The 144,179-nt window shown below is 48.6% G+C and overlaps 1 protein-coding gene across 2 annotated transcripts; it reads right to left on the reverse strand.

Moving 5' to 3' along the window:
- Positions 1-69,912: 69,912 nt before the first annotated feature.
- Positions 69,913-105,347, reverse strand: LOC141409464 (cytokine receptor-like factor 2). 2 transcript variants are annotated; one of them, XM_074030136.1, is made up of 8 exons: positions 105,146-105,347; positions 100,304-100,406; positions 95,969-96,135; positions 90,382-90,515; positions 86,080-86,242; positions 84,584-84,704; positions 81,652-81,736; positions 69,913-70,244 (listed from the first exon to the last, which is right to left on the reverse strand). In XM_074030136.1, exons 1-8 carry the CDS (start codon positions 105,288-105,290, stop codon positions 70,020-70,022), a joined length of 1,143 nt encoding a protein of 380 aa, XP_073886237.1. In that variant the 5' UTR covers positions 105,291-105,347; the 3' UTR covers positions 69,913-70,019. The 2 variants fall into 2 exon arrangements, with proteins under 2 accessions (XP_073886237.1, XP_073886236.1); XM_074030135.1 differs by lacking the exon at positions 69,913-70,244 and adding an exon at positions 78,095-79,990.
- Between the last annotated feature and the right edge of the window lie 38,832 nt (positions 105,348-144,179).

Consider the following 144,179-nt stretch of genomic DNA (forward strand, 5'->3'; position numbering starts at 1 on the left):
CAGTGAGCCGAGATCGTGCCACTGCACTCCAGCCTGGGTGACAGAGCGAGACTCTGTCTCAAAACCAAAGACAAAAAACAAAAACAAACAACAACAACAAAAATCTGACGTGAACCTACAGTGGGATAGTATTCACCGTTACAAAGACGGAAATTCGGACATGTATTAGGCGAGGTTCTCTAAAGGAACAGGACCGATAGAATCGATGAATATAGGAAGGGGCGTTTATCAGAAGAACTGGCTCACTTGAACACAAGATAAAGTCCTACAACAGCCTCCATCTACAAGCTGGAGACCCAGGAAGCCGGTGGGAGTCTCGAAACCTGCAAAGTAGAGAAGCCGACAGTGCAGCCTTCAGTCTGTGGCCGAAGCCCGAGAGTCCCTGGCAAACCAGTGGTGTGGGTCCTACGGTCCAAAAGGCGAAGAACTTGGAGTCTGAGTTCGAGGGCGGGAAGCGTCCAGCACGGGAGAAAGACGGAGGTTGGAAGACTCAGCCAGTCTAGTCTTTGCACACTCCTCTGCCCGCTTTATTCTGATCGCACTGGCAGTTGCTGGGATGGTACCCACCCAGTTTGAGGGTGGGTCTGCCTCTCCCATTCCACTGATTCCAATGTTAGTCTCCTCTGGCAACACCCGGACAGACGCACCCAGAAACAATACTGTGTATCCTTTTCCATTCAATCAACTTGCCACTCTGCGTTAACCACCACTTAACACCTGCTCCAACAAGAGCTTTGAGGCCGTGAGGCTAAGAGAAAGAAGCCAGACGCAAGAAGACAAATCCTCGAGGATTCCACACCTATGAGGTCCCTAGAGTCGTCAAATTTGTAGACACGGAAAATAGAATGGTGGGAGCCGGGGGGCTTGGGGAGGGAGAAAAGGGGAGAGAGTTTCAGTTTTGCAAGACGGGAAACTTCAGAAGATTTTTTTTTTTTTTTTTTTTTTGGCATAAGAAAGGAAAAGATTTGCCGGGCGTGGTGGCTCCTACCTGTCATCCCAGGACTTTGGGAGGCCGAGGCAGGTGGATCACCTGAGGTCGGGAGTTCAAGATCAGCCTGACCTATATGGAGAAACCGCACCTCTACTAAAAATACAAAAATTAGCCAGGCATGGTGGCCCACGCCTGTAATCCCAGATACCCGGGAGGCTGAGGCAGGAGAATCTCTTGAACCCGGGAGGCGGAGGTTGCGGCGAGCCGAGATCATGCCACTGCACTCCAGCCTGGGCAACAGAGCGAGACTCCGTCTCAAAAACAAAAAAAGAAAAGAAAGGAAACTACGTTAAATGGCTACGTTGCCCTCTTACGAAGGCTCAGGATGCTAAGTTTTATATCTTATATGGGTTTTTTTTAAAAAAACACAATCAAAAACGATGGAAACAAGACAAATACCAAGATTTTATTTATGGAGTTAATACAGTTGAGACCCAAACGGTTGAAGTTGTAGGGCTGTAACCCAGGGGGCGAAGATTTGCAGGGTTATGACCCGTAGGGCTGGATTTGTAGCGTTGTGACTCGTAGGGGTGGATGTCTCCAAAGAAAGTTAAAGAGTGTGGGGACGTGGATCTATCTGTTTATACCTGAGTAGTAGTTACTCACGTTGGACATCAGTCTCTTTCCGTCGTCCCGTAAAACGCTGGGGAAATTTATCTCCCATGTTTTTGTGAGTGGTCCTCGGGTGTTTTACGAGCGTTCTACACCCTTCCTGACATATGTCTTTCGGCTTACAGACACTCATCGCCAGCGGTTTTTTTTTTTTTTTTAATGTTAATTTACTTGGTATTCAAAAGTATGCCTCAATCTCAGGATTGTTTCAATTCATTTGAATTTTGCCTCCAGGTGCCATGGGACACCCCGGGCTGCTCCTGGAGCTCTGTGAACATGTGTGTGTGTGACGTGGGGAGCAAATGAACTGCATGTGCCAAGCCCTCCGGGTATGTCAAGCTTAGAGGAGCTGAGACCTGGTGATGGGTTCCCTGGTGCCTTTGGAGGAAGCCCTGTGGGGAATGTGATATGTCCCTTTGAGCCGAAGAAAGTCTATGGATTTGTGTTCTGCTCCCACACGGGTAGATAGAATTTGGGGGAGGGATCTACTGAAAAGGGAACCCATAGGGCTCGGACCCCTAGTTCTGGGAATTACAGGCTGAGATCCACAGTTCTCTGGCTCTTAGATGGCTGGATCTGTGGGGCCGTGACCCAGAGGATAAGAGTTGTAGGGTTATGACCCATAGAGCTGGATTAGTAGGGCTGTCACCCATGGAGCTGGGATTGATAGGGTTGTGACTCAAAGGGCTGAATTTGTAGGGTTGTGACTCACAGGGCTGGGTTTGCTGAGTTGTGACTCAGAGGGTTAAGAGTTGTAGGATTGTGCCTTATAAAGCTAGATTGATTGGGTTGTGATCCGTGGGGCTGGGATTCATAGGGTTGTGACTCATAGTGCTGGACTTGTAGATTTGTGACCCAGAGAGCAGCAGTCCATAGGTTTGTGACCTAGAGGTCTAAGAGTTGTAGGGTTATAACCCATAGAGCTGGATTAGTAGGGCTGTCACCCATGGAGCTGGGATTGATAGGGTTGTGATTCAAAGGGCTGAATTTGTAGGGCTGTGACTCGTAGGGCCGGATTTGCTGAGTTTTGACTCAGAGGGTTAAGAGTTGTAGGATTGTGCCTTATAAAGCTAGATTGATTGGGTTGTGATCCACGGGCCTGGGATTCATAGGGTTGTCACCCAAATGGCTGGACTTGTCGATTAGTGACCCAGAGGGCTACAATCCATAGGTTTGTGACCTAGAGGGCTAAGAGTTGTAGGGTTAGAACCCATAGAGCTGGATTAGTAGGGCTGTCACCCATGGAGCTGGGATTGATAGGGTTGTGATTCAAAGGGCTGAATTTGTAGGATTGTGACTCATAGGGCCGGATTTGCTGAGTTTTGACTCAGAGGGTTAAGAGTTGTAGGATTGTGCCTTATAAAGCTAGATTGATTGGGTTGTGATCCACGGGCCTGGGATTCATAGGGTTGTCACCCAAATGGCTGGACTTGTCGATTAGTGACCCAGAGGGCTACAATCCATAGGTTTGTGACCTAGAGGGCTAAGACTTGTAGGGTTATAACCCATAGAGCTGGATTAGTAGGGTTGTCACCCATGGAGCTGAGATTGATAGGGTTGTGACTCAAAGGGCTGAATTTGTAGGGCTGTGACTCATAGGGCCGGATTTGCTGAGTTTTGACTCAGAAGGCTGAGTTGTAGGATTGTACCCTATAAAGCTAGATTGATTGGGTTGTGATCCATGGGCCTGGGATTCATAGGGTTGTCACCCAAATGGCTGGACTTGTCGATTTGTGACCCAGAGGGCTACAATCCATAGGTTTGTGACCTAGAGGGCTAAGACTTGTAGGGTTATAACCCATAGAGCTGGATTAGTAGGGTTGTCACCCATGGAGCTGAGATTGATAGGGTTGTGACTCAAAGGGCTGAATTTGTAGGGCTGTGACTCATAGGGCTGGATTTGCTGAGTTTTGACTCAGAAGGCTGAGTTGTAGGATTGTACCCTATAAAGCTAGATTGATTGGGTTGTGATCCACGGGCCTGGGATTCATAGGGTTGTCACCCAAATGGCTGGACTTGTCGATTAGTGACCCAGAGGGCTACAATCCATAGGTTTGTGACCTAGAGGGCTAAGAGTTGTAGGGTTATAACCCATAGAGCTGGATTAGTAGGGCTGTTACCCATGGAGCTGGGATTGATAGGGTCATCACCCAAAGGGCTGAATTTGTAGGATTTTGACTCACAGGGCTGGATTTGCTGAGTTGTGACTCAGAGGACGAAGAGGTGTAGGATTATGCCCTATAATGCTAGATTGATAGGGTTGTGACCCTTGGGGCTGGGATTCATAGAGCTAGGACCTATAGAGTTGTATTCACAGAGCTGGGATTCAGTGGGTGGGGCTGATTAGGGCTCAGTTATATTTGCTTGATTTTATAAGGCTAGAATGCATCAGTCTGGGGTCTATAAAGTTGGGAATTATAGAGCGAGACTGTATAGGGTTGGAATCCATAGGGCTAGGACATGTATTGGGGTGACTCATATAAATGGATTTCATAAAGTTGATATCGTACATTGAACACTTTAGGGTTGGTATCCTTAAATCTGAGAGTATAGGGTGGTGACTCGTGAGTCTGGACTCATAGCATTGCGATTCATAGGGCTAGATTTATAGGGCTGCAACCCAGAGGGCTGGAATTCATAAGAGGATGGGGATTAGGACATGGACATCTTTGGGGCCATTATTCTGTGTACCACATGGGATTAGGATGTGGAAATCTTTGGGGCCATTATTCTGTCTACCATATGGGATTAGGATGTGGACATCTTTGGGGCCATTATTCTGTGTACCACATTTGGATTAGGACATGGACATCTCTGGGGTTCATTATTCTGACTACCACATGGGGATTAGGTTGTGGATATCTTTTGGGCCACATGTGGCCATTATTCTGTGTACCACATGGGGATTAGGACATGGACATCTTTGGGGCCATTATTCTGTCTACCACATGGGATTAGGATGTGGACATTTTTGGGGTCATTATTGATGGAAAAGGGGAGGAATGTGAGCAGGGGGAGATTTAGGGGGGATATATGAGACATTCTGGTTGGACATGTTAAGTGTGTGATATCAGTTGGATGGGATTTCAAGACTGGATTTCAGGAGAGAGGTCCCAGTGGGAAGAACACTTTTGGGTTTTGTCAGAGGTATTGGAACCAGAGCAACCCCTTCTTGAATAGGAGCTGGGTAAAATGAGGCTGAGACTTACTGGGCTGCATTCCTCAGATGGTTAAGGCATTCTAGGTTACAGGACGAGATAGGAGATTGGTACAAGATACAGGTCACAAAGACCTTGCAGATAAAACAGGTTGCAGTCAAGAAGCCGGCCAAAACCCACCCAAACCAAGACGGTGACGAGAGTGACCTCTGGTTGTCCTCACTGCTACAGACTACAAAGAGGAGGCATGAATAATCCACCCCTTGTTTAGCATATAGTCAACAAATAACCATAAAAAATGGGCAACCAGTAGCCCTCGGGGCTGCTCTGTCTGTGGAGTAGCCATTCTTTTATTCCTCTACTCTCCTAATAAACTTGTTTACTTTACAGATGCCCTAATTTCTTCCTTGCCTGAGATTGAAGAACCCTCTCTAGGGGTCTGGATTGGGACACCTTTTCCTGTAACAGTGTCACCAACATATACTTAAACGTAAGAGGATGAATCACAAAACCAAGGGAGTGAGTGTAGGTGAAAAACACAGGAGGACAAAGGACAGATCTTTAGGAGACTCCTTGGTTAAGAGGTTGGGGAGAAGAGGAAGGTCAGTCTTACAGAGACTGAGAAGGTACGAGGAGAGTGTGGGGTCCTTGGGTCAAGAGAAGAAAGTATTTCAAGGATGCTGGACTTTGGTCTATGGGCGAAAAAAGAAAGTATTTCAGGGTTGCTGAGCTTTGGTCCACGGGCCAAGAAACAAAATATTTCAGGGATGCTGGACTTTGGTCCATGGGCCAAGGGAACAAAAAGTATTTCAGAGATGCTGGACTTTGGATCATGGGCCAAGAAAGAAAGTATTTCAGGGATGCTGGACTTTGGTCCATGGGCCAAGAGAAGAAAGTGTTTCAGGGATGCTGAACTTTGATCCATGGATCAACAGAAGAAACTATTTCAGGAGTGCTGGACTTTGGTTCATGGGTCAACAGAAGAAAGTATTTTAGGGATGCTGGGCTTTGGTCCATGGGCCAAGAAAGGAAGTATTTCAGGGATGCTGGACTTTGGTCCATGGGTCAAGAGGAGGAAATATTTCAGGGATGCTGGACTTTGGTCCATGGGTCAAGAGAAGAGAGTATTTCAGGGATGCTGGACTTTGGTCCATGGGTCAAGAGGAGGAAATATTTCAGGGATGCTGGACTTTGGTCCATGGGTCAAGAGAAGAGAGTATTTCAGGGATGCTGGGCTTTGGTCCATGGGCCAAGAGAAGAAAGTGTTTCAGGGATGCTGAACTTTGATCCATGGATCAACAGAAGAAACTATTTCAGGAGTGCTGGACTTTAGTTCATGGGTCAACAGAAGAAAGTATTTTAGGGACGCTGGGCTTTGGTCCATGGGCCAAGAAAGAAAGTATTTCAGGGATGCTGGACTTTGGTCCATGGGTCAAGAGAAGAGAGTATTTCAGGGATGCTGGGCTTTGGTCCATGGGCCAAGAAAGAAAGTATTTCAGGGATGCTGGACTTTGGTCCATGGACCAAGAGAAGGAAATATTTCAGGGATGCTGGACTTTGGTCCATGGGTCAAGAGAAGAGAGTATTTCAGGGATGCTGGACTTTGGTCCATGGGCCAAGAGAAGAAAGTATTTCAGGGATGCTGGACTTTGGTCCATGGGTCAAGAGAAGAGAGTATTTCAGGAGTGCTGGACTTTGGTTCATGGGTCAACAGAAGAAAGTATTTTGGGGATGCTGGGCTTTGGTTCATGGGTCAAAAAAGAAAGTATTTCAGGGATGCTGCACTTTGGTCCATGGGTCAAGAGGAGGAAATATTTCAGGGATGCTGGACTTTGGTGTACGGGTCAAGAAAGAAAGTATTTCAGGGATGCTGAACTTTGGTTCATGGGTCAACAGAAGAAAATATTTCAGGGATGCTGGACTTTGGTCCATGGTCCAAGAGAAGGAAATATTTCAGGGACGCCGGACTTTGGTCCATGGGTTGAGAGAAAAGAGTATTTCAGGGATGCTGGACTTTGGTCCATGGTCCAAGAGAAGGAAATATTTCAGGGATGCTGGACTTTGGTCCATGGGCCAAGAGAACAAAGTGTGGCAGACATGTGTTACTACATCTCATGGTCATCCCATCCGTTCTTAGGAGTGTGGAATGGGGCGTAGCAAAGTGGAGATCAAGAGAGAGCTTTTGTAGGAAGGGGGAGATGAGACCCTGGGTACACGTGGAAGGGCACTGTCCCATAGAGAGGGAATGTTTGGTGAGGTAGAGTAGAGAATAAGGAGAAATTGTGGGGTGTAGGATGTTTTTGTTCATTTGTTTGTTTGTTTGTTTTTAAGACGGAGTCTCGCTCTGTCACCCAGGCTGGAGTGCAATGGCGTGGTCTCGGCTCACGGCAACCTCCGCCTCCCGGGTTCAAGCGATTCTCCTGCCTCAGCCTCCGGAGTAGCTGGGATTACAGGCTCCCGCCACCACGCCCAATTAATTTTTGTATTTTTAGTAGAGACGGGGTTTCATTATGTTGGCCACGATGGTCTCAAACTCCTGACCTCATGATCCGCCCGCTCCAGTCTCCCAAAGTGCTGGGATGACAGGTGTGAGCCACTGCACCTGGCCCTAGAATGGGTTTTATTTCTTTTTCTTTTCTTTTTTTTTTTTTTTTTTTTTTTTTTTGAGACAGAGTCTCGCTCTGTCACCCAGGCTGCCGTTAGTGGCGCGATCTCTGCTCACTGCAACCTCCATCTCCCAGGTTCAAGCGATTCTACTGCCTCAGCTTCTATAGTGGCTGGGATTACAGGCTCCCGCCACCACACCCGGCTAATTTTTTTGTATTTTTAGAAGATACGGGGTTTCACCACGTTGGCCAGGATGGTCTCGAACTCCTGACCTCATGATCTGCCCACTTCAGCCTCCCAAAGTGCTGGGATTACAGGCTTGAGCCACCGCGAATGGCCAAAAAATGTACGCACTTTGGAGGGTGGAGGAATTCCATAGGTTTTTAGGGTTGAGCAAATCCATACCTTTCATCAGATCCTCAAAGAGCCTTGTGAAACCCGACTCCTCTTCCTATGACGTGTGGTGGATGAATACTAAAAACGAAAAGAAAACTTTGGTCTCGGCCAGGCGTGGTGGCTCACGCCTGTCATCCCAGCACTTTGGGAGGCCGAGGCGGGCGGATCACGAGGTCAGGAGATCCAGACCACCCTGGCCAACACGGTGAAACCCCGTCTCTACTAAAAAATACAAAAATCAGCCGGGTATAGTGGCTCACGCCTGTCATCCCGGCACTTTGGGAGGCCGAGGCGGGCGGATCACCTGAGGTGAGCAGATCGAGACCATCCTGGCCAACATGGTGAAACCCCGTCTCTACTAAAAATATAAAAATTAGCCAGGTGCAGTGGTGGGCACCTGTCATCCCAGCTACTCGGGAGGCTGAGGCAGGAGAATCGCTTGAACCCGGAAGACGGAGCTTGCAGTGAGCTGAGATCCGGCCACCGCACTCCAGCCTGGGCCACAGAGCGAGACTCCATCTCAAAAAAAAAAAAAAAAAAAAAGAAAAGTGGATTATTTCCAGAATGACAACCTCCTTCCTCGCCCTTCCAAATAATCGCTTGGTGTAACGTTTGTTTTCCTCTCAGTGAGTGCTTTTCTTCCTTTCGGTTTTCTGAGAAAGCTTCACACAGATAATCACACAGGCCAACAGGCAGTGACTGTCAACAGGAGACGCCGCGTTCGAACGGCGAGGCGGGGGGAGCGGAGCGGGAGGGGGCGGGAGGCTTGTCTGTCAGGGGGTTGTGTGATGAAGACAGGTTCTCCCCAGCCAGGCTGGGTTAACGAGACAGAAAGCTTTCAGTGACCTCATGAGGCTGCTCTGTTGCCGGAAAGAAAAGCCGAGATTTTCTGTCTCTGAAAACTGAAGACAAAATACATTGACCTCTGAGTGGAAATCTTTACAATTTGCTTCTCAGCCCACATTTTCAAGCAGGAGTATTTGTGTTTTTTTTTTTTTTTTTTTTTAAATTCTCCAGCAATGGAAGATAAGAGCTTTCGTGTCAATGCACAGACCTGTGTGTGGGTTGGTCCCCACTGCCTGGGGACCACGGACCCCCCAATGCTGCCTTTGATCTGGGGTTCTGAGCCTTGACCCTGGCACCATCCAGGGGTGCAACGGAGAGAGCAGCCGGAGGACGGGTTGACGTGTAGGGTGGTGGGGAGCAGGGAAGAGGGGGGTCCCCCGGAGAGCTGCAACCTGAACCCCTTCCCTGACATCATTTTGTTCCATACCCCTCGGAGACGTGAGGGGGGGGTGCCTGGGCCTCCCCGACACGGCGTCAGACATGGCAGCTTGTCACAGCCTCATCAGGCGAGAGCAACTGGAGTAGAAGATGCTTTTTTTTTTTTTTTTTTTTTTAGGCTACCCCAGAGTCAATTAAAATACAGTAAGTCTGACATTTGCAGGATCCTGAACGATCAAAGTGGAAAATGCCCATACAGCTTCTGACATAAAAAAAAAAACAGTGTGTTTGGCGGAAGACTGACACGAACCGTAACAGGTCAGGTAATTATGAGAAAATCTATGATATGTCTGTTGCGGTTGCTTAGTTTGTACACACGATCGCAGCCGTCAGAAAAAAAGAGCGGGGGGTTCTCTCCTCCTGACGCATCCGGGAGCCGCTGACACCCTCTCGTGATGCCGATACAGACGGCATCTGAGGAGAGAGTGAATTAATTTGACAGTAAATAGGGGGTAGCAGTTACTGCCTCTTCTTTAAATATCCAGGTTTTAATTGCACCAGGGCAAGGCACTCTCCTCCCATTTCATGGGCCCAGGTGTGCCCATGCACACCCCCCACACACACACACACACATACCCTCTCGCTGTCACACACACACCCGGGCATGCATGCAAAAGACGCCAAAGTTGTTTTTTATTTGTTTTTTATATATATATATATTTTTTTTTTTTTTTTTTTTTGCTGTGTGTAATGACAGCACATGCACACACTTGGCTGTTGTTTTATCCTTTGCATGCTAATTGCTTGAAAGCCATGCATTTTTTTCCCCCCTCTCTTCCCAGCCCCCTCCTCCCACAATCCGTCTCCAACACCCAGCGCTGAGCAGATGCGTTCATTAGGATGATTAAGGAATTCTCCCATCGTCTCGCCTTGATGTGTTTATTAAATTAAAGAGGGATGAGACGGATGGATCCGTGGGCTCAAGGGTATCGCCGGGCGAAAACCACGGGTGTATTTCGCCGGGGCTGGGCCCTCTCTGCCGTGCTCCCGTCGTAATTGGCTTAATGGATTTTCGGTGTGTGTCTGTCGTCCTCTCTCAGGCAAACTAATTACAGCTTTTTACATTAAATTCTAATAGATTTCAATTTATCTCTTCTACGTTATCACAATGATTACAGTAATAAATTAAGCAGGTCGACACCGTTTACGAACACAGTTCGGGTCTGGCGTTACAGCAGCGTGGCTCGGCACGGACGGACTGAATACACGTGCTGGGTGAAGAGGGTGATGGGAGGGACGTTGGGAGTGTGTGTTCCTGTGTCATCTGTGATTTGTTTGTTTGTTTTTTTTATTGACAGTCTGCAGAGAATTCTCACAAGGTCGCTGGTTGGTTGGTTGGTTGGTTTTTTGTGTTTGTTTCTTTGTTTTTGTAAGAGGGAGTTTCGTTCTCGTCGCCCAGGCTGGAGTGCGATGGGGTGATCTCGGCTCACCGCAACCTCCGCCACCTGTGGGTTCAAGCGATTCTCCGGCCTCAGCCTCCCGAGTCGCTCGGATTACAGGCACCTGCCACTGCCAGGCTCGGTCACTTATTAATTGATTTTTTTTGGATTTTTAGTAGAGATGGGGTTTCTCCATGTTGGCCAGGCTGGTCTCGAACTCCTGACCTCAGGTGATCCACCCGCCTCGGCCTCTCAAAGTGCTGGGATGACAGGCATGAGCCACCGCGCCTGGCTTTTTTTTTTTCTTTCCTATTTCCCCAATGGGTCCAATTTCCCTGCCTCAGCCTCCCGAGCAGCTGGGACGACAGGCGCCCACCACCACACTCGACTGATTTTTGTATTTTTAGTAGAGACGAGATTTCACCATATGGCCCAGGCTGGTCTAGAACTCCTGGCCTCAAGTGATCCACCCGCCTCGGCCTCCCAAAGAGGGTGGACGTGTCTCACCAGCACAAATAGGCGCTCAACCGTATTCCCTTTGCAAAGTGAGGCCGTCATCAGGTTTCCTGGGTAGTATCGGGTCCTTCTGTTCCGTCTTAATGACCTCCCGTTATTTCTGCAGAGAAGGTGAAAATCGCCCTCTTCTACAGCCTCCATCAGAGCCACCGTCCCCCCAACTCCGCCGGCCACCGCCACGCGGACGTCAAATCCGGGACAGACTTCAGATGGCCGGGAAAGGCCATCCTGGCTTTGTCACTCTGAGCCCAATCAGGGTGTCACACGTGGTCCACCTGTGAAGTTCGTGGCCGCTGCTGGTATAAATGGTAACAGGGCCGATGGCCCTCAGTTGTCAGACATTGATTTAGACAGGTGACTTCCTCGGCCTCTACTTCTCCTGCTTTGTAAGGTAACGAGACCAAACTTTCAGACTAACTTTCCAGACTCTGGAGGCGACGAGTTCAGTGCAGTCAGTTTGTGTAAAAGTTGATCGGCCGGGCGCGGTGGCTCACGCCTGTCATCCCAACACTTTGGGAGGCCGAGGCGGGCGGATCACTTGAGGTCAGGAGTTCCAGACCAGCCTGGCCAACGTGGTGAAATGTTGTCTCTACTAAAAATACAAAAATTTGCCGGGTGTGGTGGCAGGTGCCTGTCATCCGAGCTACTCAGGAGGCTGAGGCAGGAGAATCGCTTGAACCCGGGAGGCGGAGGCTGCTGTGAGCTGAGATCCCGCCACTGCCCTCCAGCCTGGGAGACAGAGCGAGATTCTATCTCAAAAAAAAAAAAAAAAAAAAAATTACATCTTGGGCTTCCTGTAATCATGTCAAAACCATTAATTTTTTGTAGCTGCCAAGGTTATAGAAGGCATTGTAATAACTATCCATGTTCGCTATGAAACGTCCCCATAAAATGCACGAAGGCAAGAAGAATGACTGACGCCTGGAATCCCAGTATTTTGGGAGGCCAAGGAGGAATGATCGCTTGAACTCAGGAGTTTGAGACCAGTCTGGGCAGCATAGTGACCCTCCGTCTCTACATAGATTTTTAAAAAAATTAGCCAGGTGTGGAGGGACTCATGGAGTCCTAGCTACTCAGGAGGCTGAGGTGGGAGGATCGCTTGAGCGAGGGAGGCTGGAGGCAGCCGTGAGCCAAGGTGGTGCCATGACACTCCAGCCCGGACAACACCGTGAGACCCTGTCTCAAAGATTTAAAAATGCAGACAAATCGTATCGGACTGTGTTTAGTGCGGGGATGGGCAGATATGCTGGAAAGAGTCAGATAGTAAGTAATTATTAATGTTTTCAGGATAATAGAATTGCTGTGGTGGCCATGAAACTCTACTGGGTTTTTTTTTTATTATTTTCATTTATTTATTTTTATTTTATTTGTTTAATTGTTGTAGAGGTGGGGATCTGTCTCTACAAAAAATTACACATAGCACGACCCTGTCCCTGCAAAAAAAACTTAAAAATTAGCCAGGTATGGTGACACATGGTTGTAGTCCCAGCTACTGGGGAGGCTGAGGTGGGGGATCACTTGAGCCCAGGAGGTCAAGGCTGCAGTGAGCTATGATATCTCAACCATTTGGGAAGCGGAGGTGGGAGGATCGCTTGGGGCCAGGAGTTCAAGACCTGCCCGGGCAACATAGCAAAACCCCATCTTTACAACAAGTTAGTAGAGCATCATGGCCTGTTTCTATAATCCCAGCTACGTGGGTGGCCAAGGTGGGTGAATCTCTTGAGCCCAGGAGTTCAAGACCAGCCTGGGCAAGATAGCAAGACCCTGTCTCTACAAAAAAACTTAAAAATTAGCCAGGTATGGTGACACATGGTTGTAGTCCCAGCTACTGGGGAGGCCGAGGTGGGGGATCACTTGAGCCCAGGAGGTCAAGGCTGCAGTGAGCTATGATATCTCAACCCGTTGGGAAATGGAGGTGAGAGGATTGCTTGAGGCCAGGAGTTCAAGAACTACCTGGCCAACATAGCAAGATCCTATCTCTACAGAAAATTAACAGAGCGTGATAACCTGTTCCTGTAATCCCTCTGGGTTACTTGGGTGGCCAAGGTGGGTGAATCGCTTGAGCCCAGGAGTTCAAGACCAGCCTGGGCAAGATAGCACGACCCTGTCTCTACAAAAAAACTTAAAAATTAGCCAGGTATGGTGACACATGGTTGTAGTCCCAGCTACTCGGGAGACTGAGGTGGGGGATCACTTGAGCCCAGGAGGTCGAGGCTGCAGTGAACTATGATATCTCAACCCTTTGGGAAGTGGAGGTGGGAGGATCGCTTGGGGCCAGGAGTTCAAGATCTGTCTGGGCAGCATAGCAAGACCCCATCTCTACAACAAATTAGTAGAGCATGATGGCCTGTTCCTATAATCCCAGCTACTAGGGCAGACAAGGTGGGTGAATCGCTTGAGCCCAGGAGTTCAAGACCAGCCTGGGCAACATAGCACGACCCTGTCTCTGCAAAAAAAAATTAATAGAGAGTGATGGCATGTTCCTGTAATCCCAACTATTTGAGAGCCCAAGGTGGGTGAACTGCTTGAGCCCAGGAGTTCAAGACTAGCCTGGGCAAGACAGCGAGACCCTGTCTCTGCACAAAAGTTTAAAAATTAGCCACGTATGATGACACAGGCTTGTAGTCCCAGCTACTCGGGAGGCTGAGGTGGGGGATCACTTGAGCCCAGGAGGTCGAGGCTGCAGTGAACTCTGGCGGTGCCATTGCAGTCCAGCCTGGTGACAGAGCGAGACCCTGTCAAAAAAAATATTAGAATCATTCATGCACGATGGTTAGAAACCCAAAGGGGAGTGGAAATTCAGGATTGAGGCAGGTGGCTCACACCCATGGAATCGGCAGCCACCCCCCAAAAAGAATCCCACATGGGCTGTGCCCTGTGGAAGCTCCAGGAGCAAGCAGCCCCCATGCCAGCTTCCTCATCCATCTGCGGCGTTGGTTGTCGGGCATTTGAAATTGCAAGGTGTCCGCCTGCATTCCGTCACGTGCCACAGAAACACAAGGAGCCATCTCTCTCCCCTGATGGAAACCAGCCCCTGGTAAGGGGCCCGGAATGAATGTGAGGAGATGATGGGCCTAGAGACTGCTCCAGGGTCAGGCAGCCGCCGCGTGGGAATGAGCCGGTCAGCAGGTATCTACCGTCATTGCTCCCCGAGGCAGGGGTTCCCCAGCCGCCCTCAGCTCCATCCAGCCTCACAGGGTGGCTCTGAGGCCACTCTGTGCTGGAATCAGCTGGACGGAAGGCGGCTGGCCGGAGAGGGCCACGGCTGGATGGGCACTTGGTAGCCTGTGGCCCTGGCCTGGGTTCAGGGAGGGTGTGGGCCGGGGGCAGGAGGAGGGTGGGGAGGGAGACACAGCGGGAGGAGGAGGTGAAGGGAGCCAGGCTGGGGGAAGAAGAGGAGATGGAGGAGGAGGAGATGGAGGAGGAGGAGATGGAGATGGAGAAGTTAGACGAGGAGATGGAGATGGGGAAGTGAGAGGAGGAGCAGATGGAGAAGGAGGAGATGGAAGAGGAGGATGAGATGGAGTAGATGGAGGAGGAGAAGATGGAGGAGATGAAGTAGGAGGAGACTGAGGAGGAGATTGAGATGAAGGTGGGAGAGGAGGAGCAGGGGGAGATGGAGGAGGAGATGGAGGAGATAGAAGAGGAGGAGATGGAGGAGGAGGAGAAGATGGAGGAGGAGAAGATGGAGGAGAAGATGGAGGAGATGGAGATGGAGGAGGAGGAGGAGATGGAGGAGGAGACGGAAATGGAGGAGGAGGAGCTGGAGGAAGAGCAGACAGAGGAGATGGTGGAGGAGGAGGAGATGGAGGAAGAGGAGATGGAGAAAGAGGAGACAGAGGAGCTAGAGATGGAGGAAAAGGAGGAGATGGAGGAGGAGGAGATGGAGGAGGAGGAGATGGAGGAGGAGGAGGAGATGGAGGAAGAGGAGATGGAGAAAGAGGAGACAGAGGAGCTAGAGATGGAGGAGGAGGAGAAGATAGAGGAGGAGGAGATGGAGGAGGAGGAGATGGAGGAAGAGAAGACAGAGGAGACAGAGATGGAGGAGGAGATGGAGGAGGTACAGGAGGAAGAGGAGATGGACGAGGAGGAGATGCAGGAAGAGGAGATGGAGGAAGAGGAGACAGAGGAGACAGAGATGGAAGAGATGGAGGATGAGAAGGAGGAGGAGATGCAGGAGATAGAGGAGGAGGAGGAGATGGAGGAAGAGAAGATGGAGGAGGAGGGGATGGAGGAGATTGGGGATAAATCCCCCTTGGCAGCAAGATTTTCCTGCTGGAAGCAGTGGTCAGCTGTGGGAGTGGTGATCACCATCACGTGTCACTTTGTGTGACAAACATGCTTCAAAAAATAAAAATAAGATACAGGAATGTGGTTTCCACACAATATTTTAAAATACCACCGTCAGGAATTAATCACATAGAAACACATACTGTTTTTTGGATTTAAACAACTTTGAAAATGTAACTTAACGTTGCTTTTCTGTATGGTGTTTTATTCCTTTTAAAGGAATTATTAGACTATTCTAATTCTAACCCCTTTAAAGGGTCATTCTAATGAGGTTTTGAGAGAGAGAAGTTGCATAAATGTCATATCAAGGTATTATAAGTAACTACATTTAAAATGACAAAGCTGTGATCAGAAATGTGAAATCTGATCCACACGAGCAGAAACTCTCAACGGGCAGGAAACGCAACCACTGGTGAACACCTGATTGAAATGCAAAATTGACCATCGCAATTTAAACGACAGTTATAATAAAAAGATATCCTAAGCCAGTGTAAACCAAAATTTCCAAAATATCCAGAAATATACTTTTTAAAACCATCAGAAATGAAAAAAGTGAGAGTAAAAGAAAGCAACTCGGCTAATCTCCTTGGAAAGTGAATTTGGTATCTGTGATTTGAAGTATGATCTATGGTCTGTGATCCTCACCTGGTGTGGATGGGGCAGGGCCATGGTCTGTGATGCTCACCTGGTGTGGATGGGGCAGGGCCATGGTCTGTGATACTCACCTGGTGTGGATGGGGCAGGGCCATGGTCTGTGATACTCACCTGGTGTGGAGGGAGCTGATCCATGGTCCGTAATTCTCACCTAGTGTGGATGGAGCTGATCCATGGTCCGTGATACTCACCTGGTGTGGATGGGGCAGGGCCATGGTCTGTGATTTTCACCTGGTGTGGATGGAGCTGATCCATGGTCTGTGATTCTCACCTGGTGTGGATGGGGCAGGGCCATGGTCTGTGATTCTCACCTGGTGTGGATGGAGCTGATCCATGGTCTGTGATACTCACCTGGTGTGGATGGGGCTGATCCATGGTCTGTGATACTCACCTGGTGTGGATGGAGCTGATCCATGGTCTGTGATACTCACCTGGTGTGGATGGGGCAGGGCCATGGTCTGTGATTCTCACCTGGTGTGGATGGGGCAGGGCCATGGTCCGTGATCCTCACCTGGTGTGGATGGGGCTCATCCATGGTCTGTGATTCTCACCTGGTGTGGATGGAGCTGATCCATGGTCCGTGATACTCACCTGGTGTGGATGGGGCTGATCCATGGTCTGTGATCCTCACCTGGTGTGGATGGGACAGGGCCATGGTCTGTGATTCTCACCTGGTGTGGATGGCGCTTGTCCATGGTCTGTGATAATCACCTGGTGTGGATGGAGCTGATCCATGGTCCGTGATCCTCACCTGGTGTGGATGGGGCTGATCCATGGTCTGTGATACTCACCTGGTGTGGATGGAGCTGATCCATGGTCTGTGATACTCACCTGGTGTGGATGGGGCAGGGCCATGGTCTGTGATTCTCACCTGGTGTGGATGGGGCAGGGCCATGGTCCGTGATTCTCACCTGGTGTGGATGGAGCTGATCCATGGTCTGTGATACTCACCTGGTGTGGATGGAGCTGATCCATGGTCCGTGATTCTCACCTGGTGTGGATGGGGCAGGGCCATGGTCTGTGATTCTCACCTGGTGTGGATGGGGCAGGGCCATGGTCCGTGATCCTCACCTGGTGTGGATGGGGCTGATCCATGGTCTGTGATACTCACCTGGTGTGGATGGAGCTGATCCATGGTCCGTGATACTCACCTGGTGTGGATGGGGCTGATCCATGGTCTGTGATCCTCACCTGGTGTGGATGGGACAGGGCCATGGTCTGTGATTCTCACCTGGTGTGGATGGCGCTTGTCCATGGTCTGTGATAATCACCTGGTGTGGATGGAGCTGATCCATGGTCCGTGATCCTCACCTGGTGTGGATGGGGCAGGGCCATGGTCTGTGATTCTCACCTGGTGTGGATGGAGCTGATCCATGGTCTGTGATACTCACCTGGTGTGGATGGAGCTGATCCATGGTCCGTGATCCTCACCTGGTGTGGATGGGACAGGGCCACGGTCTGTGATTCTCACCTGGTGTGGATGGAGCTTGTCCATGGTCTGTGATCCTCACCTGGTGTGGATGGAGCTGATCCATGGTCTGTGATAATCACCTGGTGTGGATGGGGCTCATCCATGGTCTGTGATACTCACCTGGTGTGGATGGAGCTGATCCATGGTCCGTGATACTCACCTGGTGTGGATGGGGCTGATCCATGGTCTGTGATCCTCACCTGGTGTGGATGGGGCAGGGCCATGATCTGTGATTCTCACCTGGTGTGGATGGGGCTGATCCATGGTCCGTGATCCTCACCTGGTGTGGATGGGGCTGATCCATGGTCTGTGATCCTCACCTGGTGTGGATGGGGCAGGGCCATGATCTGTGATTCTCACCTTGTGTGGATGGGGCAGGGCCATGGTCTGTGATGCTCACCTTGTGTGGATGCAGCTGATTCATGGTCCGTGATGCTCACCTGGTGTGGATGGAGCAGATCCATGGTCCATGATGTATTTTTAGCTGATCCACGGTCTGTGACGTTCACCTGGTGTGGACGGAGCTGATCCATGGTCTGTGATGCTCACGGGGGTCAGGTGTGGGTACCACAGGGCCTATAGTCTGAGGCTCACCAGGACTAGCTCTCGCTGCTGCTGAAACAGGGACTCACAGGCATGTCTGCCACAGAACTGTGCCTGGGTTCCTTAAGGACCGTGACCAGTGACCCGTGGAGCTGAGAGCACTTAACCGGTGTGGAGAAAGTGGGTTTTATACATGCATTCTGTGAAAATATTTTTCTATCAGAATTAGGAACTAAACATTATAATTAAACATATGTCTCCAATTAAGTTCTTGAACCAGCTAATTGCATGAGTCCACATAAACTTGTTTTTAAAAAATAACAGTAGTCCATTTCACCTTACAGAAACTAAATTACCTCTTTCGCCACTAAGCATATACACAGATTATACCCATTAGCTTTTTATTTTACTGTTTTTACATAATGGAAATGCCTGAAAAATTGAGGGTGAAAAAAACCTCGAGGCCTGAGGTTGGGCTTGAAATTAAGTGTGTTCCGCTCATTGTCACCCATTTTTTTCTTAAATTACAAGGTGCGATTTCACGTAAACATGAGTGTTAACGTCCCATTCCCCTTGTGGTCTCATCGGTATCTGCTACGTCTGCTTCACAGCCCACAAACCCAGGGCCAGGCTGGGCTCAGGATTAAATCGCGACTCTCCTCTTTGTTACTGTGTGTACCTGGCCATCTTTAAAAAATAAAATACAATCACTCTGTGCCTAAGCCTCCTCATGAGAAAAGTGAAAAGAAAGGGAAGATGTTCCTCCAAAGATGCTTTTAAGAATTAGGCCAGGGGCGGTGGCTCACGCCTGTCATCCCAGCACTTTGGGAGGCCGACGCTGGGGGATCATTTGAGGTTAGGAGTTTGAGACCAGCCTGGCCAACATGGTGAGACCCCGTCTCTACTAAAAATACAACAAAATTAGCTGGGCGTGGTGGCACAGGCCTGTAGTCCCAGCTACTTGGGAGACTGAGGCGGAAGAATCGCTTGAACCCAGCAGTCAGAGGTTGCAGTGAGCTGAGATCTCACCACTGCACTGGGTGACAGAGCAAGACTCCGTCTCAAAAAGAAAAAAAAAGAGAATTACATCCACCCATCCACTAAAACTACTCAAAACATGTCTGCACGCGCGCTACCTCCTCGACACACATCACACGTATTATTTTGATCGGGTATTACGATTAATTTACTACACATCACATATTATTATTTTGATCTGGTATCAGGATTCATTCACTAAGTATTAGGATAATTTACTAAGTAAATTCCACGTTGAAATAGGAACCATTTTTCCTACAGGAGCTCACGCTATAGGGACTTCGGTAGAAGACGTTTGCACCTTGAGCTATATCCTCCTGTAGAGCTATATCCTCCTGTATCGATGCTTCTCGCAGGCTCTTCAATGAACACTTTTCGAGTCCACACTATAGTGACTTACATAGAAGACGTTTGCACACTGAGGTATATCCTCCTGGAGAGCTATATCCTCCTGTAGAGTTATATGTATCGATGCTTCTCGCAGGCTCTAGAAGGAACATTTTCGAGTTCACGCTATAGTGACTTATGTACAAGATGTTTGCACAGTGAGGTATATCCTCCTGTACAGCTATATCCTCCTGTATTGATGCTTCTCACAGGCTCTTCAATGAACACTTTTCGAGTCCACACTATAGTGACTTACATAGAAGACGTTTGCACACTGAGGTATATCCTCCTGTAGAGCTATATCCTCCTGTAGAGGTATATCCTCCTGTAGAGCTATATCCACCTGTATCGATGCTTCTCGCAGGCTCAACAATGAACATTTTTCGAGTCCACACTATAGTGACTTACATAGATGTTTACACACTGAGGTATATCCTCCTGTACAGCTATATCCTCCTGTATCGATGCTTCTCGCAGGCTCTTCAATGAACGTTTTTCGAGCTCACGCTATAGTGACTTACATAGAAGACGTTTGCACACTGAGGTATATCCTCCTGTAGAGCTATATCCTCCTGTAGAGTTATATGTATCGATGCTTCTCGCAGGCTCTCGAAGGAACATTTTCGAGTTCACGCTATAGTGACTTATGTACAAGATGTTTGCACAGTGAGGTATATCCTCCTGTAGAGCTATATCCTCCTGTATCGATGCTTCTTGCAGGCTCTAGAAGGAACATTTTCGAGTTCACGCTATAGTGACTTATGTAGAAGATGTTTGTACAGTGAGGTATATCCTCCTGCAGAGCTATATCCTCCTGTAGCGCTATATCCTCCTATACAGCTATATCCTCCTGTATCGATGCTTCTCGCAGGCTCTACAAGGAACATTTTCCAGTTCACGCTATAGTGACTTACATAGAAGATGTTTGCACACGGAGGTATATCCTCCTGTATCGATGCTTCTCGCAGGCTCTACAACCAACATTTTTCAAGCTCACGCTATAGTGACTTACAGAGATGTTTGCACACGGAGGTATATCCTCCTGTATCGATGCTTCTCGCAGCCTCGACAATGAACGTTTTTCGAGCTCACACTATAGTGACTTACATAGATATTTGCGCACTGAGGTATATCCTCCTGTAGAGCTATATCCTCCTGTAGAGCTATATCCTCCTGTATCGATGCTTCTCGCAGGCTCTACAAGGAACATTTTCCCACGTGTTAACGTCTCTGAAATCAGCACCTGCTCCCCAGCTATGGAAAGTGTGGGGGGGTGTGCATGAAATAATGGTGTGTTTTTCCATCCATGGAGTTTCAGATTTGGTAACTGAGAGGAGAATGACTCTTAAAAAGTATGTAGCTTGGACAGGCGCGGTGGCTCACGCCTGTCATCCCAGCATTTTGACAGGCCAGGGTGGGAGGATCACTTGAGGTCAGGAGTTCAAGACCAGCCTGGCCAACATGGCGAAACCCCGTCTCTACTAAAAACACAAAAAAAATTAGCTGGGTGTGGTGGTGGCGAGCGCTTGTAATTCCAGATCACCGGGAGGCTGAGGCAGGAGAATCGCTTGAACCCGGGAGGCGGAGCTTGCAGTCAACCGAGATTGCACCACTGTACTCCAGCCTGGGCCACAGAGGGACACTCTGTCTCAAAAAAAAAAAAAACATATACATAAATATATGTATATATACACACACACACACACACATAGGTAGATACAGATACAGATATACAGAATATACTTTGACATAGATACACCTAGACAAACATAGATATAGGAATAGATAGGCACAGGTATTGATATACATAGGTATAGCTAAGCATAGACATAGGTTTAGATACAGATATATCTATAGGTATAGATGCAGATATAAATACAGAATTTACTTAGATATACACAGACATAGACGTAGATATACACAGACATAAATACAGATATCCGTGTACCTATAGATATAATACACATAGCTATAGATATGCCTAGACATATGTAGGAATAGACACAGATATGAATATAAATTAAGTAAACTTAAATGTAGATATATGTAGACATAGGTATAGATGTAGAGACAATACTAAAGTATACTACATATAGATATATGAAGACACAGATAGACCTAATACGTCTGTATATATAGACAATACTTTTATATACATAGAAATAAATAGGTATAAATATACAGATAAACATACAGATATATGTATGCCACACATATACACATTCATAACTGGGACAGCATAAAATGGGGCTGGAAATTCTTCTCCTGCAACATAGAGATTCAAAGAACACTTTCAATTACCAGGCGTGGGAGGATCACTTGAGGTCAGGAGTTCAAGACCAGCCTGGCCAACATGGTGAAACCCCGTCTCTACTGAAAATACAACAAAAAAAAAAAAGTTAGCCTGATGTGGTGGCTCATACCTATAATCCCAACTACTGGGGAGGCTGAGGCAGGAGAATCGCTTGAACCCGGGAGACGGAGCTTGCAGTCAACCGAGATGGCACCACCGTACTCCAGCCTGGGCCACAGAGGGACACTCTGTCTCAAAAAAAATAAAATAAAATAAACATTAAAAAAATGAAAACGTGCTTTCGGGAAACACGTTGATGATTTTAAAATACGACATGTTGGGACCAGATTCTTAAAAAGTTGCAGAACTGTACTGCCCCCTCACTTTTTTTTTTTTTTGAGACCCCCACCCCACCTTCTCCACCCACGTTGTCCTGATAAAACTCCAAAAATCACTCCAGGGGGAGACTGGCCCAGACCGACTTATCTGGGCCGACGTGAAGGGCTCTCTGAAACATGGGCCGTGATGAGGGACCTCAGAGCCTGCTCACAAAAACACGCAAACAGAACCTCGGTTCTCTCTCTCTCTGTCGTGCAGAAGCACTGGGTCTCATCCGTTTGAATTTTCCTAAAATTCATTGGTAAATATCCACAAGGAAAAGAACACAAAACCGGCCCGGCTGCTGCGTCCCAGAAGGTGGGATAAGAAAGCTCATCCCAGTCACGTGGCCGGGACGTTCCAAGCTCTGGGGCTCAGGAAACGGGTGGTGAATTGGCAGGTGCTCAAGAGCGTCACAGGTTTCCTTGTCAAAGACCAATAGTGGATTGTAGATGGATGGGCACCTGTCCATCCGTGAGGCTAGGCCTGGGAAACAAACGTTGTCTGCTGTTTGGGTTACAGTCACTAACTCTCTCTTCAAATCCCAAATTGAGAGAAAGAGAGAGAGAGGAGAGAGAAGGAGAGAGAGAGAGACGAGAGAGAGAGAACAAGAAGGAGAGAGACAGAGACAAAGAAAGAGCGAAAGAGAGACAGAGAAAGAGAGAAACAGAGAGAAAGACAGATAAAGAGACAGAAAGAGAGAGAGAGAGAGAGAGAGAACAAGAAGGAGAAAGATAGAGACAAAGAAAGAGAGAAAGAGAGAAACAGAGAGAAAGACAGATAAAGAGACAGAAAGAGGGAGATAGAGAGAGAGAACAAGGAGAGGGATAGAGACAGAGAGACAAAGAGAGAAACAGAGAGAAAGAGAGACAAATAAAGAGACAGAAAGAGAGACAGAGAGAGAAAGAGAGAGATAGAGAGAGATAGGGAGGGAGAAAGACACAGAGAGAGGGAGGGAGGGAGAAAGAAAGAGAAAGAGAGGGAGAGAGAGAAAGGAAGAGGGAGAGAGGGAGAGAGAGACAGAGAGGGAGGGAGAGAAACAAAGAGGGAGAGAGAAAGAGAGAGGGAAAGAGAGAGAGGGAGGGAGAGGGAGGGAAGAAGGAAGGGAGGGAGGGAGAAGGAAAGAGAGAGAGAAACAGAGAGACAGAGAAAGAGACAAACAGAGACAGAGAGGGAGAGAGAGAAAGAGGGAGAGAGGGAGGGAGGGAAGAAGGGAGAAAGAAAGAGAGGGAGAGAGAGAAAAAAGAGAGACGGAGAGAGATCGGGAGGGAGAGAGAAACAGAGAGAGGGAGGGAGGAAGGAAGGGAGGAAGAGAGGGAGAGAGAGAGAAAGAGAAGAAGAGAGACAGACAGGGAGGGAGGGAGAAAGAAAGAGAGAGAGGGAGAGAGGAAGAGAGATGGAAAGAGAAAGGGAGGGAGGAAGGGAGAAACAGAGAGAGAGAGAGACAGCGAAAGAGAAAGAGAAACAGAGAGAGGCAGAGAGAGAAAGAGGGGGAGGGAAAAAGAGAGAAAGAGAGAGAGAGGGAGGGAGGCAAGAAGAGAGAAAGAAAGGAAGGAAGAGAGAGAGAGAGGGCGACAGAGGTGACACGCCTGGTGTGGATGTCACAGCCACATCCCACGTTCTCTGGGTGCGGTTGTGTGGGCCTCTGTGTGTGTTCCAGCCGTTCACTCCTCCGCCTGTGACGGCAAACGTGTGTGCGTATCTGTGTGTGTTTCTGTGTCACCCGCTCATCCTCATCCCCGTGTAGGGAGAGCTGTGTGTCGGGGTGTGTGGTTTTCTGTGTCAGCGACAGAATAATCTGTCTGTTACGCAAACAGATTATTGGTTTGCGTGAGAATTAGGTTAGCGACATCTGGAAGTTAGTGGCAGACGCGGCTGCTGGTGGATCCCGCTAGGCGAGTCCTGTGAGGTGAGGATCTGTCCGTGTGAGCTCCCATTCACTCCTTCACTCCTTCCTTCATTCAGATGCCAACACAGCTCTACTCGTACAAAAAAACCAAAACAAAACAAAACTCCAAGAGCCACGGTGAGCTGCAAAGCACCATTCACTTCCCAGAGAGACTTGTAGTAACAAATAGCCACCTTCCGGCCAGGAGACATGGCTCAGGCCTGTCATCCCAGCACTTTGGGAGCCCGAGGCAGGTGCATCCCTTGAGGTCAGGCGTTCAAGACCAGCCTAGGCAACATGCTGAAACCCCGTCTCTACTAAACATATAAAACTTACCCGGGCGTGGTGGCGGGCGCCTGTCGTCCCAGCTACTCGGGAGGCTGAGGCAGGAGAATTGCTTGAACCCGGGAGGCGGAGGTTGCAGTGGGCTGAGATTTTAGTCTCTCCACCCCACTCCTTCCCCGTGATGGCAAATCTGACTTTGGGGGTGTTCACCGAGGCCTGGGTTTAACCACCCAGTGAGTTCCCCTTGTCCGCTGCCTAGACAGAGCCGATCCATCAAGACAGGAGAATTGCAATAGAGGAAATGTAATGCACGCAGAGCTGGCTGTCAAGGACATGGGAGTTTTAATCTGACACCATCTCGGCTCACGGCAACCTCCGCCTCCCGGGTTCAAGTGATTCTCCTGCCTCAGCCTCCCGAGTAGCTGGGAGGACACGCACCTGCCACCAGGCCCAGCTAACTTTTGTATTTTCAGTAGAGACGGGGTTTCACCGTGTTGGCCAGGGTTATACAAGATCCAATGAGCCAGTTTATCCATCTGGGTGGTGTCGGCGGATCCCCCAAGCACACAGTCTCCAGTTTAGGGAGGGCCAGAATCTTGCAGCCTCCATCTACATGACTCCGAAACCATAATTTCTAATCTTGTGGGTAATTTTAGTCCTACAAAGGCAAAATCTACTCCCCAGGCAAGAAGCAGGTCAGCTTTGGGAAACGGCTGTTATCTTTTGTTATGTTTTTTCTCTTTTCTTTTTTTTTTTTTTTTTTTTGAGACAGGGTCTCACTCTGTTGCCCAGGCTGGACGTGGTGCAATCTCGGCTCACTGCAACCTCCACCTCCCGGGTTCAAGTGATTCTCCTGCCTCAGCCTCCTGAGTAGCTGGGGTTACAGGCACCTGCCACCTCGCCCGGCTAATTTTTGTATTTTTAGTAGAGACGGGGTTTCACCGTGTTGGCCAGGCTGGTCTCGAACTCCTGACCTCAGGTGATCCACCCACCTCAGCTTCTTAAAGCGCTGGGATGACAGGTGTGAGCCACTGCGCATGGCCGGTCAAACGTCATGATTCTATGAGAAGGACATTTTTTGTTTTTCCAAGATGGATTTTGGGTCTTGTCGCCCAGGCTGGAGCGCAGTGGTGCAATCTCGGCTCACTGCAACCTCCGCCTCCCGGGTTCAAGCGATTCTCCTGCCTCAGCCTCCTGAGTAGCTGGGATTACAGGCACCTGCCACCACCACACTCAGCTAATTTTTGTATTTTTAGTAGAGATGGAATTGCGCCATGTTGACCAGGCTGGTCTCGAACTCCTGACCTCAAGTGATCCGCCCGCCTCGGCCTCCCAAAGTGCCGGGATGACAGGCGTGAGCCACCGCCCCTGGCCAGTGAATGCTGTGATTCTATGAGGAACATTTTTTAAAAGTTGAATGACCTTTGAGAAGCTGTTTCCTTAGGACCTCTGTCCAGAAAAAGTAACTTCAGGACCGAGCAGTGGGCAGCTGGTTTGGGGGCCGGGAAGGGGGAAGGGGCACGGCTCAGCAGCCTTCCAAGTGAGTGGTTTACAAAACCGCGTCTTCCCTGTGGAAGAAACGCCGGTCGAATGGCAGCTTCGAGGTTTGTGCAAATTAAGGCGTCAGTAACTTTTGCTTATACAATTTGTTGAATAAATAGGGTTGAATCTGTTGAATAAATGAGTCAACATAAGCTTTGAAAACGGTGTCTTCAGGCATCCTGTTAGTGTCTATTTGCATAAGTGGTTAAGCTGTGAAAGGCGGTGGCAGCAGGCCGCAAGTCTGAGGGAAGGAAAAAAAAAAACAGAAAACAAAAACGAGAAGCAGCCAGGGAACCCAGCTGTTTTCCAATCGTGCCCCCAAGGAGGCTCCACAAAAACCTGCCGTTGGATTCAACCCGTGAAGACACAAGCTTCTGAGAAGTCCATGCACGGTTCATATGGACATTATGGATTGAGGGGCTAATCGGATTGTGTCCAACTGTAGATTTCTCCAGAAACAGCCAAGCGCACCCAGGTTTAGAGAATGCGGCTGAGCTCTTTGTTTTACAGCCCAGAAAAGAAGAAACTTCCCCCAATGTTTGAAATAAACACGGCCGGGCGCGGGGGCTCACGCCTGTCATCCCAGCAGTTTGGGAGGCGGAGGTGGGAGGATCACCTGAGGTCAGGAGTTTGAGACCAGCCTGGCCAACATGGTGAAACCCCGTCTCTACTAGTAATATAAAAATTAGCTGGGCGAGGTGGTGGGAACCTGGAATCCCAGCTACTCTGGAGGCTGAGGCAGGAGAATGGCTTGAACCCGGGAGGTGGAGGTTGCAGTGAGCCGAGATCGAGCCATTGCACTCCAGCCTGGGCGACAAAGAAAGAAATCTGTCTCAAAGAAACGAAAGAAAAGGGAAGGAAGGGAAGGGGGAAGGCGGAAGGGGGAAGGGGGAAGATGGAAGATGGAAGGGAGAAGGGGGAAGAGGGAAGGGGGAAGGGGGAAAGGGGACAGAAGAAAGGGAGGAAGGAAGGAAGGAAGAAAGGAAGGAAGGAAGGAAAAAGAAAGAGAGAGAGAGAAAGAAAGAAAGAAAGAAAGAAAGAAAGAAAGAAAGAAAGAAAGAAAGAAAGAAAGAAAGAAAGAAAAGAAAAGAAAAGAAAAGAAAGAAAGAGGAAGGGAAAAGGGGAAGGGGGAAGGAAGGAAGAAAGAAAGAGAAAGAAAGAAAGAGGAAGGGAAAGGGGAAGGGGGAAGGAAGGAAGGAAGAAAGAGAGAAAGAAAGAAAGAGAAGGGGAAGGGGGAACAGGGAAGGGGGAAGGAAGGAAGGAAGAAAAGAAAGGAAGAAAGAAAAAGAAGAAAAAGAAAGAAGGAAAGAAGGAAGGGAAAGAAAGAGAGACAGAGAAAGAAAAAGAGAAAGAAAGAAAGAAAGAAAGAAAGAAAGAAAGAAAGAAAGAAAGAAAGAAAGAAAGAAAGAAAGAGAAAGAAAGGGAAGGGGAAGGGGAAGGGGGATCGGGGAAGGGGGAAGGAAGGAAGGAAGGAAGGAAGAAAAGAAAGGAAGAAAGAAAAAGAAGAAAAAGAAAGAAGGAAAGAAGGAAGGGAAAGAAAGAAAGAGAGACAGAGAAAGAAAAAAAGAAAGAAAGAAAGAAAGAAAGAAAGAAAGAAAGAAAGAAAGAAAGAAAGAAAGAAAGAAAGAAGGAAGGAAGGAAGGAAGGGCGGGAGGAAGGGAGGGAGGAAGAAAGGGAAAGGGGAAGGGGGAACGGGAAGGGGGAAGGAAGAAAAGAAAGGAAGAAAGAAAAAGAAAGAAGGAAAAGAAAGAAAGAGAGAGAGAAAAAAGAAAGAAAGAAAAGAAAAGAAAGGGGAGCACCAAATGTTCCCGTGTAGAGTCTGTGTTCCCAGTTATGTCTGCATTTGCTTTTAGAGATGGGGTCCTGCTACGTTGTCCAGGCTGCAGTGCAGTTGGGTGCCATCGTAAGCTCACCGCAGCCTCGACCTCCTGGGCTCAAAACGATCCTCCTGCCTCAGCCTCCGGAGCAGCTGTGACTACAGGTGCGTGCATCATGCATCACCACACCCGGCTACGTTTTTTATTTTTTGTGGAGAGAGGGTCTTGCTATGTGGTCCAGGCTGGTCTCCGACCGCTGAACTGAAATGATCCTCCCCTGAGGGGCGGGCACTGCGGGCACACACCGCCACACACAGCTCCGTTTCTGGGTTTGTTTTTGAGACCGAGTCGCTCTCTGTCACCCGGGCTCAAGTGGGGTGCGGTCATCCCCAGTCACTGCAACTGCTGACCTGCCCCGGGAGCGAGGACCGAGGGGGATGATGGTGGCCTAGGAGGACCCTGGGAGACCCGGGGAGCTTTCTGTGGGTCCAGAAAACCAATGCCCATTTGGGTTTGTGTGTGCATGCATATGCTAGTTTCTGTCTCTGTGTGTGTGTGCATGCATGCGGGGGTGTGTGTGTGCATGTGTGTATACATCACGTCTGTGTGTGTGTATATATATATGTGCTACTGTGTGTGCATGTGTATGTGCTACTGTGTGTGCATGTGTATATATACATCTCTCTGTGTGCACTTATGTGTGTGTGTGTGCACGCACCCTAGTGTATGTGTGTGTTCATGCACGCTAACGTGTGTGCACGTGTGTGTCTTTGTGCATTGTGTATGTACACATCTGTGTCTGTGCATGCATACTAGTGTGTGTGCATGCGTGCATGCGGGGGGGTGTGCATGTGTGTATACATCGCGTCTGTGTGTATATATATATGTGCTACTGTGTGTGCATGTGTAGGCATACATCTGTGTGCATGTATGTGTCCGTGTGTGCACACACCCTAGTGTATGTGTGTGTTCATGCACGCTAACGTGTGTGCACGTGTGTGTCTTTGTGCATTGTGTGTGTACACATCTGTGTCTCTGCATGCATACTAGTGTGTGTGCATGCGTGCATGCGGGGGGGTGTGCATGTGTGTATACATCGCGTCTGTGTGTATATATATGTGCTACTGTGTGTGCATGTGTATGTGCTACTGTGTGTGCATGTGTATGTGCTACTGTGTGTGCATGTGTAGGCATACATCTGTGTGCATGTATGTGTCCGTGTGTGCCCGCACCCTAGTGTATGTATGTGTTCATGCACGCTAACGTGTGTGCACGTGTGTGTCTTTGTGCATTGTGTATGTCCACATCTGTGTCTGTGCATGCATACTAGTGTGTGTGCATGCGTGCATGCGGGGGGGTGTGCATGTGTGTATACATCGCGTCTGTGTGTATATATATATGTGCTACTGTGTGTGCATGTGTAGGCATACATCTGTGTGCATGTATGTGTCCGTGTGTGCACACACCCTAGTGTATGTGTGTGTTCATGCACGCTAACGTGTGTGCACGTGTGTGTCTTTGTGCATTGTGTGTGTACACATCTGTGTCTCTGCATGCATACTAGTGTGTGTGCATGCGTGCATGCGGGGGGGTGTGCATGTGTGTATACATCACGTCTGTGTATATATATATATGTGCTACTGTGTGTGCATGTGTATGTCCTACTGTGTGTGCATGTGTATGTGCTACTGTGTGTGCATGTGTATATATACATCTCTCTGTGTGCACTTATGTGTGTGTGTGTGCACGCACCCTAGTGTATGTATGTGTTCATGCACGCTAACGTGTGTGCACGTGTGTGTCTTTGTGCATTGTGTATGTACACATCTGTGTCTGTGCATGCATACTAGTGTGTGTGCATGCGTGCATGCGGGGGGGTGTGCATGTGTGTATACATCACGTCTGTGTATATATATATATGTGCTACTGTGTGTGCATGTGTAGGCATACATCTGTGTGCATGTATGTGTCCGTGTGTGCACACACCCTAGTGTATGTGTGTGTTCATGCACGCTAACGTGTGTGCACGTGTGTGTCTTTGTGCATTGTGTGTGTACACATCTGTGTCTCTGCATGCATACTAGTGTGTGTGCATGCGTGCATGCGGGGGGGTGTGCATGTGTGTATACATCACGTCTGTGTATATATATATATGTGCTACTGTGTGTGCATGTGTATGTCCTACTGTGTGTGCATGTGTATGTGCTACTGTGTGTGCATGTGTATATATACATCTCTCTGTGTGCACTTATGTGTGTGTGTGTGCACGCACCCTAGTGTATGTATGTGTTCATGCACGCTAACGTGTGTGCACGTGTGTGTCTTTGTGCATTGTGTATGTACACATCTGTGTCTGTGCATGCATACTAGTGTGTGTGCATGCGTGCTACTGTAACCGCACACACGTACATGCATGTGACTGTATGTATGCATCTGTATGTACGTGTAATCACACACATATATGTGCATGTGAGTGTATGTACACATCTGTATGCACCTGTGTATGCACCTGTGTGTGCATGCATGCTATTGTATGTGCATATGCGTGTGTGTTTGTGTATATGCATGCTAGTGTGTGTGTGTATGTAGGCACCTGTGTGTATGCATGTTAGTGTATGTGCACACACGTGTGTGTGCCTGAATGCTACTGTGTTTATGTATGTGTGTATGTAAGCATCTGTGTGTGTGTGCGTCTGTATCTGTGCATGCATGCTAGTATATGTGAACACACGTGTGTGTGCATGAATGCTAGTGTGTTTATGTATGTGTGTGTGTATGCATCTGTCTGTGTGCATGCATTCCAGTGTATGTGCACGCAGGTATGTATGCTAGTGTGTGTTTATGTACGCATATGCGTGCATGTACATATGTATTCATCTTGTGCATGCATGCTAGTGTGTGCATGTATGTAGGCATCTGTGTGTGCATTCATGCTAGTGTGTGCATGTGCATGTATGTGTGTGCATGCGTGATTGTGCGTGTGTGTGTGTGTGTATACAGGTGTCTCCGTGTGTATGCCTGCTAGCGTATGTGAACACACATGTGTGTGCATGCTAGTGTGTGTGCATACATGAGTGTGTGTGCATGCATGCTAGTGTGTGCGTGTGTGTATACATGCTAGTGTATGTGCGTCTACCTGTGTGTTTGTGTGCATGCATGCTAGTGTGTACACGTGTGTATGTAGGCATCTGCGTGCATGCATGCTAACATATGTGAACACGTGTATATGTATGCTAGTGTGTGCATGCATGCTAGTGTATGTGAACACACGTGTATGTGCCTGCTAGTGTGTGTGCATATGCGAGTATGTTTGTGTGCATGCATGCCACTGTGTGCGTGTGTGTATACATGCTAGTGTGTGTGCACATGTGTGTGTGCATGCTTGCTAGTGTGTGCACGTGTGTATGTAGGCGTCTGTGTGCATGCATGCTAGCATATATGAACACCTGGGTGTATGCTAGTGTGTGCATGCCTGCTAGTGTATGTGAACACACATGTGTGTGCGTGCATGCTGGTGTGTGTGTGCATGCTAGTGTGTTGGCATACGTGAGTGTGATTGTGTGCATGCATGCTCGTGTGTGTGTGTGCACATGTGTGTTTGCATGCATCCTAGTGTGTGCATATGTGTATGTAGGCGTCTGCGTGCATGCCTGCTAGGGTATGTGAACACACATATATGTATGCTAGTGTGTGCATCCCTGCTAGTGTATGTGAACACACGTGTGTGCATGCATGGTGGTGTGTGTGTGCCTGCTAGTGTGTGGGCATACGTGAGTTTGTGTGCATGCGTGCTAGTGTGTGCCTGTGTGTATGTAGGCGTCTGTGTGCATGCCTGCTAGCATATGTGAACACGTGTATGTATGCTAGTGTATGTGAACACACGTGTGTGGGGCTGTATGTGAACACACGTGTGTGGGGCTGTATGTGAACACGTGTATGTATGCTCGTGTATGTGAACACACGTGTGTGGGGGTGTATGTGAACACACGTGTGTGGGGCCGTATGTGAACACGTGTATGTATGCTAGTGTATGTGAACACACGTGTGTGGGGCTGTATGTGAACACGTGTATGTATGCTAGTGTGTGCATCCCTGCTAGTGTATGTGAACACACGTGTGGGGGGCTGTATGTGAACACACATATGTGTGCGTGCCTGGTGGTGTGTGCATGCACGTGTGTGTGTGTGTGCATGCGTGCTAGTGTGTGTGTGTGCGTGTGTGCCATTTTGTGTCCACCATAACAGAGAGTAGAGAGAAGCGGGCAGATTAGAAAACTCCAATTAAGCCTTTAAAAAGACCATCTGCCAAACGGTGACTGGGGTTCCGTGTACACAAAACGCCTGTCCCGGTTACCGACACACGATCTCACCTACTGTATATTGTGTTACAAATTGAAATTAGGTGAGCCCACCTACACGATACCTCTGCCCCATCTTCAATTTTCTCATGGAGGCTGAGCGTTGCTGGTGCATATTCATCCTGCCTGATGAGTCCTCATTATCTGTGTAGCAGCGGGTGTACACGGCGCACGGCATAATCAAAGCCTGGGGGTACGTATTAATTATCCTTTTGAATAGTGATGAAATTTTAAAAAGATCTCCTTTAGGCTCCCGTCATCAGCAGATGAAACAAAGACGCGCACAGCTTGTGCGCAGAGGCGCACATGTGTTTTTACATCTGTTCGGGATATTTCAATTTGAAGCTCAACAACCAGACACTGCGATTAAAGAAGATGATGAAGGGAGAGAGAAAGAGAGAGGGGGAGAGAGGGGGAAAAAAAAAAAAAAAAAAAAAGGCCTTCAATGACATATAACAAACAGACTCCGCCCCCAGCTCATTGAGTAGAGAACAAAATGAGTTTCCTTCTCCAACAATATGCACCGTGGCTTGATTTTGTCTCTCTCAGGAGGATGATTTGAAAGCAACAATGCATGCATCCAATGGGAAGGGTGTGGTGAGGGCAGCTACACCTGTTACCTCCAAACACCGCAGCTTTCCTGCAGACACCTGCGGCCCTTGTCCCCACAGCTCCTCTCCTGGAGTCCTGTTGGGGGGTCCAGGAAGCTCAGAGAGAAGGAAGCAGAGAGCTACCCCTTTCAGAAAGGCTCAGGCGCCGGCCTTTGTTTTCTTGCTTGAATTAGAAAAAGCCGCTATGGGGTGGTCTGTAAGGCAGCGGAAAGAGAAACACCCCATGCGTGCCAAGAGGGAGTGGAGGGGGGGAAATCCTTGGAAACTGACAAGCTGTTTCATGGAACACCATTCCCTGGGGTGAGACAGGGCCGTGATATAACCGCTTGCATCGAAGACAGGACTTGGGATTTTGGGGTCGAAAGAGTGCTTCCTGAGAACATCACACACCGAGGCCTGTTGTGGGGTAGCAGGAGCGGGGAGGGAGGGCATTAGGAGGTATATGTATTGTAAATGATGAGTTGATGGGTGCAGCACACCAACTGTATACATGGCACATGTAGACATATGTAACAAACCTGCACATTGTGCACCTGCACCCTGGAACTTAAAGTACAATAATAATAATAATAATAATAATAATAATAAACACACACAAAAGAAAAGATCCTTCCTGTTTGCAGGAATGGCCTTAGATTTAAAAAAAAAAAAAAATTCCGCATGCTTACAAATGCCAATTTGCTTTTACTTCGGTGTTTAAAGGGATACAGAGCAATGGCCTTAGATTTAAAACAAAACAAAACAAAAAATGGCTTACAAATGCCAATTGGTTTTTACTTCTGTGTTTAAAGGGATACAGAGGTATTGCCTGAGATTAAAAAAAAAAAATGGCTTACAAATGCCAATTTGTTTTTACTTCTGTGTTTAAAGGGATACAGAGGAATGGCCTTAGATTTAAAACAAACAAAAAAAAAATGGCTTACAAATGCCAATTGGTTTTTACTTCTGTGTTTAAAGGGATACAGAGGTATGGCCTGAGATTAAAAAAAAAAAAAAAGGCTTACAAATGCCAATTTGTTTTTACTTCTGTGTTTAAAGGGATACAGAGGAATGGCCTTAGATTTAAAACAAACAAAAAAAAATGGCTTACAAATGCCAATTGGTTTTTACTTCTGTGTTTAAAAGGATACAGAGGGTGTGATCAAACCTGCATTCTCCAAAGATGACTCTGGATTCTCTTTCAGAGATCGAAATGTAATCCAAAAGCCCTCTGAACTGGGTGAGAGCTGTATCATTGAAAGGGTACTTGAAGGGTTATTGAACTCAACGGGCCTCACGTCCACGGGCCACACAACCTCGACGTTTAGTAAAATTTCAGTACGATTTACAAGTATATGCATCTAGGAGGCTGGTTCATTGACAAGGCCCGAGCGTCTCCATCTCTAGGGTAACCACGAATCAAAAATACGGGATACAGGGCTGGATCGGGTGCCTTGAATGAGATAAAGATAACATTCATTGCATGATAAAAGCAACTCCTACAGATTTTGCAAAAGTGGGGGCTCAAGTCAGCAGAGGCAACCGATTCAGAAAAATGAGGCGAACCCCAGCTTTCAGCCTCGCCTCTGAACTGGCCGTCTTGAGGCCTTTTTTATCCAGTTTGCTGAAAATTCAATGGGCGTGTGCCTTCATGAGGAAATCTGCTGGGCAATATGGCTCACGAGCCCCCATGAACTTTTTTGTTTGTTTGTGTGTGTGTGTGTTTTTTGAGACGGAGTCTCGCTCTGTTGCCCAGGCCGGAGTGCAGTGGCGCGATCTCGGCTCACAGCAACCTTCGCCTCCCAGGCTCAAGCGATTCTCCTGCCTCAGCCTCCTGAGTAGCTGGGATGACAGGTGCCCGCCACCACTCCTGGCTCATTTTTGTACTTTTAGTAGAGACGGGGTTTCACCATGTTGGCCAGGCTGGTCTCGAACTCCTGACCTCATGTGATCCACCCACCTCGGCCTCCCAAAGTGCTGGGATGAGAGGTGTGAGCCACCGTGCCTGGCTCCCGTTAACTTCTCCAGAGTTTCCTTCTATATACAACCTGTATGTCTAGCAGCGTATCATTTGTCTGTCACCCGTTCTTCCAATGAGAAGACGCCATAATGTTAGTTTATTTGTTTTTGTTTTTGTTTTTTGAGACGGAGTCTTGTTCTGTGGCCCAGGCTGGAGTGCGGTGGCGCGATCTCAGCTCACTGCAAGCTCCACCTCCCGGGTTCCCGCCATTCTCCTGCCTCAGCCTCCCGAGTAGCTGGGACTACAGGCGCCCGCCACCTCGCCTGGCTAATTTTTTGTATTTTTTAGTAGAGACGGGGTTTCACCAGGTTTAGCCAGGATGGTCTCGATCTCCTGACCTCACAATGTGCCCATCTCAGCCTCCCAATACGCACTTTGTTTTTGAGGTGGAGCCTCGCTCTTCTGGCCCAGGCTGGAGTGCAGTGGCGCGATCTCAGCTCACTGCAACCTCCACCTCCCGGGTTCAAGAGATTCTCGTGCCTCAGCCTCCTGAGTAGCTGGGATTACAGGCACCTGCCACTGCGCCCGCCTAATTTTTGTATTTTTAATAGAGACGGGGTTTCGCCACGTTGGCCAGGCTGGTCTCGAACTCCTGACCTCAAGTGATCCACCTGCCTCAGCCTCCCAAAGTGCCGGGATGACAGGTGCGACCTTGTGCCCGGCCTGAATTTACACACATTTATTTATTTTTGCATACACTCCTCAGTCGACATATTTCTCTCTGCTATTTCAGCGTATCCATAAACACAGCTTTATTTCATTTTCCAAGCATGGTACATACCGTATTTTTTTCCCTCCAATTATCGAGACTGTCCCGTTAAGTGGCAGGTGATGCCTGCTTTCCCCAGGTGGTTCTTGGGCTCACCAGAGCTGGCACCAGGGCTGAGTTTGCTGACAGACGCGTTCCCACGTCTCGCAGTCAGGGAATAAATGAACGGATGTGTCACCAAGACGGACGGACTTTTGAAAGACGGGCCATACAACTGTCTTCGGCCGTATCATTTGTCTGAGACACTCCAAGGCGTTCTGTGGGGAAGGAGTCAGGCAGGACTTGGGGGTGAATCAATAGAAAAAGTATGATACTGGCGGCCGGGCGCGGTGGCTCACGTCTGTCATCCCAGCACTTTGGGAGGCTGAGGTGGGCGGATCACTGAGAGTCAGGAGTTCGAGACCAGCCTCCCCAACATGGCGAAACCCCGTCTCTACTGAAAACACAAAACGTTAGCCGGGCGCGGTGGCTCAGGCCTGGCATCCCCGCCCTTTGGGAGGCCGAGGCGGGTGGATCACTTGAGGTCAGGAGATCGAGACCAGCCTGGCCAACATGGAGAAACCCCGTCTCTACTAAAAGTACGAAACATTAACCTGGCGTGGTGGCTCACACCTGTCATCCCAGCACTTTGGGTGACCGAGGCAGGTGGATTAGGAGTTTGAGACCAGCCTGACCTACTTGGAGAAACCCCGTCTCTACTAAAAAATGCAAAATTTCAGGCATGATGGTGGGTGCCTGTCATCCCAGGTACTCGGGAGGCTGAGGCAGGAGAATTGCTTAAACCCGGGAGGTGGAGGTTGCAGTGAGCGGAGATCTCACCATTGCATTCCAGCCTGGGTGACAGAGCGAGACTCTGTCTCAAAAAAAAAAAAAAAGAAAAAGAAAGAAAAGAAGCAGCATGGAAACTCACTGTGATTAAGGGACCAATTTTATCTTCCTCTACTGCCTTGATTCTTGTTTAAATTTTGTCTTTTGCTTCCAGGCTGAGATTTCATGCCTGGGTTCAGCCTAAAGCAAATTTTAGCAGCTGAGTTATAAACCCCTAAAAATAGCCTTCCGTAGTCAAAGTGCTGACACATTGGATGTAGTCGGGAAGGAAGGTGGCAGAGTTCTAATTAAAAAGATACACGGTGCTTTGTCTTGAACTAACCTAAATAGCGATCACGTTAACTGACAGTTTCCCTGCATTAGAGAGGCTTACAGGACATAGAAAACTTACTTTTCTCTCCAAAATAGTAATAATAATAATAATAATAAAATAATAGATTACTCAATTCACATGATAGATAAAGAAAAGTGAACTTGTGCATGGCCTTAGAACTAACACGAATAGGCCGGGCACCGTGGCTCACGCCTGTCATCCCAGCACTTTGGGAGGCCGAGGCAGGTGGATCGTTTGAGGTCAGGAGTTCGAGACCAGCCTGGCCAACATGGTAAAACCCTGTCTCTCTCTATTAAAAATACAAAAATTAGCCAGGCGTGGTGGCAGGTGCCTGTGATCCCAGCTACTCAGGACGCTGAGGCAGGAGAATCGCTTGAACCGGGAGGCGGAGGTTGCAGTGAGCCGAGATCGCACCACTGCACTCCAGCCTGGGAGACAGAGTGAGACTCCAAGAAAGAAGAAAGAAGGAAAGAGGGAAAGAAGGAAGGAAGGAAGGAGGGAAGGAAAGGAGGAAGGGAGGGAGGGAGGGAGAGAGGGAGGGAGAGAGAGAGAGAGAGAGAGAAAGAAAGAAAGAAAGAAAGAAAGAAAGAAAGAAGGAAGGAAGGAAAGAAAGAAAGGAAGAAAGAGAGAGAGGGAGGAAGGAAGGAAGGAAGGAAGGAAGGAAAAGAAAGAAAGAAAGAAAGAAAGAAAGAAAGAAAGAAAGAAAGAAAGAAAGAAAGAAAGAAAGGAAGGAAGGAAGGAAGGAAGGAAGGAAGAAGAAAGAAAGAAGAAGAAAGAAAGAAAGAAAAGAAAGAGAGGGAGGGAGGAAGGAAGGAAGGAAAGAAAGAAGAAAAAGAAATAAATAAAGAGGAAGGAAGGAAAGAAGAAAAAGAAAGAAAAGAAAGAGAAAGGAAGGAAAGAAAGAAGAAAAAGAAAGAACGAAAGAAAGAAAAAGAAAGAAAGAAAGAGAGAGAGAGGAAGGAAGGAAGGAAGGAAGAGAAAGAAAGAAAGAAAGAAAGAAAGAAAGAAAGAAAGAAAGAAAGAAAGAAAGGAAGAAGAAAGAAAGAAAGAAAAGAAAGAGAGGGAGGGAGGGAGGAAGGAAAGAAAGAAGAAAAAGAAATAAAGAGGAAGGAAGGAAAGAAGAAAAAGAAAGAAAAGAAAGAAAGAGAGAAAGAAAGAAAGAAGGAAAGAAAGAAAGAAGGAAAGAAAGAAAGAAGGAAAGAAAGAAAGGAAGGAAGGAAGAAAGAAAGAAGAAGAAAGAAAGAAAAGAAAGAGAGGGAGGGAGGAAGGAAGGAAGGAAAGAAAGAAGAAAAAGAAATAAATAAAGAGGAAGGAAGGAAAGAAGAAAAAGAAAGAAAAGAAAGAGAAAGGAAGGAAAGAAAGAAGAAAAAGAAAGAACGAAAGAAAGAAAAAGAAAGAAAGAAAGAAAGAAAGAAAGAAAGAAAGAAAGAAAGAAAGAAAGAAAGAAAGAAAGAAAGAAAGAAAGAAAGAAAGAAAGAAAGAAAGAAAGAAGAAGGAAGGAAGGAAGGAAGGAAGGAAGGAAGGAAGGAAGGAAGGAAGGAAGGAAGGAAACAAAGAGGTTTAAACCATACGGTCTGATGGCAACTATAGCTGTTAATACTTAAATTGGCTATTAGGTAATAAAAATAAGCATTTTCCCTCCTCTCTCTCTCTCTCCTTTTTAAGCGTCTCGGTGACTATTTTTTTTTTTCTTTTCTGGGTCCAATCTTGCATTTATTTCTTCCGCGTGCGAGAATGAGGGCATCTGGTATGATTTTTCATTTTCGTTTTTGCCTAATAACATTTTCTTCTCAGATTTCGTCGGAGGCCTGGATAAAAGTCCTCCTGCTTTATAATTTAGCTTTTATTACTTCCTTTACCGTTTTTCCCACGTGGGCACTGGGACTTTCTTTCTTTCTTTCTTTCTTTCTTTCTTTCGCTTTCTTTCTTCCTTTCTTCTTTCTTTCTTCTTTATTATTTTCTTTCTCTTCATTTCTTTCTTTGTTTCTTTCTTCGTTTCTTCTTTCTTCCTTCTTTATTCCTTTCTTCTTTCGTGCTTCTTTGTTTGTTCTTTATTCTTCTTTCTTTTTTCATTCTTGATTTCATTTTTCCTTCTTTTTTCTTTGTTTTTTCTTTCTTTTCTCTTTTTTCTTTCTTCTTTCTTTTTTTCTAAATTTTTTCTTTCTTGTTTCCTTCTTTGTCTCTTTCTTTGTCTTTCTTTTTTCTTTCTTCTTTCTTTCTTCCTTCCTTCTTTTCTTCTTTTTTCTACTTTGGTCCTGATTCTCTCATCAATCCTTATATCCTGCATGCTAAGACGTGTTTCTAACCTGGTTTTTAAAAAAAAGTAAATAAATACTGTTTTGTTTATTTCTTTGCACAGGTAAACTTATCTGTAGAGATTTCTTGGCACATAGTTTTCTCCTGAAGACGAGGGCTGGGTGATTGGTAAAGAAGAGATGTTGAAAGATGAAGGACAGAGAGAGGTACATGGAAATGATTTGTCTTTACCTTCAAGGAAAAGGGAGGAGGAAGATATAACAATTATAAATGAATAGAGTTGCTTTTGGAGACGCAAACGTTTTGTTCATAATAAGTTATAATATGACCACTTACATGAAGTTTCAACAATAAATTCTTTTTTCTTTTTTTTCAGACAGAGTCTCGCTCTGTCGCCCAGGCTGGAGTGCAGTGGCCGGATCTCAGCTCACTGCAAGCTCCACCTCCCGGGTTCACGCCATTCTCCTGCCTCAGCCTCCCGAGTAGGTGGGACTACAGGCGCCGCCACCTCGCCCGGCTAGTTTTTTTGTATTTTTAGTAGAGACAGGGTTTCATCATGTTGGCCAAGCTGGTCTCGAACTCCTGACCTCAGGTGATCCACCCACCTCAGCCTCGAAGTGACTGTCTTACCTACACTCTTATACCAGGGACGTTGGGTTTTTGGTGCGTTTTGACATTTTACAGTTTTCGTACATGGACTCTCAGAACTGCAGGAAATTCATGTGCTGAAGGGGTTTGATCCTTGGATAGGGGAGGATAGTCTTATTCTTTTTAATTTCAGTATAAGAAATGTGGTCCTCTAGGTCTCAAAGCCTCACTCACAGACAGCGGGAGCATTTGGATACACGGGAACCGCCGGCTTCCGCAGTAGCGTGCGCTGGTTAACCAGAAACTGGATCTGTGTTCCAGGGATGCCCTCTGCTGGGAAAATCTACAGCTTCTCTTTCTTGCTTTCAGAATCTCTGTATCTTTTTTTTCTTTTTTGAGACAGAGTCTCGCTCTGTCACCCAGGCTGGAGTGCAGTGGCCGGATCTCAGCTCACAGCAACCTCCGCCTCCCGGGTTCAAGCAATTCTCCTGCCTCAGCCTCCCGAGTAGCTGGGATGACAGGTGCCCACCACCACGCCCGGCTAATTTTTGTATTTTTAGTAGAGACGGGGTTTCACCATGTTGGTCAGGCTGGTCTCGAACTCCTGGCCTCATGATCTACCTGCCTCAGCCTCCCAAAGTGCTGGGATGACAGGCATGAGCCACCATGGCCAGCCAACGTGCTTTTCTTACTCAACATTATGTCTTAAAGATATTCCTAGGTCAGTAGCTACAGATCTACCCCGACTTTACTGCTACTTAGTCATCCAGGGAAGGCGTCTAGATTTTATTTAGCTGTTTAAAAAATTCGTTTGACTCATTTCCAGGATTTTGCTTTTATTTTGGGAGGTGGGACACTCTCACTCTGTTTCCCAGGCTGGAGTGCAGTGGTGCAATCTCGGCTCACTGCAACCTCCGCCTCCCGGGTTCAAGCGATTCTCCTGCCTCAGCCTCCTGAGTAGCTGGGATTACAGGCACCTGCCACCACTCCCAGCTAATTTTTGTATTTTTAGTAGAGACGGGGTTTCACCTTGTTGGCCAGGCTGATCTTGAACTCCTGACCTCAGGTGATCCGCCTGCCTCAGCCTCCCAAAGTGCTGGGATGACAGGCGTGAGCCAGTGCGTCCAGCGAGAGTCTCTCCATATCTTACAGACTTTGGAGAAGATGGTTTCCAAGAATTCAGTAAGAGTTTCTGTTCGGAGCTGATTCATGCTGAAATTTCACCTGCATTCAGGATGTGCTGAGAATAAAACAGGGGAAGTGTCAGGCACGTTGGTTGCAGGTCTATGAACTCGGTATCTTAAACAACACTCATGAGCCGGGCACAGTGGCTCACGCCTGTCATCCCAGCACTTCGGGAGGCCGAGGCGGGTGGATCACCTGAGGTCAGGGGTTCGAGACCAGCCTGGTCAACATGGTGAAACCCCGTCTCTACTAAAAACACAAAAATTAGCTGGACGTGGTGGCGTGCACCTGTAATTCCAGCTACTCGGGAGGCTGACGCAGAAGAATCGCTTGAACCCGGGAAGCAGAGCTTGCAGTGAGCCGAGATCGCGCCATTGCACTGCAGCCTGGGCAACAGAGCGAGACTCTGTCTCAAAAAAAAAAAAAAAAAAGGCCGGGCGCGGTGGCTCAAGCCTGTAATCCCAGCACTTTGGGAGGCCGAGACGGGCGGATCACGAGGTCGGGAGATCGAGACCATCCTGGCTAACACAGTGAAACCCCGTCTCTACTAAAAATACAAAAAACTTAGCCGGGAGAGGTGGCGGGCGCCTGTAGTCCCAGCTACTCGGGAGACTGAGGCAGGAGAATGGCGTGAACCCGGGAGGTGGAGCTTGCAGTGAGCTGAGATCCGGCCACTGCACTCCAGCCTGGGTGACAGAGCGAGACTACGTCTCAAAAAAAAAAAAAAAAAAAAAAAATTAGGGGTTTGGGAAGAGGTTGTGCATGGCCCTGTTTATTATCTATCCATTTAACTATCATCTATCTATCTATCTATCTATCTATCTATCTATCTATCTGTCATCTCTCTGTCTTGTCTATCATCTATCTATATCTGTCTATCTATATGTATCTGTCTATCCATTTATCTATCCATCATCTCCCTATCTGTCCCAGTCTATCTATCTATCCATCTCTATCTATCTCTATATCTATCTATCCATCTATCTATGTGTCAGGTTTCTGTCTCTGTCTATCATCCGTCTATCTACCTACTAGCCTGTCTACCTGTCTATCCACTTAAATAAATTTGACCGACTCTGCATCGAGCCCAGCTTCCTCTTGATTCACGACTCCTATCGTAGTTCGAGTGAGGCTCCGGCAGCTTTCCGGCTTTCCTTTGCCTCCCCGTCTTCCTCCAATCCCTGTCCAACTGTTCCATCAACTTCCCAAGAGGCTGGAACCTCCAGGACCTGAGCCGTTTCCCGTGTGCACACACGTGTACATGTCTCTGTGTCGATCAAGATGTTTACGTTTCATGCAAGCAGCTCTGTGCCAGGCACAGCAGCCGACGCAACCCAAAGGGGACCCACGCTCCCCTCCAGAACCAAACAGGGTCTTTTTGAGGATGGCCCAAATCGCCCTGGAATTTAAAGAGTATAAACCAAGCAAGTGGATGAGGCCGGGCGCGGTGGCTCACGCCTGTCATCCCAGCACTTTGGGAGGCCGAGGCGGGTGGATCACCTGAGGCCAGGAGATGGAGACCAGCCTGGCCAACATGGTGAAACCCCGTCTCTAATAAAAATACAAAAAATTAGCCGGGCGTGGTGGCAGGTGCCTGTCATCCCAGCTACTCGGGAGGCTGAGGCAGGAGAATCGCTTGAACCCGGGAGGTGGAGGTTGCAGTGAGCCAAGATCATGCCAGTGCCCTCCAGCCTGGTGACAGAGCAAGACTCCATCTCAAAAAAAGAAAAAAAGCAAGTCACGATGATTCTGGGGACAGCAGGGTTGTGACGCCGTCCTCCGCCCAGACTCTGTAGCAAAAGAGAAACAGTTGAGTTGCAAGAAGTGGCACCAGAATGCCAGCCCTGAAACCCAACGGCGATGATTCCCATCTGGGTGGGAAACTGTCTTTCTCAGCAACTTGGGGTTAGCCCTGAACGACAGGGGCCGGCGGAAAGAAAAGCCTTTGCTCTGATTTCGATCACGTTTATGAGCTTTCATCGATTTAATGTTCTAGGTTGGAGGTTGGGGGGGGCGGGTTACGGTTTAATTTCCTTTCCTTTTGTGCGTTTGTAATTAAAAATCCAGAGTGAGCCAAAGGACAGAGGAAAGAAATCGAATACAGTCAGGGGAAGCTGAGGTGCTTTTTCGGATTGTTTTTGTTTTTGATTTTTCTTTTCTAGGATGTATCAAGTTAAGTGATGCGACCACTTAACAAATAGCCAAAGAGACCCCAAATGCAGGGGGCCCTCCAGCCTCCACACGCGCACACATGGTCAGCACACGCTGGAGACAATTTGAAACAGAGCTCTACACTTTGGGGCCTCGTCTTTCTCTCTGATGTATGCCCTCCATCTATTTAAAATTTTAACCAATGGAGAAAACACACACGCGCGCACACACACACGAGTTCTGATCTCAAATTACATATCACATGTGAGCCTTCACATTTTAAAAGATGATAAAAATGCCAGTAATATCATACACGCCAGACACTCCAAAGATCCCCCACCCTCTAACTAGTCTACAAGGCTCAGGTTCTCTGAAAACAATGGCACACAGAAACCAAACTGCTGTGGAAAAGACCGGTTCTCAAGATGGCAGCACACACAGAGGCCTTTGTTGAAAGGAGCATGAAAGACAGGCTTGGCCAAGGTCTCCGGAGACCTACTCACAGACCGTGATGGACACACATACCCGAAACTGCCGTGATGACTTTGCATTCATCGTGAGTGCGTTGCGGTTACATTTATTTAAATCTTTGGGAAGTGGATAGATAGGGAGATAAGCAGGTAAGTAGATAGACAGATGATAGGCAGAGAGAGAGAGAGAGATAACTGATACATAGATGGATAGATAGATAGACACATAGATACATAAATACATAGATAGACACACAGCTACATAGATAGATACAGAGATGATAGACAGAGACAGACAGGGAGCTGAAAGATAGATAGATAGATAGATAGATAGATAGATAGATAGATAGATAGATAGATACATACATACATACATACATACATACATAGATACATACATAGATGGATGATAGACAGATGATAGAGACAGAATCGATAGATGATAGATAGATAGATAGATAGATAGATAGATAGATAGATAGATAGATATGATAGAGACAGAGAGAAGATGATAGATAGATAGAGAGGTGATCAATAGATAGATGGATACATAGACAGAGATGCATTGATAGATAATAGATAGATAGATAGATGATAGATAGATAATAGAAACAGAGAGAGGTAATCAGTAGATGATAGATAGATAGATAGATAGATAGATAGATAGATAGATAGATAGACAGACAGACAGACAGATAGATGATAGAAACAGAGAGAGGTAATCAATAGATGATAGACAGATGATAGATACAGAGATAGATAGATAGATAGATAGATAGATAGATAGATAGATAGATAGATAGATAGATAGATGTTAGAGACAGAGAGGAAGATGATTGATAGATAGATAGATAGATAGATGACAGAGATGACAGATAGATAGATGGTAGATAGATATGTAGATAGATAGATGATAGAGAGGTGATCAATAGATGGATAGATAGAGATGGATAGACAGATAGATAATAGATAGATACACAAACAGATAGATAGATACACAAATGATAGATAGATGGTAGATAGATACAGATTGATAAATAAATGATAAATGATGAGGTACATAGATATGGATGGACAGATGGAAAGATGACAGATAGATGATAGGTGGATAGATATATGATAGATACAGGTGATAGAGACCGAAGTATAGATATATATGTATGCATATATACACATTATGATATGTACATATTGTATATACTATAAATTATTTCATATACATTATAAAGCTTCATATATGTACATATATGTTTAGCATCTATATATACATGTATACTAATCATATACTAAACAACTGAATATATAAACTTTAGTATAAGTGCATTTATGTTTAGTGTATATTATATATATTAATTATATATGAAACATACTGAATACATTTTTAGTATATGTACCCATATACATATATACTAAAGTATACATATATGCTACAGTTTATTGTGTGTATATAATATATACGTTTAGTATCTATGTATACAGAGATCCTAATATTGTGTATATATACGAATATACATGGATATAAAGTGCCATATATGTATGTATACACACTACATTTTATAATGCATTTATACTAAAATTAATAATGTATATCTACATATACATATAATGCATATATAAATAAGATACAGGCATAATGTCTATGATATAACAATTAAACTACATTAAAATTTATTTTGTAACAGTTTTTGTCCGGGCGCGGTGGCTCACGCCTGTAATCCCAGCACTTTGGGAGGCCGAGGCGGGCGGATCACAAGGTCAGGAGATCGAGACCATCCTGGCTAACACGGTGAAACCCCGTCTCTACTAAAAAAATACAAAAAATTAGCTGGGCGTGGTGGCGGGCGCCTGTGGTCCCAGCTACTCGGGAGGCTGAGGCAGGAGAATGGCGGGAACCCGGGAGACGGAGCTTGCAGTGAGCCGAGGTGGCGCCGCCGCACTCCAGCCTGGGCGACAGAGCGAGACTCCGTCTCAAAAAGAAAAAATTATTTTATAACAGTTTTTGATTTACAGAAACATTGCCAGGTAACACAGAGAGACCTTCATATACTCCACACCCTGCCTCGCCCGTCCTTAGCATCTTTGATCTGTAGGGTACAACAGTCACAACTGATGAACCGATATTGACGCGTTATTATTGTGCTGTTGTCATGAAAAGGACAGTTCAGGCTGAGATCCAGAGCGCTGGTCTCCAGCATAGGCTACAACCTAGAACTTCACAGAGCTAGCAGTGGAGGGTAGTACTGGGGAGGGCGTGAGAAGCATCCAATTCTGTTCGTCTATCTGTGAGGAATGCTACCTTATAGGTACAGGTGCAGGTGCAGGTACAGGTATAGGTGAAAGTGCAGGTACAGGTGCAGGTACAGGTTCAGGTACAGCTGCAGGTGCAGGTACAGGTGCAGGTGCAAGTACAGGTACAGGTGCAGGTGCAGGTGCAGATACAGGTACAGGTACAGGTGAAAGTGCAGGTACAGGTGCAGGTGCAGGTACAGATACAGGTACAGTACAGGCACAAGTACAGGTACAGGTGCAGGTGCAGGTGCAGGTTCAGGTACAGGTGCAGGTGCAGGTACAGGTGCAGGTGCAGGTGGACGTATAGGTGCAGGTGCAGGCACAGGTGCAGGCGCAGGTGCAGGTACAGGTATAGGTTCAGTTATAGGTGAAAGTGCAGGTACAGGTGCAGGTGCAGGTACAGGTATAGGTGCAGGTGCAGGTACAGGTGCAGGTATAGGTGAAAGTGCAGGTACAAGTAAAGGTGCAGGTGCAGGTACAGGTACTGGTGCAGGTGTAGGTGCAGGTGCAGGTTCAGGTTCAAATACAGGAGCAGGTACAGGTAGAGGTGCAAGTACAGGTACAGGTACAGGTGCAGGTACAGGTATAGGTGAAAGTTCAGGTACAGGTACAGGTGCAGGTACAGGTATAGGTGAAAGTTCAGGTACAGGTGCAGGTGCAGGTACAGGTTCAGGTTCAAGTACAGGAGCAGGTACAGGTAGAGGTGCAAGTACAGGTACAGGTACAGGTTCAGGTGCAGGTGCAGGTACAGGTATAGGTGAAAGTGCAGGTACAGGTGCAGGTACAGGTGCAGGTGCAGGTTCAGGTTCAAATACAGGAGCAGGTACAGGTAGAGGTGCAAGTACAGGTACACGTACAGGTGCAGGTACAGGTGCAGGTACAGGTATAGGTTCAGTTATAGGTGAAAGTGCAGGTACAGGTGCAGGTGAAAGTGCAGGTACAGGTGCAGGTGCAGGTACAGGTATAGGTGAAAGTGCAGGTACAGGTGCAGGTGCAGGTTCAGGTTCAAATACAGGAGCAGGTACAGGTAGAGGTGCAAGTACAGGTACACGTACAGGTGCAGGTACAGGTGCAGGTACAGGTATAGGTTCAGTTATAGGTGAAAGTGCAGGTACAGGTGCAGGTGAAAGTGCAGGTACAGGTGCAGGTGCAGGTACAGGTATAGGTGAAAGTGCAGGTACAGGTGCAGGTGCAGGTACAGGTATAGGTGAAAGTGCAGGTACAGGTGCAGGTGAAAGTGCAGGTACAGGTGCAGGTGCAGGTTCAGGTATAGGTGAAAGTGCAGGTACAGGTGCAGGTGCAGGTTCAGGTTCAAATACAGGAGCAGGTACAGGTAGAGGTGCAAGTACAGGTACACGTACAGGTGCAGGTGCAGGTGCAGGTTCAGGTACATGTTACCTTATACGGCAACAGGGAGTTTCTAGATGTGATTAAAGTAAAGATCGTGAGTTTGGGAGAATATTCAGGTGCAGCTGCAGGTGCAGGTTCGGGTGCAGGAATAGGTTCAGGGTCAAATACAGGCGTGGGAATAGGTACAGGTGCATTTGCAGGTACAGGTGTAGGCACAGGAGCATGTGCAGATTCAGGTGCAGGTTCAGGTGTAAACTCAGGCACAGACACAGGTACAGATACAAGTGCAGACACAGGCACAGGTATAGATGCAGGTGCAGGTAAAGATGAAGGAAGGGGTGTCGACACAGGTACAGGCATAAGTAAAAGTACAGCCACAGGCAGGTGGAGGTGCAGATGTCAGTGCAGGGACAGGGACAGGACAGAAAATGACACAAGCCAGACGTGGGAAAACGACTGCAAATGCCTCCCCCAACTCAGGGAGAAGGATTCATCTCGGCTCACGGCAACCTCCGCCTCCCAGGTTCAAGCGATTCTCCTGCCCCAGCCTCCCAAGTAGCTGAGATTATAGGCACCCACCACCACGTCCAGCTAATTTTTTCGTATTTTTTAGTAGAGACGGGGTTTCACCGTGTTGGCCAGGCTGGTTTCAAACTCCTGACCGCAAATGACGCAGCCACCTCGGCCTCCCAAAGTGCTGGGATTACAGGCAGGAGCCACTGTGTCCGGCCCATAAAATGGGATATTTACGTAAAGAGACAGTCTGGGATGAACTAATTGAGTGATGGTGTAGGTGACGCTTCACCACACCACCCAGTTTTGGTTCGCTGGCCTTCAAAGTCCGCAAACAGTTGTTTTGGGTGAGTTTCTAACCATTTCTTTCCACTTCAGTTCCTATTTTCTCATGTGAGCATATAGAACGCTGATAGCACCTACCTGGCAGAGGTGTAGGACTGAACCAAGGTGGTGTCGAGGTTGTACTTGGGGGACCGTGGCCTGAGATACTTGGATGAGACTGCACCCGGGATTGTGCATTTGGGGGATCCCTTAAAAGTGGTCCCTCGGCCGGGCGTGGTGGCTCACGCCTGTCATCCCGGTACTTTGGGAGGCTGAGGCGGGCGGATCACCTGAGGTCAGGAGATCGAGACCATCCTGGCTAACATGGTGAAACCCCGTCTCTACTAAAAATACAAGAAAATTAGCCGGGCGCGGTGGCGGGCGCCTGTAGTCCCAGCTACTCGGGAGGCTGAGGCAGGAGAATGGCGTGAACCCGGGAGGCGGAGCTTGCAGTGAGCCGAGATCGCGCCACTGCACTCCAGCCTGGGCCACAGAGCAAGACTCCGTCTCAAAAAAAAAAAAAAAAAAAAAAAAGAGAGAGTACACGAGAGAATATCCCAATCTAGTAGGAAGATGGGTAAGCCTTTCTTCTTCTCCTTCCAAGGATGAATAAGTCAGGGGCCTTCATGAGATTCCCATCGAGGATGTGACGCTGGTTGAATTTGTTTCTGGAGCATGGCAGAAGTGGCCCAGTTTCTATTCTCAGACATGTAAAGAAAACTGGATTCTGTGGTTGGGTGAATAATAGTCCCCAACGATGTCCACGTTGCTAATCCCCATTTGGTAGAGAGAATAATGGCCTCAAAACTGTGCACACCTTAATCTCATGGAGTAGACAGAATAATGACCCCAAAGATGTCCACATCCGAATTCCCATGTGGGAGACAGAATAATGGCCCCAAAGATGTCCACATCCTAATCCCACGTGGGAGACACAATAATGGTCCCAAAGATGTCCACGTCCTAATCTCCATGTGGTAGACAGAATAATGGTCTCAAAGATGTTCATGTCTTTTTTTTTTTTTTTTTTTTTTTTGAGACGGAGTCTCGCTCTGTCGCCCAGGCTGGAGTACAGTGGCGCAATCTCGGCTCACTGCAAGCTCCGCCTCCCGGGTTCACGCCATTCTCCTGCCTCAGCCTCCTGAGTAGCTGGGACCACAGGCGCCGCCACCACGGCTGGCTAGTTTTTTGTATTTTTTTTTAAATAGAGACGGGGTTTCACCCTGTTAGCCAGGATGGTCTCGATCTCCTGACCTCATGATCCACTCGCCTCGGCCTCCCAAAGCGCTGGGATTACAGGCTTGAGCCACCGCGCCCGGCCCAACATAAGAGTTTTTGAGAAGGTGCAGTTCAGCCGTTAACAACCTGGAATCTGTTGCTACTTCATATTTTATTTCATTTTATTTATTTTGAGACGGAGTTTCGTTCTTGTCACCCAGGCTGGAGTGCGGTGGCTCGACCTCAGCTCACTGCAACCTCCGCCTCCCGGGTTCAAGCAATTCTCCTGCCTCAGCCTCCCGAGTAGCTGGGACTACAGGCACCTGCCACCACGCCCGGCTCATTTTTGTATTTTTAGTAGAGACAGGGTTTTACCATGTTGGCCAGGATGATGTTGATCTCTTGACCTTGTGATCCCCACACCTTGGTCTCCCAAAGCGCTGGGATGACAGGCGTGAGCCACTGTGCCCGGCCCCATATCACCAGATAGAATGTTCTAGAATGTTTTCCGCAAAGGCGCAGTCAGTCACAAAACTCACTTCTTCTCCCTGAGCCACCCCCTGTCCTCCTTTTAACCAGGAAACTGTGCACTGTGTGTCTCGCTTTGACGCCTGCGTACTTTCTCTCGTTTCCATCAACACAACGGTTTTCTCACACGCCGTGTCATTTTCTGATTTATTTCAGAGTTGCTTGTGTCTCAGACGAGGGGCTGAGTTTCACCAGGACGGGGGTCTTGGCGTTGTCCTCTGCAAACGGAGCCTGACGAACGACACGTGCATTTAGGGGATGAAGGAGGGAAACTTCAGACAGTGTCGGGTCCTATCTTTGAAGTTCTCAGAAGGCGCTTTGGGGACCCTCATCTCTTCCACACGGGGCACGTTCCCCCCCCTGTCAGCCTCACGCCATCGACATTCCTCGCCCCACTGTCTTTTGTGTGTGTGTAGGGTGATTTACGGGTCCGTGCCGTTCCCTGCCTCTTTCAACCTATTAAATTGCTTTCACTTCTAATGGGAGACAGAACTTTGGTTGCTTCGTGCAGCCTTTTGGGGGGGCTCTCAGAAGCGTCTGCTTGCAGACCTGAGACCTGATGAGGTGCTAATAAAACGCAGCCTAGGAAGTGGAACCCACTGGCATTTCTGCCTCACGTCTGTGTAATAATATATGGCTCTAATCGGACGAGGTTTCCATGTAGGGTTTGGAGGAATGCGTCTCGGCATCCTGATCACGCTGCAGCTACCTCCACTCTGGGGCCAGGGCCTGAGACTCCTTCCTGAAGATCATCCGTGGACCCATGGCCGGCCGGCCTAGCTCAGAAAGGGAAGGGCTGCCTCAGCTGCTTGTTTCTGAAAGCGGGATCATCCCCCTCGTGCTTCGTTGGCCTTCTTTTTCTTTCTTTGGTTTTGTGACACACACACATTCACTCTTGTCACCCAGGCTGGAGTGCGGTGGTGCGATCTCGGCTCACTGCAACCTCCGTCTCCCGGGTTCACGCCGTTCTCCTGCCTCGGCCTCCCCAGTAGCTGGGACTACAGGCACCCACCAGCATGCCAGGCTAATTTTGTAATTTTGGTAGAGACCGGGTTTCGCCGTGTTGGCCAGGCCGGTCTCCAACTCCTGACCTCAGGTGATCCACCTGCCTCGGTCTCTCAAAGTGCTGGGACGACAGGCGTGAACCACCGCACCAGCCTTTTTGTTGTTGTTGCTGTTGTTTTGTTTTGTGCTTTGTTTGTTTGGTTTTGCTTTTGGTTGTGTTTGAGACAGAGTCTCACTCTGTCACCCAGGCTGGAGCGCAATGGCGCGATCTCAGGTCACTGTAACCTCCATCTCCCGGGTTCAAGCGATTCTCCTGCCTCAGCCTCCTGAGTATTGGGGATGACAGGTGCCCAGCACCACATCCAGGTAGTTTTGTATTTTTGGTAGAGACGGGGTTTCGCCATGTTGGCCAGGCTGGTCTCAAACTCCTGTCCTCAGGTGATCCGTCCGCCTCGGCCTCTCAAAGTGCTGGGATGACAGGCGTGAGCCACCGCGCTCAGACAGGTGTGCCTTGTCTTTTGCAGAGATTTCAATGGCAGGTCTCATTTCTATACCCACACAGGCCAGGTGCCCCTCACAGAGACTCTGCTCGTGGGGAGGCTGCCATTCACTGTAAAATCTGCTTTGTCTAGATTGTCTCGGAAATCAAAACAGAAGGGTAATTTCGTTAAAAATCTGAATGCCCGGCTCCAGATGCACCTTGCCCACCCTCAGGGGCTAATCTGGGATTTCCTTGTGACGGCCGAACGTCGCAACGTCATTCAGAATGGTCTCCGTGGAAAACGACTCTAATTCCCAAAGCCCGTTAAACCATCTGTGTGTTCGACATCGGGCCGCAAAACACTAAAACGTCATCTTTTAAGAAATCGCCAGCCGGGCACAGTAGCTCACGCCTGTCATTCCAGCACTTTGGGAGGCCGAGGCGGGCAGATCATGAGATCAGGAGTTCGAGACCAGCCTGGCCAACATGGCGAAACCCCATCTCTAAAAATACAAAAAATAAAATAAAATAAAACAAAATTAGCCGGGCATGGTGGCGGGCGCCTGTAATCCCAGTTACTCGGGAGGCTGAAGCAGGAGAATTGCTTGAACCCAGAAGGCAGAGGTTGCAGTGAGCTGAGATTACACTACTGCACTCCAGCCTGGGCGACAGAGCGAGACTCTGTCTCAAAACAAAAAGACAGAAATTTTGCCAAAGTGACTCCAACCTTCAGCCACCACAATCCTTACCTGTCAGCACCCACTAACATCAAAGCAAGACCGTCTTCCGCAAAAAGATTATCACTTGTTCAAGCCTCAGGTGATGGTGAGTTAGCAATCAAGTATCTGTACATTGTTTTTTATTTTTTATTTATTTTTATTTATTCTTTATTTATTTTTTTTTTTTGAGACAGAGTCTTGCTCTGTCGCCCAGGCTGGAGCGCAGTGGCGTGATCTCGGCTCACTGCAAGCTCCGCCTCCCGGGTTCACGCCATTCTCCTGCCTCGGCCTCCCGAGTAGCTGGGATGACAGGCACCTGCCACCAAGCCCGGCTAATTTTTTGTATATTTAGTAGAGACGGGGTTTCACCATGTTGGCCAGGCTGGTCTTAAACTCCTGACCTCAGGTGATCCGCCCGCCTCGGCCTCCCAAAGTGCTGGGATGACAGGTGCACACCATCACGCCCAGCCAATTTTGTATTTTTAGTAGAGACGGGGGTCTCACCATGTTGGCCAGGCTGGTCTCGAACTCTTGACCTCAGGTGATCCCCCCCAACCTCGGCCTCGCAAAGCAGTGGGATGACAGGCCTGAGCCATCATGCCCGGCTGCATTTCTTCATTAATGTCTGTACATTGTTTTTTCAACATAGCCGTATTGCACACTTACTAGACTACAGTATCCACAGGTTTTATAGGCAGTAAGAAATTAAACCGTGTATGACTCGCTTTGTTGGGATATGAGCTTCATAGTGATGGTCTGCAAATACATTTGCACTGTCTCCAACATACCAAGGTACACCTGGATGGGGTAATACCCACGTCTGCATCTTTCCAATCAGGGATAGTCGTGTGCTTTTGACGGTTTCCTTCGCGCAGCTTTGCCGAGCCCCGTGACGGACCAGCTGAGCTCGCAGACACACGACGGATAAGTAGCAGGTGATTCTCATCGGAGGGCTAAGCTAATCCACTCTTTCATATTTACCTTACGCTCAGGAGCTCCCACTTTAAGGCCTGTTAAAATAAAGCTCCCTGAGTCCCCAGAGAAACGGCTCTCAGCAGCGAGCCGGGGTGGGGGGAACACGTGTCGGTCAAGCTGTTATTGGCTCTAATTAGCTGCCGTGCCGGCTGAGAACGTGCGGCTGCAGACACGTGTCAGTCAGAGACGCACCGTCCCCCCTGCCTCGCACGGTCCTGCAGAGGAGGCAGCTGTGAAACGTGGCGGCCACCTGATGACTATAATGACGTTGCTTTTTTTTTTTCATTTGGAAAGTCTGTGGGTGTGTCCCTGAGTGGAAGTCAGGAAGGAACGTTCAAAAACACAATCTTCTGGCCGGGCGCGGTGGCTCACGCCTGTCATCCCAGCACTTTGGGAGGCCGAGGCGGGCGGATGACCTGAGGTCAGGAGATCGAGACCAGCCTGGCCAACATGTGTGGAACCCTGTCTCTACCAAAAATACAAAAAAATTAGCTGGGCGTGGTAGCACGCACCTGTGATCCCAGCTACTCAGGAGGCTGAGGCAGGAGAATGGCTTGAACCCGGGAGGCGGAGGTTGCAGTGAGCCGAGATCGCACCACTGCACTCCAGCCTGGGCAACAGAGCAAGACTCTGTCTCAAAAAAAAAAAAAAAAAAAAAAAAAACTATGAGGTCTTTTTAGAAAATTGCATCATTGGCCGGGCGTGGTGGCTCACGCCTGTAATCCCAGCACTTTGAGAGGCCGAGGCAGGTGGATCACCTGAGGCCAGGAGTTGGAGACCAGCCTGGCCAACATGGTGAAACCCCATGTCTACTAAAAATACAAAAATTAGCCGGGTGTGGTGACACTCACCTGTCATCCCAGCTACTCAGGAGGCTGAGGCAGGAGAATCGTTTGAACCTGGGAGGCGGAGATTGCAGTGAGCCGAGATCGTGCCATTGCACTCCAGCCTGGGCGACAGAGCCAGACTGTGTCTCAGACACACACACACACACACACACAATCACCACAGACTCACCAAGTAAACTGTGTGACACAGTTTGTGATTCCAAAATTGCTCAAAGGAAGCACATAGGGCTTGCTGGGTGGATCATTGTTGAGTGCGTGTGTTTGTGTGTGTATGTGTGTGTATGACAGGGTCTCACTGTCTCACCCAGGCTGGAGTCCGGTGTGGTTCAATGATGGCTTCACTGCAACCACGGCCCTGTAGACCCAGTGGATTCTCCTACCTCCGCCTTCCGAGTAGCTGGGACTATTGACCATGTTCCACCACCCCTGGGCGACAGAGTGAGACGCTGTCTCAAATATATATATATATATATATACACACACACACACACACACACACACACACACATCATCTTCAGGGCACTGGGGAAACTCCAGTTACATAGACAAACAGGTGTGCAGGTCATTTTTATTAAAGCCACAGGAATTTTTCTCCATTTTGAAGTATCGTAAACATATGCAACGCACAGGAAATGGGTCCTCGGAGGCTGTTTGAGTCCGGAGCACGCAGATAATTAGGTTAGTCAAGTAATTGAAATACAATATCGCAGGATAGCTTGGCCTGTGTCCTTCCCGTCTATATATACCTGCTTGAGAGATTATTTACAGCCTTGTGGTGTCCTGGTCGTAAAAGATTTGTAATTGAAAAGTGTATGTAAACCGTTCGCGGACGACATCAGCCTATTGCAAATTCTTCTGGGCAAATGAGAAAGGAAAGGATCGTATAAAGTTATTAAGAAATTACGCCAGGCGCCATGGCTCACGCCTGTCCTCCCAGCGCTTTGGGAGGCCCAGGCGGGCGGATCATTTGAGATCAGGAGTTCAAGACCAGCCTGGCCAACATGGTGAAACCCCGTCTTGACTAAAAGTAGAAAAATTTACCAGGCGTGGTGGCAGGCACCTGTCATCCCAGCTACTCAGGAGGCTGAGGCAGGAGAATCGCTTGAACCCGGGAGGCGGAGGTTGCAGTGAGCTGAGATTGCGCCACTGCGCTCCAGCCTGGGCGACAGAGCGAGACTCCATCTCAAAAAACAAACAAACAAAAATTATCCAAGAGAAGAGATGCGTGAGCAGAGTATAGGAGAGGCAGGCACGAGCTTCTCGTTCTCTCTTCCCAGTGGAACTGTGGGTAGAAAATATTACTGAGTAGATAACCTCATCCAGGTCTGGAATTCCAGGGTCTTTACTGCGGGATGTTCTCCTAGACAGGTCGAACCTCCTGCATGGCTGACTTCAGTATTCAGCCTTTCCAGACGTGGAAGTGAATCCATGTTCCCCCAAACCCCAGCATAGATCCCAGCAGCTTAAATAACCCAGTACGGCCCAGACCACCCGGCACGGCCCGAGGCACCCCGGCAAATACGGATTTTTTTTCCTGGAGCCCTTGGAATGTTCTGTCTGATAAGAGTATCCTTCTGGCAGGGTTTGGTGGCTCACACCTGTCATCCCAGCACTTTGGGAGGCTGAGGCGGGAGGATCACCTGAGGTCGGGAGTTCGAGACCAGCCTGGCCAACATGGTGAAACCCCGTCTCTATTAAAATACAAAAATTAGGCAGGCATGGGGGTGGGCGTCTGTAATCCCAGGTATGTGGGAGGCTGAGGCAGGAGAATCGCTTGAACCCAGGAAGCAGAGGTTTCAGTGAGCTGAGATCGCGCCACTGCACCCCAGCCTGGGCAACAGAGCGAGACTCTGTCTCAAAAAACAGAAAGAAAAATGGATGCACAGATAGAAAAATACATAGAAAATAGATAGATGGATAGATAGATGGATGGATGGATAGATAGATAGATAGATAATACAGAAAAATAAGTAAATAGATAATGGATAGATAATAGATGAACAGAGATGATAGATGGATGACAGATATATAAATAGATGATTGATAAATGATGGATGGATCGAGAGAGATAGATGATAGAAAATAGATAGAGAAAGAAAATAGATGGAGATAAATTAAAAAATAGATACATCATAGATAGATAAATAAATCAAAGACAAGTAGACAGGGCGACAGAGTGAGACTCCATCAAAAAAAAGAGAGAACCTTAGGTGTGAAAGGACGTCTCACCACTGATGTCTGCCTGACTCTGAGAGCTTTACTCATGGGTGATACTTTGGAACTCAGAGTATCCTAGATCCATGTCCAGCGACAGGGGGAGAAAGAGAGAGAGAGAAGACAGAGGAGACAGAGAGAGAGAGGAGAGAGGGAGAGGAGAGAGAAGGGAGAGAGGAGAGAGAGGGAGGGGAGAGAGGAGAGACAGAAAGAGAAGAGGGACAGAGAGAGGAGGGAGAGAAGTGAGGGAAGTGGGGGAGAGAGGAGAGACAGAGAGAGGGGAGAGAGGGGGAGCGAGAGAGAGAAGAGAGAGGAGAAAGAAAGAGGGAAGAGAGAGAAAGAGGAGAGAGGAGAGAAAAAGCAAAGAGAGGAGAGAGAAAGCGAAGAGAGAGGAGAGAGAAAGAGAAGAGAGAGAGGAGAGAGAGAAAAGAGAGAAAGACCCACCTCCTTCTCCCTGTTTCTGAAATTAGGATTTTGCACCCGGGAACCACCACAGGACGGCCGGCCTCCCCGCTGCAGTGGGGCTGAGCCCGTGTCTGCAACCCAGATGCCATTTGAGAAAATCACGATGTTCTCCTGCACACGGTCCGGACGCCCAGGGCCAATCTCCCACCTAACAGACAGCCCATCTAGCAGGGTTTCCTCCAGAGGCTGAGCCTGACCAAAACGTCCTAAAAGAAAGCTTTCAGTCACATCTTCCAACCTGACTTCTAAAAAAAAAAAAAGGGGGGGGGGAGGTAACCATAGAACAATTCTTGTATTTATTTTCCTGCCAACAATCAAACGATTTAGCCAATGCTTCCTTTGGCTTCTCACCTTGATGCTGAAGTCATTAATTATGAACCCTGCCCGCTGCTCAAATCCGTTCCTGGCTGGTCCTGCCTCGGGCCTGGGCCTATGGCAGCAACAGCTGAGGCTTGTCAGGGCGTCCGCAGACCTCCGGTGGGGAGGGGAGGGGAGCGGGGAAACGGGGGTCCTAAAAGGGCCACTGTGGCTGGCAGGAGGAGGAAGGAGGGAGCGAGACTGGTCTCTCTCAGGCCTCCGGAGGCCGTGCCAACGGGGGCTCACGGAGAGGGTGCGTGTCACACCGGTGATGCCCCGACTTGTCCTGGATTTAGAACTTGCCTTGTTGGAGTCTGGGGCAGGAGATCCTCCTCACACCTTCCCCACCACAGCTGCCCAATCAAGGCACCACGCAAATGGATTCCCAGGACTCTCTGCCTCCACCTCCAAAGCCACATTGGCTTTCTGTTGCTGCGTGTGTCTCAACTGTCCCCAACTGGCTCTGTCAGCAGCCTGGATAAAGAGTTTTTCTCCAGGCCGGGCGCGGTGGCTCACGCCCGTCACCCCAGCACTTTGGGAGGCTGAGGCAGGTGGATCACCTGAGGTCAGGAGTTCGAGACCAGCCTGGCCAACATGATGAAACCCCGTCTCTACTAAATATACAAAAATTGGCCTGGTAAGGTGGCTCACGGCCATCATCCCAGCACTTTGGGAGGCTGAGGCAGGTGGATCACCTGAGGTCAGGAGTTCGAGACCAGCCTGGCCAACATGGCAAAACCCTGTCTCTATTAAAAATACCAAAACTTAGCCGGGCGTGGTGGCGGGCACCTGTCATCCCAGCTACTGGGGAGGCTGAGGCAGGAGAATCGCTTGAACCCGGGAGGCGGAGCTTGCAGTGAGCCGAGATCGCACCACTGCACTCCAGCCTGGGCGACAGAGCGAGACTCTGTCTCAAAGCAAAAAAAAATAGTTTCCTCCAGCTCAGTCTTCAAAGCTTTCTGTTCCTATCGTTTCTCTGAATCATCCAGGCTCTTTGTCTTCCTCCTCTGTCTTCCCTGTCTCCACCCTGAAACTCTGCACCGTGTGTGAGGGTGGAAGGGAGACTGGCCTGTACCCTGACCCTAGGGAATCCCGGTCCACAGCACGGGATGCCGCCAGCCGTCTCCCTGCGCAAGGGGGGCTGCTCCGCATTTCCCAGGGAATTGGGTTGGGCCCGATGCCACCGAGGTTCCTTTGGCCCTAAGGAACGAACTCCAGGGGCTCAAAGGGGTACATAAGACAACAGAACCATTGCCACGGGTCAGCCTCAGCAGATACCCCGGGCAGGTGAAGAAACCCAGTGAGAGGTGATTTCCGTGTCAGAGTTAAGATTCTACGAGGCCGGACGCGGCGGCTCACGCCTGTCATCCCAGCACTTTGGGAGGCCGAGGCGGGTGGATCACCTGAGGTCGGGAGTTCGAGACCAACCTGGCCAACATGGCAAAGCCCCGTGTCTACCAAAAATACAAACATTAACCGGACATGGTGGCTCGCATCTGTAGTCCCAGCTACTCAGGAGGCTGAGGCAGAAGAAATCAAGACACAAAAATTATCTGGGCGTGGTGGCAGGTGCTTGTAATTCCAGCTACTCGGGAGGCTGAGACAGGAGAATTGCTTGAACCGGGACCGGGAGGCGGAGGTTGCAGTGAGCTGAGATCGCACCACCGCACTCCAGGCTGGGCGACAGAGCGAGACTCTGTTTTAAAAAAAAAAAAAAAAAAAAAAGAGTTAAGATTCTATCACGCCGGTCATCCCAGCACTGTGGGAGGCCGAGGCAGGCGGATCACCTGAGGTCAGGGGTTCGAGACCAGCCTGGCCAACATGGTGAAACCCCGTCTCTACTAAAAATACAAAAATTAGTAGTGATGGGCGCCTGTCATCCCAGCTACTCAGTAGTCTGGGCAGGAGAATTACTGAAACTTCATCTAAAATAATATTAATAAAAATAAATAAATGTATACTGGGGAGTGGAATATTTAATTCATTTATTTACTGTTATTTCATTATTTTATTGTATTGTTTAGACAGAGTCTTGGTCCATCGCCCGGACTGGAGTGCAGTGATGTGATCTCGGCTCACTGCAACCTCCGCCTCCCGGGTTCAAGCAATTCTCCTGCCTCAGCCTCCTGAGTAGCTGGGATGACAGGCACCTGCCACTATGTCCGGTTAATTTTTGTATTTTTAGTAGAGACGGGGTTTCACCATGTTGGCCAGGCTGGTCTCGAACTCCTGACCTCGTGATCCGCCCGCCTCGGCCTCCCAAAGTGCTGGGATGACAGGTGTGAGCCACCGTGCTCAGCCAATGTGAACATCGTTAATGCCACAAAGTTGTAAAGTTGAAAGTGGTGAAGACGATAAAGTTTCCATGATGTATTTTTGACCACGATTGTTAAAAAGAATTTACTATGCAAAAGTTCCCCCGGATTCTTTCATTGTTCGCTAACTTTCATTGTGACATTCCTTGCTATAAAACAAGCCCCCTCTAAATCACAGTTGCCCTCAGGATGTAATAAAATCTTACTTAAGAATAATGTAAACCACCTTTTTTCCTCGGGGGCATTTGGCCGTATGTGGAATTCGGGGCTGGAGTCTCCCAGTCAGGAATTCCTCGTGTTGAAAACTTTGATGTCTGGAACCACCCTGGAGGAATTCAGCTAATTCTGTTTTTGAGTTTTCAGGGAGATCCTTTATAACTATAGAGAAATCGTGACAACTTTGGTTCTCGGGTCGTCCTGACCCAAGAGGGCACCTAGATTTCCTGCTGTAAGCGTGTGGCTCCTCTCCTCCCCTCTCCTCTCCTCTCCTCTGCTCTCCTCTCTTCTCCTCTCCTGTCCTTCCCTCCCCTCCCCTCCTCTCCCCTTTCTTTTCTTTTTTTCTTTTTTTGGTTTGTTTTCTTTTCTGAAACAGAGTCCCATTCTGTCGCCCAGGCTGCAGTGCAGTGGTGCACTCTCAACTCACTGCAACCTCTGCCTCTTGGGTTCAGGCGATTCTCCTGCCTCAGCCTCCTGAGTAACTGGGATTATAGGCACCGGCCACCACACCCGGCTGATTTTTGTAGGAAACCTTCAGAAACCAATGGACTGGAAGAGAAAAGCTTTGAGAAATGTCAAGATGTTAAAAATACAACCACAGGCCGGGCGCGGTGGCTCACGCCTGCATCCTAGCACTTTGGGAGGCCGAGGTGGGCGAATCATGAGGTCAGGAGATCAAGACCAGCCTGGCCAATATAGTGAAACTCCGTCTCTACTAAAAATACAAAAAATTAGCTGGGTGTGGTGGCGGGTTCCTGTAATCCCAGCTACTCAGGAGGCTGAGGCAGGAGAATCGCTTGAACCCAGGAGGCGGAGGTTGCAGTGAGCCTAGATCGTGCCACTGCCCTCCAGCCTGGGTAACAGAGCGAGACTGTCTCAAAAAAAAAAAAAAGAAAAGAAAAAAAAAAAAAAAAGGTCCCGAAAAAGACTAGGAACAAATCTGCAGCATTTTAACTGGAAAGAGTCGGGGCATTAAGAAATTATATAATCAGAAATCCCACCTGTGCAGTTTGAGTATTAATGAGTTTCACGTGTATAAGGTAAATTGCAGCAGACTCTGAATTCACCTGTATTAGGTAAATTACAGCAGACTCTGAATTTCACGTGTATTAGGTAAATTACAGCACACTCTGAATTCACCTTTATTAGTTAAATCACAGCAGACCCTGAATTCACCTGTATTAGTTAAATCACAGCAGACCCTGAATTCACCTGTATTAGTTAAATCACAGCACACTCTGAATTCACCTGTATTAGGTAAATCACAGCAGACTCTGATGTCACCTGTATTAGATAAATTACAGCAGACTCTGAATTCACCTGTATTAGGTAAATCACAGCAGACTCTGATGTCACCTGTATTAGGTAAATTACAGCAGACTCTGAATTCACCTGTATTAGTTAAATCACAGCACATTCTAAATTCACCTGTATTAGGTAAATCACAGCAGACTCTGATGTCACCTGTATTAGGTAAATCACAGCAGACTCTGAATTTCACCTGTATTAGTTAAATTACAGCAGACTCTGAATTCACATGTATTAGGTAAATTACAGCAGACTCTGAGTTCACCTCTATTAGGTAAATCACAGCAGACTCTGAAATCACCTGTATTAGGTAAATCTCAGCAGACTCTGAATTTCACGTGTATTAGGTAAATTACAGCAGACTCTGAATTCACCTCTATTAGGTAAATTACAGCAGGCCCTGAATTTCACCTGTATTAGGTAAATTACAGCAGACTCTGAATTCACCTCTATTAGGTAAATTTCGGCAGACTCTGAATTTCACCTGTATTAGGTAAATCACAGCAGACTCTGAATTTCACGTGTATTAGGTAAATTACAGCAGACTCTGAATTCACGTGTATTAGGTAAATTACAGCAGACCCTGAATTTCACCTGTATTAGGTAAATTACAGCAGACTCTGAATTCACCTCTATTAGGTAAATTACAGCAGACGCTGAATTCACCTGTATTAGGTAAATCACAGCAGACTATGAATTCACCTGTATTAGGTAAATCTCAGCAGACTCTGAATTCACCTCTATTAGGTAAATTACAGCAGACTCTGAATTCGCCTCTATTAGGTAAATTTCAGCAGACTCTGAATTTCACCTGTATTAGGTAAATCACAGCAGACTCTGAATTTCACGTGTATTAGGTAAATTACAGCAGACTCTGAATTCACGTGTATTAGGTAAATTACAGCAGACCCTGAATTTCACCTGTATTAGGTAAATTACAGCAGACTCTGAATTCACCTCTATTAGGTAAATTACAGCAGACGCTGAATTCACCTGTATTAGGTAAATCACAGCAGACTATGAATTCACCTCTATTACGTAAATCTCAGCAGACTCTGAATTCACCTCTATTAGGTAAATTACAGCAGACTCTGAGTTCACCTCTATTAGGTAAATTCAGCAGACTCTGAATTCACCTGTATTAGGTAAATCACAGCAGACTCTGAATTCACCTGTATTAGGTAAATTACAGCACACTCTGAATTCACCTGTATTAGGTAAATCACAGCAGACTCTGAATTCACCTGTATTAGGTAAATCACAGCAGATTCTGAATTCACCTGTATTAGGTAAATTACAGTAGACTCTGAATTTCAGAACATCTATACAATGAAATCTAAAACGCATCTGCAATATTTGGTTAACCTGTACATAATTGTGTTCTGTGTGTGTGTGTGTGTGTGTTTTTAAAAAAGGTAAAAGGAAACTCTGAATTATTTAAGTCTGAAGCAAAGGGGACATTTAATTGTACATGATTTTTAATAATATTTTTATGGGGCTTAATCCTATCGCAAAGTTTTCCTCTCCTGGAAAATTCTTAACGGGCACGATATGCTTGGATTATCCAAAGCCCTAAAGTGCAAATGCAGAGGAGGAGACCTCCATCATTTTATTGCATTTGGCGTCTCCTGGTTCTCTGTTGAGTGGATATAATGATGGTCATCAAGTCTCAATTCTGGTTTTGCTTCAGCGCTGAAAAAAACTACTGTGGTTTATTTTGGGTGTTTTCTTGTTGTTGTTTTTTTGTTTTTCTTTTGAAATGGAATCTGGCTCTGTCACCCAGGCTGGCGTGCAGTGGCGCGATCTCGGCTCACTGCAACCTGTACTTCCCGGGTTCGTGCCATTCTCCTGCCTCAGCCTCCCCAGTAGCTGGGACTACAGGCACCTGCCACCACGCCTGGCTAATTTTTGTATTTTTAGTAGAGACGGGGTTTCACCGTGTTAACCAGGATGGTCTCGATCTCCGGACCTTGTGATCCGCCCGCCTCGGCGTCCCAAAGTGCTGAGATTACAGGCGTGAGCCACTGCGCCCGGCCCATTGTTTTTGTTGTTGTTGTTGTTGTTGTTGTTTTGTATTTTTAGTAGAGACAGGGTTTTACCACGTTGGCCAGGCTGGTCTCTATCTCCGGACCTTGTGATCCACCGGCCTCGGCCTCCCAAAGTGCTGGGATGAGAAGGCCTGAGAGCCACCGCGCCCAGCCTGAAAAAAAGTCCTAAAGGTCAGATGGTGTGCAGGACGAACCCGTAGTGAAGGTTCTTACCTCCAAAACCCTCCTCTTGCACCAATAAAAGGGGGTCCATTTCAATCTCTGAAACCAAACTATGCAGCACCCATGCCTTTGGCCAATGAGACTCACCACCTACAAAATCAAACCTCTCTTCTTTGGGCCAGGTGTGGTGGCTCACGCCTGTCATCCCAGCATTTTGGGAGGCTGAGGCGTGTGTATCACCTGAGGTCAGGAGTTCAAGACCAGCCTGGTCAACATGGTGAAACCCCGTCTCTACTAAAAATACAAAAATTAGCCTGGTGTGGTGGCAGGTGCCTGTAATTCCAGCTACTCGGGAGACTGAGGCAGGAGAATCGCTTGAACCCGGGAGGCGGAGGTTGCAGTGAGCCCAGATCGCACCCCTGCCCTCCAGTCCGGGTGATAAGAGCAAAACTCCCGTTTCAAAAAGAGAAATAAAAAGCAACACTGGAAGTTACAGGTATTGGCTGCCACCAAGTGGCGATTTGAGGAGCAACGCCTTCGCCGTCTACCCGGTTTGTGAAACAAAACAGCAAGTTGCAAGTAAAACTGAAGGCCTTTCTAAAAGGTGGTAGACCGGTTTTACAGACAAGCAGAGACTCCCTGAGGTTCCTGCAGTTTCCGAATAGCTCCTCTGTGTCTTCACCTTTTGCAAAGGTGCAGTGTTGGCTGTGAACTTGGAGCTTTCTCTGTCCGAGAGGAGGGGCAAACTTTGGACAGCCTTGGGAAGTCGATGCTCCTGCAGGCCAGGGATAAAGGAAGCTGGCAGCAGAAACTTAAATTCCCGGCCGGGTGCAGTGGCTCACGCCTGTCATCCCAGCACTTTGGGAGGCCGAGGTGGGTGGATCACCTGAGGTCGGGAGTTCGAGACCAGCCTGGCCAACATGGTGAAACCCCGTCTCTATTAAAAATACAAAAATTAGCCAGACGTGGTGGTGCACGCCTGTCATCCCAGCTACTCCGGAGGCTGAGGCAGGAGAATCGCTTGAACCTGGGAGGCGGAGGTTGCAGTGAGCAGAGATTGTGCCACTGCACTCCAGCCTGGGTGACAAGGTGAGACTGTGTCTCAAAAACAAAACAAAACTGTCTCAAAAAAAAAAGAAAAAAGGGCTGGACGCAGTGGCTCACACCTGTCATTCCAGCACTTTGGGAGGCTGAGGCGGGCGGATCACCTGTGGTCAGGAGTTCGAGACCATCCTGGCCAACGTGGTGAAACCCCGTCTCTACTAAAAATACAAAACTTAGCCAGGTGTGATGGCAGGTGCCTGTAATCTCAGCTACTCGGGAAGCTGAGGCAGGAGAATCGCTTGAATCCAAGAGGCGTAGGTTGCAGTGAGCTGAGATTGTGCCACTGCACTCCAGTCTGGGTGACAGAGGGAGACTCTGTCTCAAAATAAATAAATAAATAAATAAATAATAAATAAAAGATAAAATAAATAAAAACTGACCCCAGTGACACACAGGTACCATCATTCCCTTTTGCAGACCCAGCCACAGTGCAAAGAATATTTCACAGTGCCTCCTTTTTGGGACACAACTATGTAACTGTAGAAATAGATAGTAGGGCCGGGCATCATGGCTCACGCCTCTAATCCCAGCACTTTGGGAGGCCAGAGAAGGGCAGATCCCTTGAGCCCAGGAGTTTGAGACCAGCCTCATCAACATAGCAAGATCCTGTGTCTACAAACAATGAAACATTATTCAGATGTGGTGGCGTGCACCTGTAGTCCCAGCTACTTTGAAGGCTGATGCACAAGAATGCCTTGAACCCACGAGGCGGAGTTTGCAGTGAGCCGAGATGGTGCCACTGCACCCCGGCCTGGGCAACAGAGCAAGACAAGAAAAAGAAAGGAAGAAAGAAAAGAAAGAAGGAAAGGAAGGGAGGGAGGGAGGGAGGAAGGAAGGTAGGAAGGGAAGGAAGGAAAAGGAGAGAGAGAAAGAAAGAGAAGGAAAGAAGGAGAGAAGGAAGGAAGGGAGGGAAGGAAAAGGAGAGAGAGAAAGAAAGAGAGAGAAGGAAGGAAGGAGTGGAGAGGAGAGGAGGGGAGGGAGGGAAGGAGGGAGGGAGGGGAAGAGAAGGAAGAGAAGAGAAAAGAGAAGAGAGAAGGGAAGGGAAGGCGAGGCCAGGCACAGTGGCTCACACTTGTAATCCTGGCACTTTGGGAGGCTGAGGCGGGTGGATCACCTGAGGTTGGGAGTTCGAGACCAGCCTGGCCAACATGGCAAAACCCCATCTCTACTAAAAATACAAAAACTAGCCGGGTTTGGTGGCAGGTGCCTGGAATTCCAGGTACTCCAGAGTCTGAGCCTTGAACTTGAGAGGTGAAGGTTACAGTGAGCCGAAATCACACCACTGTACTCCAGCCTGGGTGCAGAGTGAGACTCTGTCTCACAAATAAAATAAAAATTGAGGGTCCTTGAATCGCCGTCTCACAAATAAAGTAACTATCATTAAAACTGAGGGTCCTTGAGTCATATTCCTAGTTCTATTGACTCACCTCACTTTAAAACTATCATTCAAGTATCTGCCCCCGGTTTTCCTCATCTCTGAATGGCTGTTTTTGCAGACCCGCTGATTGCCAGGCAGAAACTCAAAATGAATGCCATTCATTCTTAGGACGCAGAGTTAAATTCTGCAACAGCCAGCATCCTAACGCCTGGTTGCCTGCACCCACCAGCCTGTTGCAAATGCTAACAGAAAGTCTGAAAACGCGAAATTCTAAAAGAAGGGTTGCTTTTGTTTGACAATCAGACAGGCCAGTGATTGAGAGCCGGACCTGGTCGCTTGCTCCTGGTCAGCCCTCTTGGAGCAGGCAGGTGACGGCCCAAACGTCTTGCACAAATGTTGCCCAGACGCTGAGAATCCAAAAATGCCTTTTGCTCTTTGCAGTTCACGGGGAGTGTCCATCAGCGCTTATACCCAGGGCGGGAGATGCCAGTTCCAGGTCAATGCATTTAGGTGGTTTATTATTCCGATTAATTTAATTAGGATGTCATTAATTAATTTAATTTAATCGTTAATCGATTTACTTAATTAATTAATTTATTTATTCATTAATTTAGTATTTCGTTCATTATAAATTTGACATGCCAATTAATCATTAATGTATTAATTAATCTAATTAATTCATTGCTTTTATTAATTAATCTAATTGATTCATCGCTTTTTATTAATTAATCCATCGCTTTTGTTAATCTAATTAATTCATCACTTTTTATTAATTGATCTAATTAATTCATCGCTTTTATTAATTGATTTAATTAATTCGTCTCTTTTATTAATTAATTTAATTAATTCATCACTTTATTAATTAATTTAGTTTATTTGATTCGTTAATTTAACTAACTTGTTAGTTTTATTAATTTAATTCGCCGCTTTTGTTAATTAATTTAATTTATTTAATTTATTGATTTATTTAAGTCGTTAATTTTTTAAATTAATTTAATTCATTGACTTAATTTATTAATTTAATCAGGATGCTTCCTACATCTCGTACACGTGTTTTTCAGAAACGCCACACACTAGGAATTTAGTAATTCCTAAATGTCTGGCAGGCTTTCTCGGAGGAAGTACTGTTTTTCTTTAAAAATGGGAACCCTATTTCACCTGTCAGTAAGCAGTCCACACGTTGTATTTTTTTTCTTTCATACGCTGTGAAACATGAGGCATTTTTGCTTCCCCCCCACCCCCTTCTCCACCTTTCTTCAGAAGGCGGGGGTTCCTGCTGTCTGGTTTTGCTCTTAAAGCTGCACGTCGCTTGGAGCCAGCAAGATTTAAGCGGTGGTTTTGGGCAGAGCGTTGGAGCCTGGCTTATGAAAGCTGCTTCCAGAATTATGGATAATGTCTTTATAACTGGGACTTCTCACTCTTGCCGATTGCCAGAGTCGGAGACGTATTTGTTCTCTGACAAGTAACCCTTATTTAAAACAAAATGGGACCCAGTTACTGGGCTCCTGGGCAAAACTTCGTGAGAAATAAAAAACTGAAAAACATGTATATAAATGTTCTGAGAATGAAGCTCTGATTTTTTTTTGTTTTTGTTTTTGAGACAGGGTTTCTCTCTTGTTGCCCAGGCTGGAGTGCAGTGGCGCGATCTAGGCTCACTGCAACCTCCGCCTCCCGGGTTCAAGCGATTCTCCTGCCTCAGCCTCCGGAGTAGCTGGAACTACAGGCTTGGGCCACCTCGCCCAGCTAATTTTGTATTTCTAGTAGAGACGGGGTTTTGTCACGTTGGCCAGGCTGGTCTTGAACTCCTGACCTCAGGTGATCCACCCGCCTCGGCCTCCCAAAGTGCTGGGATTACAGGCGTGAGCCACTGCACCTAGTAATGTATTTTTTTATTTTTTTTTTCTTTTCTTCTTTTGAGACAGAGCTTTGTTCTTGTCACCCAGGCTGGAGTGCAATGGTGCAATCTGAGCTCACTGCATCCTCCATCTCCCGGGTTCATGCCATTCTCCTGCCTCAGCCCCCCGAGTAGCTGGGACTACAGGCACCTGCCACCTCGCCCGGCTAATTTTTGTAGTTTTAGTAGAGACGGGGTTTCACCATGTTGGCCAGGCTGGTCTTGAACTCCTGACCTCAGGTGATCCACCCACCTCGGCCTCCCAAAGTGCTGGGATGACAGGTGTGAGCCACCGTGTCCAGCCTCCATACGGTTTTTCATAGAGCTTGTATTAATTTACATTCCCCACCAGGAGTATATAAAGCATTCCGTTTTCACCACACCCACACCAATATCTTTTTTTTTTTTTTTTTTTTACTTTTTAATAATGGTCATTCTGGCTGGGGCAAGGTGGTGTTTCAGTGTGATTTTAAAATCTGCATTTCCCCGATGATTACTGAGGTTGAGTATAAAACGTTGCATTTGATATGATGCGAATTTCATCTCCATTTAAACGACAAAGAAAACAGAGGCCAGGCACGGTGGCGGGCGCCTGTAATCCCAGTCCCTTGTGAGGCCGAGGCAGGTGGATCACCTGAAGTCACGAGTTTGAGACCAGCCTGGCCAACATGGTGAAACCCTGTGTCTACTAAAAATACAAAAACTAGCTGGGCATGGTGGTGTACACCTGTAATCCCAGCCACTCAGGAGGCTGAGGCAGGAGAATCACTTGAACCCGGGAGGCAGAGGTTGCAGTGAGCCGAGATCAAATCACTATACTCCAGCCTGGGCAGCAAAGCCAGACTCTGTCTCAAGAAAAACAAAAAACAAAAAAGGGCCGGGCGCGGTGGCTCACGCCTGTCCCAGCACTTTGGGAAGCTGAGGCAGGTGGATCACCTGAGGTCAGGAGTTTGAGACCAGCCTGGCCAACATGGAGAAACCTCGTCTCCCCTAAAAATACAACATTTAGCCCGTCGTGATGGCGGAGGCCAGTAATCCCAGCTACTCAGGAGGCTGAGGCAGGAGAATCGCTTGAACCCGGGAGGCGGAGGTTGCAGTGAGCCGAGATCGCGCCGCTGCACTCCAGTCTGGGCAACAGAGAGAGACTCTGTCTCAAAAAAAAAAAAAAAAAGAAAAAGACCACAAACCACAAACTAGGGGCTAAAACAACACACATGTGTTCTCTCCCCGTCCCGGAGACCAGGAGTCTGAGGTCAACACGTGGACAGAGCTGTGTTGCCTCCCAAGGCTCTAGGGGAGGCTCCTTCCTGCCTCTCCCACCTCCTGGAGGCTCCAGGTGTCCCTGGGCTTGTGGCCGCATCACTCCAGTCTCTGCCTCCATCTCCACGTGGCCTCCTCCTCTGTGTCTGTGTCTCCTCTTCTGTCTCTTAGAAGGACACCTGTCATTCTGTTTGGAGCTGAGCTAATCCAGGGTGATCTCATCTCAAGATACTCAACTGAATGACACCTGCAGAGACCTTCTTTCTAAATGAGATTCTATTCACAAGTCTACGGGTTAGGACATGGACAGATCTTTTGAGGTCACCATCCCAACCCACTGCAATTGTGTCTGGTTCTTTCTGGAGCCTTATCTCGATGTCTTACATTCAACTGTATCTGCAAAGACCCCTTTTCCGAACAAGGTCCCACTCACAGGTTCTGGGGATTAGGACATGGACATCTGTTTAGGGGGCCACAGTTCAATCCACTCCAGGTGTATCCAGCTCCCTCTGGAGACTCTAGGGGAGGATCCTTCCTGCCTCTCCCAGCTCCTGGGGGCTCCAGGTGTCCCTGGGCTTGTGGCCGCATCACTCCAGTCTCTGCCTCAGTCTCCACGTGGCCTCCCCCTCTGTGTCTGTGTCTCCTCTTCTGTCTCTTAAAAGGACACCTGTCATTGCATTTAGGACCTACCCAACTCCAGGATGATCTCATCTCAAGATCTTTACCTTCAATACACCTGCAAAGACTCCATATCCAAATAAACTCTCATTCTGAAGGACAGCATGAACATGAATTTGGGGAGGGAGATGCCGTTGCACCCACTGCTTCCTCACAGTAAAATCATCTGTAAATACCTACTGAGCAAATGACTGGTCAAGCTCTTCTGACAAATACCTGATCACGATGTGGAGGGTGATTCAGAGAACTTTCCACAACTTGTATGTGGATGCCAAGATTATTTCTGTGCCATGGGGTTCTTTTTTGTTTGGTTTGCTTTGGTTTTGTTTTGTTTTTGTTTTTTTTTTTTGAGACGGAGTCTCGCTCTGTCACCCAGGCTGGAGTGCAGTGGCCGCATCTCAGCTCACTGCAAGCTCCGCCTCCCAGATTCAAGCCATTCTCCTGCCTCAGCCTCCCGAGTAGCTGGGATGACAGGCACCTGCCACCACGCCCGGCTAATTTTTCTATTTTTAGTTGACACCAGGTTTCACCATGTTGGCCAGGCTGGTCTAGAACTCCTGGCCTCAGGTGATCCACCTGCCTCGGCCTCCCAAAGTGTTGGGATTACAGGCGTGAGTCACCGTGCCCGGCCTTTTTTTTTTTTTTTTTTTTTTTTTTTGGACAGAGTCTCTCTCTGTCCCCCAGGCTGGAGTGCAGTGGCGCCATCTCGACTCACTGCAACCTCCACCTCCCGGGTTCAAGCGATTCTCCTGCCTCAGCCTCCCGAGTAGCTGGGATGACAGGCACCTGCCACCACGGCAGGCTAATTTTTGTATTTTTAGTAGAGACGGGGTTTCACCGTGTTAGCCTGGGGTATCACCAACTATTGCACTCGAAAGGCGTAGGCTTTTTCTGTAGAAAAACACACCTCAGAATTGATTCACGATTTCCTCTTGTGTGTCTGGGGGTTCCCGGGCTGTCCCCGGAATCGTCTTTGCAGGTCGAAGAGGTCCCGATGGCCGGGAGGTAAAATTCGGAGGAATTCAGCCAGGAGAGAGAAAAAGCCGTATCCTCATTTTGGGAGCTGAGAGGCGGGCCCCCGTGGCCTGCTTCCCGAGGCTGAGACCCAGGGAACAGCTGACGTTAACTGCGTGCTTCAGTAGAAGGCAGCCAGCAGAGGTGGCTGCAGGCTTCCACGGGACAGAGAAATCCGAATCAGCCGCCCACCCCCAGATCCCCGGCATGGTTCCCTCATCCCCTGGAAGGGCTCAGAAGTTTGCTGAGATGCCATGAACCAAGACGCTCTGTGCATGCTCAGCAGAAACAGCAGAGGAAGGTGTGCCCCTCGGCTACAGACAGGCAGGACCAGAGTGGGGGGCCACGCTGGCCAACGCCCCCTACAGAAAGACGGCCATGGAGACCCCCAGATACAGCCTTGAAGACGCCCACGGAGGCCTCTATAGACAGGTGCAGAAGGGCCAGCCAGAGTCCTTTACCCCGGACGCAATTGTCAGTCACCCCAACCAGCTTCTTTGGCACCTGTAGACAGGTACAGAAGGGCCGGTCACACTCCTGACCTCTATACCCAATGCTCGGTCACCCAACCAACCTCCTTGGCACCTGTAGGCTGGTGCAGAAAGGCCGGCTGGAATCCCGCCCACGAGACCCAATGCTTGGTCACCCGCCCCCCCCCCCACCGCCCCAGGCTTTTTACCACCACCCCAGGACAAAACAGCCACAGGAAGGACCAGCAGGACCTGCCCAGGTACACCGAAAATAACTGAGTTGGCCAACTCAGTGCTGACTGTGAACGTCACGGTCTAGCGAGCCCTCCCAACGAGAATGATGCGACAGGTAAGCAGGCATCTTTTTTTATTTTTATTTTTATGTATGTATGTATTTATTTATTTATTTTGAGACGGAGTCTCCCTCTGTCGCCCAGGCTGGAGTGCAGTGGCACCATCTCGGTTCACGGCAACCTCTGCCTCCCGGTTCAAGCGATTCTCCTGCCTCAGCCTCCCGAGTAGCTGGGATGACAGGCGTGCGCCACTGCACCCGGCTAATTTTTTTTTTTGTATATTTAGTAGAAGCGGGGTTGCATCGTGTGAGCCAGGATAGTCTCCATCTCTTGATCTCGTGATCCACCCTCCTCGGTCTCCCAAAGTGCTGGGATTACAGGCTTGAGCCACCGCGCCCGGCCCCTCTCCTAGTCTCTACTAAAAAATACAAAATTGGCGAGATAGTGGGCACCTGTAATCGCAGCTACTTGGGAGGCTGAGGCAGGAGAATGGCTTGAACCGGGGAGGCGGAGGTTGCAGTGAGCCGAGATGGCACCACTGCACTCCAGCCTGGGCGACAGAGTGAGATTCTATCTAAAAAAATAAATAAATAAATAAATAAAGTTCTCAAATCCAGAGAAGAGAAAAGGGCCTTTGTGGAGGTCTTGCTTTTAAAGTCAGGGCCAAATCCCCCCCAGGCCTGAGATGGAATTTGCAGAGGCTTTTGAGTTTGTTTGTTTGTTTGTTTGTTTGTTTGTTTTCTACTGTCTCTGCCAAGACAGGATGGAGAGAGGTCACCTGGTCTCCACTGTGGAAGGATTTTTTTGTCCACGCTGAAGCTACATTCCCAGAGAGACAATGGAAGGACTCTCAGTCTCATTTGGGAGAGGCTGTCACCCTGGGAGGGTGAATACTGAGCGTCAACTAGATTAGACTGAAGGAGGCCAAGTCTTGATAATGGGTGTGTCTGTGAGGGTGTTGTCCAAGGAGATGAACATTTGAGTCCGTGGGTTGGGAAAGGCTGACCCACCCTCCATCTGGGTGGTGGATGGGCACCCACTAGTCAGCTGTTAGCACGGCCAGGATAAAAACAGGCAGAAGAACGTGAAGAGATCAGACTGGCCTAACCTCCCAGCCTCCTTCTTTCTCCCGTGCTGGGAGCCAATTTTTGTATTTTTAGTAGAGACGGGGTTTCACCATGTTGGCCAGGCTGGTCTCAGACTCCTGACCTCAGGGGATCCACCCGTCTCGGCCTCCCAAAGTGCTGGGATGACAAGTGTGAGCCACCGTGCCTGGCTGAGACTCTGTCTTTAATTTAAAAACTTAAACAGAAAGAAAAAAAAAAAAGAAGAAAATCCAGAGATTTTTGTTTTTAGTAAATTGAAGCCAAATTAGCTATTCCCAAACTACTACAAACTCTAAGTAAACAACAAAATCTTTCCAAATTGTCACGTGCATATGATATCACATTATATCCATAATAGATAATAGCATGCATATATAATATATACTATGTATAAAATAAGTGTATATTTTAAAATAAATGTATATAGTATACACTATGTATAAAAATCAGTGTATGCAGGTGCCATGGCTCACGCCTGTCATCCCAGCACTTTGGGAGGCCGAGGCGGGTGGATCACCTGAAGTCATGAGTTTGAGACCAGCCTGGCCAACATGGTGAAACCCTGCCTCTACTAAAAATACAAAAACTAGCCAGGCGTGGTGGTGGTTGCCTGTAATCCCAGCTCCTCAGGAGGCTGAGGCAGGAGAATCACTTGAACCCGGGAGGCAGAGGCTGCAGTGAGCCGAGATCCCGCCACTGCACTCCAGCCTGGGCTACAAGAGCAAAACTCTATCTCAAAAACATAAAAGTACAATATGTTATGGGCATTGAGTCTGTTACAAAATGGACTCACGAAGTTTATTAACTCTACAGCCTCCTAGGAAGATGAAGAAGTCGTTTCTTTTATGAGATGGAATCTGCTCATTTGAAAATACAATTTTTGGCCGGGCGCGGTGGCTCACGCCTGTAATCCCAGCACTTTGGGAGGCCGAGGCGGGCGGATCACGAGGTCAAGAGATCCAGATCATCCTGGCTAACACGGTGAAACCCCATCTCTACTAAAAACACAAAAAAATTAGCTGGGGACGGTGGCGGGTGCCTATAGTCCCAGCTACTCGGGAGGCTGAGGCAGGAGAATGGTGTAAACCCGGGAGGTGGAGATTGCAGTGAGCAGAGATTGCGCCACCGCACTCCAGCCCGGGAGACAGAGCGAGACTCTGTCTCAAAAATAAAAAAAGAAAGAAAATACTTTTTTTTTTTTTGCAAAAACTTTAGATAATACTGAGTGTATTATAAAAATTAGCCAGTACACCCAGCTAATTTTTTTATTATTTTTAATTATTTTATTATTATTATTTATTATTATTTTTAAATTATTTTTATTTTTTATTATTTTATTATTTTATTATTATTATTATTATTATTATTATATAAGAGATGGGGTCTTGTCATGTTGTCTAGGCTGGTCTTGAACTCCTGGGGGCTCAAGGGAGATCCACCCAGCCCAGCCTTGCCAAAGTGCCGGGATTACAGGCGTGAGCCACTGCACCTGGCTTCTCAGTTCTTTCTTGTCTCTGCCTTTTTAAGTCACGCTCTTGGCCGGGAACATCCGGGTTTTCAACTGGGGCTTTTTCAGGGATGGGCCCGTCAGGTCTGCTACTGATCACAAGTAACGGTTATTTCAAGAGAAAGGAACAGGGGCCCCCGGCTGATACAGAATGTTCCCCCAAGGAGAGATAATATCTGTGACTCATGAGTAATTCTGTAGAACATGCTCTGCGTGGCTTTTTTCTGTGTAGGGATGGGAGGACGGAGTTTCACTCTTGTTGCCCAGGCTGGAGTGCGATGGTACGGCCTCAGCTCACTGCACCCTCTGCCTCCCGGGTTCAAGCAATTCTCCTGCCTCAGCCTCCCGAGTAGCTGGGATGACAGGCACCCGCCACCACGCCCGGCTCATTTTTGTGTTTTTAGTAGAGACGGGGTTTCACCATGTTGGCCAGGCTGGTCTCGAACTCCTGACCTCAGGTGATCCACCCGCCTCGGCCTCCCAAAGTGCTGGGATGACAGGTGTGAGCCACCGCTGTGCCTGGTGGGAAAAAGATTTTAATTCTGTGTTCCCTACAACAATCTCTCACACACACACACACACACACACACACACACACACACACACACACAATTATTCCAAGCGCAGCTGCTGAAAGCTTACTTACTGCACCTGCAGGAAAATTTACTTAAACCCAATCCCACCCAAAGAAGCAAAATCTCAATAACTCAGAGATAGCATGTCATCCTTCAAGCCAAGGGGCCCACGGGAAACCTGCTACAGTAGCATTCTCCACTATCTGCAGGGACATCAGAAACCAACCACACCTCAGGACACCTCTCACATTGTTCCAGTAACGAGAAAAGCAAACACACAGCCGAGGGAGGGGGCCTTCGGGTAACCGCACAGAGAGTTTCAAAATTCAAACGTACTTTGGACACAGAGTAATGTTGTGAGAAATGGGAAAGTTCTTCTTCAAAGATTATAAAAAGTCACAATTTCTTACTCTAAGATTGCTACCCCCATTAGTGTGTGTGTGTGTGTGTATATATATTCTATAAGATTGCTAGCCACTATTACTGTGTATATATATACTCTGTAAGACTGCTATCCACAATTAGTGTGTGCATATATATTCTCTAAGAATATATATATTCTATAAGAACATATATATTCTATAAGAACATATATATTCTATAAGAACATATATATTCTATAAGAATATATGTATTCTATAAGAATATATATACACACACACTGTAAGATTGCTATCCACTATTAGTGTGTGTGTGTATATATATATACATGCTATAAGATTGCTATCCATATTAGTGTGTGTATATATATACACACAATAAGATTGCTATGCACTATGTGTGTGTATATATATACACACACTATAAGATTGCTATCCACTATTAGTGTGTATGTATGCACACTATAAGATTTCTATGTACTATTAGTGTGTGTATATATATACACTGTAAGATTGCTATCCACTATTAGTGTGTGTGTGTATATATATACACACACACACACAAACTGTAAGATTGCTATCCACTATTAATGTGTATATATATATATATATCATTACAAGATTGCTATCCACTATTAATATGTGTGTATATATATATATATATCACTACAAGATTACTATCCACTATTACTGTATAATATATGTATGTACACTATAAGATTGCTATCCACTGTTAGCATATATATATATACACACTATAAGATTGCTATTCATTATTAGTATATATATATACACACTATAACATTGGTATCCATTATTAGTGTGTGTATATATATACACACACTATAAGATTGCTATCCACTATTAGTGTGTGTATATATATATACACTATAAGATTGCTATCCACTATTAGTGTGTGTGTATATATATATATACACAAAGATTGCTATCCACTATTAGTGTATATATATATACACTCTATAAGATTGCTATCCACTATTAATGTGTGTGTGTATATATATCCACTACAAGATTGCTATCCACTATTAGTGTATAATATATATATATACACATTATAAGATTGCTATTCACTGTTAGTGTATATATATACACACTATAAGATTGCTATCCACTATTAGTATATATATATACACACACTATAAGATTGCTATCCACTATTTGTGTGTGTGTGTATATATATACACATATATATACACTATAACATTGCTATCCATTATTAGTGTGTATATATACATACACACATACACTATAAGATTGCTATCCACTATTAGTGTGTATATATATTTTTAAAAGACGAAATGCTTTATTCTTTGTTTTTTTAAAAAAAAGAAAGAAAGAAAATCTTCTGAAAGCCAGATAAGGTGGCTCACGCCTGTCATCCTAGCACTTTGGGAGGCTGAGGCAGGTGGATATATATATACACACACACACACACACACACACTATAAGATTGCTATCCACTATTAGTGTGTGTGTATATATATACACTATAAGATTGCTATCCATTATTTGTGTGTGTGTATATATATATACACACACTATAAGATTGCTATTCACTATTAGTGTGTGTATATAAATCTATACATATATACACTAGGATTGCTATCCACTATTTGTGTGTGTGTGTGTGTGTATATATCCCAGCCCATACTGCCTCTGCCATTTCTTATTTGCAGATGCTTCCTTAACAATCCCTGGGCAACTTCTTTTTCTTCCTTTGTTCTGTTCCCCTTACCCAATTAAAAAAATTTTAAACTTGAGGCAGGAGAAAGGCTTGAACCCGGGAGGCAGAGCTTGCAGTGAGCCGAGATCACACCACTGCACTCCAGCCTGGGCCACAGAGCGAGACTCCGTCTCAAAAAAATTAAAAAAAAAAAAATAAATTCTTAAACTAATAGCCAATTGGGTAAAGTGTAAAATGTGACGTCGTATTCTAGCCGATGGAAAGTGGACACAGCAGTAGGATAGATGCCTCAGGTTATAAATAACTGTCTCGTTTGTTCGGTGTGCTCTCGTGGCTGGACAGCTGTTGAAAAGCACAGAAAGGAAAGCTCATCTTGCTGAGAGATCATTTGTTCCTGTGTTGATTCTTTTTTGTGTGTGACACCAAAAAGTCCATTTCCAACAATGTGTAAACCCGGAAAATCTGAGACAGGTGGGGACATAGCTTTTTTTGTTTTGGTTTGGTTTTTTTGTTTTGTTTTTTTGTTTTTTCCTGTTGAGGGAGGGAGGGGTGGTTCGGAGTCTCGCTCTGTCGCCCGGGCTGCAGTGCAGCGGCGCAATCTCGGCTCACTGCCACCTCTGCCGCCCGGATCCTGGTTCAAGCGATTCTCCTGCCTCAGCCTCCCGAGTAGCTGGGATGACAGGCACCTGCCACCACGCCTGGCTAATTTTTGCATTTTTAGTAGAGGCCGGGTTTCTCCATGTTGGCCAGGCTGGTCTTGAACTCCTGACCTCAAGTGATCCACCCGCCTCAGCCTCCCAAAGTGCTGGGATGACAGGCGTGAGCCACCATGTCTGGCCACAACTTGGTTTTATACATTTTAGGGAGGCAGAATTTGCAGTGAGCTGAGATCATGCCACTGCACTCCAGCCTGGGTGACAGAGTGAGACTCGGTCTCAAAAATAAATAAAGAAGTACAGGATGGGCACAGCAGCTCGTATGTATATGTATGTCTATACACACACACACACACACTCTCTGTAACATTGCTATGCACTATTTGTGTATATATATACACACACACACTCTGTAACATTGCTATGCACCATTAGTGTGTGTATATACACACACACACACACAGATACACACACTCTGTAACATTGCTATGCACTATTTGTGTATATATATACACACACACACTCTGTAACATTGCTATGCACCATTAGTGTGTGTATATACACACACACACACACACATACACACACTCTGTAACATTGCTATGCACTATTTGTGTATATATATACACACACACACACTCTGTAACACTACTATGCACCATTAGTGTGTGTATATATACACACACACACACAGATACACACACTCTGTAACATTGCTATGCACTATTAGTGTGTGTATATATACACACACACCCCATAAGATTGCTATCAACTATTAGTGTCTATATATACATATATGTATACCATAAGATTGCTGGCCAGGCGCGGTAGCTCACGCCTGTCATCCCAGAACTTTGGGAGGCCGAGGCGGGCGGATCATGAGGTCAGGAGATCGAGACCAGCCTGGCTAACATGGTGAAACCCCGTCTCTACTAAAAATACAAAAATTTTAGCCAGGCCTGGTGGCAGGTGCCTGTAATCCCAGCTACTCGGGAGGCTGAGGCACGAGAATCACTTGAACCCGGGAGGTGGAGGTTGCTGTGAGCCAAGGTTGTGCCACTGCACTCCAGCCTGGGCAAGAGAGCAAGACTCTGTCTCAAAAAAAAAAAAAAAAGTAGAAGCTAAGCATTTGGTACATAGAGATGGGAACAAGAAATCCTAGGTACTACCAGATGGGGTAGGGAGAGGGGGGCAAGGGTTGAAAAACTTACTATTAGGCCTGGTGCGGTGACTCACACCTTAATCCCAGCACTTAGGGAAGGCAATGCAGGTGGATCACAAGGTCAGGAGTTCAAGAGCAGCCTGACCAATATGATGAAACCCTGTCTCCACTAAAAATACAAAAATTAGCTGGTCGTGGTGGTGGCAGGTGCCTGGAGTCCCAGCTACTCGGGAGGCTGAGGCAGGAGAATCACTTGAACCCAGGAGGCGGAGGTTGCAGTGAGCGGAGATGGCACCACTGCACTCCCGCCTGGGCGACAGGAAGGAAACTCCATCTCAAAAAGAAAAAGAAAAGAAAGAAAAAAGAAAAAGTCACTGTTGGATACTATGTTCAGTATCAGGGTAACCACATCCTTCATACCGCAAACCTCAGCATCACGCAATGCACCCACGTAACACACCTGCACATGTGCCCAGACCTGAAATAAACGTTGAAGAAAGAACAGGTGAAAATGCTTTAATTTCAGGTTTTCTCTCTTGTCTTCACTTGGTGGAGCGTAACAGAAGAAGTCAAGGTGAAATGAGGGCCGGGCGCGGTGGCTCACGCCTGTCATCCCAGCACTTGGAAGGCCGAGGTGGGCGGATCACGAGGTCAGGAGATCGAGACCATCCTGGCTAACACGGTGAAACCTCGTCTCTACTAAAAATACAAAAATTAGCCGGGCGTGGTGGTGGGCGCCTGTAGTCCCAGCTACTCAGGAGGCTGAGGCAGGAGAATGGCGTAAACCCGGGAGGCGGAGCTTGCAGTGAGCCGAGATCGCGCCACTGCGCTCCAGCCTGGGCGACAGAGCGAGACTCCATCTCAAAAAAAAAAAAAAAAGATGAAATGCTTTATTCTTTGTTGGAAAAAAGAAAAAAGAAAATCCTCTGAAAGCCGGATCAGGTGGCTCACGCCTGTCATCCCCGCACTTTGGGAGGCTGTGGCGGGTGGATCACCTGAGGTCAGGAATTTGAGACCAGCCTGGTTAACGTGGTGAAACCCCGTCTCTGCTAAAAATGCAAAAGTTAGCCAGGTGCAGTGGTGCATGACTGTAGTCTCAGCTACTCAGGAGGCTAAAGCAGGAGGATTGCTTGAACCCAGGAGGTGGAGGTTGCAGTGAGCCAAGACTCTGCCATTGCTCTCCAGCCTGGGCAACAGAGTGAGACTCCGTCTCAAAAAAAAAAAAAATTCCTCTGAGATCTGGGCATGGTGGCTCACGCCTGTAATCCCAGCACTTTGGGAGGCTGAGGCAGGTGGATCACCTGAGGTCAGGAGTTTGAGACCAGCCTGGCCAACATGGTGAAACCCTATAGCAAGTAAAAAAAAAAAAAAATTAGCCGGGCATGGTGGCAGGCACCTGTAATCCCACCTACTCAGGAGGCTGAAGCAGAAGAATTACTTGAAGGGAGGTGGTGGCTCACGCCTGTCATCCCAGCACTCTGGGAGTTCAAGGCGGGTGGATCGCCTGAGGTCAGGAGTTCGAGACCAGCCTGGCCAATGTGGTGAAACCCCGTCTCTACTAAAAAATACAAAATTAGCCGAGCCTGGTGGCGGGCACCTGTAATCCCAGGTACCCAGGAGGCTGAGGCGGGAGAATCCCTTGAACTAGGGGGACAGAGGTTGCAGCGAGCCGAGATCGTGCCACTGACCTCCATCCTGGGCAACAGAGTGAGACTCCGTCTCCAAACAAACAAACAAAAATTTCTCAGAGAATCCAGTCCTATGGACATGGAACACGGACGGAACTGGGGGCTCACAGAGTGCGGAAGATGGTCCTAGAGCATTTTGGACGTCCTGCCTTGGGGTTTACGTCACAACGTTCAGGCACAAAAGGGAACTGGGAGACCGTCTCCTCCAGTAATTGGCTCCCATCCGCCATCAAGCCTTTGAACAGAGAGACCCACGTGGGGGAAACTGAGCGTAACAGCATCTTCATTAGGCGGTGAGGCTGGGTCTTTAGAGGCTCCTACCCCTACCATCACTGGAGGGGACCATCCCCGTCCATGGTGGTGTGGAGTCCCCGGGACACTCCCCTCGGTCTTTAAACGTCAACGTGGACCCTGACGTTGGCTTTGACAGCTGTCTGTCCATCATAACGCCACATACGAGCTGTCATTCATCACAAAGGTAAAGCCCCCAAGAGTGACCACATCACCTCCTTGCAGGGGCGGCTGGTGGGGAAGCAGGAGGGATCCCCCAGAGGCCTTTCCGTCCTCGGTCTGTGGGTCCGGCGTCCTGGGTGACTCGGCTTCCGTCTTGGCCAACTGGACCACCAGAGACTCCTCAGGGCCACCTTCTGGCTCTGCACCTGCTATCTTGTGGAGGTGGGCCACGTTCTGGGTGTCTGTGATCCACTCCTACCAGGAGGAAACGTTCTAGCTCAAACACAACAGACACACCACAGATAGTGTCCACATGGTACCCACCGCAGACGTCCCCGGAACCGGGCAGCCTCCCACGGAAGCCACGCCGTTCCCAATGGAACAGAAAAGCCGTCCCGTCTGGGAGGTCTAAGTCCCCTCCAAAGCTCTTGTCTGGGGCATGCGGGGGCTCTGAAACGGACACCCTTCTAAACCAAAAATAAAATTCTTTTTTTGTTTTTTTTGGAGACAGAATTTCACTCTTGTTGCCCAGGCTGGAGTGCAATGGCGTGATCTCGGCTCACCGCCACCTCTGCCTCCCCGGTTCTAATCGATTCTCCTGCCTCAGGCTACTGAGTAGCTGGGATTGCAGGTGTTCACCACCGCACGTGGCTAATTTTGTATTTTTAGTAGAGACGGGGTTTCTCCGTGTTGGCCAGGCTGGTCTCGAACTCCCGACCTCAGGTGATCCACCCGCCTCGGCCTCCCAAAGTGCTGGGATCAAAGGCATGAGCCACCGCGCCCGGCCCCCAAAAATAAAATTCTAAGCCCTGCAACAGACTGACGGACTCTCCACTCGGTCAAGGCGATTCCAAAGTTATCTTAAAACCTAGTTTGAGACATCACGGGAAGTCAGAGTTGGACACATGCTTCCTTCTACCCTGTTCCCTTTGAAATTCAGACACAACCAAGCAGCATTAAAATCAACACACAGGCCGGGTACGGTGGCTCATGCCTGTCATCTCGGCACTTTGGGAGGCCGAGGTGGGTGGACTTGAGTTTGAGACCAGCCTGGACAACATGGTGAAAACCCATCTCTACTAAAAATACAAAAATGAGCCAGGTGTGGTGGCAGGTGCTTGTAATCCCAGCTACCCAGGAGGCTGGGGCATGAGAATCGCTTGACCCCGGGAGGCAGAGGTTGCAGTGAGCGGAGATCGCGCCCCTTTTATTTCCTCTTTCCTTTCTTTCTTTTTTTTTCTTTCTCTCTTCCTTTTTCTTTTCTTTCTTTCCTTCTTCTCCTTCTTTTCTTTCCTTCTTTCCTTCTTTCTCTTTCTTTCTTTCTTTCTCTCTTTCTCTCTTTCTCTTTCTGTCTTTCTCTCTTTCTCTCTTTCTCTCTTTCTCTCTCTTTCTTTCTTTCTTTTTTCTTTCTTTCTTTCTTTCTCCCCTTCCTTCCTTTCTTCCTTCCTTCCTTCCTTTCTCTCCCCCCCTTTCCTCCCTCCCTCCCTCCCTCCTTCCCTTCCTTCCCTCCTTTTTTTTTTTTTTTTTTTTTCTTGACAGAGTCTGGCTCTGTTCCCCAGGCTGGAGTGCAGTGGCACAATCTCAGCTCACCGCAACCTCTGCCTCCACGGTTCAAGCGATTCTCCTGCCTCAGCCTCCAGAGTAGCTGGGATTACAGGCACCTGCCACCATGCCTGGCTAATTCTTGTATTTTTAGTAGAGACGGGGTTTCACCACGTTGGCCAGACTGGTCTCAAACTCCTGACCTGAAGTGATCCACCCGCCTCGGCCTCCCAACGTGCTGGGATGACAGACGTGAGCCACCGCGCCTGGCCCTAAATATCGTTCTCTAAAAGGGTCGCTCAGGGAGATATGAGTGTGGGCACGGTGCACCTGCTTGGTGGAGAGGAGAGAAGACACAAGGAGAGGGTGGATACCTGGAAGTTCCCTTGGTGTATCTCAAAGAGCCCAGGGAAGGTGGATTTCGGGTCTGGCACGCTGGGCATGAGAAATTTCTTCACTCTGAAATAGAGACGGAGAATGTGGTCAGGTCAGCCACCGTCCCCCAAGCAGGGCTGGGAAGAACCACGTGCAGGGTATGGACCCCGGGGAGACACCAAGAATGGGAGGGCAGGGCCTTCCGCGTGGATACATGTGTCTCCTCAGCCCCCCCAGGGACCCTGCCTCTGGGGTCCTCACAAAGTTCCCACCAGGAGGCTGGGCGCGGTGGCTCACGCCTGTCATCCCAGCACTTTGGGAGGCCGAGGCGGGCGGATCACCTGAGGTCAAGAGATCGAGACCAGCCTGACCAACATGGTGAAATCCCGTCTCTAGTGAAAATACAAGAAAAAAATTAGCCAGGGCACCTGTAGTCCCAGCTACTCGGGAGGCTGAGGCAGGAGAATGGCGTGAACCCGGGAGGCGGAGGTTGCAGTGAGCCGAGATCGCACCACTGCACTCCAGCCTGGGCCACACAGTGAGACTCTGTCTTTAAAAAAATAAATAAATAAAAATACAAAAATTAACTGGGTGTGGTGGCAGACGCCTGTAATCCCAGCTACTCAGGAGGCTGAGGCGGGAGAATCGCTTGAACCCGGGAGGCGAAGGTTGCAGTGAGTCAAGACCATACCATTGCACTCCAGCCTGGGTGACAGAGTGAGACTCTGTCTTAAAAATATAAAAGTTCCCACCAGGAATAAGGTGTGATGAACAGTGAGCCACGTCCTGTGCACACAACGGATTTGCATTAAATACGTGGTTATTTGCATCTTGTTGATGAGATGGGCTGAAATGAGACCGTCATCTTGAAAATTCCTATGTTGAAATTCTAATCCTCAACCTCACAATGAAACTATATTTGGAAATGGGGGAGGGGGTCTCTAACAAGGTGATGATGGTAAAATGAGGTCACTAGGGAGGGTCTGTTTCAAGAGGGCTGAGGTCTTTATAAGAAGAGGAGGTTGGCCGGGTGCGGTGACTCACACCTGTCATCCCAGCACTTTGGGAGGCCCAGGTGGACGGATCTCCTGAGGTCAGGCGTTCAAGACCAGCGTGGCCAACATGGTAAAACCCCGTCTCTACTAAAAATACAAAAATTAGCCGGGCGCGGTGGCACACACCTTTAGTCCCAGCTATTCAGGAGGCTGAGGCAGGAGAATGGCTTGAACCTGGGAGGCAGAGGTTGCAGTGAGCCAAGATCGTACCACTGCACTCCAGCCTGGGCGACAGAGCAGGACTCCATCTCACAATAAACACACACATAAATAAATGAATAAGAAAAATGACTCAACCTCCCAGCTACTTGGGAGGCTGAGGCAGGAGAATCGCTTGAACCTGGGAGGCGGAGGTTGCAGTGAGCCGAGATCACGCCACTGCACTGCAGCCTGGGCGACAGAGCGAGACTCCATCTCAAAATAAATACACACATAAATAAATAAAGAAGAAAATGACTCAACTCCCCAGCTACTCAGGAGGCTGAGGCAGGAGAATGGCTTGAACCCGGGAGGCAGAGGTTGCAGTGAGCCGAGATCGCACCACTGCACTCCAGCCTGGGTGACAGAGCGTGACTCCATCTCAAAATAAATACACACATAAATAAATAAGAAAATGACTCACCCTCCACATTTTTGAAAAGCTCTCTCTGGGGTCTGAAAGAATATTGTTTCGGCTAGATCTCTAACTGGATCCAAAGCTGAAAATTCAGTCACAGCTTGAGCAACGACAATACCAGACCTTGTACAATTCTTCTTGCTGCCGTCACCAAGCTGCCCAGCTTTACCTGCGCTTCTTTTCTTTTTGAGAGACGGAATCTCGCTCTGTCACCCAGGCTGGAGGGCAGTGGTGCAGTCACAGTTCACTGCAGCCTTAAACTCCTAGCCTCAAGCCATTCTTCCGCCTCGGCCTCCCAAGTTGCTGGGACTACAAGTGCACGCTACCATGCCCGGCTCATTTTGTGTTTTCTTTGTTTCAGACAGAGTTTCACCCTTGTCACCCAGGCTGGAGTATAATGGTGCAATCTCAGCTCACTGCAAACTCCACCTCCTGGGTTCAAGCGATTCTCCTGCCTCAGCTTCCGGAGTAGCTGGGACTACAGGCGTGTGCTAGTGCACCCGGCTAATTTTTATATTTTTAGTAGAGGTGGGGGTTTTGGAATGTTGGCCAGGCTAGTCTCGAACTCCTGACCTCAGGTGATCCACCCGCCTCAGCCTCCTAAAGTACTGGGATGACAGGTGTGAGCCACTGCACCTAGCCGAACTAATTTTTTTGGTTTTTTTTTTTTTTTGAGACGGAGTCTCGCTCTGTCACCCAGGCTGGAGTGCATTGGTGTGATCTCGGCTCACTGCAGCCTCCGCCTCCCAGGTTCAAGTGATTCTCCTGCCTCAGCCTCCCGAGTAGCTGGGACTACAGGTGCACGTCACCACGCCCGGCTAATTTTTGTGTTTTTATTAGAGACGGGGTTTCACCATGTTGGCCACGCTGGTGGCCAGGATGATCTCAATCTCTTGACCTCGTGATTCACCTGCCTCAGCCTCCCAAAGTGCTGGGGTCACGGGCGTGAACCACTGCATCCAACCCTAATTTTTGTATTCTTAGTAGAGATAGGATTTCACCATATCGGCCAGGCTGGTCTCGAACTCGTGACCTTGTGATCTGCCCGCCTCGGCCTCCCAAAGTGCTGGGATTACAGGTGGGAGCCACCATGCCCGGCCCCTCTGAAATTTCTTGCAATGCACTGTCAGAAAAGTGGACGTTGTATTGGAAACTGAAGCCCAGTGAAATGATTCTGTCAGGCTATTAATCTTTTCTCCCACTTCACAGATACTCTGCAAGCAAAATCCTCCACCCATGCCTGGCAGGTGTCCTCCTCACCTCCATAATTTCCGTAAAGACAGAAGGAGAAGACACACCATCAGAAGGATGGCCAGGCTGGAAACTAACATAAATTTGGACAGCTTCGGTTTGGGAGGCGTGCGAGGCTCTGGGCACGAATCTGAAAGGAAACAAAAAGGCTGCTGTGCATTTTCAACATGATGGTTCATCTCCTCCCCAACCACCCTCCTCACTGTTTCGTGTTTTTTTTCTTCTTCGTTGTTTATTTGTTGTTTCGGGTTTTTTTGGTTTTTTTGTTGTTGTTGTTTTTTGTTTTTTGTGGGTTTTTTTTGTAAATATTAGTGTCAGCAAATCTTTTACTTACTTTTTTTTTTTTTTTTTTTTTGAGACAGAATCTCACTCTGTCGCCCAGGCTGGAGTGCGGTGGTGCGATCTCGGCTCACTGCAACCTCCACCTCCCGGATTCAAACGATTCTCCTGCCTCAGCCTCCTGAGTAGCTGGGACTACAGGCAGCCGCCACCACGCCCGGCTAATTTTTTGTATTTTTTAGTAGAGACGGGGTTTCTCCGTGTTGGCCAGGCTGGTCTCGAACTCCGAACCTCAGGTGATCTGCCTGCCTCGGCCTCCCACAGTGCTGGGATCACAGGCTTGAGCCCCTGGGCCCAGCCCAGTCTGGTATTTTTAATACAGTGATTCTCCTGCCTCAGCCTCCTGAGTAGCTGGGACTACAGGCATCCGCCACCACACCAGGCTAATTTTTTTATTTTTAGTAGAGATGGGCCTTAATTTTTTTTTAATGAAGTTAGCGTCAACAAATTTTGATTCCTATGGAAAATATTCTGGAAAGAGAAACTGTCTCTGGACGAGAACACATCCCACAGCCATTCGCAGGAAGTAAGGGCAGGTTCCACATGTAGCCTGTTGCTTGGGGTCTTTACAGCATATGAGAGCTGGCTTTTGGCTGTTGGTGGCTGTACGCCTGAAATTATGCCCCCTGAAAAGATACATTGAAAGCTGGGCATGGTGGCTCACGCCTTTAATCCCAGCACTTTGGGAGGCCGAGGCGGGCGGATCACAAGGTCAGGAGTTTGAGACCAGCCTGGCCAATACGGGGAAACCCGACTCTACTAAAAATACAAAAGTTAGCCATGCTTGGTGGTGCGTGCCTGTAATCCCAGCTACCCGGGAGGCTAGGGCAGGGAACGGTATGAACCCAGGAGGCAGAGGTTGCAGTGAGCTGAGATCACACCACTGCACTCCAGCCTGGGCGACAGACTGAGACTCTGTCTCAAAAAAAAAAAGAAGGAAAACTAGCCCGAGTGAAAGCAGGCAGGGAGCAAAGCAAGGAGCGGAATTGCTTGTTGCTTTCAGATGGAGCCCTGGAGGATGAGAGAAGACTGAGCTTGCTCAGACACATGCTGTGCTCACAAACACCCTCCCTCCCACCTCCCAAGAAGGCAGGACAGTGTCGGTGGTTATGGCTACTCCAGCCCGGTGACAAGGTTATGCGGCCCTGCTGCGTAACAAACATTACCGCGAGTCTCGCCTCTCTGCCAGCACGTCACCTCTGACCAGTCGCTCGGGTACGTGTCCGGCCCATACGCATCCTCCATGGCCTTCACCCGGGCCCGGAAAGCATAACACTTCTCGGCATCCAAGTCTTCTATAGTGACATTGCAGGTATTTTCCTGTTTGGACTGGAGAAACAAACACACACACACACACACACACACACACACACACAATGATTAGTGATGTAACCTGTGAGTCTGGAGTCTTCCTTCCAGTGGGTTCATGGTCTCACTGACTTCAAGAATGAAGCTGCAAGGCCGGGCACGGTGGCTCACGCCTGTCATCCCAGCACTTTGGGAGGCCGAGGTGGGTGGATCAGCTGAGGTCGCCAGTTTGAGACCAGCTTGACCAACATGGAGAAACCCCGTCTCTACTAAAAATACAAAAATTAGCCGGGCGTGGTGGTGGATGCCTGTAACCCCAACTACTCGGGAGGCTGAGGCACCAGAATGGCTTGAACCCGGGAGGCAGAGGTTGCAGTGAGCCAAGCTCATGCCACTGCACTCCAGCCTGGGCAACAAGAGCAAAACTCCGTCTCAAAAAAAAAAAGAATGGCCGGGCGCAGTGGCTCAAGCCTGTAATCCCAGCACTTTGGGAGGCCAAGACGGGTGGATCACAAGGTCAGGAGATCGAGACCATCCTGGCTAACATGGTGAAACCCCGTCTCTACTAAAAAAAATACAAAAAACTAGCCGGGTGAGGTGGCGGGCGCCTGTAGTCCCAGCTACTCGGGAGGCTGAGGCAGGAGAATGGCGTGAACCCAGGAGGTGGAGCTTGCAGTGAGCTGAGATCCGGCCACTGCACTCCAGCCTGGGCGACAGAGCGAGACTCCGTCTCAAAAAAAAAAAAAAAAAAAAAGAATGGAGCCATAGACCTTCTCGGTGAGGGTTACAGCTCTTAAAGGTGGCACGGACCCGAACAGTGGGCAGCAGCAAGATTTATTGTGAAGAGCGAAAATTTATCGTGAAGACCGAAAATTTATCGTGAAGACCGAAAGAACAAATCTTCCACACTGTGGAAGGGGACCCAGATGGGTTGCTGCTGCTGGCTGGGGCGGCCAGTTTTTAATTCCCTTATTTGTCCCCGCCCATGTCCTGCTGATTGGTCCATTTTACAAACCTCTAGCTAGCTGCAGAGTGCTGATTGGTGCGTTTTTACGGAGCACTGATTGGTGCATTTTACAAACCTCCAGCTAGTCGCAGAGCACTGATTGGTGCATTTTTACAGAGCAGTGATTGGCGCATTTTACAAGCCTCTAACTAGCTGCAGAGCACTGATTGGTGCCTTTTTATGGAGCACTGATTCGTGCATTTTACAAACCTCTAGCTAGCCGCAGAGTGCTGATTGGTGCATTTTTATGGCTCACTGATTGGCATATTTTAGCAAACTTCTAGCTAGCCACAGAGCGCTGATTGGTGCATTTTTATGGAGCACTGACTGGCGCATTTTACAAACCTCTAGCTAGCCGCAGAGCACCAATTGGTGCATTTTTACAGAGCAGTGATTGGTGCATTTTACAAACCTCTAGCTAGCCACAGAGTGCTGATTGGTGTATTTTTATGGAGCACCGATTGGTGTATTTTACAAACCTCTAGCTAGTCACAGAGTGTGTATATGTGTATATATATAAGCTGTGTATATAAGGTGTGTACATATATGTGTGTATATATAAGGCGTGTATATACGTGTGTATATATGTGTATATAAGCTGTGTATATATGTGTATATATGTGTATATATAAGCTGTGTATATAAAGTGTGTATATACGTGTGTGTATATATATGTATATAAGCTGTTTATATATGTGTGTATATATGGTGTATGTAAGGTGTGCATATACATGGGTATAAATATGTGTATATAAGCTGTGTATATAAGGTGTGTATATATGTGTGTATATATGTGTATATATAAGCTGTGTATATTAGGTGTGTACATATATGTGTGTATATATGTGTGTCTATATAAGCTGTGTATATAAGGTGTGTATATATGTGTATATATAAGCTGTGTATCTATATGTGTATATATGTGTGTATATATGTGTGTATATATAAGCTGTGTATATAAAGTGTGTATATACGTGTGTGTATACATATGTATCTAAGCTGTTTATATATGTGTGTATATATGGTGTATGTAAGGTGTGTATATACATGGGTATAAATATGTGTATATAAGCTGTGTATATAAAGTGTGTATATATGTGTGTTATGTGTCTATATAAGCTGTGTATACCCATATGTGTGTGTATATGTGTATGTATATAAGCTATGTATATATGTGTGTGTATATGTGTGTGTGTATAAGCTATGTATATAAGCTATGTATATATGTGTGTGTATATGTGTGTGTGTATACACACATATATGTAGATATACAGTCATGCATTGCTTAACAATGGGACGTGTTCTGAGAGATACGTTGTGAGGTGAATTCTCCATTGTGAGAATATTGTAGAGTTTATTGAGACACACCTCGCTGGTCTAGCCCACTGCACACCTAGGCTGTATAGCAAATTGTTCCTGGGCTACACACCTGTACAGCACGTTACTGTAGTGAATAGTGCGGGCAAACCTAATGCAAGTATTTGTGCATCTAAACATATCTAAACATAGAAAAGCTACAGGAAAAATAGGGTGTAGAAGAAACTAATTGGGACACCTGCATAGGACAGCTGTGTGAAAATCACAGGGGACTACCGTGATACATGCTGTCTGCTGACGACAAAAAGGTCCTTAGGCAGCACATGACTCTGTGTGTGTCTGTCTGTGTGCCTGTGCTTGTGTGTCTGTGTGTGTGTGTCTGTGTATGTCTGTGTGTGTGTGTAGAGAGACAGATATGTAGAGATAGAGGTAGGACTAGAGGTAGATAAAGAAATGATAGATAAAAAGATAAAACAGAGAGATGATAGACTTGATAGATGATACATAGCTAGATGATAGATGATAGAGAGATAAATAGATGATAGATAGATAGATAGATAGATAGATAGATAGATAGATAGATAGATAATACATAGACAGAAGACACAGAGAAGTAGACAGACAGATGATACATAAATAGATAGAGACAGATAGTTGATAGGTAGATATATAGATACATACGTAGATAGATAAATACATAGATAGGATAGTAGATGGTAGAATAGAGAGAGATAATAGGTAGGTAGATAGAGATGATAGATAGATGAGCTAGATAGAGATAGGGATGATATACATAGATGATTGATGGTACATAGATAGATAAAAGAGAGTTGGTACATAAAATAGATATGGATAGAGCAATAGAGAGATAGAACAAAGAGAGTTAATTGATAAAATAGATGATAGATTGAAAGACCGAGAGAGACAAAATAAAATGATATAGATAGATGATAGATTGAAAGAGAAAGACAGATAAAATAGAATGAGATACATAGATAGCAGATTGAAACAGCTAGAGAGAGATAAAATAGAATGAGATAGATAGATAGATAGATAGATAGATAGATAGATAGATAGATAGATAGATAGATAGATAATAGACTGAAATATAGAGATAGAGGTAAAATAGAATGATTAGATAGATAGATAGATAGATAGAAAGAGATAGAGTCAGATAAAATAGAATGAGATAGGTAGATAGATAGATACATACATACCTAGATAGATACATAGATGATAGATTGAAAGAGATACAGAGAGATATAATAGAATGATATGGATAGATAGATAAATTGAAAGACAGAGAGAATGATATAGAGAGAGATAGATAGATATAGATAGATCATAGATAGATAGATAGATAGATAGATAGATAGATGGATAGATAGATAATAGTTTGAAAGACAGAGAGAGATAAAATAGAACAATATAGATGATAGATTGAAAGACAGAGATAGAGGTAAAATAGAATGAGATAGATAGATTGATTGAAAGAGATAGAGACAGATAAAATAGAATTAGATAGATAGATAGATAATAGGTTGAAAGAAAGAATGATATAGAGATGGATAGATAGATAGATAGATAGATAGATAGATAGATAGATAGACAGACAGACAGACAGACATATTATTGGTTCTCTTTCTCTGGAGACCCCTCAGAGACACGGAGAGAAATGCGAGCTGGACTAGAGCTCTCTCAGGAAGAAACAGCACAGTGGAATTCAGGCAGGTGTAGACAAAGGGGACCCGGGAGTCTGATTGAACAGCAAATCCCACAGCCCACACCTGGGGGACGCCCAGCCACCATCGCCCTGAGTCACGGCCGCCTGGCTCACCTGCCACTCCGTGTCGAAGGGGCTCCGGTACTGAACCTCATAGAGGAGACCCCTGTAGGACAGGTCAGAACACGTCACTGTCACCGCGTCCTGATGCCACGAAAAGCTCACCTGCTTCGGAGAACTGGGCTTCACTGAGAAGAAGAAATAACAGATTCATGTTACAGACAGTGACATCCCCTCCTCTCTGAGATGACTGTGACAGGCTTACTTCATCCCCTTTCTCTAGCTTATACCCCTCCCTTCCCTTAATACCTTATGGGGCTTGCGGTTCGCCCGTCTTCATTACTTTTATAGGAGAAGCTTCACCAGAGCTCCGAGAACCTGTTAGGTTTGCGAAGGAACTGTCTAAAATTCTGTGGAAAATGTCCTGTGTGTCTCTTACAGGCTAAATTATGTCCCCCACAAAAATACATGTTAAAATCCCAACTCCCCAGAAACTCAGAATGGGATTGTATTTAAAAATAGGATCCTTTGGGAGGCCGAGGCGGGCGGATCACCTGAGGTCAGGAGTTCGAGACCAGATTGACCAACATGGAGAAACCCTGTCTCTGCTAAAAATACAAAACTAGCTGGGCGTGGTGGTGCATGCCTGTAATTCCAGCTACTCGGGAGGCTGAGGCAGGAGAATCACTTTAACCCCGGAGGCAGAGGTTGCGTGAGCCGAGATCATGCTATTGCACCCAGTCTGGGGCACAAGAGCGAAATTCTATCAAAAAAAAAAAAAATCGATCTGGCTGGACACAGTGGCTCACACCTGTAATCTCAGCAGTTTGGGAGGCCAAGGCGGGTGGATCACAAGGTCAGCAGTTCGAGACCAGCCTGGCCAATAGGGTGAAACCCACTCTCTACTAAAAAAATACAAAAATTAGCCAGGCATGGTGGCACATCCTGTAGTCCCAGCTACTCGGGAGGCTGAGGCAGAAGAATTGCTTGAACTTGGGAGGTGGAGGTTGCATTGAGCCGAGATCGTGCCACTGCACTCCAGCCTGGGTGACAGAGAGAGGCTCTATCTCAAAACAAAGTGGGGGAGAGGGGATCCTTATAGGTGCATTTAGTTAGTTAAGATGAGGTCATACCGGAGAAGGAAGCATTCTAAATGCAACCATAGGTGTCCTTTTCAGAGACAGAGGAGACACAGACACAGAGGAGAAGGCCACGTGGAGACGGAGGCAGAGACTGGAGTGATGCGGCCACAAGCCCAGGGACACCTGGGGCCCCCAGGCGCTGGGAGAGGCAGGAAGGACCCTCCCCTAGAGCTTTCAGAAGGGACTGGATACAACTGTCATGCATTGAATGTTGATCCCTAAAATACATGTTTGTGTCCTGTTCTCCATAACTTCTGAATGAGACCTTATTTGGAAATAGGGTCTTTGCAGATGTAATTAGTTAAGAATCTTTTTTTTTTTTTTTTTTTGAGACGGAGTCTCGCTGTGTCGCCCAGGCTGGAGTGCAGTGGCCGGATCTCAGCTCACTGCAAGCTCCGCCTCCCGGGTTCACGCCATTCTCCTGCCTCAGCCTCCCGAGTAGCTGGGACTACAGGCGCCCGCCACCGCGCCCGGCTAATTTTTTGTATTTTTAGTAGAGACGGGGTTTCACTGTGGTCTCGATCTCCTGACCTTGTGATCCGCCCGCCTCGGCCTCCCAAAGTGCTGGGATTACAGGCTTGAGCCACCGCGCCCGGCCTAGTTAAGAATCTTGACATGAGATCATCCTGGAGTAGGGTGAGCTCTAAATGCAATGACAGGTGTCCTTGTAAGAGACAGAAGAGGAGACACAGACACAGAGGAGAAGGCCACGTGGAGACAGATGCAGAGACTGGAGTGATGCGGCCACAAGCCCAGGGACGCCTGGAGCCCCCAGGACCTGGGAGAGGCAGGAAGGACCCTCCCCTAGAGCTTTCAGAAGGGACTGGATACAACTGTCATGCATTGAATGTTGATCCCTAAAATACATGTTTGTGTCCTGTTCTCCATAATCTGTGAATGGGACTTTATTTGGAAATAGGGTCTTTGCAGATGTAATTAGTTAAAGATCTTGAGATGAGATCACCCTGGATTAGCTGAGCTCTAAATGGAATGACAGGTGTCCTTGTAAGAGACAGAAGAGGAGACACAGACACAGAGGAGAAGGCCACGTGGAGACGGAGGCAGAGACTGGAGCGATGTGGCCACAAGCCCAGGGACGCCTGGAGCCCCCAGGAGCTGGGAGAGGCAGGAAGGATCCTCCCCTGGGGCCTCCGGAGGGAATGGGGCTCTCAGACACTTCCATCTCACTAGGAGAGAATAAGTTTCTGTTGTTTTAAACCTCCCGTTTGTGGTGACCTATTAGAGCCCAGGAAACGCACCCAGTATCTACGAGTAATTTCGCGAATAAAGAGTTCGCCGTTCTCACGGGATTCTGAAACAGATCCGTTTCCCCTACCTCTAAAAAATAAAAAAGGAAAAAAGAGCCACAGCCTTACAGAATTCTAGGATACAGAAGAAACATTTTGGAAAGAGGGTTTCCTTAGAGCCAGTTCTCAACACACATAAGGAAACCTGCCAGGTGCAGTGGCTCGTGCCTGTCATCCCAGAAATTTGGGAGGCCAAGGCGGGAGGATCTCTTGAGCCCAGAAGTTCGAGATCAGCCTGGGCAATATGGTGAGACCCCAGGTCTACAAAACATGAGAACGTTTGCCAGGCATGGTGGCGTGTGTCTGTGGTCTGAGCTACTCTGGAGGCTGAGGCAGGAGGATCGCTTGAGCCCAGGAGGTGGAGCTTGCAGTGAGCTGTGATTGCATCACTGCACTCCAGCCTGGGCGACAGAGCAAGACCCTCCCTCTCAAAAAAAAAAAAAAAAAAAAGATAAAACATCCAGTGAGTGGGATGACGGTGAGAGAGTATTTCCTGCTCCCTCTGTCTGTGTGTGTGTGTCTCTGTGTGTGTGTCTGTGTGTGTCTGTGTGTCTGTGTGTGTGTATCTGTGTGTGTGTCTCTGTGTGTGTGTGTCTGTCTGTCTGTCTGTGTGTCTGTGTGTATCTGTGTGTGTGTCTGTGTGTGTCTGTGTGTGTGTGTCTGTGTGTGTGTGTCTGTGTGTGTGTGTCTGTGTGTCTGTGTGTATCTGTGTGTGTGTCTGTGTGTGTCTGTGTGTGTGTCTGTGTGTGTGTGTCTGTGTGTGTGTATCTGTGTGTCTCTGTATGTGTGTCTGTGTGTGTCTGTGTGTGTGTCTGTGTGTGTGTGTGTCTGTCTGTCTGTGTGTGTGTGTATACACAGGGCACCAGAGGGCAGCATCTCTAATTAATTCCCTTATTTTATGTATTTATTTATTTATTTGACATGAAGTTTCCCTCTTGTTGCCCAGGCTGGAGTGCAGTGGCTGGATCTCAACTCACTGCAACCTCCGCCTCCCGGGTTCAAGCGATTCTCCTGCCTCAGCCTCCTGAGTAGCTGGGATGACAGGTGCCCACCACCACGCCTAGCTCATTTTGTATTTTTAGTAGAGACGGGATTTCTCCATGTTGGTCAGGCTGGTCTCGAACTCCCCACCTCAGTTGATCCTCCTGCCTCAGCCTCCCAAAGTACTGGGATGAAAGGCGTGAGCCACCGCGCCCAGCCTTATTTATTTTTCAATAATGAATTTATAAATCGCCCAGGCTGGAGTGCAGTGGCGTGATCTCGGCTCACTGCAGCCTCTGTCTCCCGGGCTCAAGCAATTGCCGTGCCTCAGCCTCCCAGATAGCTGGGATTACAGGCGTGCGCCACCACGCCCGGCTAATTTTGTTTATTTTTTATTTTTAATAGAGACAGGGTTTCACCATGTTGGTGAGGCTGGTCTCGAATTCCAGACCTCAAGTGATCCGCCCGCCTTGGCCTCCCATAGTGCTGGGATTACAGGCATGAGCCACCGCACCCGAGCTTTAATTCATTCCCTTAAATCACAGTCATGTGGTCTCCACCCCCGACCAGTGTGTGTGTAAGAGGGAACTTTCTGGAAGGCCGGTTTCTCCTCACTTGGAGTCAGGAACTGGGCACTGGGCTCCAGTGGCCAATGGTCCATGAGGTTGCTTTTCAGAATTTACTGAAACTAACTGAAGGTGACGAGCTGAAAGAGTACTAAAAAGTGTGCTGGGCTTGCTTTTCAGTAGTTACGGTAATCATTGATTTCCCCCCCCCCCCCCCCCGGCATGAGCTTGCTTTTCAGTACTTATGGTAATAAGCTGAGGGAAGTACTGAAAAGCATGGTGAGCTTGCTTTTCAATAGCTACAGTAATCACTAATCCAGTGACTTGTCTGAGCTCGCTTGTCAGTACTTATGGTAATCAGCTGAAGGAAGTACTAAAGAGTAGGCTGGGCGTGCTTTTCAATCGTTACGGTAATCATTGATCCAGCGACTATCATGAGATTGCTTTTCAGTACTTAGGGTAATCAGCTGAAGGAAGTACTGAAAAGCGTGGTGAGCTTGCTTTTCAATAGCTACGGTAATCATGGATCCGGCGATTATCATGAGCTTTTCAGTACTTATGGTAATCAGCTGAAGGAAGTACTGAAAAGTATGCTGGGCTTGCTTTTCAGTAGTTACGGTAATCATTGATCCAGCGACTATCATGAGATGGCTTTTCAGTACTTAGGGTAATCAGCTGAAGGAAGTACTGAAAAGTGGGCTGAGCTGGCTTTTCAATTGTTAACGGTAATCATTGATCCCGCGTGAACTTGTGACTGGCATGAACTTGCCTTTCATTACTTACGGTAATAAGCTGGAGGAAGTACTGAAAAGCGTGGTGAGTTTGCTGTTCAATAGCTACGGTAATCATGGATCCGGCGATTTGCGTGAGTTTAAAGTCCTGAAAAGTGTGCTGAGCTTGCTTTTCAATTGTTACGGTAATCATTGATCCCGCTACTGGCATGAACTTGCTTTTCATTACTTATGGTAATAAGCTGAAGGCCGTACTGCAAAGCGTGGTGAGCTTGCTTTTCAATAGCTACGGTAATCATGAATCCGGCGATTTGCACGAGCTTTTCATTACGGTAATAAGGTGAAAGAAGTACTGAAAAGCATGGTGAGCTTGCTTTTTAATAGCTACGGTACCCGGGCTAGGTGGCTCAAGCCTGTAATCCCAGCACTTTGGGAGGCCGAGGCGGGCGGATCACAAGGTCAGGAGATCGAGACCATCCTGGCTAACATGGTGAAACCCCGTCTCTACTAAAAAAAAAAAAAATACAAAAAATTAGCCGGGCGCGGTTATGGGCGCCTGTAGTCCCAGCTACTCGGGAGGCTGAGGCAGGAGAATGGCGTGAACCCGGGGGACGGAGCTTGCAGTGAGCCGAGATCGCGCCACTGCACTCCAGCCTGGGGCACAGAGCAAGACTGTCTCAAAAAAAAAAAAAAAAAAAATAGCTACGGTAATCTGAATCCGGCGATTTGCATGAGCTTTTCAGTACTTGTGGTAATAAGCTGAAGGAAGTACTGAAAAGTGTGCTGAGCTCGCTTTTCAAGAGTTAACGGTAATCACGGATCCGGTGATTGGCAGGAGCTTGGTTTTCAGTCCTTGGGGTAATAAGGTGAAGGAAGTACCGACAAACACGGTGAGCTGGCTTTACAATACTTACGGTAATAAAAGATCCAGCGACTGGCGGTGAAAACGGGGTGCGTCCCGTTCCTGATGGAGAAATACAGAATATCGTCTTGCTGCTGTGCGTCTAGGAGGCACCCCGAGGTGTGACCTTCCTGGAGAATGTAGACGGTGCACTGGTCATAGGCCTCATCTCGACTGAATCTGGGGTTTAAAATGACCGTTTAGCAACAGTGCTTTATTTATTCATTTATTTATTTAGAGATGGGGTCCTGCTCTTGCCGCCCAGGCTGGAGTGCAATGGTGCAACCTCAACTCACTGCAACCTCCGCCTCCTGGGTTCAAGAGATTCTCCTGTCTCAGCCTCCTGAGTAGCTGGGATTACAGGCACCCGCCACCAGGCCCAGGTAATTTTGGTAGTTTTACTGGAGACACGGTTTCAACGTGTTGGCCAGGCTGGTCTCGAACTCCTGACCTCAGGTGATCCACCCGCCTCAGCCTCCCAAAGTGCTGGGATTAGAGGTGTGAGCTACCACATCCAGCTTCTCTTTTTTTTTTTTTTTTTTTTTTTTTTTTGAGACAGAGCCTCACTCTGTCGCCCAGGCTGGAGTGCAGTGGCGCGATCTCAGCTCACTGCAACCTCCACCTCTCAGGTTCAAGAGATTCTCCTGTCTCAGCCTCCTGAGTAGCTGGGATTACAGGCATGCACCACCAAGGCTGGCTGATTTTTGTGTTTTTAGTAGAGACGGGGTTTTACCATGTTGACCAGGCTGGTCTCCAACTCCTGACCTCAGGTGATCCTCCTGCCTCAGCCTCTCAAAATTCTGGGATGACAGGCGTGAGCCACGACGCCCAGCCTGGACATTTCTTAAAACAGCATTTAACAAATCTAATGGCCGTTCCTTCACGCTCCATTCTCACCGTGGCCTCCGGCCAGGTTCCCTCCTCACTAACTTCAATGACCCTTCTTTACAGCTAACTACAACACCTGTCCAAACAGAAAAACTTGCTCTCTCATAAATATTTAAACCCCTTGTGTCACCAGGTGCAGGTGCAGAGTTCGAGACCAGCCTGACCAACATGGAGAAACCCTGTCTCTACTAAAAATACAAAAATTAGCCAGACGTGGTGGCAGGTGCCTGTAATCCCAGCTACTCGGGAGGCGAAGGCAGGAGAATCGCTTGAACCTGGGGGGGCGGAGGTTGCAGTGAGCCGAGATCGTGCCATTGCACTCCAGCCTGGGCAACAAGAGTGAAACTGTCTCAAAAAACAAACAAACAAACAAAAAACCCTTGCATGGTTACTATAGTATATTGAATTGTGGCCATCCATAAGCCATGCCCACGTCCCAACTCCCAGAACCTGTGAATGGGATCTTAGCTGCAAATAAGATTTTTGGAGACATGATTAGGTAAGCACTGAAATAAAATCCTCCTGGATTAATGTGAGCCCTCAATCCAATTAGAATGTTTTTATAAGAGGAGGCCGGACATGGTGGCTCACACCTGTAATCCCAGCACTTTGGGAGGCTGAGACGGGTGGATCATCTGAGGTCAGGAGTTCGAGACCAGCCCGGTCAACATGGTGAAACTGTGTCTCTACTAAAAATAAAAACACAAAAATTTGCCAGGCGTGGTGGCAGGTGTCTGTAGTCCCAGCTACTCAGAAGGCTGAGACAGGAGAATCACTTGAACCTGGGAGGTGGAGGTTGCAGTGAGCTAAGATCACGCCAATGCGCTCCAGCCTGGATTAATGTGAGCTCTCAATCCAATTAGAATATTTTTATGAGATAGCAAAGAAATACAGTGAAAAATATTCTTCTAAGAGACAGAAGAGGATATACAGACTCAGAGGAGGAGGCCATGTGGACACAGAGGCAGAGACTGGAGTGATGCGGCCACAAGCCCAGGGACTCCTGGAGCCCCCAGGAGCTGGGAGAGGCAGGAAGGATCCTCCCCTAGAGCTTCCGGAGGCAACTGGATACAGCTGCAGTGGATTAATATGTGTCCGTCAGAAAGATCTGTCCGTGTCCTAACGCCCAGACCTGGAATAAGGCCTTATTCAGCAATAGGCTCTTTGCAGATGCGATTAAGTGAAGGATCCAGAGATGAGATCATCCTGGATGAGGGTGGGTCCTAAATGCAATGACAGGTGTCCTTCTAAGAGACAGAAGGGGAGACACAGACACAGAGGAGAAGGCCACGTGGAGACGGAGGCAGAGACTGGAGTGATGCAGCCACAAGCCCAGGGACGCCTGGAGCCCCCAGGAGCTGGGAGAGGCAGGAAGGAGCCTCCCCTAGAGCCTCCAGAAAGAACCAAACACAGTTGCAATGGATTGGGATGGTGACCTCAAAAGATCTGTCCATGTCCTAACCTGTAGACTTGTGAATAGAATCTCATTTAGAAATAAGGTCTCTGCAGGTGTCATTCAGTTGAGTATCTTAGATGAGATCACCCTGGATTAGGATGAGCTCTAAATGGAATGACAGGTGTCCTTGTAAGAGACAGAAGAGGAGACACAGACACAGAGGAGGAGGCCACGTGGAGACGGAGGCAGAGACTGGAGTGATGCGGCCACAAGCCCGGGGATGCCTGGAGCCCCCGGGAGCTGGGAGAGGCAGGAAGGATCCTCCCCTAGAGCCTGTGAAGGGAGGAGAGGCCTGTCCTTGACTTTGGACTTCTGGCCTGCAGAACTAGAATAACTGTTGATCTTAACTGCTTAGCGTATGGTATTTTGTTATGGCACCTTAGGAGACCCCTGCTTTCAGGAAGGCCTTTGCGGTAAAAGAATGGCCGGGCGCGGTGGCTCAGACCTGTCATCCCAGCACTTTGGGAGGCCGAGTCGGGCAGATCACGAGGTCAGGAGTTCAAGACCAGCCTGGCCAACATGAGGGAAACCCCGTCTCTAAGAATACAAACAAAGTAGCCGGGCTGGTGGCGGGCGCCTGTAGTCCCAGCTACTCGGGAGGCTGAGGCAGGAGAATCGCTTGAACCCGGGAGGCGGAGCTTGCAGTGAGCCGAGATCGCGCCACCACACTCCAGCCTGGGTGACAGAGCGAGACTCCGTCTCAAAAAAATAAAAGAATGTGCCAAGATCACCTATCACTCTGGTTTTTCTGCACAGGGGAAAAAAAAAAATTGTCACCCAGAGTGAGACCAAGTGGCTTATTCCTCGTCAACAATGTCCGGGGAATTCTTGGCTCAGGAATTGTTTCCTTTTTTTTTTTTTTTTTTGAGACGGAGTCTCCCTCTGTCACCCAGGCTGGAGTGCAGTGGCGCGATCTCGGCTCACCACAACCTCTGCCTCCAGTGGTTCAAGCGATTCTCCCGTCTCAGCCTCGCAAGTTGCTGGGATTACTGGCACCTGCCACCACGCCCAGTTGATTTTCGTATTTTTCAGTAGAGATGGCGTTTCCTCATATTGGCCAGGCTGGTCTTGAACTCCTGACCTCAGGTGATCCGCCCACCTCGGCCTCCCCGCGGTGAGTCTCACTTTCCGAGTGACTTCATTTTAAAATTTCCCTGTTCTGTACACTTTCCCGTTTATCTGTTTTGCTATCAAACTGAAGAATCAACCACCCATGACTAAAGGTATTGCAAAAACCGTTCCTCCAACACCGACACGCACACTTCTGGGTGTCCAACTAAGCCAAGGTAAAAATAAAAAAATAGTCACATCAGGCAGACACAAAGGTGGAGGCAGCCCCGGGTAAGGCTGTGACATGTTTCAGAGACTGAATGTTTCCTTTCCCGGCTGCCTAGCAGATAAGATTTCAAGTTCACCCACAGCCCTGGGTGAACAGATCTCTTTCTTCATCTCCCGTTAATAATCTAGGTGATTTTCAGGCCGGATGCCGTGACTCACGCGTGTCATCCCAGCACTTTGGGAGGCCGAGGCAGGCGGATCCCATGAGGTCAGGAGTTTGAAACCAGCCTGGCCAACACGACTAAAAATACGAAAGTTAGCCGGGCGTGGTGGCAGGTGCCTGTCCTCCCAGCTGCTCGGGAGGCTGAGGCAGGAGGATCGGTTGAACCCGGGAAGCGGAGGTTGCAGTGAGCCGAGATCACGCCACGGCACCCCAGCCTGGGCAACAGAGCGAGACTCCGACTCAAAAACAAACAAACAAACAAACAAAAAGAAGGTAGGTGATTTTGAGCGTGAGTCAGCCATCCCTTGGCAAGAAGGTTTGGGGCGATGAGCTTGCGGTTGTGGTGAGGGCTGAGGGTTTCCACAGAACAAACATTCTGGCTTTTGCCGAGTGTGACGCTTCACACTTTCGTTCTCTGGCGTTCCCAATCGCTGACGGCTCTCAGAAGAGCTATTTTGAGCCCCGGGCTGTGGGGTTTGCCTTCCAGGGTGGGGCCCACTTACTTGTAGTGGAAACTCAGGTTACTCCTGGGGTAGTGGCTGGCATTCCATGTCACCTGCACCGTTTCTAGATTAAAGTAGATGATCTGAATCTGTAGTCCTTCTCCTAGACACAAACAGATGCAGGAAATTCACTGTCAGGCAACTCTATTTTATTTTTTAATTTATCGTTGTTTTTGAGACAGAGTCTCTCTCTGTCGCCCAGGCTGGAGGGCAGTGCCGCGATCTCGGCTCACTGCAACCTTCACCTCAGGGTTCAAGCGATTCTCCTGCCTCAGCCTCCTGAGTAGCTGGGATGGCAGGTGCCCGCCGCCACCCCCGGCTAATTTTTTGCTTTTTTAGTGGAGATGGGGTTTCATCATATTCAACAGGATGGTCTGCATCTCCTGACCTCATGATCCACCTGCCTCGGCCTCCCAAAGTGCTGGGATTACAGGCGTGAGCCACCGCGCCCGGCGAGGCAACTCTAAGAACAGCTGGAAACTGACAGCATAAAGCCAGCACTTTCGTCCTAAGAAGGAGATGCTGGTTTAAAAGGACAGAGATCTGGCCAGGCACGGTGACTCACCTCTGTCATCCCAGCACTTTGGGAGGCCGAGGCAGATGGATCATGAGGTCAGGAGATCGAGACCATCCTGGCCAACACGGAGAAACCCCATCTCTACTAAAAATACAAAACGTTAGCCGGGCGTGGTGGTGGGCACCTGTAATCCCAGCTACTCGGGAGGCTGAGGCAGGAGAATCACTTGAACCCGGGAGATGGAGGTTTCAGTGAGCCGAGATTGTGCCACTGCACTCCAGGCTGGGCGACAGAGTGAGACTCCGTCTCAAAAATAAATAAATAAATAAAAAATAAAAGAACAGAGGTCTGGCTGGGTGCAGTGGCTCATGCCTGTAATGCCAACACTTTGGAAGGCTGGGGCAGGTGGATCGCCTGAGGTCATGCATTTAAGAGCAGCCCTGGCCAACACGGTGAAACACCGTCTCTACTAAAACTACAAAAATTAGCCATGTGTGGTGGTGCGTGCCTGTAATCCCAGCTACTCAGGAGGCTGAGGCAGAAGAATCACTTGAACCTGGGAGAAGGTTGCAGTGAGCCGAGATTGTGCCACTGCACTCCAGCCTGGGAGACAGAGCTAGATTCCGTCTCAAAAAATAATAACAAATAAAAAGTCAAAGGACAGAGAAAACCAAGGTTTGTGTGCACGGGTTACCTGTTAATTCCTTGAGCAAGAGCTGCAGAATACATAAAGGCTGGTCCAGAAGAGACAATGCCACCTTACATATCCACAGAAGATGTGTCATTGGATACACGATTGATGCTTATATCTGCACAAGCCACTAGTGGGTGGACCTTACCCTTTGCGAAAACCTCAGAGACAAGTCAACAAGGGTACAATTATAGTTGCCTCTTTTTTTTTTTTTTTTTTTCGAGACAGAGTCTCACTCTGTTGCCCAGGCTGGAGTGCAGTGGTGCGATCTCAGCTCACTGCAACCTCCACCTCCCAGGTTCACACCATTCTCCTGCCTCAACCTGCTGAGTAGCTGGGACTACAGGTGCCCGCCACCACGCCTGGCTAATTTTTTGTGTTTTTAGGAGAGACGGGGTTTCACTGTGTTAGCCAGGATGGTCTCGATCTCCTGACCTCGTGATCCACCTGCCTCAGCCTCCCAAATCTCAGCTAGGATGACAGGCATGAGCCACCATGCCTGGCTGCTTTTGTTTGTTTTTGCAAAAGGTAATGTTTGCCCACTAGTGCCATGCACAGATACGAGCATCAGTCATGTATCCAGTGACACATCCCCTGTGGATACCTAAGGTGGCATCGGAAACTGTCCCCATTGATCCACCTGACTGTCTTTCTCAAAACACCATACACACTAACTTCAGAAATGGACCGGCTGGGTACGGTGGCTCACACCTGTAATCTTAACATTTTGGGAGGCCGAGGTGGGTAGATCACCTGAGGTCAGGACTTCAAGACCAGCCTGGCTGACATGGTGAAACCCCATCTCTATTAAAAACACAAAAAATGAGCTGGGCGTGGTGGCGGGCACCTGTAATCCCAGCTACCCAAGAGGCTGAGGCAGGAGAATGGCTTGAACCCAGGAGGCAGAAGTTGTAGTGAACCAAGGTCGTGTCACTGCACTCCAGCCTGGGCGACACAGCAAGACTCCGTATCAAAATAAACTAAAATAAAATAAAATAACAGAAATGGACCAACTCTAAAGAAGTATTTCTATCTTTGCTTGGAAGGTTGCTTAGACTTCAGTAGCTTCGACGTTTCAAGAGGTCTGGGTTTGTAATTCCGAACATGGAGAATAGGAATATTTTAGAATTCAGCAAACATGCAATGATATTTTGGATAATGGCAGCCAAGTCTCTCACTGTCAAAGAAGTGAGTTACAGGTTTGGAAAGACAGGCTACAGTGAACCTTATCATGTTGGGTTTTAAGTGGAGGTATCTGGAGGATAGATAGAGATAGACAGATAGATAGGTAAATAGATAGATAGATACATAGATATATAGATACATAGATACATAGTAATGTTAGATAGATAGAATTATATAGATGATGATAGAAATAGTTAGACAAACAGATAGACACAGATAGGTAGGGATTGATGGGTAGATGGATGAATCAATGGACAGGTGGGTGTATAGATGGAAGGCAAGTGGATGGGTGGGTGGATGGGTGACTGGATGCATGAATAAATGGATGAACAGATACATAGATGAATGGGTGGATGGGTGGATGGATGCATGGATAGATGGATATGTAGATGTGCACGTGGATGGGTGGATGGATGGATGGATGGATGGATGGATGGATGGATGGATGGATGAGTGGATGAAAGTGTGGCTGAGTGCATGGGTGGATGGATGGTTTGATGGATGGATAGATGGATGTATTGGTGGATGGATGGTGGATAGATGGATGGATGGATGGATGGTGGATGTATGGTGGATGGATGGATGGATGGATGGATGGATGGATGGATGGATGGATAAGTGGATGAAAGCGTGGGTAGATAGGTGGGTGAATGAGTGAGTGGATGGATAGATAAATGGATGAACAGATAGGTGAGTGGGTGGGTGGATGGATGGATGGATATGTAGATGTGTACATGGATGGATGGATGGATGGATGGATGGATGGATGGATGGATGGATGGATAAATGGATAAAAGTGTAGGTGAATGCATGGGTAGATGGATGGCTTGATGGGTGGGTGGATGGATGTGTTGGCATATGGATGGATGGATGGATGGATGGATGGATGGATGGATGGATGAGTGGATGAAAGTGTGGCTGAGTGCATGGGTGGATGGATGGTTTGATGGATGGGTAGATGGATGTATTGGTGGATGGATGGTGGATAGATGGATGGATGGATGGATGGTGGATGTATGGTGGATGGATGGATGGATGGATGGATGGATGGATGGATGGATGGATAAGTGGATGAAAGCGTGGGTAGATAGGTGGGTGAATGAGTGAGTGGATGGATAGATAAATGGATGAACAGATAGGTGAGTGGGTGGGTGGATGGATGGATGGATATGTAGATGTGTACATGGATGGATGGATGGATGGATGGATGGATGGATGGATGGATGGATGGATAAATGGATAAAAGTGTAGGTGAATGCATGGGTAGATGGATGGCTTGATGGGTGGGTGGATGGATGTGTTGGCATATGGATGGATGGATGGATGGATGATGGATGGATGGATGGATGATGGATGGATGGATGATGGATGGATGGATGGATGATGGATGGATGGATGATGGATGGATGGATGGATGATGGATGGATGGATGATGGATGGATGGATGATGGATGGATGGATGATGGGTGGATGGTGGATGGATGGATGGATGGATGGATGGGTGGATGGATGCATGGATGGATGATGGATGGATGGATGGATGGATGATGGGTGGATGATGGATGGATGATGGATGGATGGATGGGTGGATGGATGCATGGATGGATGATGGATGGATGGATGGATGGATGGATGGATGATGGATGGATGGATGGATGGATGATGGATGGATGGATGGATGACGGGTGGATGGTGGATGGATGGGTGGTTGGATGGATGAAAGGATGGGTGGATGGAGGCTGGGTGGGTTGATGGGTGGATGGTGGAAGGGAGGATGGATGGATGGATGGATGGATGGATGGATGGATAATAGATGGGTGGATGGTGGATGGATGGGTGGATGGAGGCTGGGTGGGTTGATGGGTGGGTGAATGTATGAGTGGATGGATAGTTTGATGGATGGGTGGATGGATATATTGGTGGATGGATCAATGAATAATAGATGGATGATGGATGGATGGATGATGAATGGGAAAAAATAGATGAGATAAATTGATGGACAGATTAACATGAATATATGTACTGATCAATCAATCATAGATAAACACACACACACACACATACAGTTCCTAGTTCTGGCCACCGAAAGTGCATATAAGCAGAGGATATTCCAGGAGCAATAAATACAGTTATTATTCATGTATTTACTTATAAATACATTTCATCCCAGCTACTTGGGAAGCTGAGGCAGGAGAATTGCTTGAACCCAGGAGGTGGCGGTTGCAGTGAGCCGAGATCGTGCCACTGCCGTCCAGCCTGGGCGACAAGAGCGAGACTCCGTATCAAAGAAAAAAAAGAAAAGAAAAGAAAAAAGAAACTTTCACACTCATTGTTTAAGTTTTACAAAACAAACAGTGCCTGGTTGCAAAGGAAACCACAAACCAAAATAGGACAAGAAGAGGGCACTTAAATAAAGGATATTTCATGCAGGCCGGTGGTGAAAGCTTACCTGTTGCTACTTGCCCCAAAGCCATCCAGCTTCCCAGCAGAAAGACAGCAGCTCCCCACAGCAGAACCAACCGTCCCATGCCTGAAACAGGAGTGGAGAGTGAGGTCCCCAGGAACCTGCCACTAGCAGATCGCTCATGACTCATAAGCAGAGGTCACCCTCGATTTCAAAAAGGCAGAAAGGAAATTAGGGAAATGATTACAGGCAGGAAGCACAGTGACGCTCGATTTTAAAAGATACACTTGTCAAACACACACACACACACACACACACACACACACACACACACACACACACACACACAATCAATCCAGGGTCAGGATTACCACACACAGGGCTGAGCTGAGCCCTTCCCTTCCTTTCCTTCACCCTCCCCTCCCCCTCCACCTCCTTCCCCCCTCCCCTCCACCTATCCCTTCCCTCCCCTCTCTTCCCCTCCGCTTTCCCTCCCCCTTCCCTCCCCCACCCCCTTCCCCTCCCCTCCACCTCCTTCCCCCTCCCCTCCCCTCCCCCTTCATCTCCCCTCCCCTCCACCTCCTTCCCCCCTCCCCTCCCCTCCCCCTTATCTCCCCTCCCCTCCACCTTCTTCCCCCCTCCCCCATCTTCCCCTCTCCCCTCCCCCTCCCCTTTAATCTCCCCTCCCCTCCACCTCCTTTCTCCCTCCCTTCCCCTCCCCCTCCCCCTTCCTCTCCCCTCCCCTCCCCCTCCTTCCCCCCTCCCCTCCCCTCCCCCTCCTTCCCCCCTCCCCTCCCCTCCCCCTCCTTCCCCCCTCCCCTCCCCTCCCCCTTCATCTCCCCTCCCCTCCCCCTCCCCCTTCATCTCCCCTCCCCTCCACCTCCTTTCTCCCTCCCCTCCCCTCCACCTCCTTTCTCCCTCCCCTCCCCTCCACCTCCTTTCTCCCTCCCCTCCCCTCCCCCTCCCCCTTCCTCTCCCCTCCCCTCCCTTCCCCCTTCATCTCCCCTCCCCTCCACCTCCTTCCCCCTCCCCTCCCCTCCCCCTTCATCTCCCCTCCCCTCCACCTCCTTCCCCCCTCCCCTCCCCTCCCCCTTATCTCCCCTCCCCTCCACCTTCTTCCCCCCTCCCCCATCTTCCCCTCTCCCCTCCCCCTCCCCTTTAATCTCCCCTCCCCTCCACCTCCTTTCTCCCTCCCTTCCCCTCCCCCTCCCCCTTCCTCTCCCCTCCCCTCCCCCTCCTTCCCCCCTCCCCTCCCCTCCCCCTCCTTCCCCCCTCCCCTCCCCTCCCCCTCCTTCCCCCCTCCCCTCCCCTCCCCCTTCATCTCCCCTCCCCTCCCCCTCCCCCTTCATCTCCCCTCCCCTCCACCTCCTTTCTCCCTCCCCTCCCCTCCACCTCCTTTCTCCCTCCCCTCCCCTCCACCTCCTTTCTCCCTCCCCTCCCCTCCCCCTCCCCTTCCTCTCCCCTCCCCTCCCCTCCCCCTTCATCTCCCCTCCCCTCCACCTCCTTCCCCCTCCCCTCCCCCTTCTTCTCCCCTCCCCTCCACCTCCTTCCCCTACCCCTCCACCTATCCCTTTCCTCCCATCTCCTCCCCACTCCCCTTCCCCTCCCCCTCCCCTCCCCACCCCCTTCCCCTCCTCTCTACCTCCTTCCCTCCTCCCTCCCCTCCACCTATCCCTTCCCTCCCCTCTCCTTCCCCCTCCCCTTCCCCTCACCTCCCCTCCCCCACCCCTTCCCCTCACCTCCCCTCCCCCACCCCTTCCCCTCACCTCCCCTCCCCCACCCCTTCCCCTCACTTCCCGTCCCCCACCCCTTCCCCTCACCTCCCCTCCCCCACCCCTTCCCCTCACCTCCCCTCCACCTCCTTTTCCCTTCCCCTCCCCTCCACCTATCCCTTCCCTCCCCTCTCCCCTCCCATTTCCCCTCCCCCTTCCCCTCCCCTCCCCTCCACCTCATTCCCCCTCCCCTCCCCTCCACCTACCCCTTCCCTCTCCTCCCCTCCCCTCCACCTCATTCCCCCTTCCCTCTCCTCCCCTCCCCCTCCCCACCTCCCTTTGCCTCCCCCTACCCCCTCCCCTCCCCTACCTTCCCTTCCTTTCCCTTTCTTTTCCTTTCTTCTTTCCGAGACAGAGTCTCAATCTGTCCCCCAGGCTGGAGTGCAGTGGCGCTATCTCAGCTCACGCCAACCTCTGCCTCCCGGGTTCAAGCGATTTTCCTGCCTCAGCCTCCCGAGTAGCTGGGATGACAGGCACCCACCACCACACCCAGCTAATTTTTGTATTTTCAGTAGAGACAGGGTTTTGCCATGTTGGCTGGTCTCAAACTTCTGACCTCAGCTGATCCGCCCACCTCAGCCGCTCAAAGTGCTGGGATTACAGGCGTCAGCCTCTGTGCCTGGCTTTTCTTTCCTTTTCTTTGAGACAGGGTCTCGGTCTGGCACCCATGCAGGAGTGCAGCGGTGCAATCAGGGCTCACCGTAGCCTCAAACACCTGGGCTCAAGCCATCCTCTTGCCTCAACCTCCCTCATAGCCAGGATTACAGATGCACGCCACCCACCCTGCTAATTTTTGTATTTTTAGTAGAGACAGGGTTTCACCACGTTGACCAGGCTGGTCTCAAACTCCTGTACTCAAGTGATCCACCCGCCTTGGCCTCCCAAAGTGCTGGGATTGTAGGCGTGAGCCACTGCACCTGGCCTGAGCTTTTCTTGAAAACATATCACAGACCAGCCTGGCCAACATGGGGAAACCCTGTCTCTACCAAAAAAATACATAAATAAATACAAACATTAGCTGGGTATGGTGGTGGGCGCCTGTAATCCCAGCTACTTGGGAGGCTGAGGCAGGAGAATCGCTTGAACCTGGGAGGCAGAGGTTGCCGTGAGCCAAGATCGCACCACTGCACTCCAGCCTGGGTGACAGAGCGAGACTCTGTCTCAAAAAACAACCACCAAAAAAGCATATGACAGGCTAACTTTCTAAGCCTGGGATTCTTGCTCTCTGCTGAACGATGGGACTCTTGGATGAGTGTACAATTGTGCGGTTCACCTTCGCCGTTGACCAGCTTCCCGGACCAAGGGACTCAGATTATAGCCATTGTCCTCGTAACACCATAAACGCTGGATGGTAGCACGTTGGATAGTAGCTGGGATTAGAGGCACCTGCCACCACCTGGCTAATTTTTTGTTTTTCTGGGTTTTTTTGTTTTTGTTTTTGTTTTTTTTTGAGACGGAGTCTCGCTCTGTCACCCAGCCTGGAGTGCAGTGGCACCATCTCAGCTCACTGCAAGCTCCGCCTCCCGGGTTCACGCCATTCTCCTGCCTCAGCCTCCCAAGTAGCTGTGACCACAGGCGCCCACCACCATGCCCGGCTAATTTTTTGTATTTTTAGTAGAGTCGTGGTTTCACCGTGTTGGCCAGGATGGTCTCGAACTCCTCACCTCATGTGATCCGCCCGCCTCAGCCTCCCAGAGTGCTGGGATGACAGGTGTGAGCCACCGCGCCCAGCCTATTTTTCTGTTTTTTCGGTTTTTGTTTTTGTTTTGTTTATTTATTTATTTTTTTTGAGACAGAGTATTGCTCTTGTTGCCCAGGCTGGAGTGCAGTGGCGCGATCTTGGCTCACTACAACCTCCACCTCCCAGGTTCAAGGGATTCTCCTACCTCAGCCTCCTGAGTAGCTGGGACTACAGGCACCTGCCACCACGCCGGGATAATTTTTGTATTTTTAGTAGAGACGGGGTTTCGCCATGTGGGTCAAGATGGTCTCAAAGTCCTGACCTCAGGATATCCGCCCACCTCGGCCTTCCAAAATGTTGGGATGACAGGTATGAGCCATCGTGCCTGGCCACCACTAATATTTCTGTCCACAGATGTGCTCTTGGCGGTTGGTGCCCAGTGATCCTTACTAAGAATGAAAATAGGCTGGGGCCGGGCGCGGTGGCTCAAGCCTGTAATCCCAGCACTTTGGGAGGCCGAGACGGGCGGATCGTGAGGTCAGGAGATCGAGACCATCCTGGCTAACACGGTGAAACCCCGTCTCTACTGAAAAATACGAAAAACTAGCTGGGCGAGGTGGCGGGCGCCTGTAGTCCCAGCTACTCGGGAGGCTGAGGCAGGAGAATGGCGTGAACCCGGGAGGCGGAGCTTGCAGTGAGCTGAGATCCAGTCACTGCACTCCAGCCTGGGCGACAGAGCGAGACTCCGTCTGAAAAAAAAAAAAAAAAGAAAAAAAAAGAAAATAGGCTGGGCATGGTGGCTCACGCCTGTAATCCCAGCACTTTGGGAGGCCAAGGCGGGCGGATCACGAGGTCAGGAGATCGAGACCATCCTGGCTAACACGGTGAAACCCTGTCTCTACTAAAAATACAAAAATTAGCTGGATGTGGCCGGGTGCAGTGGCTCATGCTTATAATCCCAGCACTTTGGGAGGCCGAGGCGGGTAGATCACGAGGTTAGGAGATTGAGACCATCCTGGCCAACACAGTGAAACCCCGTCTCTACTAAAAATACAAAAAATTAGCCAGGCATGGTGGCGGGCGCCTGTAGTCCCAGCTACTCTGGAGGCTGAGGCAGGAGAATGGTGTGAACCCGGGAGGTGGAGGTTGCAGTGAGCCGAGATCGCGCCACTGCACTCCAGCCTGGGCGACAGAGCGAGAGTCCGTCTGAAAAAACTAGAAAAATTAGCCAGGCATGGTGGCGGGTGCTTGCAATCCCAGCTACTCGGGAGGCTGAGGCATGAGAATCTCTTGAACCCGGGAGGTGGAGGTTGCAGAGAGCTGAGATCGCGCCACTGCACTCCAGCCTGGTGACAGAGCCAGACTCTGTCTCAAACAAACAAACCAAGGAAAAGGAACCATCTTTGCCCAGGACCCTCCACAACTTCTTCTCCTACAGGTGTCAGAAGTGGCTTCATTCAATACTCACTCAAGATACAGTTCTGGAGGGTCTGATATCTCCCAGGCACTGGGGAGGTGACAATAATATGACCTGGCTCCGAGAGACAAAGCGACAATAGGCATAAAAGATTGAGCGTTGTTCGAATCTCAGCACCCAGTCAATGTCCACTGTGACTGCTGGATGATAGATGCTCTTATATCCCAAGCAGGCAAGTCTGCAGAGAGAGAGAGAAAGGAGGTTGGCCTAAAAACAGACAGGACTCTCTGCCCTCATGAAGAATGCGTTCTGTAGGAGGAGAGGAAGCTGAAATAAGTATGTATGCCCTGGACACGGTCATGGTGAGCGCTGGGAAAAAGAGAAGTGGCCGGGCGCACTGGTTCACGCCTGTAATCCCAAGACTTTGGGAGGACGAGGTGAGTGGGTCACCTGAGATCAGGAGTTCAATACTGCCTGGACAATATAGTGAAACCCCATCTCTACTATAAATACAAAAAAAAAAAAAAAAAATTAGCCAGGTGTGGTGGCAGGTGCCTGTAATCCCAGCTACTCAGGAGGCTGAGGCAGGAGGATCACTTGAACCCAGGAGGTGGAGCTTGCAGTGAGCCGAGATCGCGCCACTGCACTCCAGCCTGGGTGACAGAGTGAGACTCCCTCTCAAAAAAAAAAAAAAGAAGAGAAGCCAGGCGCGGTGGCTCACACCTGTAATCCCAGCACTTTGGGAGACCGAGACAGGTGGATCACAAGGTCAGGAGTTTGAGACCAGCCTGGTCAATAGGGTGAAACCCCGTCTCTATTAAAAATACAAAAATAAGCTGGGCACGGTGGCAGGAGCCTATAATCCCAGCTACTGGGGAGGCTGAGGCAGGAGAATCACTTGAACTCGGGAGGTGTAGGTTGCAGTGAGCCAAGATCGTGTGACTGCACCTCAAACTGGGTGACAGAGTGAGACACCATCTCAAAAAAAAAAAAAAAAAAAAGAAAAGAAAAGAAAAAATAGAAAAGGAAAAGGGAAGTGGAGGGGGAGGAAGGGCAGAGGCAGAACTGTTCATTTCTGTGGTCAGGAAGGTTTTTGGATTGGGGACCTTCAGGCATAAAGGAAGAAGTCCCCAAAGCCAGCCTGGGCCTCTCCCTTACCCAGGGGTTCTCGATCTCTGCCCTAGTGATATTTTAGCTGGATAATTCTTGGTTGTGTGGGCCGTGCTATGCATCATAAGATGTTGAGCAGTATCTATGACGTCCAACCACTAAATGTCAGTAGCACCTCCCAGCTCTTGCTGTGACAACCAAAAATTCCACTGAGGTTGCCAAGTGTTCTTTGGGGGGCGAAATCACTCCTGATTGTAAATCACTGTCTTTCATTCATAGATAGATAGATAGATAGATAGATAGATAGATAGATAGATAGATGATAGATAGATAGTGGATTGATAGATAAATCGATAGATGATAGATAGATACATAGATAGATAATGGATTGATAGATGAATAGATAGATGATTGATAGATAGATAGATGATAGATAGATAGATAATAGATAGATAGATAGATAGATAGATAGATAGATAGATAGATAGATAGAGCCGGGCGTGGTGGCTCATACCTGTAATCCCAGCACTTTGGGAGGCCGAGGTTGGCGGATCACAAGGTCAAGAGATCGAGACCATCCTGGCCAGCACAGTGAAAGCCTGTCTCTACTAAAAGTACAAAAATTAGTTTGGCATTGTGGTGTGCGCCTGTAATCCCAGCTATTCGGGAGGCTGAGGCAGGAGAATCGCTTGAACCCAGGAGGCGGAGGTTGCTGTGAGCTGAGATCACACCACTGCACTCCAGCCTGAGTGACAGAGTGAAACTGCATCTCAAAAAATAGATAGATAGATAGATAGATAGATAGATAGATAGATAGATAATACACATGATAGATAGACACATAGATAGATAGATAGATAGATAGATAGATAGATAGATAGATAGCTGAACAGATGGATAAATTGTTACAGAGATGATAGATACATAGACAGATAGAAAGGTAGAAGAATAGATGAATAGAAACATAAATGGATAGATAATAGATACATAGAAAGATAGAAGAATGGCGGGGTAGATAGATGAATGAATGGATAAATAGATGGATATGTATATGGATGCATGGATAGATAGATAGATGAATGGTTAGATGATACATACTAGATAGATGATAGAATGGATCACTAGATAGTTGAATAGATGGATAAATGATTAGATAGATGATAGATACATAGATAAACAGATTAATGAATGAGTAGATAGATGATAGATAGATAGATAGATAGATAGATAGATAGATAGATAGATAGATAGACAGGATAAATAGATAGATTGATGAATAGATGGATAAATGGTTAGATAGATGATAGATACATAGAAAGGTAGAAGAATGGATGAATAGATAGATAAATAGATAGATACTAATTGATATGTAGATCAAAAGACAGAAGTATGGATGAATAGATGAATGGGTAGATAGATGAATGATAGATAGAGAGAAAGAACACAAAATAAAGAGAATTTCTCACACTAAGTGAGGGTTTCTCAACCTTGAAGCAATTTCCATTCAGGATATTTTCATCCACATCGTTCTCTGCTGTGAGGCCCGTCCTGTGCATTGGGGGATGTGGAGCAAATCTCTAGACTATATGCAGTAAATATCAGCAGTATCCCCCACCAAGTCATGACAAGCAAAAAAACGTCTCCGTCCTTTTCCAGATGTCCACATCCCAACCCTGCACTCCAGAGACCTCCCTTCCTCTCTCTTCCCAACCCTCCATTGTCCACAACGCCCCAGGGTGACTGGAGCTCCCAGCTCTTCTCCACTTGCCTTCTGGGAGCTGTGATTTCAGGCATTTTACATATGAAGAGGAGAGAATTGTAGGCTGATAACGAGGGGAGATGTGGAGGGCCACAGAGGCCAATCTGAAGTCAAAGAAGACAACCAGGGTTCACCTTGGCTCTTCTGAGACTCAGGAATTGTCATCCGGAGACATAGGTCTTTGACGGACCCAGAAACATGTGGTTCCTGAAAATGGATTATTACAGCTACTCAGCTCAATTAAATTAATAAAAGGAATATTTGCTCTTCGGGGTAACCCATGATGCTTGAGGAGAACTTGGAACACACCCAGTTCTCTTGCACCTCCTTGTCAATTACTAAGCATGTTTCCCCCAGGCTTCATAGCTCCTTCCTCTGAAACGCAGAAACATGGATCCAGAACATTCTAGATGGCTCTGGGAAAACCATGACTCTGGGAAGGATGATACCACGGGAAAAACACGTTTGCTGGAGTTAGGAGAGCGAGATGAAATGCCAGGTGTTTGTTTGTTTGTTTGTTTTTGAGATGGAGTCTCGCTCTGTCACCCAAGCTGGAGTGCAGTGGCTCAATCTTGGCTCACTGCAACGTCCACCTCCTGGGTTCAAGCAATTCTCCTGCCTCAGCCTCCCAAGTAGCTGGGATTACAGGCACCCACCACCACCTCCAGCTAATTTTTGTGTTTTTAGTTAGAGACAGGGTTTCACTATGTTGGCCAGGCTGGTCTCAAACTCCCGACCTCAGGTGACTCCACCCACCTCAGCCTCCTAAAGTGCTGGGATGACAGGCATGAGCCATCATGCCCGGTGGCCAGGTGTTATATATAAAGTTTCGGTGCCACAAAAGGAATAACACTCAAATATAAAATTTTCTTTTTAATTTTCAGCAAGGCAAGGTACTTCTATAAAGGGCTGCACCCTTACAGATGGAAAAATGGGCAGTGCACACTCGAACAAAGGAGGGGAAGGGGTTCTTATCCCTGACGCATGTGGTCCCTGTTGTTGTGTCCTTCCCCTATTGGCTAGGGTTAGACCGCACAGGCTAAACTAATTCCGATTGGCTAATTTAAAGAGTGACGGGGTCAGTGCTTTGGTGGGAGTCAGGGCAGAGCAGGTAGCAGGTAATTGGGATGAGTCAGGGTGGAGCAGGTGACCAGAATGAGTCAGGGTGGAGCAGGTGGTGGAAAAAGTTTGCTTTACAAGGAAGTTAAGTTTCAAAGTAGAAGGCAAACAATTGAACATACTGACATATTAACTCTTTGAAAGGAAACTTAGAACTCCTATTGAACACAGGGAAATTCTTCAGCCACTTCAGTGCTCTGGCTCTTCCCTTTACAAGGAGATACGTTTGGGAGCGTTAAGGTCTGAAGGGGCAGGCAAAGCACGTCCTTCCTTCTGGACTCCAGAGTGGAAACTTATTCTATGTAGGTTCTGAAGGTCATCCTTGTCTGTCATGCAGATGACACAGACCCACCTGCCCCACTTCCTGTTTCTTCATCATCTCTATCCCAAACCACAAACCAATATTGTGTTGTTTGTGTTTCACAATAGGCAGGCATGGACCATGAGTCAGCTGGGAGGAAAACGGGAGGATGGCAGCCATCAAACATCTCTTCGGATGCAGCTCAACATGGAACCGCTACTCTAAGAAGACCTTTGTAATTTCTTCCATAGATTGCTTTTTACTAATCCTGAGTGACGGGATTGTTTTGGTTATCAATTGACATGTGACACATTAACCTGGAAACGTAGAGGCATGGAGGAACTCCAACTTGTTGTTACGTGGTGTGATTCTGAGGGCTGGCAGGGCTCAGCTGGGAGGTTCTTCTGCTCTACATGGTGTTGACTGGGGCTGGAGGGAACTTGTGGATTGACTGGGCAGGTGTGTTCTAGTTGGTTCAATCACGTGTCTTGTAGCTGTGCTGAAGTTCAGCTGAGGGCTTGACTTGGGATGTATCTATCTGCTGGCTTAATGGATCCAGAACATTCTAGATGGCTCATTCACATACCTGGAAGTTGGGCTGTGTGTCAGCTGACTTGTGCTGTGTGTATCTGTAGGCTTAATGGATCCAGAACATTCTAGATGATTCCGTCACATACTTGGAAGCTGGGCTGCATGTCAGCTGACTTGTGCTGTGTGTATCTGCAGGCTTAATGGATCCAGAACATTCTAGATGATTCCGTCATGTACCTGGAAGCTGGGCTGCATGTCAGCTGACTTGGGCTGTGTGTATCTGCAGGCTTAATGGATCCAGAACATTCTAGATGATTCCATCACGTACCTGGAAGCTGGGCTGCATGTCAGCTGACTTGGGCTGTGTGTATCTGCAGGCTTAATGGATCCAGAACATTCTAGATGATTCTGTCACATACCTGGAAGCTGGGCTGCATGTCAGCTGACTTGGGCTGTCCCTATCTGCTGGATTAATAGATCTAGAAAATTCTAGATAGTTCCTTCTAGAACATTCTAGATGATTCCTTCACATACCTGGAAGTTGGGCTGCATGTCAGCTGACTTGGGCTGTGCCTATCTGCTGGCTTAATAGATCCAGAACATTCTAGATGGCTCACTCACATACCTGGAAGCTGGGCTGCATGTCAGCTGACTTGGACTGTCCCTATCAGCTGGCTTAATAGATCCAGAACATTCTAGATGGTTCCTTCACATACCTGGACTGCATGTCAGCTGATTTGGGCTGTGCCTATCTGCTGGCTGAATAGATCTAGAATATTCTAGATGTCTCCTTCACATACCTGGAAGCTGGGCTGAATGTCATCTGATAGTGCTTGACTTAGGCCATGTCTATCTACAAACTTAATAGGTCCAGAACATTCTCAAGGGCCCATTCATTTGGAAGCTCACCTGGAGGCTGAGTGAAAAGTCAGCTGAGAACTTGACTTGGGCCCTATCTATCTGCAAACTTAATAGATTCAGAACATTCTCAGTGGCCCATCGATTTGGAAGCTCACCTGGAAGCTGGGCAGAAGGTCAGCTGAGAGCTAGACTAGGGCTCTATCCATCTATGTGCAGACTTACTCGGTGCGGAACCTTACGTTATGTGGAAGCTGGGCTGACAGTCCGCCCATTTGTGCTGGAAGGCTGATAGAACCAGAACATTCTAGATTTCCACCACATTGTGTTGGCCAAAGCAAACCATGGGTTAGCCCAGATTCAGTGGGAGGCAAAGTGTACTCCAGCTCTCCTGGGGGTTGGGGAAAAGGCTCTGTGAAGCATTTGCACCCACCTTGCTTTCTCCACAATAGGCATCTCCGTTTATTAAAGTCTACTGGCCTGGCACGGTGGCTCATGCCTGTCATCCCAGCACTTTGGGAGGCCGAGGCAGGCGGATCACAAGGTCAGGAGTTCGAGACCAGCCTGGCCAACATGGTGAAACCCCATCTCTACTAAAAATACAAAAAATTAGCCCGGGCCGGGCGCGGTGGCTCAACCCTGTAATCCCAGCACTTTGGGAGGCTGAGGCGGGTGGATCACGAGGTCAGGAGATCGAGACCATCCTGGCTAACATGGTGAAACCCCGTCTCTACTAAAAATACAAAAAACTAGCCGGGCGTGGTGGCGGGCGCCTGTAGTCCCAGCTACTCAGAGGCTGAGGCAGGAGAATGGCGTAAACCCAGGAGGCGGAGCTTGCAGTGAGCCGAGATCGCGCCACTGCACTCCAGCCTGGGTGACACAGCAAGACTCCGTCTCAAAAAAAAAAAAAAAAAAAATTAGCCTGACATGGTGGAGGGGGGATGCCTGTAGTCCCAGCTACTCGGGAGGCTGAGACAGGAGAATCACTTGAACCCAGGAGACGGAGGTTGCAGTGAGCCGAGATCGCACCACTGCACGCTAGGCTGGGCAACAGAGCAAGACTCTGTCTCAAAAAAAGTAATAAATAAACATTTTATAAAAATAAAATACAGGCTAGTGTTACTTCAAAAAGGAAAAAAAAAAAAAAAAACTTGGCTCTTAGCATTAATTCAAGATCCTAAGGGCAATGCGTTAACCGTAATGTTAGACACTTTCTGTATTGAATTGAGTCAACATGTATATTGTGAGGTGATCTCTGATCTCTAGTCTAGCTGTTTTCTATAATCGTGAAAAGAAAGAGGGGCTCGCTGCCGGGAGCAATGTGGTTTGCTATCAGATTAATTGCTGAGCCGAAGCCAGTGGACTCCACCTTGCTGTGACGATTCCCCAGCCCTCCCGACTGTCCATTGTCCCCAACACCCCAGGGTCACTGGAGCTTCCAGCTCTTTCTTCTCCAGTTGCCTTCTGGGAGCTGTCATGTCAGGACTTTTACACAGGAAGCAGAGACAATTGTAGGCTGATAACGAGGGGAGACGTGGCAGGCCACAGAGGCCAATCTGAAGTCAAAGAAGACAACCAGGGTTCACCTTGGCTCTTTTGAGACTCAGGAATTGTAGTTTGGAGACATGGATCTTTCATGGACACAGAAACATGTGGTTCCTGAAAACGGATTATTACAGCTACTCGGTTCAAGTCAATGTAAAAAGGGAGTATTTGCTGTTAGAGGGAACCCTAACCAAAGTGTTTCGCCACTCCGGCACAGGGAATGTCTATGTGCATAGTACTGCAGTGTTTTTTTAAATTTAATTTAATTTAATTTTGTTTTATTTTGTTTTATTTTATTTTATTTTATTTTATATTTTATTTTTTGAGGCAGAGTCTCACTCTGTCACCCAGGCTAGAGTGCAAGGTGTGATCTCGGCTCACTACAACCTCCACCTCCCGGATTCAAGCGATTCTCCTGCCTCAGCCTCCCGACTAGCTGGGATTACAGGCGCCCGCCACCACGCCTGGCTAACTTTTGTATTTTTGGTAGAGACGGGGTTTCACCATGATGGCCAGGCTTGTCTCGAACTCCCGACCCCATGATCCACCCGCCTCGGCCTCCCAAAGTGCTGGGATGACAGGCGTGAACCGCCGTGCCCGGCCACAGCAGTGTTTTATAGCACAGAATAATGTGAGGAGTCCGTTGTGATTTCATTTGTTTGAGGCAAGGTTGGATTTTGATCCAGAGCCTTTTAGGCTGTAGAGAGAGCTAGCTTCAGACACTGCATGAGTAGAACAGGGTAGGGGGTTGTACATGCCAGAGAGAAGGACACCTGTTACCCACCTTGTCCACGACGGTTTATGTTATGGCTATGCCTGTCCACCCCGCTCTCTGAGGACAGGTCAGTGGAGACCATGGTAATGGGGTAGGAACCTGTGGTCAATGCCGACATCACAAGCAACAGAAAACACAACTGCTGGGCAGGTGCGGTGTCTCACGCCTGTCATCCCAGCACTTTGGGAGGCTGAGGCGGGTGGGTCACCTGAGGTCAGGGGTTTGAGACCGGCCTGGCCAACATGGTGAAACCCCGTCTTTACTAAAAATATAAAAAATTAGCCGGGTGTGGTGGCACACACCTGTAATCTCAGCTACTCGGGAGGCTGAGGCAGGAGAATCGCTTGAACCCAGGAGGCAGACCTTGCAGTGAGCCGAGATCGCACCACTGCACTCCAGCCTGGGCGACAGAGCAAGACACTATCTCAATTAAAAAACAAAAACAAAACAAAAAAAAAGCCGAGCGCGGTGCTTAAGCCTGTAATCCAGCACTTTGGGAGGCCAAGGCAGGCAGATCACGAGATCAGGAGATCGAGACCAGCCTGGCCAACATGGTGAAACCCCATCTCTACCAAAAATATAAAGAATTGACCGGGTGTGGTGGCAGGTGCCTGTAATCCCAGCTACTCGGGAGGCTGAGGCAGCAGAATAACTTGAACCCAGGAGGCAGAGCTTGCAGTGAGCTGAGATCGCACCACTGCACTCCAGCCTGGGCGATAGAGCAAGACACCGTCCAATTTAAAAAACAAAAAAAACAAACAAAAAAAAGGCTGGGCCTGGTGGCTCAGGCCTGTAATCCCAGCACTTTGGGAGGCCGAGGCGGGCAGATCACGAGGTCAGGAGATCGAGACCAGCCTGGCCAACATGGTGAAACCCCATCTCTACTAAAAATATGAAGAATTAACCAGGTGTGGTGGCACGTGCCTGTAATCCCAGCTACTCCGGAGGCTGAGGCAGCAGAATCACTTGAACCCAGGAGGCAGAGCTTGCAGTGAGCCGAGATCGCACCACTGCACTCCAGCCTGGGCGATAGAGCAAGACACCGTCCAATTTAAAAAACAAAAAAACAAACAAAAAAAAGGCTGGGCCTGGTGGCTCAGGCCTGTAATCCCAGCACTTTGGGAGGCCAAGGCGGGCAGATCACGAGGTCAGGAGATCGAGACCAGCCTGGCCAACACGGTGAAACCGCGTCTCTACTAAAAATACAAAAAATTAGCCAGGCATGGTGGCACATGCCTGTAGTCCCAGCTACTCGGGAGGCCGAGGCAGGTGGATCACGAGCTCAGGAGATCAAGACCAGCCTGGCCAACATGGTGAAACCCTGTCTCTACTAAAAACTACAAAAAATTAGCCAGGCGTGGTGGCACATGCCGGTAGTCCTCAGTTACTAGGGAGACTGAAGCAGGAGAATTGCTTGAACCCGGGAGGCAGAGGTTGCAGTGAGCCGAAATGGCACCATTGCACTCCAGCCTGGGTGACAGAGTGAGACTCTGTCTCAAAAAAAATAAAAATAAAATAAAATAAGAAAACACTAATCTTCTTTAAGTGCATACATTTTTTCCAGGTGGAATAATTACAACACTGACCACAAGGGATGACCTTCTTGAGTAATGTTCCCTAAATAAATAACTAAGTGTTAGAAAGGGGGGGTTAAAGGGCAGCTGCGGTTGACTCTGTCTCAAGTTTCTGGCTTCCAGCATTCAGACTCACCCCACCCCCTACCCCAGTCTTCCTTCTCACGGAAATATCAAGAAGGAATATAGTTGGTGACAAGTGGTCAGGGTATACAAGGGAGACATGAGCCTAATGAAATATAGGCCGGTCACGTTGGCTCACACCTGTAATCCCAGCACTTTGGGCGGCTGAGGCAGGTGCATCACCTGAGATCAGGAGTTCGAGACCAGCCTGGCCAACATGGTGAAACCCCTTCTCTACTAAAAATACAAATATTAGCCAGGCATGGTGGTGGGCACCTGTGATCCAAGCTACTCGGGAGACTGAGACAGGAGAATCACTTGAACTGGGGAGGCGGAGGTTGCGGTGAGCTGCGATCGCGCCATTGCACTCCAGTCTGGGCAACAAGAGTGAAACTCCATCTCAAAATAATAATAAAAATAAAATTAAAAAAAATACAATTCAAGGACTGGGCAAGGTGGCTCACGCCTGTAATCCCGGCACTTTGTGAGGCCAAGGTGAGCGGATCACAAGGTCAGGAGATCGAGACCATCCTAGCTAAGATGGTGAAACACCATCTCTAATAAAAATACAAAAAATTAGCCAGGCACAGTGGCACATGCCTGTAGTCTGAGCTACTCGGGAGGCTGAGGCAGGAGAATTGCTTGAACCTGGGAGGCAGAGGTTGCAGTGAGCTGAGATTGCACCACTGCACTCCAGACTGGGTGACGGACCAAGTCTCCATCTCAAAAAAAAAAAAAAAAAAAAAAAAAAGATTCAATGAAGAGAGCACTTTTAATTTGTGATATGAGAAAGTGTCATTACATGACATTACAACTTAAAGCCTGGTTGCATGGAGACCAAAATTAACAAATAATACAGTAATGAAGACTGATATATTTGAACTCCATCAGTCTGGGTCTACACCTCCCAGGAGCTTGGTATATCTACTCTGTTTCTGACACAGGGAGGCTAAAAGTTGGCAGAATAAATAAATTGATATATGAGCCAGGTGTGGTGGCTCACACCTGTAAAACCAGCATTTTGGGAGGCTGAGGCTGGTGGATCATTTGAGGTTTGGAGTTCAAAACCATCCTGGCCAACATGATGAAACCCCGTCTCTACTAAAAATACAAAAATTAGTCATCCCAGCTACTTGGGAGACTGAGGCAGGAGAATTACTTGAACCCAGGAGAGAGAGGTTGCAGTGAGCCAAGACTGCAATTTTGCACTGCAGCCTGGGCAATAGAGTGAGAATCCATCTCAAATAATAATAATAATACATAAATAAATTGTTATATGGATGGTTAGATGGGGAGTGGAGGGAGGAAGGAGTAGATGAATGGATGGATAGATGAATGGACAGATTGATGGATGGATGGGTAGATGGATAGGTAGATGAATGAATGGATGGATGAATGATGGTTGGATGGATGAATGGATGGATAGATGACTGAGTAGATGAATGGATGGGTTGGTGGATGGATGGATGGATGGATGATGGATGAGTGGGTGGATGAATGGATAAATGTATGAGTGGATGGATGGATGGATGGTTAGATGGGTTGGTGGATGAATAGATGGGTTGGTGGGTGGGTGGATGGATGGATGGGTGGATGGATGGATGGATGGATGGATGGATGGATGGATGGATGGATTGAGGAATGGGTAGATGTGTTGGTGAATGGATGGATGGATAAATGAATGGGTGGGTGGGTGGATGGATAGATGGATGAGTAGGTGGGTGGATGGATGGATGGATGGATGGATGGATGGATGGATGGATAAATGGATGGGTGGGTGTGTGGGTGGATGGATGGACAGATGGGTGAGTGGATGGATGGATGGATGGATAGATGGGTGGATAGTTGAGTTGGTGGATAAATAGATGGGTTGGTGGATGGATGGGTGAATGGATAGATTGAGGAATGGGTGGATGAGTGGATGGATGAATAGATCGGTGAGTGGGTGGGTGGATGGATGGGTGGATGGATGGATGGATGGATGGATACATGAGAGGATGGGTAAGTGGATGGGTGGGTGGATGGATGGATTGAGGAATGGGTGGATGGGTGGGTGGACAGATGAATAGATAAGTGAGTGGGTGGGTAAATGGATGGATAGATGGATGGATGAGTGGATGGGTTGGTAGATTAGTCGGTGGATAAATAGATGGGTTGGTAGATGGGTGAGGGCATGGATGGATGGATGGATTGAGGGATGGATGGATGGATGGATGGATGGATGGATGGATGGATGGATGGATAGATAGGTACATGGATGGATGGATACATGAGAGGATGGGTGAGTGGATGGGTGGGTGGGTGGATGGATGGATATATGGATGGATGGATGGATGGATGGATGGATGGATGGATGGATGGACGGACGGATGCATGAGAGGATGGGTGAGTGGATGGGTGGGTGGGTGGATGGACTGAGGACTGGATGGATGGATGGATGGATGGATGGACGGATGGATGGATGGATACATGAGAGGATGAGCGAGTGGATGGGTGGGTGGATGGATGGATTGAGAAATGGATGGATGGGTGGATGAGTGGGTGAATGTGTAGATGGGATGGGTGAGTACACAAGTCTTGCTCACCTCCCAGCTGAGAACATATGTCCTACTTTATTTGGTCTACAGACAGTGCTTAAAGCTTGGACCCATAGAACAGTGTCTTGCCACCACTCCCCCACCTCATGCCATCCGTAGGTGACATATCCTCTGGTCACTGAAGAGGCCTCTGACATCTATATTTTTTTCCAGAAACTCAGATCCATTCCCAGCCAAAATCAAAAAACTCTTAACAAGCGTCATAATAATGATGGATGGACGGATGGATGGCTGGCTGGCTGGCTGGCTGGCTGGCTGGCTGGATGGATGGATGGATGGATGGATGAGTAGATGGATGGATGGATGGATGGATGCACGGATGGATGGATAGATGAGTGGATGGATGGATGGATAGATGGATGGATGGATGAGTGGATGGATGGATGGATGCACGGATGGATGGATAGATGAGTGGATGGATGGATGGATAGATGAGTGGATGGATGGATGGATGGATGGATGGATGGATGGATGGATGGATGCACGGATGGATGGATAGATGAGTGGATGGATGGATGGATGGATGGATAGATGAGTGGGTGGATGGATGGATGGATGGATGGATGGATGAGTGGGTGGATGGATGGATGGGTGGGTGGATGGATGGATGGATAGATGGGTGACTGAGTGGGTGGGTGGGTTGACGAACAGATGGATATTATTAGTAGTAGTAGTACTATTATTATTTTTGAGATGGAGTCTCGCTCCGTCGCCCAGGCTGGAGTGCAATGGCATGATCTCAGCTCACTGCAACCTCCACCCCCCGGGTTCAAGTGATTCTCCTGCCTCAGCCTCCCAAGTAGCTTGGATTACAGGCGTGTACCACCAGGCCTGGCTAATTTTTTTTTTTAATTTTTGGTAGAGATGGGGTTTCACTATGTTGGCCAGGCTGGTCTTGAACTCTTGACCTCAGGTGACCCGCCCAACTCGGCCTCCCGAAGTGTTGGGATTACAGGGGTGAGCCACTGTGCCCGGCCATATTCCTTTATTATTGTAAAATAATAATAATAATATAATTAGGTAAATGGTCCTTCACTTCTCTATTCCACCATTTTCCTACCCTTGATTTACCATCAGCTGCCCTTTTTTTTGGAAAAGTGTGGAGTTACTCCAAAGAAAACCTCCTATAGGTAATATGTAAACATCATTACCAGAAATCCGTGAGATCCATGAAAGCAACTACAATGGGTATGAAAGGAAATCACTGAAGTGGTTTTCTTAAAAAAATTTATACAGGCTATTTTTAGAGTGTTTTTAGGTTTACGGCAAAATTTGCAGAAAGTACAGAAAGTTCTTACATATCATCTCCCCAACTCACAGCTTCCTGTACGGTATGCTTGTTACAAACAAGGAACTAATACTGATATATTATGAACGGAATAGTCAATAACGGTTCACATTAGAGTTCTTTTTTGTTTGAGACAGAGTCTCGCCCAGGCTGGAGTGCAGTGGTGCGATCTCGGCTCACTGCAACCTCCACCTCCCGGGTTCAAGCGACTCTCTTGCCTCAGCCTCCCGAGTAACTGGGACGACAGGCACCTGCCACCACGTCCAGTTAAGTTTTGTAATTTTAGTAGAGACGTGGTTTCGCCATGTTGGTCAGGCTGGTCTTGAACTCCCGACCTCAACCGCCCGCCTCAGCCTCCCAAAGTGCTGGGATTACAGGCGTGAGCCACCGCGCCCGGCCCATGTTAGAGTTCTTTGTTGCTGGTGTAACTTCTGTGCGTTTGCACAAACACAGAGTGACGCTGGATCGACTATTATACGGTTCTTCTCACCCTGTCACCTCTGGCAACCCCTGATCATTGTACTGTCTCCATTCTTTGCGTTTTATTTATTTATTTTTTTTTCAGACGGAGTCTCACTCTGTCTCCCAGGCTGGAGTGCAGTGGCGCCATCTCGGTTCACGGCACCGTCCACCTCCCGGGTTTAAACAGTTCTCCTGCTTCAGCCTCTGGAGTAGCTGGGATTACAGCCACCCACCACCACGCCTGGCTAATTTTGTGTTTTCAGTAGAGACAGGGTTTCTCCACGTTGGCCAGACTGGTCTCGAACTCCTGACTTCAGGTGATGCGCCCACCTCAGCCGGCCAAAGTGCTGGGATGACAGGTGTGAGCCAACACACCTGGCCAGTTTTGCCTTTTCTAGAATGTCTAATAGTTGCACTTATGGTCTGTAGCTGTCTCAGACTGACTTTCTTTTTTCATTCAATGGTTTTTGTTTGTTTGTTTGTCTTTTTGTTTTTTTGAGACAGAGTCTCGCTGCGTTGCCCAGGCTGGAGTGCAGTGGCGAGATCTCGGCTCACTGCAACCTCCACCTCCCGGGTTTAAAGGATTCTCCAGGCCGGGCGTGGTGGCTCACGCCTGTCATCCCAGCACTTTGGGAGGCCGAGACGGGTGGATCACGAGGTCAGGAGATCGAGACCATCCCGGCTAACACGGTGAAACCCCGTCTCTACTAAAAATACAAAAAAACTAGCCGGGCGAGGTGGCGGGCGCCTGTAGTCCCAGCTACTCGGGAGGCTGAGGCAGGAGAATGGCGTGAACCCGGGAGGCGGAGCTTGCAGTGAGCTGAGATCCGGCCACTGCACCCCAGCCTGGGTGACAGAGCGAGACTCCATCTCAAAAAAAAAAAAAAAACGCCTCAGACAGGGAGTTAAAGAAGGAAGGGGGTTTATTCGGCCGGGACCATCGATCGGCAACACTCACGTCTCCAACAACCGAACTCCCCCAGTGGGCAATTCGTGTCCCTCTTAAGGGTTCTAAGGGGGTCTGCGTGAGAGGGACGTGATGGATGGAGCAAGCAGGGGGTACGTCACTGGGGGCTGCACTGGTCATCACGACGGAACAGGACAGGATAGGGATGTTCACGGTGCTTTTCTATACAATGTCTGGGATCTGTAGACAACAGGACCGATTAGGTCACGGGTCCATCTTTAACTACCAGGCCCCAGGGTGTGGTGCCCGGCTGTCTGCTTACGAATTTCATGTCTAGATCTTGCGCATAAGACAAGATGAGGGATGGTCTCCTCCCTTCGTAGGAGTCGGGTGGAGTGATGGAAAATTACAGCCAAAGGTGGTTTTCGATGGTTAGCAGAGGAGGGGGTTGCAAGGTGCATGGTGGAGAAATCCTAAAAGTCTTTGTCTAGAAAACCAATGGCACAAAGTCAACTGATTCGCTAACGCAGGGCAGGGACAAGGGACCATATAGTAAAATGTTGTAATTTTAGTTCATCAGTTAAGTCAGGAACCGGCTGTTTCACTCCTATGTCGTTTTTTTTTGTCTTTGGCTGCTCCACACTTCTTGTCTGCGCAGGTCACAGCGGTGATAATGGCTGAGATTCGGCTCAGAGGCCTGACGAGCTTGACTGTTTAATTTATTTCCCTTCTTTTTTTGTTTTGTTTTGTTTTGCTTTTTTGAGATCGAATCTAGCTCTGTCACCCAGGCTGGACCAGTGCAGTGGCACAATCTCGACTCACTGCAACCTCCACCGCCCGGGTTCAAGCGATTCTCCCGCCTCAGGCTCCCGAGTAGCTGGGATGACAGGCACCTGCCACCACGCCCAGGCTAATTTTTGCGTTCTTAGTGGAGATGGGGTTTCACCATGTTGGCCACACTGACCTCTGGTGATCCACCTGCCTCGCCCTCCCAAAGTGCTGGGATTACACGCGTGAGGCACCGAGCCCAGCCGTATTTGACTCTTCTCATCGGCAAGACCGTGGAGGACTACAGAGCCAAGGAAAAGAGTGAGATCACGGCCTTTGCAGCAACACAGATGGAACTGGAGGTCGTTATCCTAAGCAAATTAGCACAAAAACAGAAAATGAAATACCACATGCTCACACTTAAAAGTGGGAGCTAAGGACTGAGCACCCACAGACATAAAGATGGAAACTATAGGCCGGGCGCGGTGGCTCACGCCTGTCATCCCAGCACTTTGGGAGGCCGAGGCGGGTGGATCGCTTGAGGTCAGGAGTTCGAGAGCAGCCCGGCCACCATGGTGAAACCCCGTCTCTACTAAAAATATGGAAATTCGCCTGGTGTGGTGGCTCACACTTGTAATCCCAGCTATGCAGGACACACACTTGTAATCCCAGCTACTCGGGAGGCTGAGACAGGAGAATCGCTTGAACCCAGGAGGCAGAGGTTGCAGTGAGCTGAGATCGTGCCACTGCACGCCAGCCTGGGTAAACAGAGTTAGACTCTGTCTCGAAACAAAACAATAAAAAAAAAAAAATTAACCAGGCGTGGTGGCAGGCACCTCTCATCGCAGCTGCTCACAGGAGGCTGAGACGGGAGAATCATCTGAACCCGGGAGGTGGAAGTTGCCGTGAGCCGAGATCGCGCCATTGCACTCCAGCCTGGGCGACAGAGCGAGACTCTGTCTCAAAAAAATAAAATAACGAAGTAAATAAATAAAATAAAGGCCATGCATGGCGGTGGCTCAGGCCTGTCATCCCAGCACTTAGGGAGGCCGAGGCGGGAGGATCACTTGAGGTTGGGAGTTGGAGACCAGCCTCCCCGACATGGCGAAACCCCATCTCTATTAAAAACACAAATAATTAACCGGGTGTGGTGGCGGGCGCCTGTAATCCCAGCTACTCGGGAGACTGAGATGGGATAATCGCGTGAACCCGGGAGGTGGAGGTTGCCGTGAGCCGAGATCGTGCCATTGCACTCCAGCCTGGGCGACAGAGCGAGACTCTGTCTCAAACAAAATTAAAATAAATAAATAAAATAAATGTACTGAGACCTGTCTCACATGTTCTGGGTCCACACAGCAATGAAAAATCCACTCATCCTCAAAAATAAAATAAAAATCGGCCAGGCGCAGTGGCTCACGCCTGTGATCCCAGCACTCTGGGAGGCCGAGGTGAGTGGATCATGAGGTCAGGAGATGGAGACCATCCTGGCTAACACAGTGAAACCCCGTCTCTACCAAAAATACAAAAAAATTAACCGGGCGTGGTGGCGGGCACCTATAGTCCCAGCTACTCGGGAGGCTGAGGCCGGTGAATCACAAGGTCAGGAGATCGAGACCATCCTGGCTAATCCGGTGAAACCCCGTCTCTACTAAAATACAAAAAAAAAATTAGCCGGGCGCCTGTAGTCCCAGCTACTCGGGAGGCCAAGGCAGGTGGATCATGAGGTGAGGAGATCGAGACCATCCTGGCTAACCCGGTAAAACCCCGTCTCTACTAAAAAATACAAAAAAATTAGCCGGGCGAGGTGGCGGGCACCTGTAATGGCAGCTACTCGGGAGGCTGAGACACGAGAATGGCGTGAACCCGGGAGGCGGAGGTTGCAGTGAGCCGAGATCGCGTCACTGCACTCCAGCCTGGGCGACAGAGCGAGACTCAGTGTCAAAAAATAAATTAATTAATTAATAAAATAAAATAAAAACACAAAAGTAAGAGACAAGTGAACTACCCAGGAGTCCGGCTCGTCTCGGGGTCTGGGAAGCGCCTACCTTCACGGGATCACGGGCTTTGTAAAATTTGCCAACATGAGACAATTCGGCTCCATTTAGCTGCGGTTTCTCTCCACTCCCACTTCCCCTCTGGCCTAACTTCCCCGTGTGCTGGGTGTCCCCCGGGCAGGGGTAGATTTCGGCAGAGTTGAGACAGGGAAGTTGACCTGCAGTTGATTTGTGTGTGGGCTTTGAGGGATCCGTCCGTGGGTTCCAACGTCACGGCCAGACCTGGCTCACCGGGTTCTGGCCCTTCCATGATGACCTGTATCTTCTAGGAATATTCTCACCCACCCACGGCACTGACGCACGGATGTGAGGGAGGAGCCTCCAGAGCCATCCTTTTGGTGCTGGGTGTTGTCCAGAAAAAAAAGAGTGAAACTCTGGCTGGGGGTGGTGACTCACACCTGTGATCCCAGCACTCTGGGAGACCGAGGCGGGCAGATCACCTGAGGTCAGGAGTTGGAGACCAGCCTGGACAACATGGCAAAAACCTGTCTGTATTAAAAATACAAAAATGAGGCCGGGCGCGGTGACTCACACCTGTGATCCCAGCACTCTGGGAGGCCGAGGCAGGCGGATCACCTGAGGTCAGGAGTTGGAGACCAGCGTCCCCAACATGGAGAAACCCCATCTCTACTAAAAACACAAATAATTAGCCAGGTGTGGTGGCGGGCACCTGTAATCCCAGCTACTGGGGAAGCTGAGGCAGAGGCTGAGGCAAGAGAATCACTCGAACCCGGGAGGCGGAGGTTGCAGTGAGGTAAGATAGCTCCATTGCACTCCAGCCTGGGTGACAGAGCAAGACTCTGTCTTGGATGGATAGATGGATAGACAGATAGACAGATAGGCAGATAGATGGATAGATAGATAGATAGATAGACAAAATTAGCTGGGTGTGGTGGCACAGGCCTGTAATCCCAGCTACTCAGGAGGCTGAGGCAGGAGAATTACTTGAACCCGGGAGGCAGAGGTTGCAGTGAGCCAAGATCGTGCCATTGCACTCCAGCCTGGGAGACAGAGCAAGACTCCGTCTCAAAAAAAAAAAAGGGGTCAGACTGCGTAATTTATATATATATATAATATATATAAATATATATAAATAATATAAATAGATATTTATAATATATATATAATATAATATATATTTATAATATATAATATATTATATAAATATATATTTATAATATATATAATATATTATATAAATATATATTTATAATATATATAATATATTATATAAATATATATTTATAATATATATAATATATTATATAAATATATGTTTATAATATATATAATATATTATAAATATATGTTTATAATATATATAATATATTATATAAATATATAAAAATAATAAATATATATACTTTTTTAGATGGAGTTTCACTCCTGTAGCCCAGGCTGGAGTGCAATGGTGCGATCTCATCTCATTGTAACCTCTGCCTCCCAGGTTCAAGCAATCCTCCTGCTTCAGCCTCCCAAGTAGCTGGGATTACAGGCACCTGCCACCACACCCAGCTAATTTTTTTTTTTTTTTTGAAACGGAGTCTCGCTCTGTCTCCCAGGCTGGTGTGCAGTGGCGTGATCTCGGCTCACTGCAAGCTTTGCCTCCCAGATTCACGCCATTCTCCTGCCTCAGCCTCCAGAGTAGCTGGGACTACAGGCACCTGCCACCAGGCCTGTCTATTTTTTTTGTATTTTTAGTAGAGACGGGATTTCACTGTGTTAACCAGGCTGGTCTCAATCTTCTGACCTCACGATCCGCCCTCCTCGGCCTCCCAAAGTGCTGGGATTACAGGCGTGAGCCACCGCGCCCGGTCAATTTTTGTGTTTTTTAGTAGAGACGGGGTTTCACCACGTTGGTCAAGCTGGTCTGGAACTCCCGACCTCAGGTGATCTGCCCACCTCGGCCTCTCAAAGTGCTGGGATGACAGGCGTGAGCCACCGCGCCCGGCCGACTCTGTAAAATATTTGAAGAGATTTATTCTGAGCCAAATATGACTGACCTGTGGCCCATGATACAGTCTCAGGAGGTCCTGAGAACAGGTGTGCAAGGTGGCCGGGGCACCCCTTGGTTTTATATATTTTAGGGAGACATGACACCTTGATCAACTTGTGTACGATGCAGATTGCTTCTGTCCAGAAAGGCAGGGGTAAAATTGGAAGTGGGGGCCTTCTAGCTCCTGGGTAAGTAAGTCACAACAGGCTACCTTCTCGGCCGGGCGCAGTGGCTCAGGCCTGTCATCCCAGCACTCTGGGAGGCGGAGGCGGGCAGATCACCTGAGGTCAGGAGTTTGAGATCAGCCTGACCAACTTGGAGAAACCCCGCCTCTACTAAAAATACAAAATCAGCCGGGTGTGGCGGGCGCCTGTCGTCCCAGCTACTCGGGAGGCTGAGGCAGGAGAATCGCTTGAACCTGGAAGGTGGAGGTTGCAGTGAGCTGAGATCATGCCACTGTGCTCCAGCCTGGGCGACAGAGCAAGACTCCATCTCAAAAAAAAAGGAGGGAGGGGAGGGGAGGAGAGGGGAGGAGAGATTACCTGGGACCACTGAGCAGGTGGGGACGGAGATATGGGGTGAGTGGGGGTCTGTCTCTGAGGGATGGAGATTTGGGGTGTGTGGGTGTCTCTGAGGGATGATTTGGGGTGAGGGTCTCTGTGAGGGATGGAGATTTGGGGTGAGTGGGGGTCTGTCTCTGAGGGATGGAGATTTGGGGTGAGTGGTGGTCTCTTTGTGAGGGATGGAGATTTGGGGTGAAGATCATCCATGGGGTGACACCATAAAACGCAGTAACCTGGTCACATTTTCTCTCCTGCATTTTTTCCTGGCACTGGGTTTGGGCCTAAAGAGCTTGGATGGGCTTTCTTCTGAGTCAAGATTGAGACACGGGGGAATAAGGTGGCGGGCGCCTGTAATCCCAGCTACTCGGGAGGCTGAGGAGAAAGAATTGCTTGAACCTGGGAGATGGAGGTTGCAGCGAGCCCAGATCGCACCACTGCTCTCCAGCCTGGGCGACAGAGCGAGACTCCACCTCAAAAAAATTTTTAAAAAACCAACACACAGCAGTGCCTCCCGTTCCCAGCTGAGTCATCCCAGCTGTGGCTTCAATGCTTGCTTTTGGGGTGTGGGAACGTGCCCTGAGGCCTAGGACTGAACCCCTCAGGAGAAAACAGCGTGGGCTGGCTGGTAACAAAGATACTGGGAGGCTCCCCAGCCCAGGAAGGTCCCCCCCAGCCCAGGAAGGACCCAGCACGTGGCAGTTACACCCCAGTTTGTGGGTCTCCCAGCCCAGGATGTTTTCTCAAAACTTGGCAAACCAGAGCGCGTCCTGGCCTTCTGGAAGGCATCGGATGTCTGTTTTCTTCTGAAGATTTTTCAAGCCAAGTGCTGGAGGTGAGAAGGGGGTTTCCGAAGCACCCACAGACAAGATAACTCCGGGAGATAAGGACGCTGACAGTTTTTTTTCAGGCAGAACCGGTTCTGCAGCCAGCAGGAAATAGAAGCAACAAGCAACGTGGCCGTGGCGCGGCAGCTCACGCCTGTCATCCCAGCACTTTGAGAGGCCGAGGCGGGTGGATCACCAAAGGTCAGGAGATCGAGACCATCCTGGCCAAACAGTGAAACCCCGTCTCTACTAAAAATACAAAAATGGGCGTGATGGTGCGCACCTGTCATCCCAGCTACTCGGGAGGCTGAGGCAGGAGAACGGCGTGAACCCGGGAGGCGGAGGTTGCGGTGAGCCGAGATCGCACCACTGCACTCCAGCCTGGTGACAGAGCGAGACTCCGTCTCAAAAAATAAAAGTCTGGGCCGGGCTCGGTGGCTCACGCCTGTAATCCCAGCACTTTGGGAGGCAGAGGCAGGTGGATCACATGGTCAGAAGTTCGAGACCAGCCTGGCCAACTTGGTGAAACCCCATCTTTACCAAAAACACAAAAAGCGGGGTGTGGTGGCAGGTGCCTGTAATCCCAGCTACTCAGGAGGCTGAGGCAGGAGAAGGGCTTGAACCCGGGAGGCGGAGGTTGCAGTGAACCGAGATCACACCACTGCACTCCAGCCTGGGCGACACAGCGAGACTCCAAAAACAAACGAAAGAAAAGACAGAAGGAAGGAAGGAAGGAAGGAAGAGAGAGTGGGAGGGAAAGGAAAGGAAAGGAAAGGAAAGGAAGAAGGAAGGAAGGGGAAGGAAGGAAGGAAGGAAGGAAGGAAGGAAGGAAGGAAGGAAGGAAGGAAAGAAAGAAAGAAAGAAAGAAAGAAAGAAAGAAAGAAAGAAAGAAAGAAAGAAAGAAAGAGAAAGAGAAAGAGAGAGAGAAAGAAAGAAGGAAGGAAGGAAGGAAGGAAGGAAGGAAGGAAGGAAAGAAAAGAAAGAGAGCGAGGGAGAGAGAGAGGAAGGAAAGAAGGAAGGAAAGAAAGAAAGAAAGAAGAAAGAAAGAAAGAAAAGAAAGGGAGGGAGAGAGAGAGGAAGGAAGGAAGGAAAGAAAGAAAGAGAGAGAAAGGAAGGAAGGAGGGAGGGAGAGAAAGGAAAGAAGGAAGAAAGAAAGAAAGGAGGGAGGGAGAGAGAAAGGAAGGAAGGAAAGAAATGAGGGAGAGAGAAAGGAAAGAAGGAAGGAAGGAAGAAAGGGAGAGAGAGGATGGAATGAAGGAAGAAAGGAAGAAAGGATGGAGGGAGAGAGAGAGGAAAGAAGGAAGAAAGAAAGAGGGAGAGAGGAAGGAAGGAAAGAAAGAGAAAGGAAGGAAGAAAAAGAAAGAAAGAAAGAAAGAAAAGAAAGAGAAAAAGAAAGAAAGAAAGAAAAAGGAGGGAGAGAGAAAGGAAGAAAGAAAGAGGGAGGGAGGGAGGGGGAGAAAGGAAAGAAGGAAGGAAAGGAAAGGAAAGGAAGGGAAGGGGAAGGGAAGGGGAAGGGAAGGGGAAGGGGAAGGGAAGGGGAAGGGGAAGGGAAGGGGAAGGGGAAGGGAAGGGCCCCAGGCACCCCAGGTACCCCCATCCCAAATTCCTTCCACAGCTCGCTGCGTCCCAGGTGTGGGATTAACACCAGCGGCTGGTTACTTCTGAGGAGGCCGGCGAGACAGCTTGGCTCCAGCCCCGGCCCACACTGGGTCCCCGAGTGCTGCAGGATATCCTTTCGAGCCCCTCCGGTGGCCCTTTCATCGCCGACAGCCGTTGGGGGCTGAGCCAGCCAAGGCTGAATTTGCAGAGGATGCTCTTCTGTCCCCTGGTTTCCAAAACTTCCACATTAAAAGCACGTCCCTGAGCAGGGGCTGGGTGGGATGAGGGGGTCCGGGCCTGCGGTTTACCAGACCTGCGGTTTAACGAGCTCTGCATAGACACTTTAAACCCATGTATGGGCCGGGCAAGGTGGCTCATGCCTGTAATTCTTTTTTTTTTTTTTTTTTTTTAGACTCTGCATCTCGTTCGCGTCTCGTTCTGTCGCCCAGGCTGGAGTGCAGTGGCGTGATCTCCGCTCACTGCAAGCTCCACCTCCCAGGTGCAAGCGATTCTCCTGCCTCAGCCTCCTGAGTAGCTGGGACGACAGGCACCTGCCACCACGCCCGGCTAATTTTTATATTTTTAGTAGAGACGGGGTTTCACCATGTTGGCCAGGCTGGTCTCGATCTCCTGGCCTCAGGTGATCCACCCGCCTCGGCCTCCCAAAGTGCTGGGATTATAGGCGTGAGCCACCGTGCCCGGCCTATAAATGGGTTATGGATGAACTCTTCATGCAGGAAAACTGAAGGCTCCAGGGCAGACATTCTACAGCCAATGACAACCAGAGGCAGAAGCAGGGAGAGGAACCAGCATCATTTGTTAAGGGGCGAATTCTGTCCCCCAAAATGTATGTTGAGTTCCCCAACTTCCAGTCTCTGTGAATAATGGGACCTTATTTGGAAATGTAATTAAAATGTAAATTGGATGAAGGCGAGCCATAAATCCCATGAGTGTGGGTCTAAGACACAGAAGGGGCCGGGCGCGGTGGCTCACGCCTGTCATCCCAGCACTTTGGGAGGCCTAGGAGGGCGGATCACGAGGTCAGGAGATCGAGACCAGCCTGGCTAACACGGTGAAACCCCGTCTCTACTAAATATACAAAAATTAGCCGGGCGTGGTGGCGGCGCCTGTAATCCCAGCTACTCAGGAGGCTGAGGCAGGAGAATCGTTTGAACCCAGGAGCTTGCAGTGAGCCGAGATCACGCCACTGCACTCCAGCCTGGCGATAGAGAAAGACTCCATCTGAAAAAAAAAGAGAGAGAGAGACAGAAGAGGAGACACAGACACAGAGGAGGAGGCCACATGGAGACGGAGGCAGAGACCGGAGTGATGGGGCCACAAACCCAGGGATGCCTGGAGCCCCCAGGAGCTGGGAGAGGCAGGAAGGACCCTCCCTTAGAGCCTCTGGAAGGAACTAGATTAAAAACAGTGGCCCTCAGAAAGATCTGTCCACATCCTAAAGGCCAGAACCTGGAGTGGGACCTTATTTTGAAACAGGTCTTTGCAGAAGTAATTTCTCAAGGATGTCAAGATCCGATCTGCCTGGATTAGGAAAGGTCCAAAATGCAATGACAGGTGTTCTTATCACAGAGAAAAGGAGACACAGACACAGAGGAGGAGGCCATGTAGAGACGGAGGCAGAGACTGAAGTGATGCGGCCACAAGCCCAGGGATGCCTGGAGCCCCCAGGACCTGGGAGAGGCAGGAAGGACCCTCCCTTAGAGCTTCCGGAAGGAAGTGGATAAAAAACAGGGGCCCAGGCCGGGCGCGGTGGCTCACGCCTGTAATCCCAGCACTTTGGGAGGCCGAGATGGGCGGATCACGAAGTCAGGAGATCGAGACCATCCTGGCTAACACGGTGAAACCCCGTCTCTACTAAAAATACAAAAATTAGCCAGGCGCGGTGGCGGGTGCCTGTAGTCCCAGCTACTCAGGAGGCTGAGGCAGGAGAATGGCGAGAACCCGGGAAGGCGGAGCTTGCAGTGAGTGGAGATCGCGCCACTGCACTCCAGTCTGGGCAACAGAGCGAGACTCCGTCTCAAAAAAAAAAAAAAAAAAAAAAATAGGGGCCCTCAGAAAGATCTGTCCACATCCTAAAGGCCAGAACCTGGAGTGGGACCTTATTTTGAAACAGGTCTTTGCAGAAGTCATTTGTTAACCATCTCAAGATCAGATCTGCCTGGATTAGGATAGGCCCAAAATGCAATGACAGGTGTTCTGATCACAGAGAAAAGGAGACACAGACACAGAGGAGGAGGCCACGTGGAGACGGAGGCAGACATTGGAGTGATGTGGCCACAAGCCCCGGGACGCCTGGATGTCAAGATCCAATCAACCTGGATTAGAATAGGTGCAAAATACAATAGCTGATGTTTTTATTTTATTTTATTTTTTGAGACAGGGTCTTGCTCTGTCCCCCAGGCTGGAGTGCAGTGGCATGATCTTGGCTCACTGCAAGCTCCGCCTCCTGGGTTTAAGCAATTCTCCTGCCTCAGCCTCCCGAGTAGCTGGGATGACAGTCATGCGCCACCACGCCTGGCTAATTTTGTATTTTTAACAGAGACGGGGTTTCTCTATGTTGGTCAGGCTGGTCCCCAACTCCCGACCTCAGGTGATCCGCCTGCCTCGGCCTCTCAAAGTGCTGGGATGACAGGCGTGAGCCACCGCGCCCGGCCCATCCGACTAATTTTTTGCATTTTTAGTAGAGACGGGGTTTCCCCATGTTGGTCAGGCTGGTCTCGAACTCCTGACCTCAGGTGATCCATCTGCCTCAGCCTCCCAAAGTGCTGGGATGACAGGTGTGAGCCACCGCGCCCGGCCTAACTGATGTTTTTTATCAGAGAAAAGAGGAGACAGAGACACAGAGGAGGAGGCCACGTGGAGATGGAGGCAGAGACTGGAGGGACACGGCCACACGCCCGGGGACGCCTGGAGCCCCTGGGAGCTGGGAGAGGCAGGAAGGATCCTACCCTAGAGCCTCCAGAGGGAGTGCAGTCCTGAGACACCTGGATCTGGAGACTCCTGGTCTGCAGGACTGAGAGAGGATAAATTCCAGTTGTTTTAAGACCCTGGGTTTGCTCTGCCCGCCCGAAAATCTACCCACCCCACAAATGAAGGCTCCAAGCCTAATTCTCCCAGCATCACACTCCTGCAAGCACAGGCACGGCCAGCAGGTGGCAGTCGAACCCCCGGAAAGAAATTGGTTTAAGGTTCCGGGATTTGGATAAATACGGTAATCAAAACCAGGCGGGCAGATCACGAGGTCAGGAGTTCGAGACCAGCCTGGCCAACACGGCGAAACCCCCGTCTCTACTAAAAATACAAAAAATTAGCTACAGGGGTGGTGGGGGGCGCCTGTCTCCCAGCTACTCGGGAGGCTGAGGGAGGAGAATCGCTTGAACCCGGGAGGTGGAGGCTGCAGTGAGCCGAGATCGTGCCGCTGCACTCCAGCCTGAGCAACAAAGCAAGACTCCATCTCAAACAAACCAAAAAAACCCCCAAAAAACAGTGTAGGAGGTCCCAAGACCCCTGCAGAGGATTCCTGGATCTCGTGCATGAAAGAATTCGAGCCAGGCGAAGTGGCTCACGCCTGTCATCCCAGCACTTTGGGAGGCCGAGGTGGGTGGATCACCTGAGGTCAGGAGTTCGAGACCAGTCTGGACAACATGGAGAAACCCCCGTCTCTACTAAAAATACAAAATTAGACAGACGTGGTGGCTCAGTGATTCCAGCTACTCGGGAGGCTGAGGCAGGAGAATCGCTTGAACCCGGGAGGCGGAAGTTGCCGTGAGCCGAGATCACACCACTGCACTCCAGCCTGGGGGACAAGAGTGAAACTCCGTCTCAAAAAAAAAAGGGAAGAAGAAAGAAGGAAAAGGAGAAGACAGAAAGAAGAAAGAAGGGAGGAGGAGGGAGGGAGGAGGAGAGAGGAGGAGGAGGGGGGAGGAGGAGGGGGGAGGAGAGGGGGAGGAGGAGGGAGGAGGAGGAGGAGGGAGGAGGAGGTGGGAGGAGGAGGAGGGGAAGGAGGAAGGAGGAGGGAGGAGGAGGAGGAGGAGAAGGAGAAGGAGAAGGAAAGAAAATAGCCAGTCTGTGCCCACCCGTTGAGTTGAAGGGTGCCGGAAAACCCCGGACTTTTCTCGTGGCGGTGGAGGGGAGGGATTCCAGGGTTACTTAAGCTGTCAGTTTTCTGCTCGTTCTTTCTGCGGGTTCACTGTCCTGGGGGCTTGATTCAGTCCTAGCAATCCAGAGAAGAAAGGGTTAAGGGAATCCCTCCCCCAACCCTGGCATTCCAAAGCCGCAGGCAGGCTCGGATTTCCCTCTTACCCCGAGGACGCCAGGAGTATTGAATTTAACGGCTGGGCCCAGTGCCTTTCTTTTAACTAATGACATCTGCGAAGGAATTCCAACTAAGGTCTCATTCCCAGAGTCCAGGCATTTGGAACTCAAAGTATATATTTTGGGGCCGCCGTGCCCGGCCACCAGACCATCCAGGCGCATCCCCCCGTCTTCTGCCTCTGCCTGTCCTCAGCGGCAGAAAGGCCGCCCTTGAGCCTTCAAGTTTTCCTGGGTGGAGAGCTCATGAGAAACCCACTTATGGCTAGTGTTCCATTATTGGAACGCTAAGCTGGTAGGACTTACTTCTGGCCTCCTGCTGAAGGTCCTGGCCAAGATCTGGTTTTACACACAAAGGAACTTGCAACCTCTGGCATACTTGAGGCTTAAAATGTCCGTGCAGAGCTCATTAAACTACAGGCCCCGGGCCCCTGAGCCCGCCCAGTCCTTGCTCTGGGACAGGCCTTTGATTTGGACACAAGAGGGGCCAGGGACGCCATCTGCGGATTCAGCCCTGGCCGGTTCAGCCCCCAGCGACTGTCGGCAATAAAAGGGGTCAGACAAAGGACTGGAAAAGCAGCTCACAGCGGGAATCCTGAGGCACTCAGGAGCCAGGCTGTCTGGCAAGCCTCAAACACACCCAGCAGGTTGGTTTAATCCCACATCACGGACGCTGGGAGCTGTGCAAGGAGTTTGCGAACAGGATTCCTGGGGATGCCTGAAGCTCGTTCTGCGGGAGCTGCCTCTGGGACAGGAAATGTCACATTGTACCAGCAAGGTCTCTGTCCAGCCCAGACCACAAGGCCCAAATCCGGCAGAGCGCCTCTAGGCCATTGAGGTTCCTGGATTCCACTTTTAGCCAGAGCCAGCTAGGAAGAGGCTAGGAGCTTGTTAAAGTCTGAGGGTTGGCCGGGCGCGGTGGCTCACGTCTGTCATCCCAGCACTTTGGGAGGCCGAGGCAGGTGGATCTCTTGAGGTCAGGAGCTCGCGACCAGCCTGGCCAACATGGTGAAGCCCATTTCTACCGAAAATACAAAAATTAGCCGGGCGCGGTGGCGGACGTCTGTAATTCCAGCTACTCAGGAGGCTGAGGCAGGAGAATCACTTGAACCCCGGAGGCAGAGGTTGTGGTGAGTCGAGATGGAACCACTGCACTCCAGCCTGAGACACAGAGCAAGTCTCCATGTCTAAGAAAAAAAAAAGGTGGGTGCAGTGGCTCATGCCTGTCATCCCAGCACTTTGGGAGGCCGAGGTGGGTGGATTACCTGAGGTCAGGAGTTCAAGACCAGCCTGGCCAACATAGTGAAACCCCATCTCTACTAAAAATACAAAAATTATCCGGGTGTGGTGGCTCACACATGTAATCCCAGCTACTCGGGAGGCTGAGGCAGGAGAATCGCTTGAACCTGGGAGGTGGAGGTTGCAGTGAGCTGAGATGGTGCCACTGCACTCCAGCCTGGGAGACAGAGCGAGACTCCATCTCAAATTTTAAAAAAAAAAAAAAAAAAAAAAGCCTGTTGGTCCTGGGAATTCCACCCAAACTGAAAAACCAAAACAGCTGTCCCTGGCCCCCTTAAATATGACACCAGACACCTCCTCCAGATTGCCCTCCAGGGACATCAGAACCAGGTATGACAATATATGTAGGTTGCTTTTATCTTTTTCCTAGTGGTGGCAGAATCAAATTAGTAGCAGCTTTTTTTTTTCTCTCTCTCTCTTTTTTTTTGAGACAGTCTTGCTGTGTTGCCCAGGCTGGTCTTGAACTCCTGGGCTCAAGCGATCCTCCTGCCTCGGCCTCCCAAAGTGCTGGGATTAAAGGCATGAGCCACCGTGCTAGGCCTATTTTTCTTCTTTTATTTATTATTATATATTTTTTATTTATTTATTATTTATTTTTTCTGAAGACAGAGTCTCATTCTGTCACCCAGGCTGGAGTGTAATGGTGCAATCTCAGCTCACTGCAACCTCTGCCTCCCGGGTTCAAGCGATTCTCCTGCCTCAGCCTCCCGAGTAGCTGGGATTACAGGCGCCCACCACCACGCCTGGCTAATTTTTGTATTTTTAGTAGACATGGGGTTTCACCATGTTGGCCAGGTTGGTCTCCTGGCTCCTGACCTCGTGATCCACCTGCCTCGGCCTCCCACAGTGCTGGGATTACGGGCGTGAGCCACCGCGCCCGGCCTATTTCTTTTTTTACTTTTATTTATTTATATATATATTTATTTATTTTTTGAGAAGGAGTCTCGCTCTGTCACCCAGGCTGCAGTGCAGTGGCGCAATCTCCACTCACTGCAACCTCCACTTCCTGGGTTCAAGTGATTCTCCTGCCTCAGCCTCCCAAAGTAGCTGGGATTAGAGGTGTGCACCATCATGCTCTGCTAATTTTTTTTTTTTTTAAACAGAGACTGGGTTTCCCTAACTTGGCCAGGCTCGAACTGCTGACTTCAGGTGATCCATCTGCCTTGGCCTCCCACAGTGCTGGGTTTACGGGCGTGAGCCGCCATGCCCAGCCTATTTCTTTTTTTATTTTTTATTTTTATTTATTTATTTTTTATTTGAGAAGGAGTCTCGCTCTTTCATCCAGTCTGTAGTGCAGTGGTGCGATCTCAGCTCACCACAACCTCCGCCTCCGGGTTCAAGCAATTCTCCTGCCTCAGCCTCCCGAGTAGCTGGGACTACAGGTGCCGCCACCGCGCCCGGCTAATTTTTGTATTTTTAGTAGAGACGGGGTTTCACTATGTTGGTCAGGCTGGTCTTGAACTCCTGACCTCGTGATCCGCCCTCCTCGGCCTCCCAAAGTGCTGGAATTACAGGCGTGAGCCACCGCACCCGGCCGTCTTTTTTTTTAAATAGAAGTGACCAGCATGGGCTGGGTGTGGTGACTCACGCCTATAATCCCAGCACTTTGGGAGGCTGAGGCAGGCAGTTCACAAGGTCAAGAGATGGAGACCAGCCTGGCTAACGTGCTGAAACCTCATCTCTACTAAAAATACAACAATTAGCCGGGCGTGGTGGCGGGCGCCTGTAGTCCCAGCTACTCAGGAGGCTGAGGCAGGAGAATGGCGTGAACCTGGGAGGTGGAGGTTGCGAAGAGATTGAGACCAGCCTGGCCAATATGGTGAAAACCCATTTCTACTAAAAATACAACAATTAGCTGGGTGTAGTGGTGCCTGTAGTCCCAGCTACTCAGGAGGCTGAGGCAGGAGAATGGCGTGAACCTGGGAGATGGAAGTTGCAAGGAGATCGAGACCAGCCTGGCCAACACGGTGAAACCCCGTCTCTATTAAAAATACAACAATTAGCTGGGTGTGGTGGCGGCGCCTGTAGTCCCAGCTACTCAGGAGGCTGAGGCAGGAGAATGGCTTGAACCTGGGAGGCGGAGGTTGCAGTGAGCCGAGATCGTGCCACTGCGCTCCAGCCTGGGCGACAGAGTGAGACTCTGTCTTGAGGGGAAAAAAAGGAAAAAAGCAATGATAAGCATGGGTGAGGTTTTGTCCCTGCAGAGACAGCTAAGGCGAGGCCCCGAGCAGCCGTCCTCTGGGACTTGCCTTAGATTTGGAAGTTTTGGACACTAGGGGCCAGAAGCGCTCTGCAAATCCTCCTGGGCAAGCTGGGACGCTAGAAAAAGTTGCAACAGGGATTTGGGATGTGGGGATGGAGCCGCAGGGCAGAAAAGGGGCCTGTGGCTGGTAGCTCCTAGCCCAGAAAATCTGGTCTCCCTTGGCAGTTAGGAGTCAGGATGCCCTGAGGCCCCAGTCAGCAGGTGGCACTGTCAGAGTTGTTTCAACCTACAGCAAATCCAACTTGAAGAAGGGCTGGGTAAATTGAGGCTGAGACCTGCAGGGCTGCATTCTCAGACGGTTAAAGCATTCTTTTATTATTATTATTATTAATTTTTTTTTTCTTTTTGAGACGGAGTCTCGGTCTGTTACCCAGGCTGGAGTGCAGTGGCACCATCTCGGCTCACTGCAACCTCCGCCTCCCGGGTTCAACTAATTCTCCTGCCTCAGCCTCCCAAGTAGCTGGGACCACAGCTGCACCATGCCCAGCTAATTTTTGTATTTTTAGTAGAGACGGGGTTTCACGATATTGGCCAGACTGGTCTCGAACTCCTGACCTCCTGATCCACCTGCCTCGGCCTCCCAAAGTCCTGGGATGACAAGCGTGAGCCACCGTCCCTGGCCTTTATTATTATTATTATTATTATTAATTTTGGGGATACAGTGTTGCTCTGTCGCCCAGGCTGGAGTGCAATGGTATGATCTCGGCTCACTGCAACCTCCGCCTCCTGGGTTCAAGCGATTCTCCTGCCTCAGCGTCCTGAGTAGCTGAGTCTACAGACGCCCGCCACCACATCTGGCTAATTTTTGTATTTTTAGTAGAGATGGGATTTCTCCATGTTGGTCAGGCTGGTCTCGAACTCCCGACCTCAGGTGATCCGCCGGCCCTCGGCCTCCCAAAGTGCTGGGATGACAGGCGTGAGCCCCCACGCCCGGCCCACAGTTAAGGCATTCTAAGTCACAGAAGGAGACAAGAGGTCAGCACAAAATACAGGTCATTAAAAATCTCGCTGATAAAACAGGCTACAATAAAGAGGCGCGCTAAAACCCACTCATCCTCTGGTCATCCTCAGTGCTACAATCCCAGCAGTTTACAAATGCCACCCTCTGTGGTCTAAAAAGGGGAAGTCTGAATAAAGCACCCATTATTTAGCATATCATCAAGAAATAACCATAATAATGGGCCGGGCACAGTGGCTCACACCTGTCATCCCAGCCCTCTGGGAGTCTGAGGTGGGTGGATCATTTGAGGTCAGGAGTTCGAGACCAGCCTGGCCGACATGGGGAAACCCCGTCTCCACTAAAAATAGAAAAAAAAAAAAAATTAGGTGGGCGTGGTGGGTGGCACCTGTAATCCCAGCTACTCGGGAGGCTGAGGCAGGAGAATCTCATGAAACCGGGAGGTGGAGGTTGCAGGGAGTCAAGATTGCACCACTGCACTCCAGCCTGAGCAACAGAGTGAGACTCTGTCTCAAAAAATAAAAATGGATAGGCCGGGTGTGGTGGCTCACACGTGTATTCCCAGCACTTCAGGACGCCAAGGCAGGTGGATCCCCTGAGGTCAAGAGTTTCGAGACCAGCCTGGCCAACATGGTGAAACCCTGTCTCTACTGAAAATACAAAAATTAGCCAGGTGTGGTGGCAGACGCCTGTCATCCCATCTACTAAGGAGGCTGAGGCAGGAGAATCACTGGAACCCGGGAGGCGGAGGTTGCAGTGAGCCAAGATCATGCCACTGCACTCCAACCTGGGCAACAAGAGTGAAACTCCGTCTCAAAATAAATAAATAAGTAAATAAAAATAAATAAAAACCACAACGGTAACTTTTTTGCACTCCAGCCTGGGAGAGAGGGCGAGACTCCATCTCAAAAAATTAAATAAATAAATAAATAAAACAAAAACAGTAACTTCTTTGCACTTCAGCCTGGGAGACAGAGCGAGACTCCGTGTCAAAAAATATAAATAAATAAAAACAAAAACGTTAAACTTTTTGCATCCCAGCCTGGGAGACAAAGCAAGACTCCGTGTCAAAAATAATAAATAGATAAATAAATAAATAATAAATAGGCCGGGCAAGGTGTAATTGCTTGAACCCGGGAGGCGGAGGTTGTGGTGAGCCGAGATCGCGCCATTGCACTCCAGCCTGGGCGACAAGAGTGAAACTCCGTCTCAAAATAAATAAATAAATAAATACATAAATAAAAATAAAAACAAAAATGGTGCCTTTTTTTGTGCTCCAGTCTGGGTGACAGAGTGAGACTCTGTCTCAAAAAATATAAATAATAAATAAAAACAAAAATGGTAACTTTTTTATACTCTAGCCTGGGACACAGAGGGACACTCTGTCTCAAGAAATATAAATAAATAAAGGCCGGGCGTGGTGGCTGACGCCTGTCATCCCAGCACTTTGGGAGGCCGAGGCAGGTGGATCACCTGAGGTCAGGAGTTCGAGACCAGCTTGGCCAACATGGAGAAACCCCGTCTCTACTGAAAATACAAAATTAGCTGGTCATGGTGGCGCGTGCCTGTAATCCCAGCTACTAAGAAGGCTGAGGCAGGAGAATCGCTTGAACCCGGGAGGCGGAGGTTGCAGTGAGCTGAGATCGCACCACTGCACTCCAGCCTGGGCAACAAGAGTGAAACTCTGTCTCAAATAAATAAATAAATAAATACAAAAATGGTGACTTTTTTGCACTGCAGCCTGGGAGACAGAGCGAGACTTTGTCTCAAAAATAAATAAATTAATTAATGAAAGAAAAAAAAATCTATTGCCACCAGCGTCTTCTTCCCCTGGTCCAGACACCAGCTGCCACCTCGGAACGGGGGAGATGGGGCCACCACATTCTCCCTCCCCGGGAAGGATCGCGGCTCCGCTCCGTCCTCAGGAAGTTGAGAAATTGTAACTCGGATGATTTGGAAACAGGCCTGAGAGTCTGTGTGCTTCAACTTCTGGGAAAGGAGACGTTGCAAGGCGATGGGCTCCACCCTCCCCAGAAAGCTTGCAGGTTTCCGGCTTCTAGGGAGCTGCCCGGCCACAGCTCCTTCTGTTGCTAGATAAGGGGTTGGGGTCACACCCTCCTTCCTTCTGTGGCTGGAGGGATGGTCTGTGGACAGAGGAATGTGGGGCCACAGGGAAAGTGAGCCATAATCAGCAGAAAAAGCAAACTGAGGCCGGGCACGGTGGCTCACGCCTGTCATCTCAGCACTTTGGGAGGCCGAGGCGGGCAGATCACCAAGTCAGGAGTTCGAGACCAGCCTGGCCAACACGGTGAAACCCCGTCTCTACTAAAAACACAGAAAAATTAGCCAGGTGTGTTGGTGCACACCTCTAATCCCAGCTACTTAGGAGGCTGAGGCAGGAGGATCGCTTGAACCCGGGAGGCGGAGGTTGCAGTGAGCCGAGATCGTGCCACTGCACTCCAACTTGGATGACAGAGCAAGACTCCATCTCAAGAAAAAAAAAAAAAAGAAAACGCAAACTGATATTGTCCCCGACATGCAGGATGGGGCATTTGCAACCTCGGCACTGCTGACATTTGGAGCCGCAGGATTCTCTGTGGTGGG

Source organism: Macaca fascicularis, chromosome X, assembly GCF_037993035.2.
Source record: "Macaca fascicularis isolate 582-1 chromosome X, T2T-MFA8v1.1".
Lineage (NCBI taxonomy): Eukaryota > Metazoa > Chordata > Mammalia > Primates > Cercopithecidae > Macaca > Macaca fascicularis.

Coding starts and splice junctions, on each gene's coding strand:
- LOC141409464 (XM_074030135.1), bottom strand. CDS start 105,290: ATGAGTCATGAGCGATCTGCTAGTGGCAGGTTCCTGGGGACCTCACTC. Junction 90,516..95,968: donor TCGCTGGATCTTTTATTACC/GTAAGTATTGTA, acceptor TCTTCTTCTCAG/TGAAGCCCAGTTCTCCGAAG. Junction 84,705..86,079: donor GCAGAGAGGCGAGACTCGCG/GTAATGTTTGTT, acceptor GTTTCCTTTCAG/ATTCGTGCCCAGAGCCTCGC.